Below are 144,179 nucleotides of genomic sequence, written 5' to 3'. Positions count from 1 at the left end.
AAAGAGAAAGAAAGAAGGAAGGAAGGAAGGAAGGAAGGAAGGAAGGAAGGAAGGAAGGAAGGAAGGAAGGAAGAAAGAAAGAAAGAAAGAAAGAAAGAAAGAAAGAAAGAAAGAAAGAAAGAAAGAAAGAAAGAAAGAAAGAAAGAAAGAAAGAAAGAAAAAGTTGTTTTCAGTTTGAGCTCTGTAGATTTAATTTGATTCATCTTTTGTAAATAGCAGAAATGTTGGAGGAGCTTTTCTTTCTTTGACATCTCTAGAATTAGAGTTATTTTTGTGCATTTCTTTCTCTACTTCCATACCAGAGTCTAAGCTCTTAAAGTCACCATATATCAAACATTTAGTATCCACCCACCAGAGGTATCATACTGCCTTGCACATAGCAGAGGCTTAAATATCTATGGGAGGAATGATATTTCTGTGCCTGCAGAGGTGGACAACCTGAGGCAAGGAGAGGGTATTTAGAAAAACTATAAGGCAACATTTCCCAAATTCTGAGGAATTTATTCTTATGAAACACTCTTCCCCCAAAGAATTTCATAGTCATATCAATTTAAGAAACAATGTAATCTAGTGCCATAAAGTAGAATCAAATGCATATTCATGTAATAAAGTCACTGAAAAGACCTGCTGTAAAGGAACCCGGTGTTTCTCCCATGGGCTTGAGCATGGGCCCCTTCTGCTGTTGAACACTACTAACGTCCTGTAGAATTCTGTCACACTCGTGTTCTGCAGAACACACTATGGGGAAACATTGCTTTAGAAACTCGGGGTCCTGTCCAGTATGTGAGGAGCTTGGAAGTCATCACTCGGTACTCACAGCAACAACAAAAAAGCTGAAGAAACTAAAAAATCAACAACTTTTCTTCCATCTGTTAGAGAACTGAGATCACGGGGCAAATTGCTGTCCCCCTCCACCCCATCCCCGTCTCCCACTGCCCCCATTCAGAGAAAAGCACACAGGCAGATACAGAGAAGCACAGATTACCAGAGCAGAGACCTATGAGGAGCAAGTGCCAGGTGGGGAAAACTGAACAGTGCTAAGTGCATTGCTGGAAGCTCAGTGTGGACAAGTTGGAGAGATAAAAACTCCAGGGGGAGCCAGTCGTAAAGCGATGCCCCATACTTTTGTGAGCTTCACTTCCATGAGTACTAACAGGTTCTCGTGGTAAAGACAGGAGAAAAAGCCCCTTCATTCTGGCTTCACGTCTGGGGGAAGGGAAAGGCAGCCATTTTGAAACGTGCCAGAACACTTGGTTTGTCTTTTTTCTTAAGGATTTTTATGAAAATATAGCTAGTAACTTACAATATTATATTAATTTCAGGTGTACATCATAATTATTCAACATGTATGTACCTAAAGAAGTGATCACCGTGATAACCATCTGTTAATTGATAACCATCTGTTAGTTGGTGTCAGCAACTAACCATCTGACACCGTACCATATTATCACAATGTTATTGACTATATTCCCTCGGCGGTATATTACAGCCCCATGACTTTTTTGTTTTTACCTACAAATTTAAACCTCTTATTCCCCTTCACCTTTCCCCACCTTTTTCAATTACAGTTGACATTCAATATTATTTTATCTTAATGTCAGATATACAGCACAACAGTTAGACATTTATAAAATTTAAGTGATCCTACTGACTAGTCTAGTACCCACCTGGCACTATACATAGTTATTACCGTATTATTGACTATATTCCCTGTGCTTTACTTTACATCCGCATGACTATTTTGTAACTACCAATTTGCGTTTCTTAATCCTTTCATCTTTTACACCCTGCCCCCAATTTCCTTCCCATCTGTCACCCTGATAATAGTACCCATCTGACACAATACATACTTATTAAAATATTGACTACATTCATTATGCTATACCTTATATCCCCATGACTACTTTGTGACAATCGATTTGCACTTCTTCATCCTTTCCCTTTTTCACCCATCCCTAAACACCCCTCCCAGCCGGCAGCCATCAAAATGCTCTCTGTATCTATGAGTTCATTTCTGTTTTGTTTGTTTGTTTACTTTGTTCTTTAGATTCCAAATATAAGCAAAATCACATGGCATCTGTCTGTCTCTGTCTAGCATACTCCACTCAACACAATACTCTCCAGGTCCATCCATGCCTCTGCAGATGGCAAGAACCCATTCCCTTACTTGGCTGAGCAATGTTCCATTGTATCACCTCCTCTTTATCCATTCTTGCATCAATAGACACCCAGGCTGCCTCCACATTTTGGCTATTGTAAACAATGCTGCAGTGAACATATGGATTCACACATCCTCTCAAAGTAGCGTTTTCGTTTTTTTCAGTTAAATACCCTGAAATGGGATTACTGGGTCCTTCTTTGTCACTTGTTATAGCCTTTGTTTTAAAGTCTATTTTGCCCAATGTAAGTATTGCTACCTCAGCTTTTTTTATTTTTCTCATGAAATATCTTTTTCCATCCCTTTACTTTTAGTCTGTGTGTGTCTTTTTATGTGACGTGAGTTTCCTGTAGGCAGCATAAGTAAGGGTCTTGTTTTCTTATCCATTCAGCCACCCTATGTTTTGATTGGATAAGCATTTAATCCATTTACACTGAAAGTAATTGATAGATATGTAGTTATTGCCATTTTATTATATTTTTAATCTTTTTCTTTTTTTTCCAACTTAAAGAAGCCCCTCTAACATTCCTTGTAATACTGCCTTAGTGGTGAGGAACTCCTTTAGCTTTTTCTTGTCTGGGAAGCTCTTTATCTGTCTTCTGATTCTAAATGAAAGCTTTCCTGGGTAGAGTAATCTTGACTGTAGGTCCTTGCTTTTCATCACTTTGAATATTTTGCGCCAATCCCTTCTGGCCTGCAAACTTTCTGTTGAGAAATCAGTTGACCTACAGCTCCCTTGTAGCTTGCTGCTTTTAAGATTCTCTCTTTGTCTTTAACCTTTGGCATTTTAATTATGATGTGTCTTGGTGTGGGCCTGTTTGACCTCATCTTATTTGGGACTTTATGCTCTTCCTGGGCTTATATATTTATTTCCTTCACCAGGTTAGGGAAGTTTTCTGTCATTGTTTCTTCAAATAGGTTTTCCATTCCTTGTTCTTTCTCTTCTTCTTCTGGTACCCCTATGATGCAAATGTTGGTATGCTTGATGTTATCCCAGAAGCCCCTTAAACTCTCCTCGTTTTTTTGGATTCTTTTTTCTTTTTGCTGTTGTGGTTGGGTGTTTTCTGCTACTTTATGTTCTAAATCGATCCTCTGCTTCATCTAATCTACTGTTGTTTCCCTCTAATGTATTCTGCATTTCAGTTATTGTATTCTCTCTTTCTGACTGGTTTCTTTTTATGTTTTCTATCTCCATTTTTATGTTTCTTATGTCTTTGTTGGAGTTCTCCGTGAGAACACTGAGCATCCTTATAACCAGTGTTTTGAATTCTACCTGTGGTAGATTGCTTGTCGCCATTTTGCTTAGTTCTTTTTCTGGAGCTCTGTTCTGTTCTTTCACTTGGGACATGTTTCTGTGTCTTCCCATTTTGGCTGCCTCCCTGTGTTTGTTTCTACTGGTATGTATTAAGTAGGGTTGCTACGTCTCCCAGTCTTCGTAGAGTGGCCTTATGTAGTTGGTGTGCTGTGGGGCCCAGTGGTGCAGTCTCCCTGATCACCAGAGCCAGGTACTCTAGGTGTGCCTCTTTTAAGGGTTGTGTAGGCCCACCTGTTGTAGTTGAGGCCTGGTTGCTGTTTGCATGTCAGTGGGAGGGATTGAGCCTCAGGCTGAGTGGTTGTGAGGAGTAGCTGTGACCACGGTGGAGGAGCTGTTGCGCAGGGGTTGAATTATGCTAAATTATGAGAATTATGCTAAATTATGCTAAGTGGTATTAGCTAGGTTGATGCAGACTCAGATATGGTGGTCACCTGTGCCTGCCAGCTGGGAGTGGGGAGGACTCAACAGAGAAACGATTGATTCTACCAGCACTTCTGTCTGGGAGAAAGTTGCCCATCCAGCCATTACCCTCAAGCCAAACAACTCAGTTCCTCCCTGTATGTCTCTAGCACCTTTGGAGCTGCTGCCCCAGCATTGGAGCTCAGAGCGAGTGAGCCTGTCAGCAAGTAAGTTCATACATGGGCCCTTAGAAAGGAGTGCCTGGGGCTCCAGCTGCCCTCTGTCTCACTCAGCCTCAATCCACACTGGTTTTCACAGCCAGAAGTTACGGGGACTTCTCTCCATGGCACTGGCACCCTGAGTTGGGAAGCCTGGTGTGGGGCTGGGACAGCTTGCTCCTCCAGGGAGACCTCTGCAGCCAACATATCTCTTTTGACTTTTAACGATCACATGTGGGTGTGGGACCGGCTTTTTCCTCATCTCTGTCCATCCTATTAGCCTCCAGGTGGCTTTTTTTGGTATGTACTTAGTTGTAGGACTTCAGTTCAGCTAGACTCCAGGTGATTCTCAGTGATGGTTGTTCTGTACTTTAGTTGTAATTGTGATGTAGTCTTTAGAGAAAGCAACCGCATCATTTACCAACTCTTCCATCTTAACTGGAAATCTCTGTTCTTCTTAGTAATGGCTGCCCTAAGGGAAACTATATTTCAGATTCTAATCAAGGATTTTACTAGAGACCTAGGGTAAAGAAAATTTCCAGTTCCAGCCCACTCTAGCCATTTGTCTCACCTCAGGGGGAAAAAGACTGAGAAGCACTTGTAAAGGTCACAGCCCAGGGACACAGACTCAGAAAGCCACTGAGACCTAATCATAGGTCTATGGCATGCTTCCCCTCCCCCAACACCTCACGACCACATCATTGGAGCTTCTGTATAGTATCGAGGGAGTACAACAAAGTTTGTGGAGAGGCCCACATTGAATAGATACAATAAGGAGTGCTGGGATTAAGAAAGCAGCTCTTATGAGAGAACTGAGAGAAGTGCTGTTTTCTCCACCTGATATGCTTTTCCTCTCCCTCCTTCCCCACTTGTGTTTGCTTCCATCACCCACAATGCCTCTCCACCTACCCCAGTCCTATCTATCCTCCAACTTTCTCCTCTTGCATGAAACATCCCTGAGAACTCTAGACCATTCTAGTTTCCCGCTGCACTTGTGGTCTTTACAAGTAACATAGAGATCCAGTTCAAATACAATCTAGATTTTTTTTTTTTAATGGTACCATATGACCCCATTAAAATATCAGCTTCTTGAGAACTAAGAGCTGGGTACTGCTCTCAACAGCGTTTACCTATGAGCTGCTCACAAATTGCAGGTACTTCCATCATGACCTGTTCTGATTATTTGCACTGAGTGAGAGCGGGAAAAAAAAATCCCTTTATCCTTAAAGGAAGTGTGATTCCACCTTCAAGTTTCTAGTGGAGGTTTGGGTCTGCTGTGAATTATTATCTAAACCAAAAGACACCCTTACTCTAGGACAATTACCTTTCTTTTTAGGAAGATTGAGTGGTACAATGAAAAGAGTTGATGCTTTGGGATAGCAAGACTGCCTCTTACTAGCCAAAATAATGTCTCTGAACCCAAGTTTCCTGATCGCTGCAATGGAACAATTATTTCTGCCTTGTAGGTTTTTCATGAGAATTAGAAATAATACATGCAACGTATCAAGGACAATACTTAATAATAAGTAGCAGCAATCCTCATTATGAAGGTAGAAATATCCTAGCTGATCAACAAGACTCCTTTCAACAAGACCAAAATTACAAGAACAAACTTTATAAAATGGAGTATTTGTCCTATTAATATGTGGTTTAAATTCTGTCCGATTTTTGCAATGAAATATCAAAAATAACTTTATCATGATAAATTAATTTCCCTAACATAAAAACACCAAAAAATTTAGATCATACACCAGAAGTGGGGACCCTCCCAATCTCAAAGCCAATTTGTTTGAGTAAGAGAACTCTTAGCTCTTTCCACCCAGATCTTGTGCAATATGAGTGTCCCATGATTATCCCAGCAGATTAGAATAAAAAAATGAATGGGATGTTTGTGCTGAAAGCTTTGGTAAATTTTTAGTTTGCTTTTATATTAGTCTGACAGAAAAAGATATTTCTTTTCCAGCTTGGAAGCTGATCTTTATCTTTCTTGGCCCTGGGTTCTTCCTTCCCTTAGAATATTTAGACTTGCTCTGTTATGCAAGCTGTTTGATGTGGGTGAAAGTGCTACACGCAGTTTCTCTTGGTTGTGAGCATCAGGAAAAGCTCTTGAGGGTAGTTCCAACATTTATGACCTGATATAGAATTGAAGACCCTCAGGAAACTCCTGGAGATTTATGAGTTCCAAACGTTCCATTGGATCCAGATAGGTCTAGACCCAGAACTCCCCCAAGCATGCCTTGATGGAGTTAGAAACAACAGAGACCTCTAAGCATAATATTTGCCTCTCACTTACATCTAACCTCACATATTCAAGAGCCTCTCTAAGCCAGAGTAGAAGCAGCCTATCCACTACCTTGACCTGCACTTTGCTCCATGCCCTAAGATTGGATCAGACCCAGCTGTCCAAATAGCTCGCTACCTTTTTCCAGGGGACGGGGGAGGAGCTGGCAAGGAGCCAAGCCCTGGGTGAGATGCCAAAGTTCTTGTTATGTAAAAAACCTGTTTGACTCCCTCATGCTACAGTGGAGGTTTCATAATGCTGTCCTTTTCCTGGTATAAGTGACTTGTAATTCAGTAGTTTCTGAAAGTGAAATCAGAATATGCAGATCTGCAGAAAACATTTTCTTGGTTTCTGACCAACATAGTCTGTGGAACACTGTCTCCCGTAAGCAGCTGCCCTGTCTGACCTGTATGGACGGTTGTAAGTGGCAGTCCTCAGGCTGGTTTACACTTCTCCATGGTGGATGTATAACCAATAGAACCTAACTGCTAAAGACCACTGTTTTTTTCAGATCAACCTTTTCATAGGGATATGGAGAACCCCCTAAACTCATCGGATTAATTAAAGTGAGGACTGGTTTGATACTAGCTAACAAAAGTAACTAACATTTATCGAGCATTTAATTGTGTCAGGCACTCTTCTAAGTGCTTTATCTAAATGCTCATTACACCTGACAAGCACTCTTTGAGACAGACTGCCCCCATTTTAAGATGAGGAAACTGAAGCATGGAGTGGTTAACTCACGCGTACAAAACTCCCACAGCTGTGAAGTAGTCAGCTAGGAGCTGAACCCAAGAAGACTACATTCAGAGTCTCTAAACTGCTACACCATACTATCTATCCTAGATTGGGGACCTGGGATCCAATCCTTGCTTCTTAATATTTTTCTGAGATCAACAGCACAGCCAGAAACCTGAGTCCATTCTCCTGTACTCTCTTTCTCACCCTTCACATCTAATAAATCATTAGGCTCCACCATTCTGGGTTCAAAAACCAGTTCCTATCAGTCCCCATCTAGTCTCATATCATTATAATCCATCATCCAAGCTGCTTTCTAAAATTCATATGGGTCATCTTACTTTCTGTCTTATTAACTATGAAGGAAATGTGTCACTCTGGGGCTGTATTTGAACCCCCTTCTTGTTGAAGAATCTGCCATTGAGTCTCGGTGAGGGGCCGCTCACTTGTTCTCTTGGCCCCCTGGAAGCTAGGGCATGGGTACAAGACCTGGATTTGGCCAGTCAGCTGCTCCTGCCTGAAACTGAGTCTGAATGATACAAAAAAGCAGGGAAGGTTTAGGATTTCTACCTGTGGTGGCAGTGGCGGCCAGGAACCAGGATGGGTCATAGTTGTACTTATGTTAGCATGATAAACAATTTTTGTTTATCTAAGCTGCCAGCCTCCATTCCTACCCATTTTCTAAACCCAGTTCTCATGAACTCTAGGAGCTATCAAAAATCCAACTAATATAGCCTTTTTTTTTTAATTAATCAGAATTTGGTTGTTTTTTTGCAACTAAGAACTCTGACAAAAAATACTTGGTTCCAGGAGTGGGCTGCAACCAACAACAATCATGTGGAATTTAAAATCGGTTATCTAAATGTTAAAGGTAACTATAAATCTTATCACTAATCAGAGATGGGTGACTGGCAGACTATGGCAGACAAGAGAGGAGCTGCCAACTAAAATCATTTCTGTGGTCACCACGCATCAAGTATCCATTAAAGGCCTGGCTTTGGGGAAAGTGAATGCTGCCACCATAAAATTATTCGAAGGACATGGGAAATTTGAGGATGATGAAATTCTTTCTTTAAGGATTGAGCAGCTTAAAAAAGGGGAATGACAAACTTAAACAACTAAACGATGGACTCATGACTTGGACTGAAATTAGAGACTTTCTATGACTGTGAAAAAAGAAATTCTTATGCCCTGCAACTACAGAGTAGAGGGAGCTAAAAACTCAAAGCATAACTTGATCCCTTCAGATTGCCAAATTACCCTGCCAGTTGAATTCACAGTCTTGCCAGATCTTTTGTGTAAAATTTAGGGCATCGGTTCTCATTTCTGTATCTGCAACACTTAGCAAAGAGCCTGGCCTTCACCCAATAAACCCTTGTGAAATTAATAAATCAATCATCAAATTAAAAGTAAAAAAAAACTTGTATTAACACTCTTCTTTCTTTTAAATTAGCAAAGCAGTGATAAGGCAATGACTGCTATGATTACATACTGTAAATTTTGCCTGCAGTGATAGTTTAAAAAGTGACTCTTTTAATACCATCGCAGGTCTCTCCAAGACAGAAAAAAACATTAGGGGGAGTGCACTTTATTGTCGTCTGAAAGCGGAGCTTCATCTGCTGCCGTTGTCTTCTCTTTGGGAATTGTACTCATTCAGTAAACTTAGGGTGATTTGGCATAGCCATGACTTTTATTTTATGGGAGATGATTTTAATTGTAAAGACATTTTCTTTAGAGTCAATATGAAACCCACAGAAGTATAATTTCTGAGATCACCTTTAGTCCTATTAAAAAGGCGGGTATCACCTAGGCAGTCTTCCAGTCTTCTAGGTCAGTAGCTGCACAAGGGCTCACAGCGGTGGCCACAGCTGGTAAAGAGGAGAGGCAGGGTCAAGATGAAAGAATCAGGCCCTGGGCTCCAATGGAAGGATGGTAACTTGGGGGGTGTTAGATGCATATGGAAGGAAGAATGAGGTATGTGGAGTCAGGGTGAGAGCTGGAGGACAGTCACCGTTTTCCCTATGAAGGGTCCTTCTCCTGTGCAGCCCCAAGTGGGCGCAATCTTGCCTGTGTTGAGCCTCTCCACGACTTTTAAGAAATGAACAATGGGAGCTGCAACATTTCAAAATACAGTGAGTTCTCCCTGTGGCTATACACAAGAGCGGTGCTCTTGTCGTAAACCCTACAGAGTGTGTACCCTCCAGGATCCAGATGCACAAAGCAGCAGAAGGAGGGTAAATCGAAGAGCAAGTCCTCTTTCTTTTCATTGCAATGCATTCCAATTTCAAGAAATTGGAAAACAAGCCCAATTTCTTCACTGGACTCTTAGTTCCTGGCTCCTGACAGGTGATGAGAGTTTATGTAGCACCTTGTCAGACTTCAGGTACCTGGACAGGCACACCATGGACACCTGCTCTTACTCTGTGAATGCTGGTGAGGACTTCCTGCCCCTATGAGGTCGCTGTAGTATACTCGAAACCCCTCCCACTGTCAAAGTCGCTGTCTTCCCTTAGTCTGCAAGCCTCACTGTCTCATTCAGAACACACTTAGTAGGTTTTTTAAAAAATCTAAAAATCTAGATCAGTGCCAGATCTAGATTTAAATCCCAGATTAGCCATTTCCTAGCTGTGTGACTATGGGTAAGTTACTTCACTTTTCTATTCCTCTGGTTCCTCATCTATAAAATAAGCATAATGATACCTCCTGCTGGAGGTGTGGTAAGAAATTCAATATCATCATTTATGAAAAGAGCATAACACAGTTCAGACCTCACTATTATTATTTTTGATAACGGTAAGTTGGGTCCACACCTCCCATGACCAGTTTCTATTCAGTGGTTTGACTAATTTCTATCTTTGTTCTCCTGTTGCCACACTTCTCAGACCTCCCTTATATGTAGGAAATCTGTGTGATTCCAAAGTTTTTCAATAAAATTTACACTTCCAGTCTGGTGAATAGCAGACACCTCTCACACTTCAGTCCAACAAAGGCTCTTTCCAGAAAACCGCAACTATTGTTCCAGAAAGAAAGGAAAGGAGTCAGGTCTGCTCTGTGTAACAGGTTGACTCTCATCTGAACTGACTGAGCTCTACTTCTCTTTGGTGCTTATTCCACTGATTCTTCCCAAGGACAGCTTTTCCTCTCAATGTCTCTTCTTAAGGACACAGTGAATCCTGGAACAATTCTGTTTCTTTCTTTGCTCTGGCTGCTAGAAAAATCAGGACCCTCTCTAGCAAATAGCCAGAACTTGGGGACTGCTTGTCTTTTGCTTAGAGATCTTACCCTTCCTTACCTCATTTTTAACTGAGTCAGAAACCCCACTTCTAAAATGTATCCTACAGAAATACAAAACTGTAAAAATATGTATGTGTAAGAAAATTTTGTTAGAGTGTAGTTAATCATAGCAAAAAAATGGACTCTATTACGTTAAGGCATTCTCCTTCTATACCCATTTTATTAAGTGATTTAATCATAAATCGATGTATTTTGTCAAATACTTTTTCTACATCTATTGATATAATCATAATTTTTATCTTTTATTTTGTTTATGTGGTATATCACATTGATCGATTTCCGTATGTTGAACCATTCTTGTGCCCCTGCAATGAAACCCATTTGATGATGATGTATAATCTTTTTAATGCATCCATTGTATTTGATTTACTAGAATTTTGTTTAGGATTTTTGCATCTGTATTCGTCAGAGATATTAGTCTGTAATTTTGTGTGTGTGTGTTATCCTTACCAGGTTTTTGTATCAGGGTAATGTTGGCCTCATAAAAATGAATTAGGTATTATTGCATTTTATTCAATTTCTTGGAAGAGTTTGAGGAGGACAGGTGTTAGATCCTCTTTGAATGTTTGGTAGAATTCACTAGTGAAGCCATCAGATCCTGGACTTTTGCTTTTGGGAAGGTTTTGGATGACTGATTTTCCTTACTGTTGATTGGTCTATTTAGATTTTCCAGTTCTTCGTGATTCATTCTAGGAAGACTATATGTTTGATAGATGATTGGATAAAGAAGATGTGGTATATATACACAATGGAATTCTACTCTGCCATAAGAAAAGATGAAGTACTGCCATTTTCGACAACACAGATGGATCTTGAGATTATTATGCTAAGTGAAGTAAGTCAGGCAGAAAAAGTGGAGAACCATACGTGGGATATAAAACTGAAAGCAACAAAGGAACAAGACAACCAAATAAAGAAACAAAACTCATAGACACAGACAACAATTTAGTGGTTACCAGAGGGCAATGGGAAAAGGGGGTGGTAGATGAGGGTAAAAGGGATAAAATACATGGTGATGGAAGGAGAACTGACTCTGGGTGGTGAACACACAATGTGATATATACATGATGTGTTATAGAATTGTACACTTGAAACCTATGATTTTACTAACCATTGTCACTACAATAAATTTAATTTTAAAAAAAGAAAAGAAAACTGAAAGCTCAGAGACTGGGGTCACTGCCTGAGGTAACAAATAAATTTTTTAAAATAAATAAATAAAGGACTATTTGTGCAGTGGATTTGTAACCAGCCATTAAAATAATGTATTAGATCTACATATACTGACATGGAAATGTATCCAAGATATATTAAGATTTTTTTTAAGTTGCATGATTCACTTTAAAAATTATTATTGTAGTCATAATCTAGCATGGAGGAAAGCCTAAGATACACTTCAAACCAGTAACAGTGATTTCTCAAGGGAACAGACTTCAAAAGAGAGAAGGGAAACTTTCACCTTTTACTTTATGTAATTCTGTGATATTCGAATTTTTACAATAAGTATGTGTTACTTCTGCAATAATTCCCCCAAATGTCTTAAGACCCCACAACCTTTCTTTCACCCTTTACTTTATATAGTCTTATTATGTTTGAATTCTTACAATAAATACGTATTGCTTTTGGAATCATTTTCAAAAGTAATCTGAATAACTTTCAATTATATTTCAACAAAATTTCCTGTTCCACACTTCCACAAGCCCTACCTCCAAGTGGGAGGTTAGCTTTGAAAATCATTCTTGTAGCAAGAGGATTTATCTTGTGGGGTACATGTGCAGCAATGAGAAGACACGTTTTGGATGTATGGCTGCAGGTCAACAAATCCTCCTCCTATTAACTTAGTGGGCAACCACTTACTCATTCACTCAAAAAATATTTATTATTTATTTATCTAGGCACTGTTCTAAGAATTGGAATATGTGCACAAGACTGGCAATGCCATGCCTCAGTAGAGCATACTTTCCAGTGAAAGTCTCCCTAATTAAAGAAAATTATTTCTCTTGCTTTGCTCTTCTTGGCAGGTCTTGAACCTGGTTTTTTGAGATCAGCCTTTTAAAGCCAATCAGATATCAGAGATGTTGGCCATAAATACTGTATTTTGTCAATAAGTTTCAGTGCTAGAGGTAATGAAAATACATTGAGGTATACCCAAAACAGAGAAATATAGAAATCATTCCAATTATAAAGTGCTTTATAATAAGAGCATTTGAAGAAATTTTGATAATATTTCTGTCAAGCGTCTGTGTTGCTATTTATATCTTCATTCATTCAACAAATATCTAGTAAACATCTACTGTATTCAAGATTCAATTTGGCCAAGGAAATAGACAGAAACAAGCTCCTTGATCATGAAGAATTTATTCTCAAGTAAGAGCAATTAGTTGATATCTACAAATGTTACCTAGATACACTGATGTTCTTCTTCAGGGTTTACCTTCTTTAACACTCAATTAACAGTAGTCTGAATCCTCCTCCTGCTTGACCACATGAAGTCTGTTATTTATCAGTTCCCCCCTCTCAAACTCAAGTTCCTCTGGGAAACCACAAGGAAAACTCACATATTCCCAAATTTCACTCCAACTGTGGTTGTAGACTCCACCCACAGCATGCTGCTCTATTCTTTCCAGGTCACTTTTTCAACCTCATTTGCAAGATCCAAAACCTCTTGCACCGTGTTCAATAGCAGTGATGAAAAAGAATATCTTTGCCTTATTCCTGATTTTAGGGAGAAAGCATTCAGTCTTTTACCATTAAGTATAACATTAGCTGTAGATTTTTTATGATGTCCTTTAGCAGGTTACAGGAATCTCCTTATAATACCTACTTTGTTCAGAGTTTTGATCAGAAATGGATCTTTAAAAAAAAAAAAAGATTTTATTGGGGAAGGGGAACAGGACTTTATTGGGCAACAGTGTGTACTTCCAGGGCTTTTCCAAGTCAAGTTGTTGTCCTTTCAATCTCAGTTGTGGAGGGCACAGCTCAGCTCCAGGTCCAGTTTTCGTTGTTAGTTGCAGGGTGTGCACCCCACCATCCCTTGTGGGAGTCCAACCAGCCACCTTGTGGTTCAGAGCCCGCACTCCAACCAACTGAGCCATGGCAGCTCAGCTCAAGGTGCCGTTTTCAATCTTAGTTGCAGAGGCGCTGCCCACCATCCCTTGTGGGAGTCAAGGAGTCAAACAGGCAACCTTGTGGTTGAGAGGCCGCGCTCCAACCAACTAAGCCATCTGGCCACCCGGGAGCTGAGTGGCAGCTCATTGACTTCATTCTAGTTGCAGAGGGCACAGCTCGCTGGCCCATGTGGGAATCGAACCGGCAGCCCCGTTGCCCAGAGCTCGCGCTCTAACCAACTGAGCCACCCGTCTCCGCCCCCAGAAATGAATTTTTAATTTTGCCAAATGTTTGTTCTCCATCTATTCTGATGATCATAGTTTTTTCTTTTTAGTTTGTTAATATAGTGAATTACACTGCTTGATTTTTTTTAAGTTAAACCAATCTTGCATTTCTAGGATAAATTCCACTGCTCATATTACCCTGTTAATATATTATTAGATTTGTAAATTTTAGTTTAAAAGTTTTGCATCTATTCTTATGAGTGATATTGGTCTGCAGTTTTCTTCCATTGGGATGTCTCTATCATATTTTATTATGAGGGTAATACTTCTTTCCTCTAGCTTCTTGAATTTACAGAATGTAACTACAGTAATTGTTCAAATATCCCTGTCAACAAGTTATATCATCTGTAACATTTCTAAGTTGATTTCAGTCCGTTGAATTTTTTCATCATTATGGATCATATTTTTCTGCTTCTTTTCATGCCTAGTATAGCTGACACAATTGTGAGATGACCCAATGATCAATGTCCTTTTATAATTCTTTAGCCTTGATGAAGGGATATCATTCTCATGACTATATTACATTATATACCAAAAGGGAGACAAAATTTTGCAGGTGAAATGTAAGTCTCCAATCAATTGAATTAATGTAAAAGGTATAAGTTGTGTTTGGTGATTCTAACCTATTAAGGAATCTAGAAGACAGCGACAAGAGAAGTCAGAGAATATGTTTTTGGTGGCCTCAAAAAAGACACAATCTCCATGAGTTCTATAGCTGCAAGGAAATAAATTCTTCCATCAGTCAGATGAACTTGAAAGAGGACCCTGCACCTCAGATGAGACCACAGCTCTGGCCAACACCTTAATTACAAACTTGTCCCTGAGCAGAGAACCCAGATGAGCTTTACCGAGACTTCTGACCTACATAACCGTAAAGTGATAAATGGGTGTTGTCTACAGCCAGAAATTTTGTGGTAATTTGCTATGCAGCAATAGAAAATTAATACACCTGATAATATTTTACTGTATTCCGGGAATTCTTAATTTTAATGTTTTAAATCTTTATTCCTATAAATATTGTTGATCTTTGTCCTTAGATGCAGTGCAGTTACTTGGCAACAATTTCATCCTTTCAGAGTTGTTTTTAAGCTTTCTTAGGTGGAACCAGAGCAGTGTTTAGTCAAGGACTAATTTTTTCCTGACTACTGAGGCAAATATCTTACCTAATTCTCCATAAATAATGAGATTTTTCCACTCTGGTTATTGAGAACAGGAACTTTTCCAGGTCCTGTGTTAGCTCCAGATATTTTTCCCTCTAATTCTTTGGGTAGTTTTTTCTCCCACATTGGGGATCTCAGAAATAATGCAATCGCTGAGCAGTACACAGCTAAAGACTAAAGGGTACCCTCTGCTAATCTCCACAGTGCTCTCTCTATATATGCCTCTCTGGTACCCTGACTTGTCTTGGTCTCTCCACCCTCCCAGCTCTGTGTCTTCAAATCAAGGAGCATCTGGGTTCTTCCTGGCTTCCCCTTCCCTGAACCATTACCTGAAACTCTCTTCAGACAGTTAGCTGGGATAATTGTAGGGTTTATTTCATTCGTTTCTCATCTCTTAAAGATCACTATCTTTTGATTTGTTGTAATTATTGTATGTAACACATCTACATTTGTTATAAATCACACAGTACCACTATAATTTTTCTTTAAATAGTTATGTGATTTATATAAAGAAATTAAGAGGGACAAGGCAAAGAATAAAATTTTTTTTTGTATTTACAATTTTTATGTTATTCATTTTTTGATAGAAACACAAATATCTACCTAGTATTATTTACCTTCAGCTTGAGGAACTTCCTTTAGCTTTCTTTTGTTTAGGTTTGCTGGTGATGATACTTACAGTCTTATTCATCTGAAAATATCTTTATTTTACCTTCATTCTTGAAGGACATTTTTTCTGAATATAGAATATAGATTGATGACTTTTTTCTTTCAACACTTTAAAAATGTGGTTTTACTCTCTCCCATCTCCACAGTTTCTGATGAAAACTCAGTCATTAAATTATTGTTCCCATTTTTATATAATATGTTATTGTTTTTTTCTTGATGCTTTGATGCTCTCTGTCTTTGGCTTTCAACAATTTGACAAAGACGTACCTTGATGTGGGATTATTTATGCTTATTCTCCTTGATGTACTTTGAGCATATTTTCTCTATAAATTTCTGGGTTTTATAAATCAAATTAGGGGAAATATTTTTGCCACATTTTTATTAAACTTTTTTCTCTCTTCTTCTGGGATTCCAATTACACATGTGTTGGAACACTTGATATTTATGTAAAAGGTTCTGTTCTTTTTTCCCAACATGTTTTCTCTCTGTTCTTCATATTGGATAATTACTATTGACCTTTGAGTTCACTTACTCTGTCATCTCTATTCAGCTCTTCAGTCCATTTAATGAATTTTTGTGCTTTTCAGTTCTGGAATTTCCATTTGGTTTTGTTTGTTTTTATTTCTCTTTTGAAATTTTCTATATTTCAATCGAGCTCATATTTTGTTTTATTTCCTTGATATCATTATAATAACTAAAAGTCCTTGTCTGCTACACCTAATATCTACAAAGTCTGCCAATGAAGTTCACGAACTTGTTACAATGATGTTGCTAACGTTTTTTTGATATCAGAGGGATTATTCATTATAAATTTGTACCAACTAGACAAACAGTTAACCAAGTTTATTATTTGGAAGTGCTGAAAAGTCTGCATGAAAAAGTTAGACAAGGGCCAGCCAGGTGGCCCAGGCGATTGGAGCTCAGTGCTCCTAACACCAAAGACTGCCGGTTTGATTCCCACATGGGCCAGTGGGCTCTCAACCACAAGGTTGCCGGTTCAACTCCTGGAGTCCCACAAGGGACGGTGGGCTCCGCCCCCTGCAACTAAGATTGAACACGGCACCTTGAGCTGAGCTGCCGCTGAGCTCCCGGATGGCTCAGTTTGTTGGAGGGCATTCTCCCAACCACAAGGTTGCTTGTTTGACTCCCACAAGGGATGGTGGGCTGTGCCCCCTGCAACTAACAACAGAAACTGGACCTAAAGCTGAACTGCACCCTCCACAACTATGATTGAAAGAACAACAACTTGACTTGGAAAAAATCCTGGAAGCATACACTGTTCCCCAATAAATTCCTGTTAAAAAAAAAAGACAAAAGTGACCTGAACTTTTCACCAACAATTCATGGCTCTTGCATCACGACAATGTACCATCTCATACAACACTGTCTGTGAGGGAGACTTTAGCCAATAAGCAAATAACTGTGGGGACAGAGCACCAGAGAGCAGTTTCCAGGCTCTCGGCCTCACGTGGAAAGGTGCTGGCTCAGGTAGTAGATGGCCGTCAGCTGTGGCTAGTTGGCTGTCAGCTGTAACCCTTGAGCCATTGGCCACTGATATAACTGCTGCAGCTGCGTTGGGGAGTCGAGGGGAGTTGGTCGGTTGGCAGCAAAGCGGACAGCAGGTCGCACGTCGTGTAAACCCATCCTCCAGAGAGACCATAGTGGTATGACTTCCCTACCTATGACTCCGTGAGTGTTCCTTTTTGGCCTAGCCACATCCTGCGTTCTTATGTGGGGAGCGGGAGCAGAGACCACGCAGGCCACCCCATGTGACAAATGGCGCAGCGAGCAGGGTGTGGTGTCGGCTGAAACTCTCCGGAATGTACTGGAGCAGTTTACACGTATAAAAGGTCAGTGTCGTAAGCAGTGCCGGCCAAAACCTACCGAAGCATGGTGGAGCGGTTTGTGCGTGTGAGAGCCCAGCTTTGGGAGGCCCATGAGGAGCAACACCGGGAAAGGGAGGCGCGGTCTGCCTGGGAGACTCAAGCCTCTAGCTGGCACGCCACCCTCTCGACCATGGATGGCGTTGCCTTCATTTTGGTGATCTGCTGGGGCCTTAGGCTCTGAGGGTTGCAGACATCTTCTGCAGAGGCCTCCACCCACTCAGACACCTGGCACGGCGAGCAGGATTCCGACCAGGTAGGAATGGTGTCTGACTCCGGGCAGGAGGACGTGTGGCCCCCGCACAGTGTGTGGTGCCCGGTGGCCACTGTTCTCAGGAGTTGGACCCCCAAGGAGCGGTGGGAGGACATGGACGGCTCTCCGGCCAGCGTGGAGAGGGCCCTGCAGGCTCTGGCTGAACAGTTGCCGGAGGAGGAGAAGGCTACAGCTGGCCGCATGGGCTGGATGTTCCTCACCACCTTGAGTCTCAACACAGAAAATGCGCTTAATGAAATGGCCCAGGTGCCGGACCAGGTGTCCCGGTTGGAGGCTCTGGAAGTCTGGGTCCGCCTGTTAGAAGAGGGGCCCCACGGTGGAGACAATGTAGCTCCCAACCCCCAAGCCCAGCCAATCTTGAAGCAAAGGGTAAAACATGAGCAACCTTTGGGCCCCGGGGGCGTTGCTGCCAATCTTGAAGCAAAGGGTAAAACGTGAGCAACCTTTGGGCCCTGGGGGCATTGCTGCCGGCAACCCAGCTGTGACTGAGTTCACAATCTACACCCCTTATACTCCCACTGAGTTGCAGGAGCTGGGGGGCTGACAGCGCCCTGAAGAGCCAGTCTCGGCTTGGCTATTATGTCTAGAGGATGAGGGAGCAGACAACATTCTCTGCTCCCCAGGCGAGATGGAAAAGCTAGCCTTCGTGACAGTGCATTCGTCCCTGCGACAGAGGTTACAGAACTGCCATAGGTTGGCCCATGACAAGGGCAACCACACTCTAATGGAGTGGCTCACTGCTGCGGTTGCACAGTATGGGGACAGACTGATGACGAGCTGCCAGACACTGTGAGTCAATGGCAGTCATATACGGAACTGTATTGGAACACCCTCCCTACTCACCTGATCGGGGCCCCCAATGACTTCTTTCCTTACCTGAAGATAAAGGAAATATTGAAATGAAGACACTTTGATGACTTTCAAGACATCAGAGATAATACGACAACAGCTCTGATGGCCATTCCTAAAAGAGTTCCAAAATTGCTTTGAAGAATGGACTAGACACTGGTGTCAGTGCATCGCTTCCCAAGGGGAGGACTTCACAGGTGACCGTAGTGCTATTCAGCAATGTGGTATGAAGCACTTTTTCTAGGGTGAGTTCGCGATCTTAGTTGTCCAACCTCGTAGTTTATCTCAAGTTTTGATTCAGTTGATTTTCTTTTCTCTTAAGGATGTGCTCCATTTTCTTGGAGTTTTTGTGTTGGGAAATTTGGGATGTATCCTTGACTTTATGAATGTATGTTGTTTAAAGTCTTGATTTTATTGTTTTTCTCTAACAAGTGGTTTTCTTTAGCTTGCACAACTCTTTCTTGCGTGGCAATTCCAATCTCAGTTCAGATCATCTATCTTTAGCTAAGATATTTTGAGTCTGTTTCATGCATGTGTGGTTCAGTAATCAGTCAGAGAAACTGGTAGAAAGAATTTAAGAATGTCCTCTGTCTCTTTCTCTTCTGGAATTCTCCAACTCTCTTTGTCAGCTGTGGATTTCCCTACCAGGAGATTGGGGATTTTCTACTGACACCTGCCCCGCCATGCAATGGCCACACACCCAGGCTACAAGCCACAGATACAGGTAGCTTAGTTCATGCAGCTCCCCTCCTCCGAGTATTCATTCCTCATTTGTGTGTGTCTTCTTCTGTTCTCTTTCCAATGTCTTTGGGTCATTCATTGCTTTTTGCTCTGTGTCCAGGTTTTATAGTTGTTTACTTCAGGGGAGTTTTCCTGTAAGGTCTTATTTAATCATCACCTAAATCAGAAATCACTCTCAGTTATCTTTTAAATTCAAGAATCTTGTCACTTGAAATCAAAACACTTTCTCCAGGACCTTGCAGAAACTTGTTCAACTCGCTTATATGTTGAAAGGTATCTGCTAAAAATGCTACTTTCTGCAGTCATTATTCATCTTCAAAGCACTTAGCTAAATCTGGCTAATATTATTTTGAAAGTACTTCTAAATTTCACCTTTCAGCTCAAAAACCCTCTTAAAAACTCTTCTTTTGTTAAGTCACCAAATTTCTGTGCATAGCAGGTCTTTGTCCAGGCTTTCCTACAGGTTTAAAATAGTCTCAAGTTAATTAGTCTTTATATAGCAAAGTTAGCCATTTTGTAGCATCATCCAAAGCTTTCTTTCATTTCATCTCCAAGAGTGTTTGACAACAACACTTCTCCATGAAGAAGACCGTGCATTGTGACAATCTGAGTAAATTTTTCCTTTCGTAAGAATCAGAAGTTCTCACAGAACCAACCATTGAGGAGGCACCATTAGTACGGAAATCAACATAATTCTCCCATGACAGATCCTTTGTTTACAGATATGAAGGCCAAATATTTATTCTATTGTGGACTTAATTGGGCAATTTTTTGTGTTCCTGAATTTCGCTATTACTTGGCAAATCTTACTAATGCTGCAGCCTGGCATTTTCAGTGAAATCTGCTGACTCATCAATCTAGATAAAAAGCTATGTGATCTTTCAGTTTATTTCACAAAACTTTATCAAGATCATGTAATATGTCATTGATATTTCAATTTATCACACTGCTTGAGTGTGTGGAAACTTTCCAATTTCTTGTACTAGATCTTGTTCTAGCATTTTGTTTACAATAATTGTACATGTTCACATTATTACGATCCTAACAACTGTGTGACTTTTCCTGTTTGGGGCAATCAGATCTGCCACTAAATATTAATAACATGCTTCCTGGTCCTTTTTACTGAATGTGCCTGTTTTTAGTAAGACATTTACTGTTTATTTTGAGATTCTAATCCTGTTTAAAGTAATCAGCATCTTTTTAAATGGCTGTGACTTGTGTTTAAGGGCTTTTGTTTTTCAATTTTGTTGGAGCCATTCCTACATTTACAAGTTGTTTGACATGGTGTAGTTGGCAAACTACAATCCATGGGCCCAATCCCTCCAGAGGCCTGTGTTTATACAGCTCTCAGAACTAAGATTGGTTTTTACATATTTAAAGAATTGTAAACAAAGAAACAAAAACAAAGAATATGTGATAGAGACCACGTGTGACCTGCAAAGCCTACATTATTTACTATCTCTGTTTAGATTTGTTTTGAACCATAGAAAGAGTATATACTCTTTCTCCCGTTTCCTCTAGCGACCAATGACATACACTTTGTAAAACAGCTGGCACAGTTAGGAGTATTGTTTATGTCAGTGAAACAGAGATTTCTGTCTCAGAACAGAGAAACAGAATCGCAGAAGTGGGAAGAGAATGAGGCCCACAGATGGCAGAGTGGTCAGGCTTAGCCAAATCCTCATGAATGTCCCAAACCCAACATGGAGAAGCAGAGTCGAAGTTATATAACCTTTGTGTGGTGCTTCTGTACAGTCAGTGGGGGGCGGGGGGATCTAGGAAGTCAAGCACTGTGAAAGCAAAAATCATACTACCTTGATATCTGACATTGCAGAAAATAGTTTTGGTCAAAAGCCTTGATTTCTTTAAAGATAAGGCCCCTCTGGTGCGTAGCTCTATCTTTCTCCTGCCAAACTGCCTAATTTTGCAATTACAACTTGAGCTAAAATACAATGGTGCCTCATTCAGGGTTGCCACCTTGGGGGAAGGAGATTTCATTTTGGAATCTTTGTGGTTGAGTAGACAAAGCACTAAAGTAAATAGTTGAAGTCCCAGGAGAGAACAGAAGGCTAGCTGTAGGAAGACAGGTATGCTTTCTAAGTCAGGACTGTCCAGGAAAAGATGAAGGCTGGAAGTATCCATAACCGAAGATTATATAAGTAGAAAGATTAGAGATAAAAAGAGTATGGACTTTGCCACCAACTCTTAACAAAGTTAGTAGACAGTTCTGAAAGCTTAGAAACTTCTGAAATTCATTAAATATACTTTTGGTTTCACATCCTACATGACTAGATTCAAGCAAAAGTCTTGAGAAATATCAAGGATACGAAATGAAGAAATTATGGGTAGAGGAGTCGCCATAAATTGTAAGTAGTCACCATATTCTTGCAAAACAGACAGAGTAGGAAGGCAGGGAAATATTGAGCTGGATTATAAGAATATACTAACTACCCTGTGCTGGCCAGCTTTCAAAATGGCCCTCAGTGACCCTTGCCTCTCTCTACTCACACCCCGTGCAGCCTCCTCCCACACTGAATCAGAGCTGGACTGTGTGGTCAATTGACAACAATGACCATATGCAAATTCTCAGGATAGGCCATGAAAGTCATCGTGGCTTTTGCCTTGTTCTGTTGGGCCACTCTTTCTGGGGAAGTTAACTGCCATGCTGTGATGACACTCAGGCAGCCCTGTAAAGAGGACCACATGGGGAGTAATGAGGGCCTCCTACCAACAGCCAGCACCAAGCTGCCAGCCCTGTAACCAGGCCACCTTTGAAGTAATGCTCTACCCCAAATCAGGCTTTCAAATGATTACAGCTCCAGCCAACACATGAGGAAAACTCATCATCAGGAAAAAAATTCTGACCCCAAAAACCCAACCATGCCCACGGAAACTATCAGAAAATAAGTGTTTATTGTTGTTTTAAGCCACTAAGTTTTTAGGGTAATTTATTATACGGCCATAAATAACTAATACACTGCCCTCCCAGCACCAACACTGGTTGATGTGTAGAAACTCTTGTCAATGGAATAAAGAGTTGATAAAACTAAAGAAGATGAAAGGGTTGAAGATGTAAGGGTAAATTTGGGGCTTCAAAGTTAGGAGCTCATGGGTCACATGAGTCAGGGTATAGGAGGGAGCTGAATACCAAGAGTTGGCTCTTTGTTCTAAAGTCAAGGAAGTACAACATATGATGCCTTTATGGTTCTTTCTAGGTAGTTAAGCTAAGGTCAGCAGAATAAGAGGGAAGTAGGGATTCAGGGCAATGAGTCTGTCTAGGAATAATAGATGTTCTTGGTGACCTATTAGATCCCCTTTACTGGACCATTGCACCATTCCCCAGCTGCTGCATCCTTCTTCAGAGAACTGCTGTGGTACACCCCACCCAGAAATGACGGAGAGATTACACTTTCCCCCAGGGCAACCTCCAGCCATTAACTGAGAAATACAAGAATACGAAAGCCCCCTCTAGCCTCAATGCTTATGAATTCTGTGATGCTACTCTAGCTTTAGAGTTCCCTATGGGATCGGACTGAGGTAGACTTCACCTGAAGCTGCATCTTACTTAGCTTCCTCCTTTGCGCTATCCTCCTCCCCTCACTCCCTTACAGAATTCACCAGAGATCACTCCCTCAGTAAATCACTTGCGCAAGAATCCCTGCTGCAGTCTTTGCTGTGAGGAAACCCAAACTAAGGCACTGAGATTAAAGAAAGTGCCTATGCCTATGTCATCTATTGTGCGACAGCATCTATTTTTCAGAAACCATGATTGCCTCAAGTCAAATGCAGAGGTAAGATTTATAGCAAGAACTGGTTTATACCATGGATCTTAAATATGTAAATCCTCTCAATTTAAGAGAAAATTTTAAGGAGAATTAAGAGGATTAAAAGGCAAGTAATGACTGGGTCCATAACAATTGTAAAGAGAAAAGGAGATGCATAAGTGATTATCTACTAATTTTCAAGGTTAGTTTCTGAAGAACTACCACAAAACTAGTTTTTGGGTTTTTTTTAAATTAAATTTATTGGGGTGACAATTGTTAGTAAATTTACATAGATTTCAGGTGTACAATTCTGTATTACATCGTCTATAAATCCCATTGTGTGTTCACCACCCAGAGTCAGTTCTCCTTCCATCACCATATATTTGATCCCCTTTACCCCCATCACCCACCCCCCATCCCCTTACCCTCTGGTAACCACTAAATTATTGTCTGTGTCTATGAGTTTTTCTTTCTCATTTGTTTGTCTTGTTCTTTTTGGTTTATATACCACATATCAGTGAAATCATAGGGTTCTCTGCTTTGTCTGTCTGACTTATTTCACTTAGCATTATACTCTCAAGATCCATCCATGTTGTCATAAATGCTCCTATATCATCTTTCCTTAACGCGGAATAGTATTCCATTGTGTATATATACCACAACTTCTTTATCCATTCATCTATCGAAGGACATTTTGGTTGTTTCCATGTCTTGGCCACCGTAAACAAAGCTGCAACGAACATTGGAGTACACGTGTCTCTATAGAGAAATGCTTTCAGATTTTTTGGGTAGATACCCAGGAGAGCGATTGCTGGGTCATATGGTAATTCTATTCGTAATTTCTTGAGATACCTCCACACTGTCTTCCATAGCGGCTGCACCAGTCTGCATTCCCACCAACAGTGTATGAGGGTTCCTTTTTCTCCACAGCCTCTCCAACACTTGTTACTATTTGTCTTATTGATGAAAGCCATTCTGACTGGGGTGAGGTGATATCTCATTGTGGTTTTCATTTGCATTTCTCTGATGATTAGCGATGTTGAGCATTTTTTCATATGTCTATTTGCCATTTGTATATCCTCTTTGGAGAAATGTCTCTTCAGGTCCTCTGTCCATTTTTCAATTGGGTTGACAAAACTAGTTTTGACATCACTAGTCTGACCCTATGGGATAATTTTATAGTTTTAGTACATAATCTCAGTCCTATCCACAGTTTTTTGAGAGCATTATGGCACATGATATAAATTACATACTGACATCTACATTTAAAGCATGTAACATAAAAGAAAATAAGAACAGGGTTATACGCTATTATCTGACATGGGATTACCAAAGAGTTTCCGGGAAGCTTTAATGTGAAGATTAAAATAAATCTAAGAAATTCATACATTGCGTGATGTCTATTCCTGGAGGGAATATAATAAATTTGAAATTATAGTTTTAAATCCTCTGTCCAAGCCAATAGCCAAGGAAAAAGAATCAATATAAGGATTCTTTTACTCTCCTGGGAGAGATCTTTTGGAGATATTCCTCTATTAGTTTTAACTCTGACAACTTCCTATCTGAGTGACATACCATCGTTGATTCATTACCATTCTTACCATTTTTTTCAACTAGGTGGGAATTCCTACCGTCTTCATGCTCAAAATATGGCAAATGGAGGCAATTGCCTCAAACTCCAAAATTAATCCACTCAACCCTCCTACTACTACCCTCTGCTGACAACTGGGCTGTCACTAGAGAAATTGGGAAAATTTCTCCCAGAGAAGAAAGAGAGGGGCGGCCAAATGGCTCAGTTGGTTAGAGTGGGCGCTCTGAACAACGGAGTTGCCGGTTCGATTCCCACAAGGGCCAGTGAGCTGCGCCCTCCACAACTAGACTGAAGGACAATGACTTGGAGCTGATGGGCTCTGGAGAAACACACTGTTCTCCAATATTCCCCAATAAAATTTATAAAAAAAAAAAAAAGAGAGAGAGGGTTCTACCAGTTGTTAACCTACACACACAATCATCATCAAAACAGAGACAGCTGGTCTGCCACTCCTACCATTTACCAATCTCCCATCTTCTCATTAATCAGGCCTAACTTCAGCTATAGGAAATTCTAGGGAGGTACAGGATCAATCACAGTTGCCTGCCCCCAGGTAAAACACCTTCCTAGGAATGGCCCTACTCCTCAACCTTACTACCAGCACAGCTTTTCATATTTTGCATTTGGCAAAAAAACTGCAGTCAACAAACTTAGGTCTGTAATTGCTACCAACTCTCTGTGACCCAGGGCTCACACATGCTTGTTTCCTCAGCTGCAAAAAAGAGAGAGATTGATTTTGATCAGTGTGTCTGCATTCAGAAACACTGGTTCAGAGAGATGACTTCACACACAAAAATGATTATACGATTATATATATGATTATATAAACCAAAGATCACTACAAACTATAGATCTTCCTTGGGGGATTCCCACTATATTGAACATAAGAAAGCCTTTCTATAATAAATAAGTGAGTTTGACATTATTTGAACCAAAAAATATCAGCCATGGAAATTTTTTGGATGGCATACTTCCTAAAAATTCCAATTCTGTCTTTGGTGGAACCCTGAACTGAAGGAGTGTTTCCAGCTTTATGAGTCAGTAATTGTAATTGGCCTGGTCAAATACGAACGTAGATGTTGTTGGGAAGGTGATTTTTAGATGTGATTAACATTTAAACTAGTAGACTTTGAATACAGCAGATCACCCTCCCATAATGTGTGGGTCTCATCCAATCAGCTGAAGGCCTTAAGAGCAAGTTGTGATGATTTCCAGAAGAAGAAGAAGGGATTTGGCCTCAGGACTGCAGCGTAGAAACCCTTCATGAGTTTCCAGCCTGCATAGCCTGCCCTGTGTATTTTGATCTCAAAATTGCTTCAATTCCTAACTGAATTTCCATGCTGCCAATCTGCCCTACAGATTTCAGACTTGCCAACTCCCACAGTCACATGAGCCAATTTTTTAAAATAAATCCATTTTTCAATAGATGACATAGGTAGATATAGATTATATATATAGATATGGACATAGACATAGATATAGATATATTCTTATTCATTCTGTTTTTCTGGAGAACACTGACTAAGTAAATACACTGGTATTGTGGTGATTTCACCAAATATCTATATGAAGTAGTATAAATCTCCACTATCTGCTTTTTGTCTTCTCATGTAATATGAACCTCTAGAGAGTTTTTCATAAAAGAAAGAATTCTCTTCTGGAGGAAATGAGGGACAGTACGGTAGTGTGAAAAGAGTACTGCATTAAAAGACAAGATAATTAGTCCCCATCTCCCCCCCTTGATCACTCAGGGACCTGGTTGTGTCACGAATAGAAGTAGGATGGTGGTACCCTGCTTGTCTGAAGCAATGACTTGCTGAACTGATTGTTGGTGATCCTTTCAATTTCTTAAAGCTGTGGTTTTTCTGACTTAATGGCTGATATGCTTGAGAAATTAAATCTAGATGATCTCCTGACAAGCCTTTGAACAACTCCAACACAGCCAGGTTTTTTTGAAGGAGTGAATGATAGTGTTAACCCAAGTTCCTGGCATAGTTTCTGGTTTGGCCCTCAATGAATGACTTTCCATGCCAATGAAAATTTATAAAAGCTACTTAATAATGAGCTTGGCCTCATACACTGTATAGTTACCTTGGAATCCCTTGAGAACTCTTATTATGACAGAGCTATCCATCCCATCTAAATAGTCCCTTGAAAGAAGCAATCACCACAAATAAAATGGAATCTTCTATAATGCCTAAATGGGTTTTTAACCTTCTCAATGAATCACTTTTCTCATCTATAAAATACTGATACAAGAATTTCTACCCTTTGAAGTTATAAATACTGAATATAATAATGAATTCAAAGTCCTTAGCACAATGGAAGTGTTCAAGAGTTATTATGAACAGAACAAACAACAGTTTCTGAGATTATCATTACAGCTTTTAACCAAATGTAGTTATGTCTGGGATACATTGTTTGTCCTAAATGTAAAAGTATAATGTAATAACAGGTATCCATGTATGAGTCTCAGTCCAGAAATTCAAGTAAGCACAAAATATCACTTTATTTTTTAATCATTTCACTTAATTTCTCTTTCTGGCTTACATTCTGCTAGGGTGGTGGAAATATACTCTTACCAATTTAGAGTCTCCTTTTCCCAAGGTTTGCCTTACATTCCAGGAGGGCCCAATGGTGCTAAGGACTCGGGTGGGATAGTAGAGGTGGTGACGTCCTGTCCTCCAGGCCTCTGTCTCCACAAGTGTCCACTAAGATATCTATAGTTATGGTCTTGAACGAGGTTCTCCCAGGTCGGAGGACAGGCCATTCCTGTCCTCTCAGGGTCTTCAGTCCAGCCCTCTACTGTCTGACTTCATGATATGAATGGGGTCATCTTTCTGCTGCTTCCTTGCCTCATTGGCACTTGTAAATCTCAGCAAAGCTGTCTATGGCTATCTGTTGAGACACAATTTTTCCTGGAGTCTTGCTGCCTCCCAGGAGCTCTGCCTGGTAAATGATTCCTCTGTTCCTGGATCCCTTGAGTGGGGAGTTCCCACTTAGCTTTGATGAATTTCCCCAGAACTTAGCATCACCTCCTTTATGAGCCCAGGTTTTTGCACATGCAGGAATCAGGAAACTGTCGCTTTTTTCTGAATACTGCTGAAGGTTTGCTTGAATAACAGAAAGGGAAATGCTTAGAGGAAACATATACAAGTTAAAAACCTCAAACAACATTGACGTAAGTGTCAGTGCTAGTCTACTGCAATTCAATATTTATGAAAGAAAAAGCATCTTTGGTATGTATTTCAGTTAGAAACATGATGTGAGGTTAAGTTTTTAAGAGTATTGGCTTCTAACTGGCAGAGGAGATAAAATGCTGTAGGGAACGCTGCTAGATCTCAAAGCCTCACCGGGTAGATCACAGGGCTGGTTGTTGCTGCCATGCCCCTCTGTATTTATTAGACTCTGATTGCGAGTAACAGAAAAGCAACCTAAAATAGATTATATCGAAAGAAGATTGAGGTGGCTCATGAAAAGCCAGGACAGCACGAAGTCGATCCAGGAAAAGGAATGCTGTCATAGCTTTCTACCTCATCTCTGCTTCTTTCTTTTCTCCATATCTTCTGACTGTCTGCCTCTACTTCTTCCATGCTCATAACAGCAAACATGATTCAAAGATCCTGAATTTCACATGTTACTGGGTGGGTTCAGCCATCTGAATAGGGACTGATTTATCTCAGACCCAAGTCTAAATTCCCTAGGAAGGCACTCTATTGACCCAGATTGGATTTGGTGTCCACCCCTACACCAGTAAATTCTAGCCAGGGTCTAATCTACATTTGAACTAACATGGCCACTCCCAAACTAACCATGTGGATAAGCAGGAAAAAGGGGTAGTTCTTAGAAGGAGGAGGCACTACACAGAAAAAGAAGTGGGTAAGTTCTGGGCACACAAAATAATAGAATCTAGTCAATAACCCAGTGGTAAAATCTTTCTCTAAATCCAATCTACCCTCAAACCCACTAAAAAATTATCCTCCAACCCTGATGACGGCAAGTGTAGGAAGAAATGAAGCAGAAAATTCTCTTTATAAGGTTTAGGAGCTCTGAACCATTGTTTCGTGGAAACTTTAAAAAGCAATATTCTTTCATATTACAAAGAGAAGGAAACAATAAAGAGACTTAATCCCACTCACGTGAGTAAAGGACAAGCTAAGATTTTCATCTCTTGATACCTTGCCAGAGAAACCTTTTACCACAGAAACTTTGAAGATTGATGGTATTTAGAGAAGGATGGAAAATAACTGGGAAAGCTCCTGCCCCGGGAAAGTAATATTTGCTTTATTGTGGCTTCATGAAAAGACTTTGTTATATTGCTAGCTATGCACTCTTGGGACAGACGGATAGAGAGTTCAGTGGTAATGAACTGACCACTGGCTGTTCAGGGCTAATTTTATAAGACTAAAGATGGGAGATCAAAGCAGAAAGGAAAGACAAGGCTAAGTCCCTACACTCCCACCCCACCCCCATCCCCATCCCCACACACACACAAAAGAAGTTAGTAATAGCCTCATTCTTAGTGAAATCAAAATGAATTAAGATTTAATTGTTCATGCTTACACAAAAGATTAAGAAAGAGTACATGAGAAACTAATAATTCCGGTTGCCTGCGGGGAAACTGGGTGGCCAGGCTTTGGTGGTGAGAGGGGGACTTTTCATTGCTTACTCTTTTATATTTTGTACCCTTTGACCCATAGGATATGTCATAAAAAATAGAATGCATTAAAACATTTTAAAATTATAAAATCATTAATAAATACCTGGAAAAAAGAATGAATGGAGAACAAGTTCCTAGACAAACTTGATGTATACATTTTATAATAAGGGGGTTATTTTGAAAATGCAGAATTTGGATGTAAGGATGGTACAAATTAAAACAAGGCATATTAAGAGTAGGTTCTGCCTTTCTCTGTGTAATAAGGAACATATCAAAAGGAAAGAGTCATCAGTAACACTGTCCCAAGCTGTTCTCTGAGCTTCTGAGCCCTGCCACTTCCCACTTTGTCAGCACTGATACCCAGTAAAGAATCATTGGGTGTGTGATAATGCAGATTGCACCTCCATCCTCACAATACATCTTTGTGCACCAGTGCCTGCAGGAGGACCACCCTCTCTCTCCAGACACAGAATCAAACATTTATTGACAGCCATCTATGTGCCAGGCACGGTACTATATACCAGAGTATGCAGAAGAGCAAAACACAGGTGAATAAAATGTAAGTCTGTGCCTGAGAAGGTCATACCCTGTCAGGGCACATAATAAATACACACATTATCTCATGGTGATGGTAAAGCCTATAAGGTGTGATCAAAAACTACAGTGAATGTTTAAATTTAAAAAGAAATTAATTACAGTAAAACACACATTGCCTTTAATCCCCCTCAAAAACCCCCTCATTTCGAACACATTTATCTCATCATTCTTACCACTTTCTGAAGCAGTTTTGGAAGTCCTCTTTCGTGAGTGTCTTCTGTTGCACTGTCGTGGCTGCCTCGATGTTCTGAATCCATTCAAAATGTTTCCCATTCATGGTCATTTTGACTTTGGGGAAGAGCCAGAAGTCACATGATGCCAGATTTGGTGAATAAGGTGGATGAGGACACACCGTAATGTTTTTATTTGACAGAAATTGCTGTACCAAAAGTGGTGTATGACATGGAGCATTTGTCATGATGGAGGATGAAGTAAAGACACTCATGAAAGAGGACTTCCCAAACTTCTTCAGAAAGTGGCAAGAAAAATGGGATAACTATGTGTGAAGCAAGAGGGACAATTTTGAGGGTGATTAATGGCAATGTGTGTTTTACTGTAATACATTTTAAAATTTAAACATTCACCATAGTATTTGATTGTATCTCATATTTATTTGTGTTATTTGCTTGATTAAGATACTTATTTAAAAGCAAAACCCTCAGAAATACCAAAAGCTCGGTTATTTCCTTACAAAAAAGAAATATATTCCTTAACACCTCAAATTTCAAAATGAGAGCAAATTGCATTGACATAGTTTATTCTTTGGGAAATTTTTTATGATGAAAAAGAAAAACAAAAAATCCCTAAGGCTTGTTTTCTATTTCAGAAGCACAAGCCCTGCTGTTCCTCTTTAATTTTTTTCCTGGTTTTTCAGAAAAAAAGTTATTATGGAGTCAATCCTAATTGTGTTATACCCTTTTCATATTTGGCCGTTTTGGATTATCTTTCATATCATGTGAGCCTTCAACAGCCTTTCTCTTTCCATGGATCAACCAAATAAGGAAAGATTCAATTCATTAATTTATTAGATTTTTTCTGTGGTGCTAGGAAATGGTGGCCGTCTTCAATAAGCAAAACATCCTTATGTTGAAACTTTTCATAGAAAACACAGAAGACTATGTGTGGCTATAGAGAGGTAGATTCCAGCACAACATAAAAACAAATTTTCTAGCCATTTGGTCTTCTTAGGAGTGGCGTCAGCTGCCTCAAAACGTGTCAAGTTCCTCCTTGCTCCATGAGTCCACACAGAGACTGGATGAGCACTTCTCAAGATTATGAAAAGGGAGAGTTGAGGCTCAGAGGGTAGCCAGAACAGGGCCAGTTACACCCTTGATGGGGCACAGTGCAAAATGAAAATGTGAGGCTTCTTGTTAAAAAATTATTAAGAATATCAAGATGGCAGCAATAGAGCATTAAACTAAGTGGGAGGCTCTTCTGAGCATGGGACTGTGTGCTACTGCCCAGGTAACATGTCATGAAGCTGACTCTGGGTCAAGGAATAGATGGTGAGCTCAAGGAGAGCTTAGATTTCTGCCATAGCTGAGAAGGTATGAAAGTTGTGCCAAAATCAACTATCCTCATTCACAGAATTTAGAATAAGAAGATAGAGTGAGGGATCCAGTAGTTTTAAACACGGACTCAGAGACCAGACATGTCCTCAATCTTGAAACCTTGATATCATATGGAAATTGTTTGTGTCTGTGCATTTTCTCTAGGAAGAGGGTCTGGAACTCAAATCTGATTATGAAAGAAATCTGACACCCTCCCTGAAAAAGTCAAGAACTTCCAATCCAACTCCCTCATTTTGTCCATGAGGAAATTGAAGTATAGAGAAGGCAAAATAACTTTTACAAAGATGGAGAGCTAGTTCCTTTGGATTGTTTTAAACTTCAGATCTAAAAAGGGCTTTTTATTATTATTATTTAGTTGAACAAATTAATTAATATTGCCTAACCAATAAATTTTATGTTAGCTTTGGCTTTATCCATTTTATCATTCTATTTTAACATTGAGCAATAATCTGATTCGTATTTTATATGAGTATATGACATTGGCAGACGCTTTTTAACGTGTTTAAACAATTTTTTTTCCCTTACAGTTGACATACATATTACATTACTTTCAGGTGTACAACCTCGTGATTAGACATTTATATAATTTACAAAGTGATCATCCTGATAAATATAATTCCCATCTGACATCATACATGGTTATTACGATATTATTAACTATATGCCAAATGGTCTACTTTTCATCCTCATGATTATTTTGTAACCACTGATTTGTACTTCTTAATCTCTTCACCTTTTCACCCAATACCTCAATCCCCTTCCCATCTTGCAACCATCAACCTATTCTTTGTATTTATTAGTTTGTTTCTGTTTTGTTTGTTCATTTATTGCTTTTTTAGATTCCACATGTTAGTGAAATGATATGGTATTTGTCTGTCTCTGTCTGACTTATTTCACTTAGCATAATACCCTCTAGGTCCATTCATGTTGTTGCAGATGGGAAGATTTTATTCACTTTTATAGCTAAGTAATATTCCATTGTGTATATGTACCACTTCTTTATCCATTCATCTATTGATGGACACTTAGATTGCTTCCATATTTTGACTATTGTAAATAATGCTGCAATGAACATATGGATGCATGTGCCTTTTTGAATTAGTGTTTTGGGTTTTTTCTGATAAATACCCAGAAATGGGATTACTGGGTCCTTCTTTGTCCCTTACTATAGCCTTTGTTTTAAAGTCTATTTTGTGTGGTACAAGTTTTACTAGCCCAGTTTTTTTTTTCTTATTTCCATTTTCATAAAATACCTTTTTTCGTTCCTGTGCTTTCAGTCTGTGATTGTCTTTCAATCTGAAATGAATCTCTTGTAGGCAGCACATGTAGGGACCTTGTTTTCTTATCCATTCAGCTACCCTATGTCTTGATTGTAGAATTTAACTCATTTACATTTAAAGTAATTGTCAATAAACATGTAGTTATTGCTTTTTTCTTCTTCTTCTGCTTCTGCTTTTCTTCTTCTGCTGCTTATTTCTTCTTCTTCTTAAAGTAGTCTCTCTAACATTTCTTGCAATACTGGTTTGGTGGTGATGAACTCCTTTACCTTTTCCTTGTCTGGAAGCTCTTTGTCTGTCCTTCAATTCTAAATGATAGGTTTTCTAGGTGGAGTATTGTAGGTCCTTACTTTTCATCACTTTGAATATTTCATGCCAATCCCTCTAGTCTGCAAAGTTTCTGTTGAGAAATCATCTGACAATTTTATGGGAGCTCCCTTGTAGGTAACTAACCGCTTTTCTCTTGCTGCTTTTAAAATTCCCTCTTTGTCATTAACCTTTGGTATTTTAATTGTGATGTGTCTTGGTGTAGGTTTCTTTGGGCTCATCTTGTTTGGAATTCTCTGCACTTCCTGGGTTTGTAAGTCTGTAGCGTCCAGCACAACAGGGGCAGTGAGAGAACGAGAAGGGGCGGTGAAGAGTTAAGAAAGAAACAGAAATCAAGAAAGTTTTGAAACAGGGTCCAAGGGTCTCACAGCCTCAAAGGACTGAGAGCCCCGAATCGGGCCACCTTGTGGCTTTTATTGAGGCACATACAAGGAAGTTGCATTGTTTTTTTCTATGGTCTGTGAGTCTCATACACCATACCAGAAAACTGGTTCCAACCAATCACCCTGTTCTGCCGAAAGTCCCATGATGTATTAGTAATTATTGGTTGTACCTCCCCAGGGGACAAAACCTTTATGCTGAAACTTGCTGAGATGGAGAACTGATGTTATCACATCTAGAATCACTTCCCAAGCAGGTTGTGAGAAGGAATACAGCCACATAAGCAAAAGGTCTCCTTTGCCGGGGGAAGGTGAGGGGCTGTGCCCACCTCTATCGACCCCGTGAATTCTTCTGGTGGTTCCCATGCAGCTGTGCCTGGCTTGGGTTGCTCCCCCTGTGGGGAGTCTTACCCATCATTGGCTGACCAACCATCTCTTGGGGGCCAAACAGAGAGACATGAGGTGTAAGCACAAAGGTGAAGCAAAGTCCCTGAAAGGAACAGTCTCACAGACTCTTCTTTCTTTTTAGGGGTAGGCAGGAGGAGACAGATGGTTAGGCAGTTACGTGACAACGTAAGTCTATTTCCTTCACCATGTTAGAGAAGTTTACCATCATTATTTCTTACAATAGGTTTTCAATTCCTTGCTCTTTCTCTATTATGCAAATGCTGGTACACTTGATGTTGTCCCAGATACCCCTTAAACTCTCCTCATTTTTTTTTTTGGATTCTTTTTTCTTTTTGCTGTTCTGATTAGGTGTTTTCTGCTACCTTATCTTCCTGATTGCTGATTTGATGCTCTGCTTTATCCAATCTACTGTTGATTCCCTCTAATGTATTCTGCATTTCAGTTATTGCATTCTTCATTTCTGATTGGTTCTTTTTTATGTTTTCTATCTCCATTTTTATGTCTTCTATATCTTTGTGAAGTTCTCTTTGAGATCACTGAGCATCCTTATAACCAGTGTTTGGGACTCTGTGTCTGGTAGATTGCTTGTCTCTATATTGTCTCCATATTTTTCGTTCTTTTTTTGGAGTTTTGCTCTCTTCTTTCACTTGGGACATGTTTCTTTGTCTACCCATTTGGCTGCCTCCCTGTGTTTGTTTTTATGTATTCGGTTGGGACGCTGTGCCTCCCAGTCTTAGTAGAGTGACTGTGGGCTACACTAGCAAAAAAATGGGGGCTAGCAAGAAGATGGTGGCTGAGCTGCCAAGCATGGATTGCAGTTAGCAAGTGGCGTTGGTTGGCTGGTAGAAAAGCAGAAGGCAGGTTGTAGATCATGTGACTCCTGCTTCCTGTGTCTCCAACCCAGCTGCCAACAAGACTATAGTGGTATGACTCCCCTATCCATGGCTCCTTGGGTATTTTTTTTTTGGCGTCACCATATCCTATGTTCTTATGTGGGGAGCTGGACTAGAGACCCTGCAGACTGCCCATGGACAACAGTGACCTTATGTAGAAGGTGTCCTATGGGACCCAGTGACACAGCCTCTCTAGTCACCTGAGCCAGGTGCTCCAGCTGTGTCCCTTGTGTGGGTTGTGTGCCCTACTGTTGTACTTGAGCCTTGGTTGCTGTTTGCATATCAATGGGAGGGATTGACCCTCAGGTTGATTGTCTGTGAGGACTGGCTGTGACTATAGTGGAGGAGCTGTTGTGCAGGAACTGACTCTATGGAACAGGATTCCCTTTAGTGGGGCTCTTGTGCCTGCTGATTCTGCCCTTTGGATATGTCATTTGTGGAGGTAGTTGGGTGGTGCTGTGCTGTGGTCTCAAGCTGTCCACCAAGTTTGTTGTCTCTGGGATCTTTTGGGAGCAGCTCTGGTGCATACCAAGGTCAGCTGCTGTCACTTGGTATGAGCTAGAAAGTGATCGGCAGATGGTTGCCACTTGTTCTGGGCTTGGAGGTGCCTGGGATAGACTAAACTGTGAACTGAGACTGGCTGCTTAGCAAGAGGTACGGGCCACACCGAGGCCCAATGCTACTTATTTGGATTTGTGAAACTTTGAAAGATTTTAGGAAAATTTGCAGCATGAACCAAGACAGGCCATTTATATGGAAAAACCCTGGAAGTGTGTCATGCAGGGTGTGATGCAGGGCCTCAGCTCCCACTCCCCACAAAAGAACGCAGGATATAGTGAGGCCAAAAAGGAACACCCACAGAGCCATAGATAGGGGAGTCATATCACTATATTCTTGCTGGATGCTGGGTTGGAGACACAGGAAGCTGGAGCCACATTATCCACAACCTGCCATCCACTTCTCTCTGCCAACCAACCTCACTTGTTAGCTGCAATCCACTCTTGCTAGCTCAGTCACCATCTTCTTGCTAGCCCCCCATTTGCTGCTAGCATAGTCACGGCAGTTATATTAGTGGCCAGTGGCTCACTGGTTACAGCTGATGGCCAACAAGCCACAGCTGATGGCCATCCAATCACAGTTGATGGCCACTTATTACCCGAGAGAGCACCTTTCCCCGTGAGGGCAAGAGCCTGGAAACTGCACTCCTGGCTCTGTCCCCACAAAGTGGCTTGGGTGGAGCCACAAGTTGGGTGGGGTGAGGTCTCAGGGAATCTCCAGAGCGGGGTGAATGGTGTTAGCCAGGTTGATGGAGACTTAGATGTGGCAGCCACCTGTGTAGGGAGAGCTCTCCACAAATGAACAATGGCTCTGCCATCACTTCTGTCTGGGAGAAAGCTGCCCCTCCAGCCCTCACCCTAAAGCTAGACAACTCAGTTCTTCCCCATAAGTCCCTGGTCCTTTCAAGCTGTTGACCAAGCATTGGAGCTTAGAGCAATTAAGTCCATCAGTGAGTAAGTTCATGCATGGGCCCTTTAAGAGGAGCACCTGGGACTCCAGCAGTCCTCTGTCTCACTCAGCCACAATCTCTGTTGGTTTTCACAGACAGAAGTTATAGAGATTTCCCTTCCCAGCACTGGAACCCTGGGCTGCGGAGCCTGGTCTGGGGCTGGGACCCTTCACTCCTCAGGGGGTACCTCCACACCTGAGATATCTCTCCTGATTTTTAATCGCCACACATGGGTGGTGTGGGACAGCCCGTTTCACATCTCCGCCCTCTTACCAATCTCAAGGTGGCTTCTTTTGCACGTCCTCAGTTATAGGACTTGTGTTCAGCTAGATTTCAGGCAGTTCTCAATGATGGTTATTCTGTAGTTTAGTTGTTCTGTAGTCTAGTGGTCTTGGGAGGAGGCAAGCACAGTGTTTACTTACTCCACCCTCTTGACCCGAAACCAGAGGACATTTTTTAACTCTAATTTTATGACATTGACTTCTCAAATAAGTATTGAACATACATTTTAGAAACATTGATGTTAGCAGTCTGCTCAGTTGTGGGATTAATAGAGTAAAATTTCAGTCATGGGAATTTTGAACCAAGAGAAGAGACTGCACAATTTCTCACCTTCTCATTACTGAATTGTGACTACCAAAATAAGTAAATAAATAATTTTAATCAGAAATACTAGCATAGGGGCCGGCCCAGTGACTCAGGCAGTTGGAGCTCCATGCTCCTAATTCTGAAGGCTGCCAGTTTGATTCCCACATAGGCCAGTGGGCTCTCAACCACAAGGTTGCCAGTTGGACTCCTTGACTCCCACAAGGGATGGTGGGCTGTGCCTCCTGCAACTGACAGCAGCAGCTGGATCTGGAGCTGGGCTGAACCCTCCGCAACTGGGATTGAAGGCACAACAACTTGACATGGGGAAAAACAAAAAAAGTCTTGGAAAATACACACTGTCCCCCAGTGGAGTCTTGTTCCCCTTCCCCAATAAAAAAGAAAAAAGAAATACTAGCGTATGTAGAAAAAAGAGATTTATGACAAATGTTATTTTTCTATTTCCTTTATCAAGCTTCTATGTCTATTGCCCTTAAAGCTCAACGTGGTAAAACTTGGGTAATCAATTTTTCCACTCATCTTCCTATTTGATCTCTTCTTGCTAACATATTTCTGACTTGGCCAGAGAATTATTTTCAATTCATATTGGTCTCTTCAGGATCCCTCAGCCCATTCAGGTCTTCAGCTCTATATTATGTTTTTGTCATATGGTCTTTTGAAAAATTTCTCATTTGATCTTGACAAACATCCCCACAAAGTGTAGCCGATTGTATTCTCAAAGATGGCCACACCAATATGTCCAAGTCATATGTTCTTTTTCTAATGTGATGTTGACACTTCTCAATTAAGGGATGAGATCTATGTTTGCTCCTCTTGAACCTGGGTAGGACTGGAACTATAGTGGATGTGACTCTGACTTCTGCGACTAGGACACAAAAGATGATGGAGCGTCTCCCCAACTACCTCTCCCTTGAAATGTGCTTTGGGAGCCCTTGGCTGATATGTATCATGTAAGAATTTCAGCTCTCCTGAGACAGCCATGCTGGAGGGATCACACAGAGAAACGAGAGAGAGAGAGAGAGAGAGAGAGAGAGAGAGAGACCTAAGGAGCCCTACCTTCACCAGTCCCAGCTGTTTGAGTCTTACAGCCTAAGTACCAGACGTATGACTGAGAAAGCCTCCAGAGGATTCCAGCCTCACCACCACAGCTAATGCCAAACACAGCAGAAATAAGCTACCTTCTCAATTCCTGCCCAGACTGTGGCAAAATAAATGTTTTCTTGTATTAAACCATGAAATTTTCTTGTTTTAAAGCATGAAGTTTTGGGGTCATTTGTTACACAGCCATAGTAACTAGAACAGAAGGTAATGTTACTTTTAGGATTCATTTGGGTACAGGTAATTGAAAAGCCAATTTATACCAGCGGTGCCAAAAAAATGTACACATTTAAAAAAAACATGTATATATTACTTTTCAAAGTTGAATTGAATTACAGGTGCAATGTGTAGTATGACGTTCCCTCAAAAGATGATGTTAATCAAATGAGTGCTAGCGTCATTCATTGTATTACAATTTTAATACAGTTTTTTCCTTTCTTAAAATGTGTATACATTTTTTTGGCATCCTCTGTATTTGTTTAAGCTTAAAAGCAAATATATCAACTTAAGTAAGTGCAAAGTCCAGGACTGACGTGGACATGCTTTTAACAAGGGCTCTATATGATGTCCCCAAGACTCAGACCCTCTGCATCTCTATTATCACCATGCTGGCCACTCTCAGTTTTCGTATGAGCAAAAAGGATGAGTAACTCCAGACATTTACCCTCTCAGATTCAATTCAGTAGCAGCAAAGAGAACTCCACTTCAACAATTCAAACAAAAGTCTTAAGCCTTAACCCAGTGGCTAAATTTGATTTGTCCCCATCCCTGAACTATGGAATGTGCTGATCAGCCAGACTAGAGGAATATATATGGAAAACCCAGTAATGAATTCAAATACATAAAAATACAGGAATTGAGGAAAACACTTCCTCCAAAGAAATTTCTCCATACCAGTCTCAAAGGAAGGGTCAATGGATACTAGCTAGCCAAACAAAAACAAAAACAAATACCCAGTTGATTATACCCAGACTATGTATAATAAAACAGATTTCAACAGTTTTTTTTTTTTTCCGTTGTGGCCCTACAATTAACTGAGTAACATTGTCATTTGTTGCTCTACAATGAGCTGAGTCAAGATTTAAACACAGGTCTGTCTAATCCAAAAGTTCATTTTCTTTGCCCCAAACCATGGTGGAATAGCATTTCCACTTTCTTTCCTCTCTTTTCTTCTGATTTCTTATACTTTACATAACATAAGTAGAAAATTGAGACAGAAAATCTTGCTGCGATAGAAACATTTTGTGACATCAGAGAGCTAGTTTTCAATTATATTCTGTTTAATTTACCTCTTTTTTAAAGCTTTCTCCAGCATCCTAATGTAATATCCACTAGTATGTCACTGTCAGCCTGTTTGACATTGAAATATAAGTGGCTTGAGATTCATTTTCATTGGAAAATGTCTTCAGAACTAGTTTTTAAGGGATTAATTCTATAACAGAGCAGCAATTTCTTTCTTTTTTTATAACAGCTTTATTAAGGTATAATTTACATGTGATATAGTTCACCCATTTAAGTGTACAATTCAATGATTTTAATATATAAACAGATCTCTGCAACCATTACCACAACCAATTTTAGAACATTTTCATTACCATAAAAGAAAAAAAGCAGGGCGGCTGAATGGCTCAATTGGTTAGAGCGCGAGCTCTTAACAAGAAGGTTGCCAGTTCAATTCCCACATGGTCCAGTGAAAAGCAACGGCTTGAGCTTGGAGCTGAGCCACTGGTGGACGGCAGGTTGGCTCAGTGTCTGGAGCACGGTGCTCATAACACCAGGGTTACAGGTTCGAGTCCCACATGGGCTTGTGAACTACACTCTCCACAACTAGACTGAAAACAATGACTTGCGTTGGAGCTGAGATGCGCCCCCCACAACTAGATTAAAAAACTGACTTGACGTCCTGGAAAAACATACTGTTTCCCCAATACTCCCCAATATAAAAAAAAAAAGCGCTGGTATCAATTAGCAGCTACTTCCAATTTTTCCTCACCAGCCCTATGTCCCTATGGCTTTCCTTATTTTGGACATTTAATATAAATGAAATCATACAATATGTGGCCCTTGTGACTGGCTTCATTTACTTAGCATAATGTTTTCATGTTGCAGCAGTCTCAGTACTTCTTTTTTTAATTTTTAATAAAGTAAATATCAATCTTTAGGGTATCTACATAAACAGAAAGCTCTTTGGGGTCATTTTTTTTTTTCCAGAGTAAAGCAATCTTAAGACCAAAAAGTGAGAAAAACACTATGGTTTATCCACAGCCATGATTGGTCCATTTCTTGCTCTGACATCATAAAGCACCATTGTGATAAAATTACAAAAAATTCCTATAAAAGGCCGTGGCTGTGCTGAAGTTTTTTTTGTGGTGACCTATCAGACTTGGACCTCTTAGCTTGTTTTCTCCATTTTTTCTCTTTATTCTTGTTTTCTTTTCGTCTCTTTTTTTTTTTTTTTTTTTGGTTCTTATTTTTCTTTTTCTTATTATTCTTTGCTCTCTTTTCTCATTTTTCTTTTTTTATTCTTTTTGCCTTTTTTCTCATTTTTTTCTTTAAATGTGTTTAGTTAGTATTTTAGCATTATTAGTACAGTTAGTATAGTTAGTATTGCTGGTATACTTAGTATACTTAGTTAGCACAGTTAGTATAGTTATTATTGTTTCTTAGCATTGTTAGTTACCATTGTGAGTTAGTTAAATCACCATGTCACATAACCTTGCAGCCATCTCTGAACTCAGCTACCTTGTCCAGCTCTCCATATGACAGAATGATTGCTCACATAGCCCACTGCCTTCCACCTGTGGATGCTCAATTTGAAGGAATCGCAGTTGGTCTAAGCAAGTAATGGCAACCATTTCCCTCCACACACAGTAGTGATTGGTTGGGGCAAAGACTCATGACCCAGTTTGGGCCAATGAGATATTATAGGAAGTCCATGGGGGCTTCTGTGGGAGATTTTCCATCCTCGATGCTAATAATGTCAGCAGGAATCATCTCTCCTGACCTCTTCGCTTTGCTTACTTCCCTCTGTGTTGATGCCATTCTCAGGTGGTCTTTTTCTTTATCTCAGTACTTTGTTTTTTTATTGCCAAATAACATTGTGTTTATAGATATACCACATTTTATTTATCCATTTATTGGTTAATGAACATTTGAGTTCTTTTAACTTTTGCAATACTGCTATGAATACTCATGTATAAGTTTTTGTTTGGACATATGCTTTCATTTCTTTTGGGTACATACCTAACGCTGGAATGGTGGGTCATATGGAAAAATCATTATTTAACCTTTTGAGAAACTGCTAAACAGTTTTCCAAAGTGGTTGTGCCATTTTATGTTCCCACCAACAGAGTATGAGGGTTCAACTTTCTCCCCATCTTTTTCATCACTTGTTACTGTCATTTTGATTATAGACATCCTAATGGGTATGAGGTATTATCTCTCACTGTGGGTTTTTTTTGCATTTCCCTGGTGGGTAATGATGTCAGTCCTCTTTTTATATGCTATTAGCCATTTGTGTATCTTCTGTTGAGAAATATCTATTCATATTCTTTGCCCATTTTTAATTGGCTTGTCTTTCTTATTATTGAGTTGTAAGAGTTTGTTTTTGTATTCTAATTACAAGTCCCTTTTCAGATATATGATTTGCAAATATATTGTTTCATTCTGTGGGTTGTCTTTGCACTTTCTTTTTCTTTTTCTTTTTCTTTTTTTTAAGATTTTCTTATGTGGGGGAACAGTGTGTTTCTCCGGGGCTCATCAGCTCCAAGTTGTTGTCCTTCCATCTAGCTGTGGAGGGCACAGCTCAGCTCCAAGTCCAGTCACCATTTTCAATCTTTAGTTGCAGGACCACCATCCTATTTGGGAATTGAACCAGCATCCTTGTTGTTAAGAGATCACGCTCTAAGCAACTGAGCCACCCGGCCACCTCTCCAGAAGTTCAGTGGCAGCTCATTGTCTTCAATCTAGTTGTGGGGGGTGCAGCTCACTGGCCCATGTGGGAATCGAACCGGCAACCCAGTTGTTCAGAGCTCGTGCTCTAACCAACTGAGCCACCTGGCCGCCCTGTCTGCACTTTCTTGATGGTGTCCTTTGAAATGCAAAACTTTTAGTGCTTTGAAATGCAAGTGTTTAATAAAGTGTTTAATAAACTCCAGTATATTATTTTCTCTTTTGTCACTTATGCTTTTGATGTCATATAAAAAACAATCACCTAATCCAAGTTCACAACAATTTATGCCTGTTTTCTTCAAAGAGTTTAATAGTTTTAACTATTACATTTAAGTGTTCAATCCATTTTGAGTTAATAGATTTATATGGTGTGAGGTAAGGGTTCAACTTCAATCTTTTGCATATGGCTTTTCAACTGTTCTAACATCATTGGTTGAAAATCTTATTCCTTTCCCATTGAATGGTCTTGGAACCCTTTTCAAAAATCAGCTGAGCACACGGTTTATTTCTGGACTCTCAGTTCTAGTCCATTGATCTAAATATCTATCCCTATGCTAGTGCCACACTGTCTTGATTATTGTAGCCTTGTGGTATGTTTTAAAATCAGGACGTGTCTTCTTTTCCAAGATTATTTTGGCTGTTCTGGGCACCTTGAATTTCCATCTGAATTCTAGATCACCTTGTCAGTTTATTTATGGCTGTCTGTTTGTCTTCATCCTCTTTCACACATAAATCCTATTCATAGTAATATAGACCATCACGGATAACTTCAGCAAGTTCAGATGTAATTTTTGTCTGAGACTTGTCGTTGCCTGTTTAATCTCATCCAGGATGTTTTCTCAGTTATAATCAAAATATTATTAAATCCTAGTCATCAATTTCACAATTTGAATCATCAAACCAATCAATAAATGTGTTTTTTTCAACCGTCTGTTTCTTGCATTTCCTTATCAATTAAAAATCAAGTTGTTCTTGTTCCTTTGAGGATGCAGTTGACTTGATCAATCTCATCAGTTACAATGATTCCCTCAATTTCACTAAAGATGAACAAGGTCTTTTTTTTTTTTTTTTACCTCTATCCAAAGCTCTTAGTCCAGGTCAGCCAAACCAGAAGACAACCTCTAAACATTGCTTAAAGAGGACTTGTTTCAGTAATTTTCTTTGGACTCAGTAGATTTCCAGTTTTTAGAGAATTTGGAGCAGACTGTATATGTGAGCCAAGGCTTGGTCTAATGTAAACTCAGAACAGCAATTTTTAAAAAAATTTCTTCAAACACAAAGCAAATTTCATTGCCGTGTGTGGAATTACTCTTAATCACAATAAAATAAATCTTGGCTCAACTCTAACCCTTTCATCAAGCAAGTAAGTTACTCTGCAGCAAATGGAAAAGGAGCTTTTGATTCTTTCCATGTGCCACTCACATCTTGCCCCCAGAAGCACTCCATTCATCATTTACTAAACTGATGGATAATTCATCAACTGGCAGGATACTGCCTTAAACAAATGTACCTATTTCTGACCCAGGAAGTGAAAACTTCTAGAATGGAGGAGCTCAATCAGAAGCAGGACTGGAGAAGAAGATCACAGCAGGAAAATCACATGAAGAGCTTTGTCAAAAACTCGTGTCTGCTCTTTATTCCCATATTACCCTACTCTGGGAATATCAAAATAAGGGTAGAAGAAATGGTAAGGTCAAATATCTTTATTTGAGAAAATACCCAGATCAATCTGATAACCACTGTTCTACAATTACTCAGGAAACAATCAGTGTTCCATAAGCCAGTAGGAGCCACACCTTTAACCTTAGAAGGAGAAGAAAAGGAGGGAAAGGGGATTGGGCTTAAAATCAATACTTTATTTAATTAGGATCAAACAGAAAATGAGAAGCAGAAATGGGTTTGCAGTCTTGCCAACAAATGAGCAGAAGCAATAAAAGGATCATAAAGAATAGAGAAAAGGATTGAAAAAGAGAAATTGACATACAACAGAAAAAATGATATGAAAAATAAGAAGGGAGGGAGAAGAGAGAGAGAGAAAAGAGAAAGTAACAATATTATATGTCAACTATAAATTTTTTAAAATTTGAAAATAAGAAAAAAGAAAGTAAAGAGCTTGTTTTAGGAAGTCGGAGTCAGGATAAGGGAATTTACACAAGAGGCTGCTGACTTAAAATGGAATTACAGATACAGGGAAGAACCCTTGGGGAATGGCTCTAATTTTATTTTTGAGGAAGTGAACAAGGATTCAAAAAGTAGAAAAGAAGAATTGAGTAGCGAGTTTAACAAACTTTTTAAGAAGAGAAAACAAACTTTGGAAAAAGAAATTGAAAGAAACGATTAGAAAGAAAAGAAAATGTATAGAATGGAAGGCCTTTTGAATTTACGACACCCTGCTTCCTGAGTGTATGAAGCCAGCCTCGCTTTAGTGGAGGGAGCACAGTTAGGTTTATGAACATCAGCATTGTGCCTGGCAAGGAGAGTAAGAGTTAAATAAGTTAAGCAACCATTACTTAGCCTCCAGTGCTCCTAGACACAATTTCAAACACCTAGTGGGTAAACCATTTTGAAAGGAGATGCTGAAAGAGACTTTGTTAATGTAGTATTTCCCTGAGGGAAGTGACAAACAGGAAGGAAACACAACACAGATCAAATGCTGAATTTTTGTGTGCACTTTGTGTACTTTCAACTCAGATAAAATTGTGAGTGCTGTGTTTTCCAATTTTTACTAGGTACTATTTGCAAAATTTGAAATTTTTATTTTCCAGTTTCACAGATGTTTTATTATGCAATTAGCCACCGTGGAGTGATTTTCCTGACATGCTTTATAACTTAAACCATTTTATTTCGTATTAAAGTTTCAGTAAACCTGCTCCTCGCTGTGTTGAGTATCCACAGAGATACGAGGGCGACTCTAGTGTCAAGGAGCTCGAGGCAGATGGTTCTGCTTCAAAGCCCACCCCACCCCTTGCTAGATGTGTCATTTAGGACAAAATGTCTCGTCTCTCTATTCTTTAAGGTAATCCCTACCCCCGAAGGATTGGCATAAAGAACAAATTAGGTAATTGTTGTAGAATGTTTGTCAGAATGCCTTGTATATATAGTTAAGTGCTCAATAAACAGTAGTTCTTCTTCTTATTATTATTATTTTTTGGAATAACTCTTGTCCTAAAAACAAACCCCCAAAAAAGCCTATCCACAAAAGAGAAGGAAGGAAATATACAGTAGCATTAAGAAGAAGGAACAGGCTTAGTCTCTTATTTTAAAGTGTGGATTATAAAACCACCAAAGTGGTTGTGAACAGCGTATATAAAGTATCCAACACAATGTTTGGTACTCAACTGGTCAGTATAGCAGGGGTGACAAAAAAATGTATGCACATTTTAAGAGAGGAAAAAACTGTATTAAAATTGTAATGTTCAATATATACCGATAACAAAAGATGAATATATGTCATGTGCATACGTTTTTTTGGCACCCCCGGTATTAATGGCAAACACTAAGTGAGTGCTTGGTAGAAATGACCCTTTAATTTCTCTAAGTAGAGAAAGGTGATAGCTTTATATCCAACCGGCAGTGGAGTCTGGCCATACCCACACTGGGTTAAAAATGGTAATCACACTCTAGTAGCATCACCACCTCAAAGTACCACAAAGCAAACCCTATGTACTTAATGCAAAGATTTATTGTTATTAGAATGGACCTTCAGATCAAATATAAATACTTTTTTAAAAATCCTTTTAGGGGAGTGCATTTGCTTCTAAGAAAAAAGATCTTGGAATTTTGCGGTGGGGAAGAGGCACCGAGGTGGGAGAAAAGGGCGCAGAATGGGGAGATTTTAAGTCCATGTTGCCTATTTCACAACTGAGTCACAATTCACATGGGCATTTGGAAGCAAGGTGGGGAGAAATTTTAATGTGTGTGGTGTGGTTGCCATGGGCAACTGAGTGAAGCAGACATAGAAAGAGAAAGGCAAGAAAGAGAAAGGATACCAAAATGGAAGTGGATCTGAAGCAGGGAGGAAGGAGAGGCAGTGCTTTTTACTATGTGAATTGACCTGAACACCAAGAGAGGTATTTTCATGAAAATGGAAAATTCAGCCCTCAGTCAACGAGCCTTATGCCTAGATTTGGGATTCTGTGGAGCTGTGTTGTTATCACATTGAAACACCTGACAAGTGCCTTTTCATAACCCAGCATGGAAAGACCAGATGATTTGGAAGGTTATGCTGTGGTTTGAGGGCTAATTGAAAGTTCAGTATTTTATTTCATTGGCCTATAAAACTCAAGACTGAATTGTCTCTCCGTAAGTCCAACATAACCAGTTCGTCCTCTGGCATACTGGCAGGCAAGGCCACTTCATGTGGTAGTTGAAGCTGTGCCTTGTCCACCCAAGTATTCCAGAGGGTTGAGTGGGGACAGATTTAGCCTGATCTGTTCCCCAAGATGAGGAAGAGGAAATTTTAAGTAACTTGCACAGCAGTTCTAATGAGTTAATAGTGGCTATGGGAATCGATTTGTGTTTAGTCATCTAAGTCCAAGGTAACATGTTTGCATTAGGAGCCACTTGTACGTCACAAACACACTAGAATCATACTTGCCACAAGATGAGCACACGAGAGGCATGTGGACATGGGACTGAGACTGACAGAGGGAAGGAGATTTGTGTCTCTCAGCTCATCGAACACGTACCTCCTGGCCTGAAATCACCACTGGGTGGACCTTAAATGGAACTTAAAGTATTGTCTTACTCTCTTTCTCTTAATGTCAGGATACTAGTAGATACTCTCAAAAGAAGTGATTGAAGAGAATTTAATGCAGGGTCTTTTTATAAAAATGTGGGCAGGGTTAAGGGAAAACAACAAGGGATGGTGATTCCCCTTGGTTGGCAATCCCAGGGAAAGAGGAATTACTAGAATTTCCAAGGAGATCTGTGGCTGGCAGGATGATGTGCTCTTCAGGAGCAGTGACCTTGGGTAGAGAAGAAGTACAGTCATGGTCAGGTGTGCCTTCCTTCTGTATAGTACCAATATCATAACCCCTGTGCTGCTCAATGAAGAATGTTCTAGAATCAAAGTTAAATGGATTCTTCTTTCCTCCTATCTACCAATTTTGGGAAAGCATTACTCATTTTAGATTGCATATTTGGACTCTAGCTTTCTTCTGTACCTTTTTGTTTATCTAGTATTTTTGATTGCTTGGACTTTATCTTATAGAGAAGAAATACTTCCCTTTTTTCCATGTTACAAATGGATTCCAGCTCCTTATCCATGCTAGCTATTACATGTTTCTCCTTCTTGATTCCATTTTTCTCCTTCTTGAACAACATTGACTTCCCCTTTTAATTTGGATTATTGCTTTCTAAGCCTGTTGAAAAAAATGTCATTTTGAGATTTCTTTTGTAAAAGAGTTATAAGACATATAAGTAATTGTATTACTAGGTTAGTTCTATCTTTTCTTTTATCCTGCACTGTCTTTCTCTTAGTTTTTCACACTTGTTTAACTGAATACTATCACTAAGCAATATGCAAAAAAAAAAAAAAGATGCAAGAGTGACATCTTTTTTTTAAGTGCTAAATTTTTCTACTTAATTCTAGAATGGCTTATCTGAGTAATGTGGATTGGGCTTTCATATTTCTTGATGGACAATAAAAGATGGGATGCCAACCTTCCGATATGGATTAGCTCATCTTTAGATGTAATGTATCCTGAAAACCCACATATGTCATCACCTTGAGGTAAGATAAATGCTGCTTGATTGTCATCTGCGTTACTCCAGCTGCTCACATGTGGTTGGTTTTCACCATTTGGACCTATAAAAACCCTGCAGGACAACAGAGAAATATGAAGTACAGGTGGTGGCAGGTGAGTCAGCAGCAATGATAAGAAGTGAGAACGGCCTGTCCCTCATTTGCCCCACTTATGTGTGATTGAACCAGACTTTAGATAAAACACTGAATCCCACAAAGAGAGCTAAGAGTTGGCAAACTCTGGCCACACTGGCAAAGAGGCGTTGACATGCAGGACCTCGTGCCCTAAAAAGCACATGCTGCAAATGTATTTGAAAAGGAAAAAGACTAGGTGCATAATGTTAGAATGATGTCAAGAGCAAATGACCTAAATGGTCCTGCTCCATTTCATTATCATTCACTGGGACAGAAACAATAAATGAAAAAGCAGTCATCAGCATACGTCCACCTCAATAATACTTCAGAAGACATAACTGTCCTAAGCACTGGGGGGAACTGAGACTGTGAGGTCAATGACTTTCCAAGGCCTCCAGGCTCCCATTGTGCTGGATCCCACACTTTCCTGTCTGTTTGAGGAGCTTTAACTTTGTATTTATTTCTTTTCTCCTCAGGATCTTTAACTTATTGACCAATGTCTCTCCTTAATCCTTCTATCCCTTTTAACATACCCCATTTTCTTGCATTGAGAATAAAGAATGAAAGCAAGAAAAGAAGAGAAAAAAAGGGAAGGGAGGGGAAGGGAAGGGAAGGGAAGGGAAGGGAAGGGAAGGGAAGGGAAGGGAAGGGAAGGGAAGGGAAGGGAAGGGAAAGGAAGGGAAGGGAAGGGAAGGAAATATATTAAATCCACTTTCCTTACAGGAGACTCCCCTTCACCACCAAACTTGTTACATTTGTCAACAGTTTCCTCACCTCCCACCAATTTCTCAACATAATCCTATCTGGATTCTTCTCTTACCAAACTAATAATTTTCTCGCCACCAGATTAATTAAATATTTTAATCTTCTTAAATCAGCAGCCTCACTGATGGCCAATCCCTTCTTTAAACATGCTTATCCTTTGGCTTCCATGACACCATGCTCTTCTGGTTTTCCTCTTTTGTTTGTGGCTGCTACTTCATCGACTTCTTTGTTAGATCATCCTTTTCTACACTGCCTGTAAGTTCCTCAAGGCTCTTTTGCAGGCTCTCTAGACTACCTCCTTCATAATTCACTATTTGATCAACCTCTGTCTCCCCAACTAGACTGTAAACTCCATGAGAGCAGAAACAGCATCAGTTTTCCATCTCCGTTAGCCCCAGCCCTAGCAGTTGGCACAAAGTATATGCTAAATAAATATACATGTCAGTAATGGTGTTTTACTGTACAAAACACGCATTAAGAGGTAAAGAAAGATATTAATTCTATTCCTCAGATAATAAATATAAAAAGGCTCAGAGGAGAAAAAAAATCAATATGAATAAAATTTCCAGTGACATTTTTATGAACCTTTTAGGACCTGGACCAAAAGGTAGTTTGCAAAGGATACATAACTTTATGCTATGTCCTCTGCAGTGCTGTCAGATTTAATCTGAAAAGATAAACTTCCCAATAAGTTTAGTTTCTTATAGAAACTTCAGTTCTATAAGAAAACCGAAAAGAAAAAGGTACAAGAGGAGAGCAATTTATATTAAAATGCTACATTTTAGACTGAATTGTCATTAGATTTCCCTGTAAAATAGATCTACCTCCCTCCTACCCAAAATACCCAAAATACCTAGAAAAAATGTATATATATATATATAATATAAAAATATGTGTGTGTCTATATATATATATATATATAAGTTTTATTTTGTCCATTGATACAAGAACTTAATCCATTCATATGATTGGATTATATCCTGACGTTTTCTGTTATTGTTTTTTATTGTTTTTTATTGTTGATTTTTTCTCATCTCCCTGAAGACCAAGAGAAAATCTGAAAATTCCCCAGAGAAAAAAAGAGAGGTTACTTACAAAAAAAATAAGAAATAGATTGTCAATGGACTTTGCATCATCAATGCAGTATACTAAAAGACAACAGAAGAGTATCTGTAGTTCTGAGGGGAAATTATTTTTATACTGGAATTCTACAATCAGCCATATGTGACTGCATTCAAACATTTTAAATATATATATTTAAATCCAGTCATGCTTTTTATAAGAGATATATCTAAAACAAAATGACCCTGAATAATTGAAATAAAGTTTTGGAAAAATGATATCCAAGGTAAATGTTAATGAGAAGAAAGCAAATATGGTGGTATTGTTCCCAGAAAACAGGTTCTTGGTGTATGCCACAAGAAATAATTCAATGACATACCTAATAAGCCAAGCAAGCAGCAGATTTACTAAAAGGAGGACAGAACACTCTCAAGAAGGTGAGAGCAGGCAGGCCCTGAGAAGAGCAGGTGCCCCGAAGAACAATGAGACTGGGGAATTTATTTCACTAAAATTGATGGTTCGAAATATTCAAGACTTAGGGGTGGTGTTATAGGTGTTCCTACCACCTAGGTGGGTCCTTGCTGACCACTCCTTCCCATCAGAAGCAAGGATTTTTGTCCTTATTTGGCTCTTGTCAGAACTGTCTTGGCAGCACAGGGGCTGGAGAATTTCCCGAACCGCAATGCTAATAACATTATAATCCATTATAATTAGCTAAAGTTCACACTGAGGGGCAAGATGACATCTTGGATATGCTCTCTTCCACCTGAAACTATCACTGGACAGTCTGCTAGCTGCAGCTTGTCTTAAGGATGACCTCATCTCTTCCCTCCTTTGTCTCCCCTCTTCCTTCCCTTCCTCCTCCTTTCTCCCTGTGGCTCCATTCTTTCTGCCTACTGTAACACTATTAATGTCACATGCAATGAATTTCAGGATTAAAAAGAGGAATATTTTTATGTTGCTGAAAAAAGCAATCTACAAAAAAGTCTGAACAGTCAAAAACTTTTACCTAATATAACTTCTAAAGTATAACTTTGAAAAAATTCAAGAAATTATTAAAAGCAGAAGTTATAGTTTGATTCTCTGATCTCAATGAAGTGAAATTAGAAATTAACAAGATAACTAAACATTTTTAAATGTTTCTGAACAACTCTTAAAGAGTAAATTGAAACTAAAATTACAAACTTTTTAAATAAACTGAAAATGAGATATAATTATCGAAACTTAAGTAATATATTCAAAGTAGTACTCAGGGAATAATGTATTGACTTAACATATTAAAAATCAAAGAAAATTAAAACCAAATTAACTCAAGAAACTAGAAAGAGAAAAACAAATAACTCAAAGAAAGTAAAAGCAAGTAATTAATAAAACATTAATATCAAAAATTTATTAAATAGATAATATGATTTGTTCAGTAATATTGCAAGTTATTTCCTTGAAAGGAGCAATGAAATAGATCTTTGGCAAGTCTAATTATGGTAAAAAAGAAACAACAAATAAACCACATTAGGAAAGGAGGCAATTATACAGTTCAGACAATTAAGTTTGCGAACTCATCCTAGAAAAAGTGCTATATATCTCATTGCTGAATACCACTAGGGTCACCTTCGAAGTACTCCCCTTGGGAAACTACCCTGTTTCCCCAAAAATAAGACCTAGCTGGACAATCAGCTTTAATGCATCTTTTGGAGCAAAAATTACTATATGACTGGGTCTTATAGTAATTTTTGCTCCAAAAGACGCATTAGAGCTGATTGTCCAGCTAGGTCTTATTTGTAGGGAAACACGGTAGACACTGACAGCTGCGCCTAGTCCACCCTTCGAAGCAATTTGGAACTCTTTTTCTGAAATGGTCATCAGAGCTGTCGTATTACCCTTGATGTCCTCCTGACTGTCATCAAAATGTCTTCCTTTCAATATTTCCTTTACCTTTGGGTAAAGAAAGAAGTCATTGGGGGCCAGATCAGGTGAATAGAGACGGTGTTCCAATACAGTGATTTGTTTACTGGCTAAAAACTCCCTCACAGACAGTGCTGTGTGAGCTGGTGCATTGTCGTGATGCAAGAGCCATGAATTGTTGGAGAAAAGTTCAGGTCGTCTACCTTTTTCATGCAGCCTTTTCATCACTTCCAAATAGTAAACTTGGTTACTGTTTGTCCAGTTGGTACAAATCATAATGAATAATCCCTCTGATATCAAAACAGTTAGCAACATCATCAAGTTCTCGAATTTGTCAGACCTCATATAGATGGAGATTTGTTTTAATTTTTGAAGATTACAAAAGACCAATATTTCCATGAAATGAATGATCTTGTTGGAAAACATACCTAACAAAACTTTTGAAGAGAGACGGACAGTGAGGAAACTTGAGAAGATGAAAAACCACAGAAGAAATTGAGAAGGTATCCAAAAATCTGCCACTAAAAAATTATCTGGGGGAAGATCATGGGGGCAGCAGTTTTAAATTTCTCCAAATTCCTCCCAAGAAACAGACCGACTAGGACAGAGTTGAAATCTGCAGGAGTAGGAATTAACTAGGTAAATTTGGGGAGAAGAAAAGGGTATTTAGGAAAGAGGAATAATTTATGCAAATACCCTGAGGCAGGATTGAGCAAAGCTTAGCAGGGAATTGTGTAATCCTCAGCCCTTGAGTGTGGGTGGGAACCAGGTTTGCTTCCAACCAATTGAATATTGCAAATGTGACAAAGATAGACAAAATTACATGTCCTTGCTTAAGTTTCCCAAGATTACAACCCATCTGAATAGGAGATGCTCTTTCTTGCTGGCTTTGAGGAAGCAAGCCGCCATACTGGGAAGGTCCATGTGACAAGGAGAAAGAGGGGCCTCCATCCAATAGCCAGCAACAAACTGAGATCCTCAGTCTAACAATCAGTCCATGAAAATGGACTGCTACCAACAACCATATGAGCTTCAAATATCAATAAATTGAATATAGCAATATATTAAAGAGTAACATAACATAAGAAAGTAGGGTTTATTCCAGGAAAACAAAGTCTATGCAATATTAATAAATCATTGCATGTAATTTATTGCACTGAAAGGTTAAAGGAGAAAAGGCATGTGATTATTTCAGTAGATAACAAAATAGTATTTTAGAAAAGTCAATACCCATTCATCTTAAAAAACCAGAAATTCATAGCAAAGCAAAATATACTTTTAATTGTATATGTACTTCTAAATTCTATAAATATTCGGGCCGGCCTGGTGGCTCAGGCAGTTAGAGCTCCATGCTCCTAGCTCCGAAGGCTGCCGGTTCAATTCCCACATGGGCCAGTGGGCTCCCAACCACAAGGACGCCAGTTCAATTCCTCAAGTCCCGCAAGGGATGGTGGGCAGTGCCCCCTGCAACTAGCAGTGGCAGCTGGACCTGGAGCTGGGCTGCGCCTTCCACAACTGGGATTGAAAGGACAACAGCTTGACTTGGAAAAGGGTCCTGGAGGTTCACACTGTTCCCCAATAAAGTCCTGTTCCCCTTCCCCAATAAAATCTTTAAAAAATATAATAATAAAATAAATAAATAAATTCTATAAATATTCAAGATAACTTATGTGTTCAGTACCTGTTTAATTAACAAAAATTAACAAGTCATGAACAAATACTCATTAAGTTATATGACCAAATTTATTGAATAATTTTCCAGCTCTCCATTTTTATATCTGTCAGTACAGACTTTGTCACAAGATCAAAGATAATACAAACTTCTAAATGTGCAAAAAGAATGGGAATGAGTAAGTATGATCTGTATAAACTTATTTCTTCTATGATTTTTAACACATATTCCTATACTAATTAAAATTCAGGGCCCATGGAGAACTTATGTCCTCCCAAATTGTGTAAGTCATCACATTTCAGTACATTCACACACACGAATAATTAGTTTGAACAATTTCATTGTGAAGAACCTTGTGAATTCTTCATAAATGTGATGGTTCTGGCATAGAGCTTTAAAGTTATTCTTAAAACTTGAATATTGTTGGCACATGAAGGACTGCACTAGAATATCCAGAATGTGGGGGTAGAATACGGAAAAGATCATCATCTTCTGAAAGTGAAAACAGAAAGCAGTGTAATCGTAACACCAAAAGCTAAAGAGACAGCTGACAAATGTGTTGTTGATAGAGTTGGAAGATGACCAATCCCCATGTCAAGAACATGGCTCAAATGTCACTAATGTGAAATGACATTGCACTGTAACTTGCCTGGCACATTGAAACAGTCCCTGTGGAATTTGTCACTGTTTTCTGATACTACCTAAGAGGGGGATAGCTTTGATTCTAGGAGACCAACAGCCCTAACCTTGACAGAGATATCCCCAGAATAAAGAAAGCTAATTATCAAGACTTAGATGGCTTCATGGAGATAGGTTGTAAGAATATCTAATACTTGGGGCGGGCACGGGGCTCAGGCGGTTGGAGCTCGGTGCTCCTAACTCCGAAGGCTGCCAGTTCGATTCCCACAAGGTTGCCAGTTCAACTCTTCGACTCCCGCAAGGGATGGTGGGCTGCACCCCCTGCAACTAGCAACTGCGACTGGACCTGGAGCTGAGCTGCGCCCTCCACAACTAAGACTGAAAGGACAACAACTTGAAGCTGAATGGCACCCTCCACAACTAAGATTGAAAGGACAACAACTTAACTTGGAAAAAAGTCCTGGAAGTACACACTGTTCCCCAATAAAGTCCTGTCTCCCTTCCCCAATAAAAATCTTTAAAAAAAAAAAAAAAAGAACATCTAACACGCAATGTCGAATTCTGTATCTGCCAAACAAATTGTTGGTAAGTAAACTGGTTTTCAGAGGGAAACTGCTGTACTGATAACAGGATCCTTTTGCCAAAGCAGGTTTATTTCACATTGCAATTTCTTAAATTTTCCCTCAAAGAAACCGATGTGTTGCTTTTCGGTTTAGTTAGTGTTTCACAGTCCTCTATAGTTTGATCAGCTTTGAGTCACCTGATGGAACTATTTGTGAACTATTATCTGTGGGTCATCCTGTTCACACCACAGGGATTCTTCTATGCATGAGGAGCCCCTTGGCCTCTTATGAAAAGTGGGGAAAAGCTCTTTGGGACAGATAGTTGGCTTCAGGATGGTAAGATTAACACCTCTGGACAAGATGGGATCCAAAGTGTTCCCTCACCTCTGATTAAGAGATGCTATAGGGGAACAGGAAATCCCCCACTGGGAAAGATAGAGGTACGTAGCCCAGGCCCAGATAAATTTTAAGGTAGATAACATGTGATTTCTTCTGGTACCTACAGCCAAGTTCCATGGCAAGATGGACTGTGGTTCAGACTTCCTTTGGAGAAAACTCTCTCTCATCCTATTGTCAGAGGGAAAAACAAGGATAATGGTTAAATGAATAAAAGAAACAATTTTTCTTTTTACTGGTGCAACTAGCCAATATCTGTGAAATGTGATAACTGGAAAAGGGAGTTTTTTGGTTTTGTTCTTTAAGATGAAAGAGATTCAGATATATTTCTATGCCAAGGAGAAGTCAAGAGAAAAAGGATGTTTGAAGGTTCAGAAGAGGGAAGAGATGATGATTAATGAATAAAACCTAAGGAGATTGGTGGGGGAGAAGGAGGGAGGATGTGGGATGAATCAAAGCACAGGTAAGAGAGATTAAGCTGGGGCAGAAGGAGGGATACCTCTTTCCATGAGTCTGGAGAAAAAGATAAGACGTGTGTGTCAGGACAAACCTGGTTATGCTGTGGTAACAACCTCCAAAATCTCCATCGCTTACAACAAGAAAGGTTTGTTTTTTACTCACACTGCATGTCCAGTGCCAGCTGGCTCTGATTCGGTTCTGTGTTGTCCACATTTCAGGATTTAGGCATGTAGATCAGCCCTTATCTGGAATACTGCAGTCTTTGTGGCAGAAGAAGAAGAGAGAGCAGCAAACCATGCATGAACTCTTAAAGCTAGAAAGTGATGCACATCACCTCACTTCACATTTCATAGCTAAAGCAACTCCCATGATCATGCCTAAGTTCAATAGAACAGGGATATGGGAGAGGAACGATGGATATGGGAGCATGAAACAGTGGAGAGTGACGTTGAATATGACTGCACAATACAGTAGAGAGGGATGATGAATATGGGTGAACAATACAACAGAGAGGGGCTTTGAATATGAGCAAATAATTCAGTCTGCAAGGCCCATCTTGCTTTTGTTGGTGATAGAATTTGCTCCTTGTTCATTCAATAAGTATTTACTAAGCCCCTTCTATGTGCTTGGCCCTATACTTGGCACTGAGAATAGACTTCTGCTCTCATAGCTCTTATGGTGTAGGAGTTTCCACTGACAGCTTGATTTTTCTTACTGACATAGGGGAATTCTATCATCTGCTGAGAGTGAGGGAGTTATTTGGAAGTAAGGAGTTTGAGTAGAGTGGTAAATCTTTGCAATAACTGCTGAGCATGATGGGAAAGAATACTGAACGGGAAGAATAAAAGGACGGCCAGGCAGCATTGCATGTCCTGCGTATGGATGGCAGGTATGGCTGGTGATATTTCCACCGTGTTTTCCCGAAAATAAGACCTGGACAGAAAGTCAGCTCTAATGAGTCTTTTGGAGCAAAAATTAATATAAGACCGGTATTATATTATATTAATTATATTACATTACACCCGGTCTTATAGTAAAATAAGACATTATATTATATATATTATATTATACCCAGTCTTATAGTAAAATAAGGCATTATTGTATTATATTATGTTATTGTTATGTATTATTGTTATGTATTATACTGTTATATTATCATATTATGTAAGACCCGGTCTTATTTTACTATAAAATAAAATTTTGCTTATAGTAAAATAAGACCGGGTCTTATATTAATTTTTGGTCCAAAAGACGCATTAGAGCTGATGGTCTGGCCAGGTCTTATTTTCGGGGAAACACGGTATCAGCACTCAGTGGCCTGCCTACTCTGAGAAAAAAAGTTAAGTATCTGGGGACCAGCTAAGAGATGAGGGAGCCACAGATGATGTTGGCAATATGAAGGAATGGGATTTAGGTCTAGATAAAGAAGAAAATAAAGTCATATGGGCAAATGCTGGGCAGCAGAGAAAGGTCTTGAGAGCTAAGTTTAAGAGGAAAGTGAGTGAACAAGAAAGGCAGATGTACTGCCCAATGAATGCAATTTAAAGTTTCACAGCTGGAGTAGTTCTTGGTATGGAAAAAGTCCAGGGCGTGGATACTGGGTGGGGGTTGGCTGATATTTAATCAGACCTGATTGCTCCTCAGAAGTTGTCCCTGCAGTTAAGGATTATATCCACATGCAACTTTGTATTGATCTCTCAACCCAATGCTGAAATTACTGGGGATAATGAATTGACTATATTGTTTTGTCTCCCCCCACTCCAGATCCTAGTTATTTCATAGCTACTTTGGAAAAGAACTGAGGATAAATATAACATTTCTTTTTGAAGTTCTCTAATGCTTCTTTGTACAATACTAGGAGGCCTGACAATTAAGTTCGCGAATTTGTTCCAACAATGTTGCCAACCTTTTTTTTATATCAGAGGGATTATTCATTATGAATTTGTACCAACTGGACAACAGTTAACCAAGTTTACTATTTGGAAGTGCTGAAAAGGCTGCATGAAAAAGTTAGACGACCTGAACTTTTTGCCAACAATTCATGGCTCTTGCATCACCACAACGCACCAGCTCACACGGCACTGGTATTGGTGCATAGCTTTCCGAGGGGAGTACTTTGAAGGTGATCGTAGTGGCATTCAGCAATGAGGTATATAGCTCTTTTTCTAGGATGAGTTCGTGAACTTAATTGTCTGACCTTATATGTATTTACTAGTTTATACATTCTTATCGAACTGAATCATATTGATTCTTTTTCCTGCTCCCTACTCAATAGCAGGAAACTCCTTCTGGCATCAGGGTTCTGTAAGTGTTCAGCAACGTCAACAACTCTCCTTTCTCTGACGAGGGTAAAATTGTGCTCATCTCCAAATCATGCAAAGTAAGATGGGAACAACAAAACATGGAAATGGAAACATAAGAAAAAAGAACGGGAAAAGAGGGGGGAATATCTTAAATGATTTTAATAAAACCAGTCTTTTATTATTCAGTCTATGGAAACATAACTTACATACAATAAAATTTACCAATTTTAAGCACAGAATTCCATGAATTTTGACAAATGTATACAGTTGTATAATCGATACCACATATATCATTTCCATCACCCAAAAAGTTTCATCATGCCCCTTTGCAGTCAATCTGCTTGCCTTAACCCCAGCCTCTGACAATCACTGATCTGCTTTCTTTCCTTATAGAATTTCTAGAATTTTATATAAATGAAATCATACAATATATAGCCTTTCATGTTTGACTTCTTCAAGAAAACCAGTCTTATGTCAAGGACATGAAAACAGCTTATAGGTTAGGAAATGTAAGGAAAGTAGCAAGGTTCATCAGTCTGAGGGACCACCTACTTTGGCTTCATCTTAAGTAATAATTCCCCACCACCAAAAAAAAAAATCAAGTTTTATGTGCTAGTTACGTTTTTCTAAAACTCATTAAAAACAATTATTGAAGTTAAAAATGTTTATCTGAGTGACTCTAATATGCATGCCATATGCCATCAGTGATAGCAAGCCTCACTAGGGAAAACCCTGCATTAAAAGATCTTAATCTTTTACTCTCCTAACAGTTTCATTCTTTCAGTCACTGATTTTGGCCATTGAGTCTTAAACAAAGTGGCCATCAGCAAAATTTATAATTATAACAACCAAATCCCCACACATAGCATCATAACATGTATATCCACATTTACCTTACTTCTAAAGATAAATTCAAACCTTTCCTTTTTGCTTTCTACCTTTATTTCCCATTTTATTTGGTTGAAATTAGAAAAACTTATGTTTAGATATAATGGAAACCAAAAATACAACTAATAAAAGTGGGAAAATTGAGACCTGTCATGCAGCATACATAGATTGGGAAGACTTCCTGCAAGATATAAGATTTGAAGAGAATTTAACATCAGATAGATGAGCAAGCCAGCACTATTTGCCCAGGCAAATAGTTAGGAGAGTGTAGCCCAGTCAGACCATAAGGACACCATACAAAGTACAAAAGAACATTTTGCAATGCAATGCCTGTGAACAATCTATGTACATGCACGAATTCTTCCTGTATGTGGATTACAGTTACTCGATCACTTTCATACTTTAGACTAAGACTTAGCAGTTTTCTGTGTCTGTGTGATTGTAGAGGACTCAGCAGACTAGGTTATTAAGGAGTACTTCACGTAGGAGCACTGATAATCAGATCCATGAAGACCCATGTCTTGCTGTAGATGAGGCCTTTTCCGTAGGAAATTAGAACTCTGGGAGGTCCCCAAAGGGCCATGGAAGTTTGAATAAGAAAAAGATCTAACTTAATTAAGTAGTTCCTTTCTTATGTTTGTCTTTGTGACAATTGTTGCTTGGTAAGGCTAGAAGTTATGAAGGGTGATGGATAGGACCATTGTCAGGTGTTGCACATGGGTGAGTCCCACACTTATTTCTCTAGTGGTGTTTTTTTGTGGTTTTCTTTTCTTTTTTTTTTTTTTTTTTGAGGTGAAATCAGGTCAGAGCGGAATTCTAAGGCAACTTAGAAATACAAAACTGTGCCAAAGGCTGTCTGGAAGCGTGTTTGGAAACAGGAATAGTGCAGTAACACCCACTTTGCCTGATCATATGTATGGGTTGCAGGTCTTTCACAGCACTCTGTGGGTTGAAAACAAGGGGCTGGATGCTCAATTCACCCTGCTTGCCTGGCTGTTTGGTAGGAATGATAGATTAATCCAGGGCTTTGACTAAAGGGCAGGGGCTAGTCATTATTTGTCATGTTGTGGAGACTCATGAGAAACAGTTTGCAGATTTTTTTACATTGTACTAGATGTACTAAATACTAGCTTTTAAATTGTCTTTCAAGGGAGGTCATTTCAAAATGAAATCTTGACTTTGTATTTGGTGATAACTTTATAGTTCTAAACGCTAAATCAATATCGGTCCTGCTTAAGCATGTAGTTACATATAGAGTGTGCCAAAATCTTAGGCAAATGGTGATTTTTTTCTACTGGTAACTACACTTCGTTTTTCTCTTTTCCTCTGGAGATTGCTGTGAGGGTTTAAGTCATTAATATGTGTACAGGTCTTAGAACTATTTCTACATTTAACAGGCCAGGTCAATATAATAATATTTTTATTTGCACTGATATTAAATTTCTCACCTTTAAACTTCAAATTCGACTCAAATACTGCAAGATCAAAGTTTATTTTTAAAAACAAAAATGCTACTGTAAACAAAGTCTACTTTGTAATCAGAATCCCTTTTTCCCCCTCTGTATAAGGCAGCATAGAACAATGGTCAGTTATACATATATGGATTCCAGGAAGCTAAGCAAAAGTAATTTATCACTTAAGTAAAACGGGTTATGGAAATTTTAAATAATGAAGAAAAAAACACCAAATTGAGAGGAGCAAAAAGGATCATTATCCTTCCTGAACTGCACTGCTTGAACTAAATTAACAAAATCTCCCAAAATAAAAATTTAAAGTTATTTGTTTTTAAAAGTAATTTTCCCCAGTAAACACAGGGTCAACAACAACAACAAAAGCCTCTTTCGTCTTAAACCTTGTTGCTAAAAATAATTCTAAATGTATTATTATTTACTACCGTAGTGAGTGCTAGAGCTAGCTCGACACCTCTGTGAATTTTGACTGTGTTGAATCTATGTGTGGATGGAGGCGATTATCACCAATCTGTACTGACTCCCAAACTCAGTCTGGATCGAAGTTACTTTTAATTGAAGAAGTGTCAGTTTTCTTGTGATGAATGTCTCTCGTCACAGCCCCCAACCCCCCAATAAATGAGACCTCCAATCACTTGGAGGACAGTCTATATAAAGTGCCTGTACCAGTTTTCATTAAACCGCTTTTTCTCTGGCTACTTGTAAAACCTAAATCTTAAAATTTAAAAAAAGAAGCTACCGTGTTTCCCCGAAAATAAGACCTAGCCGGACAATCAGCTCTAATGCTTCTTTCGGAGCAAAAATTTCTATACTACCCGACCATATTTTACTCTTCTTATAGAAGACCCGGTCTTATAGTAATTTTTGCTCCAAAAGACGCATTAGAGCTGATTGTCCGGCCAGGGCTTACTTTCGGGGAAACAGGGTATTGACCCAGTGGACAAAGGGAATCTTACTTTTCTGCAACCACTACGTGCGACCTGCGCAAGTGGATAACCAGCATTTCAGCGAAGTTATCCGACGTCGGTTCACTTTTTTCTTCGAGATTGCCAACTCATTTCCCAAGTTAACGATTATAATCATGGTAAGTGGGGTTAGCACTCTGTCAAAGACTCGGCCTGCTGCCGTTTACCTCCCGGCAACATCAGATTCAATGAGGGCTTGTCCTCTCGTTCCCTGTGAGGACCGCACTCAACCCCCGCCTTTGGACGCGGCTCTTCTCCCGGAAAGCCACGACCGCTCTCAAAGGGTCAGGCGCTGGGGGAAACGGGAGTCGCCGTGTCGGATTAAAGGGGCGCTTTAGACCTTATTCCTCCCGAGGGACAAGAGGAATGGAGTCCAACAGCTCCATCCGTAATCCAAGCTGGAGACAAAGGTCAGTAACTGCGCGAGGGGAACAGGGAGCCGGAGACAGGGAGGCTCCTGGGCCCGACCGGGTGGCGTGACTTCAGCACTCAGAATGCGGGCCAGGACTGGGTAGCACGGGAAGGTGCCCGCGGGGCTGGCGAACCGACAGATGGCAGGAGTGGCGAGGATGGAAACGCCCCCTCTCGGCCCCGCCCCGCCGGGCAGAGAAATGAAACCGAGGTGGGGGCCCGGGTCACACGCCGGGGCGGCCCCGCAGCCTCCAGCTTCCCGGGGTGAGCGTCCCCGAGAGCGCGTGCCTCACGTCCTCCCCGCCAGCCCCGCCCCCCGCGCTCTGCGCACGCGCGAGCCCGCCCCGCCCCTCGCGGCCCCGCCGGGGCGATGGGGCGGGGGGCCGAGGTGAGGAGGCGCTCTGAGTCTCCCGACTGCGAGCTCGCGAGCCGTCGCTGCCCGCGCCGCGTCACGGCTCTCGGGCCCGCCCTCCTCAGGCCCCTCCTCCCCGCTCCGTTTTCCCCCTCTTCTCCCCCTCCCCCTCGACCGAGCGTGGACTTAAGCAACGGAGTGCGGTGAAGCCCATTTTTCTCCTTCCTCGCAGTGGCGGCTGGCAGCCCCTGGCACGCGGCCCCCACACTCCGGTCCGAGATGAATGCTGCGGCAGAAGCCGAGTTCAACATCCTCCTGGCTACTGACTCCTACAAGGTAGAGGCTTGGGGTGGGGGCAGGTGAGGGAGGCGGCGAGGGCGCCCTCGGGGCGAGCGCGAGGTTGCGGGGCTGGGGGTGGCGGGTCTAGGGTTGCAGCGCGGGGCATCCCTGAGGGAAGGCGCGGGCGGCGACGCTGGGCAGGTGAAGCTGGCGCCGCAGTGGAGAGGAGGTGGATGGAGGAGGGATGGAGGCACGGACGGCAGGAGGCGGGGCCTGGCGGTGCGTGGTGGGGGCGCGGAGAGGGGCTGGGGCGAGGCGGGCCCCGCCGGCGCCTGCCCGCTGGTGCGCCCGCGGTCGGGGGTCGGCTGGCGGCGGGCGCGGCGGGCCCGGGTCGCGCCGGCTTGGGCGTCACCGGCCGGGCTGGACTGGCCTAGGCGAGGGCTCGCCCGAGGAGCGGGTCGGTTAGGTAACTGCCCCTAGGGCTCCGCCGTGGGGGGACAGAGCCGGGTGGGAGAAGCGGGGTGTACGCAGCTCTTGCAGGACAGCTAATGCTCCTGCTCCAGGAAGGTGTGCGCGAGGTCCTGGTCAGGGTGCCGGAGTAGCCAGCGGCGCTCCTCCCGCGGGTAGCCGGGGACGGGGGACGCAGCTGGCCCCGGGAGCCGTGCTGGGTGCCCCTCTGCCACTCCACTGGGCTCTGCTTCAGACTGCTTTGCTCCTGGTGAGCTCTTGCTCCTTGTTGCAAAGGCCGATCTGCCCTTAGTCCAGTTAGGGCGGCTACAGGATTTCTGTGAAAAGGAAAGTGAAACACGAGGAGTTAAATGAACTGTAGTTTTAACCCTGCAGAACTTAGCGAGAGAGAAATGCCACAACATTGTGTTCACATGCGCACTGGATACTTGCATGTACAGCTGCCCCATTAATTTTATTTGAAACACACACATTAGTAAAGGAAAGAATGATTAGAAAAAAGATGGCAGTTCGTTCCCCTAGTTTCCAAATTATATGGCATATGAAGTATATGACTGTACTTTGCTAAGCTTTGTTGGCCAAAAGATGAAATGTCAAACCAAAAACCCCATTTGTGCGAAGTAAATTTTAGGTTTTACTTCAGCAGCATGATGGTTTGAAATACAGTGGTAAAGCATAATGTTCTCATGTTTTTATGATTTGTTTTTTGTTTGTTTATTTGCTTTTTCTTTCCCTAAATATTACAAGTATTTTGGAGAATCTAGGTTTACTTAAGTTTTGTTTTGTCCATTTCTTCCCAATTGGCTTAAGACTCTACTTAGAATAATTTAGATGGGTTATTATTTAAAGTAGAACCAAGTGTCATTAATGAGTGGTCTTATAAATGGAATTTTAAAGTGGAAATCTACACTATTGCAAGTTTATGGTATTATCACGTGTGGTTTACTTGACCCTAAAACGTCCTTTCTGTGTTCTTAGTTCAATCGTAGTGTTTTAATAGTGAGTAAATATCTTTAAATAGTGATTTTAAAATTATTTCATTCATAGTTTTTTCTTAACTAAATTTTTTTCCTTAACTAAAATTTTTAAAATAATTTTCAAAAAAAATTTTATATAGTAACATGATTTAATTGAAATGGGAAGTGTAAACGTATGTTGACTGGTCTAACTTTTAAAAACAAAACAGAATACAAGTTCCTTTAGTTTGTAGTTTCTCTAGGCATTATACATAAAGAATGTACAATTGCTTTAACACCTGTTTCCTGAGATGCTTTAATTAAGTGAGTGAGTTACCTTCAAGTTTTCTAATCTCCTAGCAGGACATACTTAACTGCACCATTAGAATTTGCATCTGTTTAATAAGGTTTATTCCTGTCCATTTTCAAGTCAGATTGATATATTTATCCCCTTTCTAATATGAAACCTTTTTAGAAGAATTTCATCTTAGTAAGATTTTTCTTTTTTCCCCAAAAAAATCTCCTCAAGAGGATTCAGTCAGGTTGATGTGTCTTTATACCGGTGATTTGCAGCTGTACAGTAAAGTAGATTGTGTATCCCACACTGACATTTTAGTTATTAAGTTTCATTTTCCTTACATTTTTAGTGGGCCTATGTCCTGTATTACATTTTTGCCTTTTTATCTTCTTGGGTATAGAGGGGACAAATGATCATCTTGAGGTTAGAAGGAATGAAACTTTTATTTGGAAATTACACGAGAATGTTATTACATATCCTTATCAGTACTTAACAAACTATTGACCAATTAAAGTAGAGAACTAGTGGCTTTAGATGCGTTGATGGAAGAGAGCAGAATATTGTTGATGTTTTTCTAAAATTGAAGAAAGGATCGTTGGTTGTCTAAGGACTATAAAAAGGATTTTTGCAAGTACATGGGAAGTGTCCAAGTGTATGACAACATGTGGGTGTTTTGTTTTTACTTGTATCCTCTCCAAAGGGTTCAGGGCAATTTGGACCAAAGGAGGAGCCTTTAAAATATATATCCCTTTCTGTAATCTCATACTTTATTATACATAATAAGGAACTAGGACAACAGGTAAATGTGGTTGTTCTGTTTTCATCCTGGTACAAATAAAAAGGACAATTAATCTTAAATGTTAATCATCTTCAATCATTTTCAAAATGGCTTAAAGTAAAATTATGTACTGGGTTGTATTTACATTGTGCTGAGATAGCTAGGGAAAGGTTATTTGGACTGGCCTTAGCCATTGTGGTGCTTAAAAAGCATTTGGAATTTTTCAGACGAGAGAAGTCATTCTTTTCACTTATCTCTGGGATAACTATTGATCAGTTTCCAAATAACAGTGGATCATTAAAAGATGTATTTCTGTTCCAGTCTTCCTTTCCCTTCTATGTAGATAATGTTTGTAAAAAACTACAGCAGAGAATAGTTTTAACATTTCTGAACATTTTACCTAATAGCAGATTAAAATGGAAGATGTTGCTAATTGAGCTGTAGTTGAAAAAAATATATAAATGTTTTTATATTATATTATTTATTATTATATTATCCTGGAACTAATATAAAATAACTAATATAAAATATGTTATTTTATATTATTTATAAATATTTTGCACAAATAGTAATCCTTAAAGAACTTAACAGTTTAAACCACATCACACATTAATTTTGAACTGTGCTGTCCAGTGTGGGTTGCTTCACAAAAGGTCATTTGTAAACCGGTTATCTAGAATTCAGCACATTTTCATCATTGGTTTAGTAAATATCAGAGACCTATTGTATTCTAAAGACAACAGATGTCTCTTACAATTCAGGATGGGTGAAAGTTGATTTTAGAGAATTTATGAAAGGCTGTATAATTTGTGTATGGTGATTAGGCACCCCAAGGCAGCTTCCCCCACCCCCTTCTTTTGCCTCCCCCCCTCCACGCCAAGCCATTGTTTCTCGGTCTAGCTGTATAGGACACAGCTCCCTGGCCCATGCTGGTATTATGAGCCTTGTCCCCCCCCCACCAGGCAGTCGGTGGCCAAGGTCGCCAGTCATTGGTTGCCAAGGTCGCCAATCGTTGGTTGGCCGCTCACACTGGCCACCGGCCACTCATGGCAGCACTCAGCAGCTCACCCCAACCTTTGGCTGCTCAGTTCCAGGGAGAGCCATTGTTCACAATCTTAGTTGTAGAGGGCACAGGTCACTAGCCCATGTGGGAATCAAACTGGTGACCTCAGCCTTAGGAGCACGGCGCTCCAACCACCTGAGCCACCTGGCCGGCCTCCAGCAGCTTTTTTTAAAAGGAAGATATTGCTTCCTTTTTAATGGCAGAATAATAAATCTGAAAAGTTTGGGCTTTTTGGAGGGAAGGATTTGGGGATAGATGACGATCTCTTACTGCCAAGTTTGTCCTGCCTGGAACTTCAGCTACCTAGTGCCTTTCTCTGAGCTGTTCCTATTTGTCATAGTTGCTTCCCTTTCACTGCTTCTAAATGGACACTTAAGTATTGTCACAGTGGCTCTCATGGCAGCCAGAGCCTGTGAGGAGTGGGGTATGCTATGGTTTGTATGTCAGAGACTACCTGTGCATTCTTACGATGCAATTTTTCCACTATTATAAGTTATAGGAAAAATTCAAGTAATAGAAATAAAATCATATATATATATATATGTACATATACATATATAATGAATATACTTCGTAGGAAAATTAATTTAGGTCAGTAATGATTGTATAATATCTTGCAAAACAAAAATAGCAGAAGCTGGTGTCCTCTTTGTCAGTTGATGAAATCTCTTCAAAATGTAGGGGAAAAGGTATAAGTTGTTAGGAACTCTGTGTCAGGAGATTTTAGAGAAGAGGCAATATAATGAGTATAGCTGGTTTTACAATTTCTCCCCTTCCCCAAAATAATGTAATTCAAAAATCCTTAAGCTGTATTTGTGAAGTTGTTATTGCTTCAAAAGCCACACAACAGTGGGGAAACAGAAGTATTTCCAGGGCTTGAGAAATCTTAATACTGAAAAGAAGGAAGAATTCAGTTGTGTTTTTTGCTGTTTCTAGCACATTAGCTCTGAAGAGGCAGAAAGTTTTAGAGTAAGGCTGAATGGATCCTCTTCTGAATGCCCTTAGATATTATTAAAATATTGTCTTGTAATTATTTCTTAGTAATAAAAAATAAAATTGTAATTGGAAAAGTAGGTTAGTGGTATCCTTTGGTTATGTGATCCCATTGTGGGAGGAATGCTCTTGGAATGATCAAATCAACCACATGGGAAATCCAGAGAAGCTCAGGAGAAAATTAGACTGCTCTCACAGAATAGTTTTATACAACTTAAATATTGCTCATGCTTCTTTCTAAATGTCATACCTGGGCCAAGGACATTTAGTCTTGGGATTACAGTTTTTAGAAGTTTATCTTTTCATAAAGTAAATCAATCACATAACTGAAATTTATTAAAAGAGCTACATTTTCCTGTGTGCCTATATTCTTTACCACACATATATTTACAAGTATTTACTGGCCATGCTCTATTAGCTCTAGGAAGGTCGTGCCAGTTTAGGAAACATTTTCCGGAGTAAGGTTTGCTGAGGATATTGTGAGAAATTTGCTATTTTCATCTTGTAAATTTTAAATTTCTTGTAGAACCATTTTCTGGAGTGATAGAAGTCAAAGCAGTGCTAAACAACAGGATTTAAGGAGCTCCCTTTTTGTAGTTCACTTTAATTTTGAGTACTATGAAATTTTCTGTCGGTATTAACATTTGAAACTGAGCTCTTGATTTCCCTACCCATTCCTTGTAAGGCTTTCCCCATCTCAGTATATGGCATCATTATTCACTCAGTTGCTCAAGCCAAAAATCTAGGAGACATCCGTAATTCCTTACCCTCCTTACCCTCCAGATCTAGTTTATCAGCCTAATTCTCCTTACCTCCAAAGATACTGAGCCAGTTCTCTCACCTAACCTCATCTTTGGCAGTATCCTCTTACCTGATGCTCCTGCTTCCACTTTGGTCACCCTGTAATCCATTCTTCAGCGCACTGCCAGAGTGATCCTTGAAAAATGTGAATCAGATCATACTCACTCCAGCTTAAAACATACTAATGGCTTCCCATTGCACTTGATATAAAATTCAAACTTCTTGTTGTAGCTTGTGAGCCTTACACATTCTTGTCTCTGCATCTCTTTCTGAGTTGCACCATGTACCTCCTCCTCCCCATTCTCTAAGCACCAATTACTCTTACCGTCATTCTGCTTTGTCCCTTATTTCCCTATCCTTGTCATTTAGGTCTTGCTCACATGTGACCCTTTCAGAGAAGCTTTTCTGGCCTTCTAGTTAGTCTCCCAGGCCCCCTCTAGCTCATCATTTTCTTTTAATTTTTCATAGCCTCCATTTCGATCTGAAATTATTTTGTTCATTTATGTAGTAGTCTCTGATCTTTCAGCCCTATGAAAATAGAAGCCATTTCAGTCTATTTACTTCCAAGTACTCATTGTCTGATAGGTGCTGAGTATATATTTGTGAATGAATGAACTATTCATAAAATAATTTATTAATTTCAATTTCTGCTACATCATCTCAATTACTGGTTAAGGTTCCAAGGGGTTCAGCATGACAAATTTAGCAGAAAGTAAAATGAAGAGGACAGGAAACCTAGCAAAATTAGAATTACTATGTCATCTATTGACTGTATTTTTAGATTACTATTTGCTAAGAAGCTCTGTTTAAAATTTTTTTCTCTTAAAACAATGTTATATGCCAATATAAATAGATATGAACGTACCATTTTATTCTTCTATACATTGGGTATTAGTAAGTAGGTTGTTATTATAATAGTAAATTATGTTTCATGGTTAATTGCCTGAGAGTTTGCCTAGACGACTTAGATTCTTTAGCTAAATTCTAAAACAGTTCTCTTAAGTTTCTTCAAAGAAGATGTTAGAAGTCATACTTCATTTCTAATTTAGCAGCCTGGACAATTTTGTGTTTTTAATGACATTTGTTTTCAGAGGAGGCATTCTGAATATTTATCCACAGGTTTTAAGTATCATAATTAAAGGACATAGCTAAAGTAAAGCTTTAAAATTATAAACATATTTAATTATTGTCCAGAAACGGAACTGTATTTGTTGGATGGAAACTTTAGTATACTTTTAGACCGACATGGAGTTAAATAGTTTAGGGACATTGCCATTTAGACTTTGACTGCTTGGTCTACTCAGACTATAAAAATAATTCATTTGCCTTCTAATACCTTTAAATCTGATGTAGAAAAAGTAAATTTATAAAGATGCGCCATTAAGTATCTGCACTGTAAAGAAGGTCAAACTAAAGAAGGTTACTACTATGAATCTGACTTTTTATAAACTTGTGTGACGTGATCCAGACCCTTCTTCAAATTTTTCTTCATCATAATTGCCTTTTACTCTGCCTCACTGCTTATTCCCACTAAAAGAATTGGAGTTATTTAGATGGTAAACTGGACGTTTTCATTTTTATATACATGGTACGTTTTTAGGTGGTGGTATCTTTTTCTAATCAGTTTTTTAAGTAGTTGGAATAGTAATCATTTATTACTAGGGTATCATTCATATGTAGATTTACATTATTTTTGCGTTGTAGTGAATTGCCTACTAGATCTAATTGCTCTGGATTTTGTATTAGCTATTTTACTTACCTACTTCTTAAATGTTCTTAAACTTAACAGTGGTATAAGTCTGGGTTCTAACCTAAAAGAAACTGGTTTTGAAGAGGCCTCCCTATACCTTGTAGTGTATGGATGGATACCTGTTGTACCTGAGCAAAACAGAAAGTTCTTAACTCTGTTGGCTGACTTAGGCAGTCAAACCACATATTAATATAAAGATCACCTCCAGGGTTGCCTGTCAACAACACGAGGGTGCTATTTTTATAGAGTTGCTACTATTGGAGAGGCAACTAAATTATTCTAAGCTTTTGTGATACATTCATTTTATATTTTTGTGCTGAAGCACAAAAATTTTTTATTAAAACCCAACTTTTACTGGGACTAAGATTATACAGCCAAACAAGGAAAATGTTGAGGGTTTTTTTCCTAAACTTGAGATAAGAGCTAAACAGGAAAATGGTTTATGTTCAGAGTGTTAGTCCATGAAAATTGATCTGCAGAGATTTATTCCACCGTTACTCCAATTAACCATCCAATGCTTCTAAGCTTTATGGCATTATTATCCCTACTCTTTCAATTGGACAAATACACATTATTCGTACAGTTATTTTTTTTGGTAAAATGTTTTAAACACATTAAAATGTAATAAAATTATAATTATAATGAATACTCACTTTCTTTTTCTTAAAACAAGAACAGATAAATTTTCAACAGTGACTCTTACCCAAATTCATGGAAAAGAAATTTTGATAATATCTCTTCATACCTTTAAACTTATAAGAATTTGATATTGCATTGTATAGGCACTTATTTCCTAACTCAGATAATTTGAGCAAAAGAAAAATTACAAACAAGATTCTTTTTTTTTTTTTTTTTTTTTGCTGCTGGGGCTTTTGCTTTCATTCAGGTTTTCAGTGTCACTATGAAGACTTAGAAAAGAGATCATTCTTACCCCCTCATTATACAGATGAAGAAGTAGAGCCAGGGGAAGTCACTGACTATGGACTTAACATACACACCACACGTAGATAGTAACAGTACCAAATTCTCCTTTCAGCTCATATTTTTATATTGTGTATGTGCATCTCCTTCCCCTGAAAGAAGACTGTTCCTCAAGATCTAATGAGATACCTGTCATCTTACTTTTGTTCCAAGTGCAGCTTACAGACCTTGTACTTCCTTAAGTTCAGTCTGCTTATTTATAAAATTTAATACTCTCTTGTAGTTTTGAATTTAAGGTACTGAACTATTAAAAGTATCTTAGTAAGTGTGATAGTTATTTTTTTATTTTTCATAAGCCAGGGAAAGAAGCTGATCAATAGCAAATAAGTGTAGTTTCTCTGGCTTTAAATAATTTGAAGCCCTTTCTTTTGTGATTTATAGTTTATTGGTGTTTTCTAACTCAAGTATCTCTCTTTTATATAGGTTACTCACTATAAACAATACCCACCCAACACAAGCAAAGTTTATTCCTACTTTGAATGCCGTGAAAAGAAGACAGAAAACTCCAAAATAAGGAAGGTGAAATATGAGGAAACAGTGTTTTATGGGCTGCAATACATTCTTAATAAGTACTTAAAAGGTATTATTGGTCCTAGTACATTTAAAGCACTGCTTTTATATAACTTCATAATTTTCCTCCTATTTTTTTATATTATTTCAAGTAACTTTTTGAATAGTCTAATTTTGATATTTATTTAATTACTTTAAGGGTTCTTGAATTTTAAAAAAATCTGTTAATTTCAAATCATTAAATCTTATAAATTGGTGTATGTGCTTCGTATTCTAAGTATGAGAAAGATTTTCTAAAACAAGTTTGGGAATAAGTTTAGAAAAGGCACTAATTTTCTGTGGCTAATATGGTTTTTTAATAGACTTTAGTCATTAATTCAACAAAAAAAGGATTTGTCTTTACTGACTTGGGAACTCATTTTGAATTAGGTAGCAATTATAACTAGAATATTTTTATGCTAGGCAGTTTTACCTTAAAGGCCTATTTTTTCCCAACTACCTATAACTGAAGTTATCTCAAATGCATATTAAAGCAGAAAAATCCCCAAAATAATTTCTTTGCTTTCTTACTTGAAAGTCCATTTCTAGTCAGTATTATAATGTTTCTAGGGGGAAACCAGTTCCCACAGGTTTTCTATATTTTGGAAAATTTCATCTCTGACCTTTTTAAATAAAAATAATCAGAATTGAATACAGATTAAATTGAATTTTATGCAGATAATAATCTTTTTCCATAATCTTGGCAATTTTAAAATCAGGTAGTTCAGTTACATTATACTATTGAAAACCTCCTTGGATAGCAAAAGTACTTCTTTACAGCAAGACTACCTAAGATATTTTAAATGAGTTCACTGGTGATCTTATATAAAGTTTCCAAAGATGTCACGCTTCAATTCTACAGCTTAAAAGCTTCATAAGATACCAGTTATTATTTACAGCTAAAATATATTGATTGCCTATTGTAGGCCAGCCTTATTCTAAGTATTTGATAAATGTCTTTACTTATTGAGTGGTTGTCACTTAGTCCTCCCAACCGCTCAATAAGTAGGTACTCTACTATTATTATCCTCATTTTACAGATGAACAAAGTTAACTAAAAGTATATTTGGGGGGCAAAAATGTAATAATTTTGAAAATTTTTGGATTATCAGCCCTGAAGACATGCTTCATGAATAAAGTGAGAAAATTCACCTGGAAAATCATCTGTATCAAAGGCTTACTCACATTTAAGGAGCATAGAAATTAATAGAGTAGAAAAGAAATCTTAGAAGTTAATTTACTGTGATTTTTAAAACATACATGTAATAATTTCTTATATTGCACATTCACTTTTCAAATAAGAAATTAACGTACTTTGAGTGATTGAAAGTGCAAATTCCTTTTCTGGCTCTGCTTTTGACTCGGTGAGTTATTTAACCTCTCAGTTCTTGTTTTACTATCCATTGAATGGGTGAAATAGCTGAAGGCATTAATCCTGTGACAACTCAGCAGTTGACAGAATGCTTTTCAAAATGTAAACCAAAGTTTATCCTTTTAGGTAAAGTAGTGACCAAAGAGAAAATCCAGGAAGCCAAAGAGGTATACAAAGAGCATTTTCAAGATGATGTCTTTAATGAAAAGGGATGGAACTACATTCTTGAGGTAAAAAATGGTTTCATGTTTTGCTCTACTATTTTGGTTTTGCTTTTAGTTCAGAATTTCTTGCAGAGGAATTTGAATAGAAGATTAGATGTATAATTACAACTCTTTTCTGTCAGTGACCCAAATATCATGGCTATTTTAGATACTCTTGTGAAAAGTTAAGGGTAACATTAAGTATTTTTTTTCTAGTGACAAATCATTAGTATCTAGAATCTACAGCAGGTCTAAGTGATTTGTTATAATGAATTATAATTTAAATAACTAGCACTTTTTTTTAGGAAGGTAATTTAGTCCTTTCTTTCAAAATATACTAATTAAGAAAAGGGCAGGTTTTTTTGTTAATTTCAAAATTTAGGTCTACTTTCTTGACTGTATATTATCTAAGAAAACAGATGCTGTGTGTCTATCACTACACAATAATTCTATGTAATTTCCCTTACTGAATAGTTAGAATGGTTTGGTACAGATCCATGAAGTTGCTTTTTATTCTTTTGTACTGTAATATTCATATTTAGCATGTTTGGATCTATTGTTTAAACTTTTGGGCATCCAAAGACATGAGCATCAAGTTATAAGAGTTGAATGTCCTCTTTATTACAAAGATAGATTGGGAATGGGATCTATTGGCATCTTTCCATGTTAAGTATTAGTTTACTTCTAAAAACAAATGTCTTTTCCATTGTAGACTATTAAACAAAATAATTAGAAATTTTTCATGCCTATATTGTAATACTGAGTTTTACTATTTGGTACTTATGGGTCTTTGAAGAAGTCAGGTAAGTACTCTGTGTTGTAGTTTTCCCATGTCTTAAGTAAGGTTAGTAAAGTCTGCTGGGTAACTCCTGCACTTATCCCATTTGGTATGTTGTGAAGATAATAGTAATGCATAAGTTAGGTGCTAGATTTGTTAATATAATTCCCAGTGGCCAGGGTGATAAACCTTTTGATTTTATGTTCAGAGAATCTTAGGGATTCATAGGTTCTCTAAAGATAATCTTGTCTAACCCCATTTTACAAGCACAGAGTCTGAGACAGAGATGTTAAATGACTTGCCCAAGGTCTCCTACTTCCTTTGAGTACATGCCAGGACTTCTAAGGCAGTAGTATTCTTTCTGCTATATCTTGAGGCCTTCAGTGCTTATTAAACAGATTGTTCTTGTATCTAGTTACCTTATTCGAAATCCCAGAAATAAATTATGAGAATTTTTGATACAACTTGCCTTCCTAGCCAAAAGTTAGCCACAGCTTTTACATTAAAAGAGGGGAGGCATAATTAAATTTCTAGTAACATTCCATGTAACAAATATATTCTTAGCCTACGAGAATTGTGGCACTGGGTATTGATTGCTGAAGCTCTAGAAAGTATACTTAATGTTTGTTCTATCTACTACCAAATGGTTTCAGATCTACTATCAGAATAAAGCAAAAACCTATTTAAGATTCTTCTACTGGCAGGGATCTCTCTCGCTTTCTCTCCCTCTCTCTCTTTTGTTTTTTATTTTATTTTGTTTTGCTCTTTAATAGTAATCCCTTATTTTCTCTTTCAGTTTTTAGCCTTTCTTTTATGAAAATGACCAACTTAGAAGAAAGATCATGTTCTTGGAATATGTTGGAATAAACGTTTTTTTTTGAAAGAATACACTCTTTTTCTTTGGAAAAAGTGGGGGGAAATCAACCTTTTTTTGATCTGTTTGAAATTATCTGTATCTTCTACTAATAAATGTTTGTAGCAGAAGCACTTTGACAACATGAAATTTAAAAATTAATATCAGGTGCTCACTTCGGCAGCACATATACTAAAAATTGGAACGATACAGAGAAGATTAGCATGGCCCCTGCGCAAGGATGACACGCAAATTCATGAAGCGTTCCATCTTTCATTAAAAAAAAATAAAAAAATTAAAAAGTAAAAAAAATAAAATTTAATATCAGTGCCTAAGCTGTTAAGTAATTTTATATCAGGATGACGATATTCTGACCATATGGATGACTAACAATATAATGACATCTATAGTTACAGTTTCTATCAAATAAGTTTAGATTCTATAAAATATAAAGAACCTTATTAAAACAGGTAACTGCATTTCATTTGGTGAATGAATAAATTCATTACTCTCTTACCAGAAATATGATGGGCATCTTCCAATAGAAGTAAAAGCTGTTCCTGAGGGCTCTGTCATTCCCAGAGGAAATGTTCTCTTCACAGTGGAAAACACAGATCCAGAGTGTTACTGGCTTACAAATTGGATTGAGGTGAATTGTTTTGTTTTGTTTTTAATTCTTATTTAATGTTAATTGAAGATGTAAAAAATATTCAATTGGATTCTAGTTTAAAAATTGTTACTAATATAGCTATGTAATCTCCTACAATTTAATAAATTTTTTCAGTCCTCAGTTTCCTCCTCTATAAATGACAGATGAACTAAATAATCTTTAAGTTTCCTTCCAATGAACTCTAATGTTCTGAGATTTTATCTAAATCAAATTATTAAGAATTATTGCTGTTAAAGCTTAGTTGGCTTCCATCTTATTTGTTTCAATCCTAAACGCGTATTATCATAGTGAAAAATTTGAAAAACAGCACAGATATACAAGGTCTGACAATTAAGTTTGCAAACTCATCCTAGAAAAAGTGCTACATATCTCATTGCTGAATATCACTACGGTCACCTTTGAGGTACTCCCTCTGGGAAGCTATGCACTGATGCCACCCTTCAAAACAATTTTGGAACTCTTTTTCTGGAATGGCCTTCAGAGCTGTCGTCATATTATCCTTAATGTCCTGAATGCCATCAAAATGTCTTCATTTCATTATTTTCTTTATCTTTGGGTAAATAAAAGTCATTGGGGGCCAGATCAGGTGAGTACAGAGGGTGTTCCAATCCAGTTATTTACTGGCTAAAAACTCCCTCACAGACAGTGCTGTGTGAGCTGGTGCAATGTCGTGATGCAAGAGCCATGAATTGTTGGAGAAAAGTTCAGGTCGTTTTCATCTAACTTTTTCATGCAGCCTTTTCAGCACTTGCAAATAGTAAACTTGGTTAACTGTCCATTTGGTACAAATTCATAATGAATAATCCCTCTGATATCAAAAAAAGGTTAGCAACATCATTTTGACTCTTGATTTGGAGTGACGGAACTTTTTTTTGGATGTGGAGAAATGGTTGCCTTCCATTACACACTTCGAATCTTTGTTTCAGTGTCATATTTGTAGACATATGTTTCATCACCAGTAATAACAAGGCCCAAAACATCGTCTTGCTTCTCCAAAATTTCTTGGCAAACTTCGACTCTGCTTTTGTTCATCGGTGAGCTCCTTCGGGACCATTTTTGCACACACCTTTCTCATGGCAAGATTTTCATTTAAGACTTTCCTTTTTCTATCGATATTTACTTGGCCTGCTATGCTTCTTACAGTCAGCTGATGATTTGGACATACAATTCAAAGAATTTTTGCGTTGTTTTTGTCATTTCAGCTCATTACTGACTGCCCTGACCTCTCTTTGTCAGTGGTGCATTCTCTCACCTCAGAAAAACATTTAATCCATGTGTACACTGCCGTTTTCTTCATGGCATTATCCCCGTAAACTTGGATTGCCATGTCCCTGATTTCACTTCCACTCTTGCCAAGTTTAACAAGAAATTTGATGTTTGTTGCTCTAATTTAAGCTTAGACATCCTCGCAGTGACACACAAAAACACACAACGACAATAATGAATGCCACTTAGCAAGACACCGCCACACGTCCACACAAACACAGCTTTGAGGCACTGACATACCAAGGTTATGAAACCTTACCGAGCTGTGTGTACAGTGCTGTCAATGTAAGTGCACAGTGGCAAGTTCGCTAACTTAATTGTCAGACCTCCTATTCTTTGTTACTTAAGATATTTTATGGCTGTTATGTTCCAGTTAGACTGAAGGAATTTTATTCAAATTTTTAGTTACTGCTTTCTTCATTCTTATCTAATAAGTTAAGGACTTAGGCTCTATACATTCAAGATTCTTTGATTATTTTGTTCAATTTTTAAGCCCAAAAGAAGGCTATGTTACTGATTCTGAGTTTGTATTAAAGCCTTTTTGTTTGTTTTCCTTGCATCTATACCTACACAATCCTGTTTTTTCATGATCACAGTTTTGATATTTATAATATACAGTTTAGATTTTATAAGAGGAAATATTCTCAAAGGTCACCATAGAAATACTACCTTTCTATTTGAGAGGTGTTAGTGCCTAGAACTGACTCTATCTTATTTATTGGTTAAACTAATTTGTTGTTATATTTTAAAATAATACATTTGAGGTTCATTTATAAGGGGTGGATAAAATTTAGAAAAATCAAGAGGTCCAAGAATATGTTTGAAATTCATTTTTGCCAAGTTGACAGGAAATTTAAAATTTTCTTATTAGACTCTTAATGGGCCATCAGCTAATAGGCTCAGAAAATATGTACAATTAACTAAAATAAAGACTTTCAGTAGTTTATGGCTGTCTTAAAACTTTGAATTACTTACGAACTCAAAGTAAAAGAAAACATATCTTATTAGTTTTTGTACAATTGTTATAGTATTTGTACTGATAAATGTTTGATTTTGAGGGGATGGTATTATAAAAACACAAGAGTAGAGGAGTTCTTAACCACATCATCTGTCTATCCTTTTACCTTCAAAGCCAGAAGAGCCTGAATAAGTATATCTTATAAAGTCATCATCAGTGAATAACCTTTTTTCACTTATTTTAGATTTCTGTTTTGAGGATTTAGTCAATAAGTACTGTTCCCTTGTGTCTAATTAAATTTCCATGAAGCAGATATTTATGGACATAGAGAACTAGTTCCCAGTCTGCCTTACTTCATGTGCGTTTTTATTTATTCTCTTCGGAAAGTGAAAAAAAAACACTAGCCTCTAAAAAGAAGGGAAAGAAAAGAAAGAGAAGAAACTTTTTTAAAATCATTATTATTTTGGTTTATTTCACTAGAAAATCATAAAGTAAAAAATTTTATATAGAGCTATATTACAGCAGTAGTTTCTTAACAAATACATAAATATTTTAATTTAAAAGTTATTAAATGTAAAATCCAATATGAGACTGTTAGATTTTGAAGAAAAGAAAAAGTACGTAGTTCCTTATTTTTATTTGCTTATAACCTGAAACAACTTATATCAAATTTACCTTTCATTCTATTAATATATTTTTTTAAATAATTTCAGGTATTTTTACCTAAGCACAGAAATTTATGGTCTGCCATAAACTAGTATGATAGTTTCTGATAGATCCATGTTTTATAAAACAATGAGTTTACTCTCTCAATACCAGGTCTCCAGAAGAGACATCTTCATAGTAACTTTGCATCCTTTGTGGGTTTTTATGTCTGGTTACAGGAGGTTCATATTACTCTTACTCATCCCAAACTCCCATTCACCACCTTATGTGTGAAATCTATTACCAAATCCAATAAACTTGTTATTTACAAACGTGAAGATGTTCTTCAGGCAATCCTTGATTTAAAACATTTTAAGTAATAGTATTCAACAGTGCTCCTTCTAGTTCTCTTTCCCACTGTATGGTCAAAGTTATTAATCACATTTTTTCTTGTTATTCACCATATAATGTTATTTTCCATATACTGAATTTTGAAACCCACCAAAATTATTAAATTGCTTTGTCAATTTCAATATCGGTGCTAGAAGAAATTTTAGTCCTCAAATCAGATTTCAGAATATATTTAAAAGAGCCTAAGGGTTCTACAGAGGTGTCTCAGACTTATGAGAGGCTAAGGTATGAGCATATTGGGCTGAATTTAACCGTCTCTTCCAACCAAAAACAAAACCTTTTCATGTTAAAAAGAAAAGTTGACTCTAAAAACCATTACATAATCCAACGCCCTCCTTTCACAGGGGAAATGAAGCCCTGAGAGGTGAGCAGATTAGTTGATAGGTCCAGTCCCCTTTCTATATCCCACATGATTTCTTATGCGTTAAAATTCTTTATTCCGCACAGTAACATTACAATAAATATGTCTTAAATAAGATTTGCAGGTTAATTTTTCAGTCTTAGTTTTTCAGCTAAAAACTTAAATCTTGATTTGTGTGGGCAAATTGCTGTTTTGGAAAAGATTCCAACAAGGCCTACTTTATTAGACCTTGGATTAACCCAAACTAACTTGCCTTTCTTTTCCCTTGCTTACACCTACAGTGATCTTTTTTAAAGGGGACTGATTTTATTAAGAGTATAATTTAAGCTGATTTTGTTGGACTATGGAAAGGAAATGGTGATGTGAAGGATCACTGTGTCTGATAGTTATTTCTCTCCTTCCCTGGCATTTTTCAAGGGGTAAGGTCAATCTTCTACCTTTATAACTCGACTAGAGTTGTTCACATTATGTTTTAGCTTTCTCATACTCCTAGATAATATCAATCTAAGTTAAAATGTGAGAGCTGATTGAATTAAATTCAACAAATGAACACTGATTGAGTACCAGCTACAAAAAAATGCTGGGCACAAAAATTAAAGTAAGATGTGTTTGATATGAGGGCCTTTGGGGAGGAGCAGTTCATCCTTAACTAACCACTAACATTCTTGCCAACAGTAAGTGCTGAATTGGTAGCAGAAGAATAGATAATTCTGTCTAAGAAATCATGAAATAGAAAAAATAAGATTTAATAAGGGAGAGGAAGAGCTGAGGAAATGGCACAATAGTCTTAAAATGGCAAATAGCCCAAAGGGAAATGCAGCATCAAAGTGGGAAATACAGTAGAACATAAACCTTGAGATGGTAAACAGAGCAAGGTTATAGAAGGCCTGAAACTTCTGCGTGAATTGGCCTTTTCCCCTATGGGCAGTAAATAGTCATTAAAGGGTTTTAAGGAATGACACAACCTGAATAAAACTCTGGCTTTAGATAACCAGTGAAGGTATGAAGAGTAAGTCAGAAGCTAAAGATTAGAGGTAGGGAATCAAAGGAGTAATTTCAGAAACAGAATGGTTAGAGATTAGATGTGATTGGTTATAGAGTTTAAGTTAGGAGTTGCATCGGTTTTCTATTGTTATATGTTAAACTATCCTAAAATTAAACAGTTATTATTTCTCGTGATTCTGTGGTTGACAGGCTGGTTCCCTTGTGGTCTTGCTTGGACTTTTGCGTCTTCATTCAGCTGAGGGTTCAGCAAGGACAGGACTGGATAAAATGGCCTCACATCCATGCCTGGGGCCTCACTCAGATAGCAGGGCTTACCGGGCCTCTCCATAATTTTACAATTCACAGCATGGTAGTCTCGAGATTCTAGGAGAATGAGAGTAGAAACTGCAAAACCTCTTGAAACAGAAGCTTGAAAGTCATACAACATGGCCTCTGCCACATTCTGTTGGTTAAAAGCAAATCGTAAGAATAGTCTAGAATCAAGAAATGAAGAAACAGATTCCATCTCTTGATGAAAGGAGCTGCAAAGATTTGTGGCCATATTTTATCAATCATAGGAGTCTAATGCTACAGTTTTTTTCTAAGTGACCAAGTTGGGGAGTCCAAGGTTAAATAGTCTCTCCTTTTTTATTTTTTTATTTTATTTATTGATCTGGCATTCAGTAACAACTGGTTTTGTAAAGTTTGAGCCATTAAATAGCTTTTTGATTGAGCTCAGACATTGTTGTCATCTTAGCAGCTCTTTCCAAAACAAATTTGAGGTTGCTTTTAATAATAGGTTATCTGGTTTATAAAATAAAAATAGAAAATTATGATCCTAGAATGGAGAAAGAATGAATTCCCAAACCATAATAATTAATATGGTTGCCATGATTAAACAGCAGACTTACTTTGGCGTTTCCAACACCCAAGGAAAAAAAAAGGAAACCAACGGACAGGTTTTTGTTTATTTGTTTTAATTGGGGAATATTGGGGAACAGTGTGTTTCTCCAGGGCCCATCTGCTCCAAGTCATTGCCCTTCAATCTAGTTGTGGAGGGCACAGCTCAGCTCCAAGTCCAGTTGCCGTTTTCAATCTGAGTTGCAGGGGGCGCAGCCCACCATCCCATGCGGGAATTCAACTTGCAACCTTGTTGAGAGCTCACACTCTAACCAACTGAGCCATCCAGCCGCCCTTCCAGCAGCTCAGTGGTAGGTCGTTGTTTTCAATCTAGTTGTGGAGGATGCAGCTCACTGGCCCATGTGGGAATCGAACCGGCAACCCCACTGTTCAGAGCCCGTGCTCTAATCAACTGAGCCATCTGGCCACCCCCAAAGGGCAGTTCTTATCAGAAAGTAGGAACCTAGCAGTTCTTCCATTTCCTCATTTGGGAACTCATATAATAGGTACTAAGTTTTAAAATAGACAGTGGCCTTGCAATTTTACAACATAAGCAGAAATGTTTCATATGGCCTTACAATGACTTCTGATAAAAGCCAAGGACTTAAAGCAAACTCAGTGAATAGAATTCTCTAGGGCTAAGCAAAAGTATCTCAAGTAAATAACCTACCAATGATCGTATTAGATCCAAGGAAAAATTAGATCGAAGACTACCTGGAGAAGTAATGGAATAACTTTAGACCCATCCTATTCCAGGTGTAGTCCGTGGGCCAGTGTTGGTCCATGAACTATTTGATGCAGGTTCACATTAAATAGAGAAATAAAGGATAAGCATTTAGAAACTTTTATGGGAATTGCTTCACCATCCAAGAGTGAGTATATTTTATAAAACTATTGACCCATGACAGATTGAAAATCCTTTTAAAAGTTGGTCTTTCATCATAGATAATCTTTCTCAACATTATTTGCTGTTTTGGAGTTTTGGGTAGAATTAGGTAATTTGACATTCTCTACTGGTAAGGACCCAGTATGCTTTTCCTTCGTGTTGCTGATTTGAGAGCTGAGCTATGCACCGTATCTGGAATACATGTGTAGGCATCCTGTTACATTGTTGAAATAGTATGGAAGTCCAGGACATATCTCCAAAGAAAGCTAGGATTTTCCTCAGAAAGAACCCAATATTTTATGTATTAATATATATGGTTAATTTTATTACTACAGACTATTCTTGTTCAGTCCTGGTATCCAATCACCGTGGCCACAAATTCTAGAGAGCAGAAGAAAATATTGGCCAAATATTTGTTAGAAACATCCGGTAACTTAGATGGTCTGGAGTACAAGTTGCATGATTTTGGCTACAGAGGAGTCTCTTCCCAAGAGGTAAGAAGCTTTGAAATGAACCTCATTGAATAAAATATAGATTGTCGATAGATTACCATTATAAATTTTCTGGGAAATTATGAGATTGATGTTGGTTCTATGCCGGCCATATTTCTCAATTCCAGAGATTCAGTGAACAGGTATATATTAACTACCTACGTATATCAGCCTCTGTTCAAAGCAAATGGACTATAGCCTTCAACAAATGTCCATATCCTTTATATATTGGATGGATGGATGGGCTGACAGGCAAATGGACAGACAGGCAGACATAATAAATATAGCAGATGTCAGATAATGCTACAGAGAAACACAAGGCAGAGTAAGAGAAAAGAGGATGATGAGAAATGGGGGTGGATCAGTATTAAATAGTTCTCTCTGAGGAGATAACAATTGAATTAAATATTTAGGAAAAACTGGATCTTTGTTGTAAGGAGCTATTATCTGATAACAGTTAACTATCTCTAAGAAAACAAGAATGATAATTCCTTGTGAGCTATGCTGTGTACCTCAAGTATGGGTTTTTCTTTTCTTTTTTGGATTTTGATTTATGGTTTATTTTCCAGACTGCTGGTATCGGAGCTTCTGCTCATTTGGTTAACTTCAAAGGAACAGATACAGTAGCAGGAATTGCTTTAATTAAAAAATACTATGGAACAAAAGATCCTGTTCCAGGCTATTCTGTTCCAGCAGCAGAACACAGGTAAAATTCTGTTTTCATCCTCCTATTATCCAAACATTTGTTTTCTAAAACTAAGGTTTTTCACTCTTGTATTTGTAATTGAGTGATGTTTTGCTTAACTACAGGACCATGCACTTCAGTAAATCTTCATGAATTTAAGCAATACAAATGCAGTATTTATACCTTATATAAAGATTAGTATCAGAGGTCGAGAACTATCCTAATAGAAACAAATTAAGAGCTTTTTCAACTCTTATATCGCCATATGGATTTTATGTTAAGGACTTTTTCAACGGCTCTATTGCCATATGCAGATATATTTTATTTGTTAAATTAAGTCTAGACACATCACTGTTGAGATCTGGTCACTTTTTCCCCTTTCCCTGCTCTTCTGCATGACCTCACCTAGAAATTGCCCTAGAAATTGTCATCTGGACCCAGTACTCTCATTTGTAGATGATAACCTAAGCCCTTTTGATGGAAGGAAGAGAGTTCAGATTCTTCTTCTCTCCCTTATCTGATCTTACTAAACCATCTCGTTAAACTAGAAGGCAGTTATAATTCTAGGCAGTAGCTGTTCTAGTCTTAGAGGTAACTTTACTGAAAATCAGTGGAGTTTTAAAAATCTATGCCAAACCTTATTTCTGGTTCTTAACAAAAGGTATTTACTGTTTGAGGAGGTTTATTAAATTCAACTCACATTTTAATACTGCAAAGCATGCCAAAACTAGCACTGAGTTTAGAATAAAGCTGAGCTTTTATTCAAGGCAATCTACTGAGTGCTACAAGGGATAGAAAGATTAAAAAAAAAATGACCCTATATTCGGGATAAAAATAATACACTAGCGACATTCTGCTCTGTTGATTAAGTACTTTTAAAGAGGTACAGTTAAAGTGTTCTAGTGGTGCAAGGTGGGGAAGGTGTATTCCACTGGCAGGATCCAGAAAGATTTTATAGATAAAAGACAAAATAAATAAAAAACAAACAATTTTTAAAAAATTTTATAGAGATGGTATGAAATCTTGCCTTCTTGAAGGAATGGTAAAATTTAATAGCAGTCATGGTAGAATCACTCATTTGCTAAGTAAATGTGGATTGCGTGCCTACCATGTGTCAGGCATTGTCCTGAAAGAGCAAGACTGAAAGAGGAGAGTGCAAGTGTGTTTAGGGAATCAGGGATGAAACATAGAGATTTTGTAGGCAACATAGGGTAGACTGGGAAGACAGGTTTAGCAAAGGCTCTCAAATTTGTGCTAGTTTATTCTAATTCCATTTTCAAATGGGAGTGGGCATTAAAGTTTTTGAGCAAAGAAGTGATGTCAAAGAAATATTGCAGGAAGATTATTTTGATAGGATATCCTCTGAATTGAAAAAAAAGAGAGAGTGAGAAAAGAGACGGTAGGGGGCTTTATAGAAAGATATTGCACCAGTTTTGAGAGATGACACGGTTCAGAGCCAAGTGGCTAAACGAATGGAAAGAAGTGGGTAAACATGAGCAGTGGCTTGGGAGATGAAATTGCTAGAACTTGATGATTTGAATTGGGGCTCAGTAAAGAGCAGATTCAGCTAACATTTATGAGCATTGCTGTATTAGTAGGGCCTTGTTGAATACTTTCACATTTAAGACTAGTGAAACTGGGAAAATTTATCAACAGATAAAGGTTTGGGGGTTACAGTATTTTTATTTTGGACTAGATATATATGCATCTTTCTAAAACTTAATGTAGTATCCATATATTAGACTCGTGACTGGTTTTGTTTAAAGTAATATGAGTATGGTAGTATAAATCTGAGAATAAAGATAATATCTTTAGGGCTTTCATGGTAAAACAGTGAAAATCTACATAGTCACATGATATTTACTTGTAAATATTCTATTCCTTAATATATAAGATTATTTCAGATGTTCTTAAACAGAAAAATCCTAAACAACAGCATAGGTATAGTGACTAGAACTCTGGACTGAAAGTTGGGAAAGCATAGTAACCTTTACAGCGGACATACTGGGTGGCCTTGGGCAAGTCACTTAACTCTCTGTTCTTCAGTTCCTCCATCCTACCAAACAAAAGGAGGAGCTAAAATTTTACATCTCCAACATCAGAAGGTCATTGAGGATAAATGACTAACATCTAAAATAACTTTAAAATAGAACTCTAAAATTTAGAGCACTGCCATTATTGTTATAAATATTTTCTTAAGGGATATATGAATCGACCAGAAGTATGCAGTGTCATAACTTTTCCCTCAAACTTTGGAAAGATATCAAATTTAATTTGCTGGAAGTTGGAATTATAGAATGAGTAGAATTCATTGAACAAATATTTATGATTTCCATATACCAAATACGGCACTAGAATAGGGGTAACAATTGGCACGACCTCTAACAATAGAAGTTTGTTCTTCCATTACAAAGCTATCCAGTACTGCTATTTTTTGAGCTTAATTCTCTCCCTTATAAAGAAGACAATAGCAATTCTTGATATGAAGAAGAGGCTTCTCTTCATCCATATCTTAGTTTTCCTTTAGCCTGCAGATGCTTGCATGAAATAGTCGCGTCATAGCTACTGAGTGTCTCTGTAACTGTTTAGAAGAGTGTTCACCATGAAATGAGTTTTATGTAAACAGGCTGGCTATCTGTCCATTTCAGACAAGAGAGGTCTCTGGGTAGCTAAGTCTTTATAATCCTGAATTGTATGTGCTCCCTTATCCTCAGCGTACCATTGACAGCACAAGAAAAGTTTACTCCAATCTTTTAGAAAATAAATTAAAATGAAATGACAATTTCAAACATAAATTAGTATGGCTCTTCAGTCGATCTTGAAATAAATTTATACCTACATGGAGTTCTGTCATGAATGAGTGGATTGTCTTACTTTCCATTATTTTACTTAGGAAAATGAGTTAGAGGCAAAGACAAGAAAATTAGGGAGAAAACTTGCTTGGCATGAGGAAATGGCTGCAATTTTCAAATTCATTATTCTGTTTAAGAATTTTAAAAATTATGTATTAGTTAACCAACAAGTACTTAAGTTACATACGTATATTAATCTATTCAATAAGAAGAACCATACTGAGGACATTGTAAAAGTCACTATAACCATTCTTGCCTTATAGAACCTCACACAGTTTATTGCCCTTTTTAATTGTGTTTTGCTCAAACTAAGAATTCTTATTCCTTGGGCATGTATTAATTGGTAGTGGGTAATCTATAAATGAAATAAATGACTACCTATTTACTGGCCATTTGAAGATATTACAGGTAAAGAGTTGACTATATGTATGTATATAGTATAGTATGAGTAATTGTCTTTAAGTGTAAGGTTTGAAAAGTAAAAAAGATCAAATACATGTCCCTACTATTATTGGTATATGGTTTTGAAAATTCACAGAAGGGAGTCAAGTACTAGCCAATAATGGGAGCATGTTCATTCTTTCTAACATCTTGGCATAATAAATAGAGTGCATTCAGTGGGTACTTTTGTAGCTCACTGATTTTAAATGAGTAGGTTTAGGAATACCAAAAAAAAAAAAAGAACTGTAGTTGGTTCTATTTGACTTAAAAACTAAAACAACTATTAGAGAGGAATACAAAAAAATTGGCCAAGAGGCCCAGATATTCAACTAACCTGGTCTGCTTTCATTAAACTAAATCACTCACCTTCTCTGCAGTGTTGGCGGTGTAGTAAACATGAGATATGATTCAGGAACAGATAATGTGTCTGCCTAAGTAAATCTTTATTTTCATTTTGTTTTCTAGTACCATAACAGCTTGGGGGAAAGACCATGAAAAAGATGCTTTTGAACATATAGTAACACAGTTTTCATCAGTGCCTGTATCTGTGGTCAGCGATAGCTATGACATTTATAATGCGTGTGAGAAAATATGGGGTGAAGATCTAAGACATTTAATAGTATCAAGAAGTACAGAGGCACCACTAATAATCAGACCTGATTCTGGAAATCCTCTTGACACTGTATTAAAGGTAAATTTTAATACGTAACTTGATTATTAAAATGCCTACACATCAGCTGCATCAACACTACTTTTCATTTATACACACACCATTACAGAGCTATCTGGACCGGTTCCCTTATTTCAGAGTTGCAGCCCAGAGAGAGTAATAGATTTGCCCAAGGTCACACATTAATAACAGGATACCCAGAGTTATGGGTTATTTATTTATACTGTCAAATAGACAAGTACTGTTGAGCAGATATTTTCTTTTCTACTTTCAAAATTAATAGCATTACCATTTTAACCAATCTTGTGAATTGGTTACCAAGTTTATGGTTTCTTTCTTTTCCTTTATCACAAATCATTGCTATACCTTGGAAGTTTTTAGTGCAAAAGAAATAAGTACAAGGTGGTGTGGAATAAAAAAAATTTGAAAATGCTTTTCAAGTAGTGATTCTTTAGAGATACTTTTGATCCTCAATGTAGCAATGCTGCACTTTTTTAGTGTTCAGGACTTTGCCTTCTTTGAAAAACACCAATATGAGCAGGTTATGATGACCTCACTACTAGAAAAACATTGCGTTAGGGGCTTTACTTAAGCTGTGTCATTTAATCTCTATGAAAACCCTATGATAAATGTTATCTTCTCTTTTTTTATAGACTAAGAAACAGACTTAGAGGTTAAAGTAACTTGTTCAGGGTCACACACGACAACATAGAGAAAGAATAAGCTAAGTCCCCATTGCAGGTCTTTCTGACTGTGGCCTTCTCATGTTACCACACTGTTTCCTAGCTAATGATTAGATGATACATTACCCCTTAAGAGAGGTGAGGAGATCATTTCCAAGGAATTGAAGGAATGTATTTACAGATATATTAAATGTTGGGAAAAGCTAGAAATAAGTCTTTTCTTTCGGTAATTCAGAAAAGAGCCAATAAAGGGGGAAGGGAATAAAGAATCAAGGAGCTCTTTTCCTTTCTATTAACTAATAGGCCGATCTGAAGGTCTTATCTTAACCTGAAGTATTAACAGATTTGGTTTTCGCTAACTTAACAGGTTTCATGTTTTTTCCTGTTAGCTAATAAAAATGTGTAGACCTGGTTTTAAGAATAAACTGAGGCATCAATATGGAATTTTCTCATTGTTGGAACCAATTTATTTAGGAAAAGGGGCTGATTGTTGGGGAGAAAAATTGTCTGATAGGTCTTTGTATCTCTGACCAGCTTTCTCAGAAATTTTAAATCAATATTTAGGTATTTCAGCTGCTATAAAACTTCTAGTAGTTAGTTAATGGATGAGTGGTACAATTTGCATATTATACAATTTGGTTTTAAAAATGGGTGTCATCTTTAAGTGAAGAGAACTTCAGAGAAACTGTGGGTTATATATACTTATTTCAGCTTTGTCTACATACCATCATTTCTCTGAATTTTGTAATTCAAATGGATTTATATTTGTGATATCAAAATTAAACCAAACAAAAACTATTGGACACAAGCAGAATAAATCCAAGTCAAAAGTATAATCATGAGTTTATTAAATGATGCTTTCTGTACCTTTTAAAGCTATTATATTTATATTTGTTTTAAGCTTCTAAAGTTAGAGGTATTTTTCCTGAATCTGTATAATTTGAAAGATGTAAGGGAAAAATCTTTACGTTTTGAGCCACTTACCATGTAAATTGACTTGATAGAAAATAGCGTGCCTGTTTCTGTCATAATCAAAGGAATTGAGACTAAATTTTAGAAGGCTTATACATATTGTAAAATTTTTTAAGTAATTTCATTAATTTTATATTCTCAAGATTGTCTAGCAAAGCAAAGTCATTTTTACACCTTTTTTCAGTTTTAGTTATTTTGTGTTGGGTGTGTATTTTTCTGTACAGGTTTTGGATATTTTAGGTAAGAAGTTCCCTGTGACTGAGAACTCAAAGGGCTACAAGTTGCTGCCACCTTATCTTCGAGTTATTCAAGGGGATGGAGTAGATATTAATACCTTACAAGAGGTATGTGTTTTATAGTAAATGTTCCAATAATGTAATCATAATTAAGCTCCTTTTTATTAGTTTGATAAACACATTAATAATTTGAGTACAGTTGTGATTCGTTTCATAAGTTTATAATGTACATGTCTTTTCTGTTAATTGCTTACATTTTATAAAGAGTAGTTACTTAAAGTATAGAGGTACCAACCAAACCACACTTACTATTCCCAGTCCTCACTGGCCACCCTAGATGATGAGCCTAAAGAAATATCACTATGACACAAGAAAATACCATTCAAGGAATGTTCCTTGTATATAAAACAAAAAATCTTGATGCTGCCGAAAAAGGTCTCAGTTTTATAGAATGGAACTTCACATACTCTTAAGTGTGAAACTCAACTGGTTTTAATATGTGCTTTTTCAAAAATTATAAAATGGTTTGTCAGCTCTTCTAAATTAAACACTATTATCACTATCGTTAGATTTAACCAAATAGTGTGTTACACTAAAGCTTCTGCCTCTTTTGTTTTCAAATAAGCTTCTGATGAGCTATAATTTCATTTTAACTAATACCTAAATACTCCATAAAAACTAAGGATATCACTGGTGTCAGAACATGGACTATCTGCTATTGTAAGCCACTGACATTTTAATGTATATTGTCTCCAATGGTATCCACTTGGATAACACAAATTATCAAAGGATTTTCTGTTTGAAAGTTTGGTGTGGTTAGAGTAAGGTCAGTAACCCAAATTATAAATAGTTTGTTTTCCAAAGATTTGTTTAAAAATAAGAACTCCTGCATGTAACAGAGATGACTTCTGTGGTTCTGTGCAGTTGGAGCTTCTAAAGGTGGTGTCTGGAATAGCTTTCTTGGAATAAAAGAAGTGAGATTTCTTCCACCAACCCTCCCAAACTGCTTTGCCTGATAAAAGTGGAAACTCCCGCAAACTCCACTAAGGCATTTGGTATTGGTTAGGGGCTTTCATGTAAAAAGGAAAGAAGAAATAGAAGAAAAGCCTGCTGTGAGAAGCAGGGCCTGAGTGTGGAAACCTCAGCTGGCATATGGAATTGCTGTTTTCTCCTTGGCTCAGCTCAGTTAAAGGTTTCTTATCTTGGCATCAGTTAAGCATTTTTACCCATTCCTTCATTTTAGGCAGTTTGGCGGGTACCTTCACACATACTTAATCCCCCTTTCTGATGAAGAAACATGGGCAGGGTACTCTATCAATTTCAGAAAACTCATTAGCCCCATTCTCTTCACTGCTAGACCTGCCCTGCCTGGTTCCAGTGCTGAGCTCTTTAAGTTGAGTTCTTTAATCAGGTATTTGAACTTGCCTTTAAAAAAAACCTGAGTTCTCGGCTTTTCTTTCTTTTCTTTTTGTTTTAAATAAATTTGAGAATGTATGTGCATTTCAAAAGTTGAGAATCAGTTCAAAACTTCAACTTCCTTTTTTTAACTATGAACAAGAAGTTAAATATTGAGACAAATACTCTGGCATTGGTGAAATCTTAAACAGAACAATCAGAGAATGAATCGTTTGTGTAATGCAGATGTACTTGAGTGTTGGTTTACCTAAAGGCTGATGGGGTGATACCTGCTTTCTTCATATTGGACGTGGGTCAAATAAGTTTTTAGAAGCAGGAATAATACAGATAGTGAGTGGTTTTGCTTTGTATGTATACCAAATTAAATGCCTTGATTTTGACAAAATGAAAAATGTATTTAATTTCAAACAAGTGAGAGTCAGCCTCACTGTTAGATTGCTGCTCTCAGTCAGTCCTCTTATGGCGTCTCGTGAAGTTTACACACAGTGTAAGCCTGCTCTAGGTTTGTGTGTGCCAAAATCAGTCTTCTTAGTTGGGAAAAAAGGCAAAACTCTCTTGCGTTGGACAAAACACAGAAGTGTCTGTCTTCTCTTTCTGTTTGTATTTCCATTAAGGATTCAGTCATTAATGACAAAATGGCACCAACTTCTCAAGTTGTCAAGATCTCATTGCAAGTGAAGTTCCACATATGTTAAACACTTTTCTTCTTCCCTTTTAATTATCCTGTTCTTTTCGTAGACCCCTTTTCTCTACTTTGCTGGAGAATGTCCCCTAATCCTTGTGAGGATCTTAATAGAAGACATTGTCAGACAGAAAAAGCAGAGAACCCTATGATTTCACTGATATGTGGTATATAAACCAAAAACAACAAAAGAACAAGACAAACAAATGAGAAACAAAAACTCATAGACACAGACAATAGTTTAGTGGTGACCAGAGGGTAAGGGGAGTGGGGGGAGGGAGATGAGGGTAAGGGGGATCAAATATATGGTGATGGAAGGAGAACTGACTCTGGGTGGTGAACACACAATGGATTTATAGATGATGTAATATAAAATTGTACACCTGAAATCTATGTAATTTCACTAACAATTGTCACCCCAGTAAATTTTAAAAAATCTTTAAATCAAAAAAAAAGAAAGCTGAAGTGACTATATTAATATCAGACAGAAAAACATGGACTTTGAGACAAAGATTACTTTTTTATTTTAAAGTCATTTCAGATGTACACTAAAATTGCAAAATAAAGACTCTCTGTACACTGCAAAAAAAAATAGAAGACATTGGTTTTATGTAAATCTTAATGATAGGCACACATTAATTTTTTTTTTATCTAAATGTAATGTACTCTAAACAGAACAATTCACTAAAACTTTAACTGTAAATTACCTAAATTTTATAAAGCTATATAACTTCATTATAAAGTTATATAGCTATATGGGAAGACTCTCTTACAGAAACGGGGCCAGAAATATAGAGATAAGACACTAGGTGATTACTGTTCTTTGTAATTTCCTCATTCTTATGCTTCTGAGGCATATCTAAAATCAGGTGACAGGCCTGAAACCATTTTTTCTGTTTTTTTAATCAAACTACCTTACCTTCCATCTATCTTGTCCCTTTCTTTTCCTCCATTTTTCTGTTCTATTCTTTGCATTTCTTCCATGTTGAAATTCACTCTTTTGGAACATGCCTTAATTTCATATTTTATGAGGTTTATTACTGTTTTAGTTATATTTTGTTCACAGTTATTTCAATGAAAAATAAATCTGAATTCGGGGCCCTTGGGTACTTTTAGATTCCGGTATAATAATAAAGACATGAGACTGGATTTATGTAAAGTGTAAGGAATCACTTTAAAATAAATTGTGTATGTTTCCATCTTGATTCCTTACATGTAGCAGTAGAATTAGATGGTTGGGATTTAAGATTGCCTTTCTAAATGTGGGTTTGTTAAAAGGTGAAGGTCCTGAGAACAACAAAGTAGTGCAAGTCAAATATAAAGGACACATACTACATAAGATAACCCAGCAAGAACTAAGAACTCTAGGGGATCTACCTAATAAATCAAAACAAACACAGAGAGTCAGCCAGAATGGAGAAACAAACAAACATGTCCCAAATAAAAGAACAAAAGAAACCTCCAAAAATGGAACCAAATAAAACAGAGGTAACCAACCAATCAGAGACAGAGTTCAGAACACTGATGATAAGAATGTTTAAGGAGCTTAGAGATCACATAAAGAAGGATGTAGAAATAATAATGAACAACCAGTTAGAAATCAAGAACACAATTACTGAAATAAAGAACTCACTTGAAGGAATTAACAGCAGGTTAGATGAAGCAGAGGATTGAATCAGCGACTTCGGAGACAAGTTAGCAGAGATCACCTAAACAGAACAACAGAAAAAGAATAAAAAACAATGAAGATGGTTTAAGAGACCTCTGGGATAACATCAAGTGCAACAACATGCGCATCATAGGAATACCAGAAGGTGAAGAGAGGAAGCAAGGGATTGAGAACATACTTGAAGTAATAATGTCCAAAAACTTTCCTAACCTGATGAAGGAAACCAACATACAAGTCCAGGAAATGCAAAGAGTTCCAACAAGGATAAACCCAAACAGGCCCACACCAAGACACATTATAGTTAAAATGGCAAAGCTTAAAGACAAAGAGAGAATCCTAAATGCAGCAAGAGAAAGACAGAAGGTTACATACAAGGGAACTCCCATAAGACTATCAAATGACTTTTCTACAGAAACATTGAAGGCTAGGAGGGAGTGGCAGGAGATACTCAAAGTGATGGAAAACAAAGGCCTACAACCTAGATTGCTTTAGCCAGCAAGGCTATCGTTTAAAGTTGATGGAGAGATAAAGAGCTTCCCAGAAAAGAATAAGCTAAAGCAAGTTATTACCACCAAGCCTCCATTGCAAGAAATACTAAAAGGACTTCTGTAAATAGAAGAAAGATGAAAACAATTTACTACAAATTTAAAAATGGCAATAACTATGTACCTATCAATAATCATTTTAAATGTAAACGGATTAAATGCTCCAATCAAGAGACATAGGGAGGCTGAGTGGATAAGAAAGCAAGACCCTTGTATATGCTGTGTACAAGCGACTCACCTCAGATCAAAAGAAACCCACAGGCTGAAAGTGAAGGGTTGGAGTAAGATATTTCATGCAAATGGAAATGAGAAAGAAGCTGGAGTTGCGATACTTATATCTGACAAAATAGACTTTAAAATGAAGAACATATTAAAGGACAAAGATGGACACTATATAATAATAAAGGGATCGATCTGACAAGAGGACATAACCCTAGTAAACATCTATGCACCCAACATAGGAGCACCTAAATATATAAAACGGATATTGACTGACATAAAGACAGAGATCAACAGTAACACTATCATAGTAGGGGACTTAACACACCTCTGACAACAAAGGACAGGTCTTCCAGACAGAAAATCAACATGGAAACAACAGCCTTAAATGATACATTGGACCACTTGGATTTAATCGATATTTTCAGAGCATTTCACCCCAAAGCTGCAGAATACACGTTCTTCTCAAGCGCACCTGGAACATTTTCCAAGATAGACCATATGTTAGGCCACAAAACAAGTCTCGATAAATTTAAGACAATTGAAATGATACCAGTTGTCTTCTCTGACCACAGTGCTATGAAATTAGAAATGAACTACAGGGAAAAAAACTGGAAGACACACCAATTCATGGAGGCTGAATAACATGTTACTAAATAATGAATGGGTCAACCAGGAGATCAATGAAGAAATCAAAAGATATCTCAAGACAAACGAAAATGAAAACACCAAGACCCAAAATCTATGGGATGCCGCGAAAGCAGTCCTAAGAGGGAAATTCATAGCATTGCAGGCCTACCTAAAGAAACAAGAAACATCACTAATCAACAGTTTATCTTCACACTTAAGGGATCTGGAAAAAGAACAGCAAAATAAGCCCAAAGGCAGTACAAGGAAGGAGATAATAAAGATCAGAGTGGAAATAAATGAGATAGAAACCAGAAAAACAATACAAAAGATCAATGAATCCAAGAGTTGGTTCTTAGAGAAGATAAACAAAATTGACAAACCTTTAGCCAGACTCATTAAAAAAAAGAGAGGACCCAAATTAATAAAATCAGAAATGAAAGAGGAGAAGTGACAACAGACACCGCAGAAATACAAAAAAATTTTAAGAAGTTACTGTGAGCAACTATATGCCAACAAATGTGACAATCTGGAAGAAATGGACAATTTTCTAGAGGCGTAAACCTTCCAAGGCTAACTCAAGAAGAAACAGAAAACCTAAATAGACTGATTACCACCAGGGAAATTGAATCAGTAATCAACAATCTCCCAACAAACAAAAGCCCTGGACCAGATGGCTTTACAGGTGAATTTTACAAAATGTTCAAAAAAGAATTATCACCTGTTCTCCTGAAGCTCTTCCAAAAAATCCAGAAGGAGGGAAGACTCCCAAATACTTTTTATGTAGCCACTATCACCCTGATCCCAAAATCAGACAAAGACACCACAAAAAAAGAAAACTACAGACCGATATCTCTAATGAACATAGATGCAAAAATCCTCAACAAAATATTAGTGAACTGAATTCAGCAATACATTGAAAAGATCATACACCATGATCAAGTGGGATTTATCCCTGGTATGCAAGGGTGGTTCAACATCCGCAAATCAATTAATGTGATATACCACATTAACAAAATGAAAAATAAAAATCACATGATCATATCAATAGACGCAGAAAAAGCATTTGATAAAATCCAGCAGCCATTTATGATAAAAACCTTTAAGAAAGTAGGAATAGAGGATCATATCTCAACATAATAAAGGCCATATATGATAAACCCACAGCTAACATCATACTCAATGGGGAAAAGCTAAAACCATTCCACTTAAGATCAGGAACAAGACAAGGTTGCCCACTTTCTCCACTTCTATTCAACATAGTGCTGAAAGTTCTAGCCACAGCCATCAGACAAGAAAAAGAAATAAAAAGCATTCAGATCAGTAAGGAGGAAGTAAAATTGTCATTATATGCAGATGACATGATACTATAGAGAGAACCCTAAAGACTCCACCAAAAAACTATTAGAGCTGATAGATGAATTTAGTAAAGTAGCAGGATACAAAATTAATATTCAGAAATCAGTTGCATTTGTATATACCAATAATAAAACATCAGAAGGAGAAATTAAAAAAACAGTCCCATTTACAATTGCTCCAAAGATGATAACATACCTGGGAATAAATTTAACCAGAGACGTAAAAGATTTGTACTCAGAAAATTATAAGACACTGAAGAAAGAAATGAAAAAAGATACAAATAGATGGAAACACATACCATGTTCATGGATAGGAAGAATTAATATAGTTAAAATGTCCATACTGCCTAAGGCAATATACATATTCAACACAATTCCTATCAAACTACCAACGATGTTTTTCACAGAAACAGAACATATAATCCTAAAATTTATGTGGGACCATAAAAGATCCTGGATAGCCTCAGCAATCTTGAGAAATAAGAACAAAGTGGGAGGTATAACAATACCTGACTTCAAATTATACTACAAGGCTACAGTAATCAAAACAGCATGGTACTGGCATAAAAACAGACACATAGATCAATGGAACAGAATAGAGAGTCCAGAAATAAATCCATGCCTATATGGCCATTTAATCTACGACAATGGAAGCAAGAATGTATGGTGGGGTAAAGACAGTGTAGTCAATAAATGGTGCTGGGAAACCTAGACAGACACATACAAAAAAATGAAGCTGGACCACCTCCTTGACACCATATACAAAAATAAATTCAAAATGGCTTAAAGACTTAAATGTAAGATCTGAAACCATAAAATTCCTAGAAGAAAATATAAAAAGAAACTTCACAGACATTACTTGGAGTAAGATTTTTACTGATATATCCCCTCGCACGAGGGAAGTAAGAGAAAAAATAAACATGTGGGATTACATCAAACTAAAATTTTTTCACAGCAGAGGAAACCATCAATAAAACAAAAAGGGATCCTACTGAATGGGTAAAGATATTTGCCAATGATATATCTGATAAGGGGTTAATATCACAAATTTATAAAAGACTCACTCAACTCCAAAAAAACCAACAACCCAATTAAAAAATGGGCAGAGGACATTAAGAGACATTTTTCTAAAAAGGACATACAGATGGCAGACAGACATGAAGAAATGCTCAACCTCACTAACCATCAGAGAAATGCAAATAAAAACCACAATGAGATACCACCTCACCCCAGCCAAAATGGCTATCATCAATAAATCAACGAACAACAAGTGCTGGCCCAGATGTGGAGAAAAGGGAACGCTTGTGCACTGTTGGTGGGATTGCAGATTGGTGCAGTCACTATGGAAAACATTATGGCGGTATCTCAAAAATCTGAAAATGAAAACTACCTTATGATCCAGCAATTCCACTCCTAGGTATCTATCCGGAGAAATCCAAAACTCTAATTCAAAAATCTCTATGCACTCCTATGTCTATTGCAGCACTATACACAATAGCCAAGACATGGAAACATTCGAAATGCCATTCAGTAGATGACTGGATTAAGAAACTGTGGTACATTTATACAGTGGAGTATTACGCAGCCTTAAAGAAGAAAGAAGTCTTACCATTTGCAACAACATGGATGGACCTAGAGAACATTATGTTAAGTGAAATAAGTCAGACAGAAAAAGACAAATACCATATGATCTCACTTATATGTGGAATCTAAAGAAAAGAATAAGTGAATGAACTAATCAGAAACAGTTTTAGAGACATAGAGGAAAAACTGAGGGTTGCTAGTTGGGCGGTGGGGTGGGGATTAGAAAACAGTTGGTAACCACAAGATGGCCACTGGGTTTTGAAAATTAATTTGGGGAATGTAATCAATAATGTTGTAAAGATTTTGTAGGGTATCCGATGGACACTTGTCCCATTTGGGAGATCACCTCAGGGATGATGTAGATGCCTGATCACTGCACTGTACACCTGAAGCTGAACAATAATGAATGCCAACTATAATTTTATATATATTTGTATATATATGTATGTATATACTTACAAGCGGGGTACAGCATTAGGAATAGAGACAGTGGAAATGTAATGGCTCTGTGCGATGTCAGAGGGATAGTGGATGGGGGAGGGAGGTTCACAAAGTGTGAGGGATATAAATGATAAACGTCTAAGTATTTGTCTTGTGTACCTGAAACTAATAAAAGAAAAAAAAAGGTGAAGGTCCTTGGAGTTCATATATTTTTATCTTGCAGTGTTGAAAATAATAGATAACTCAGGTTGAGACTCTTAGTATTTGAGGGGAATATGGTGAATGTATATTATTAATGATTCACATAGGACTATTAAATTTGCTTATAATTTTCTAATCACTTCTGAAAGTTCTGTTTCAATAAAATAGAGCAAGACTTTCCAGTTACTTCCTTTTGACTATTCTCATGAAATTAAAGGAATGATTACTAAATTTCATGTGCCATCTTCTGTCATAAAAGTGATTGAATGTGTTAAATAAGACAGATTCTGCGTTAATAAGTCCTGCTTAGGAAAAAGAAATATAAATGACATTGATAATGATGTAGCTGAATAAATTAACATAAGTTTTAAATTATGTATCCCTTGAAAAAACTATTTTAGCTGCCAAAGCTGTATGCTCATACAGGTTTTTCTAGCTGGCTTATAGGTAGATAATCGTTCTTGCCAAAAATGATCCAGTGATAAATCTTTGCACCTAGTCTTTTCTTAATTTTGCTTATGGTAGTGGAGTACCAGCCACAGTAAAATGACTCTTCCAATGTTTCAACTGTTATGTAGGAGTATTTTATATTGTTTATATTGTTAATTGTTTATATTGTTCACCACCAATATCCGTTGATTTTTAAATACCCCATTACATATGACATGCATTATGACATGCGATCACATATATTGAAATTTATTTTAGGGATGATTTATCATTCCCAGAGTGGAGTAATTCAGGGCAAATGTCTAGGTCCCATTGATTGTGCTACTGGCATCTGGACAATAACTTCAAGAGACAGATAAGAGTTTACTCAAGTACCTTGAATATTTATAGCCAATTTTTTCTCACTCCCTCTCGTTTCCTTCATTTCCCCAACCCTAACCACAATGATGACACAACAGCACAAATTCAGTAACTTTCAATGAAATCCCTTCCTTCCACACTTATCCCTCAGGCTGCCCTTTTTGGGGTGGGTAAATCTTTTAAAAGAGGAAATGGTGGGATATAATTTTATATAGGCCTTATTCTTATCATTTATTATTATAAAATGGCTCTAAATTGTTTATTCATCATTATGGCCCATGGAAGATTATCGCCTTCTTCTTCCAGATTACTTAATAATAGTTTTTGTTGTTTTTATTATTTTTTATTCTTCTAGATTGTAGAAGGCATGAAGCAAAAAAAATGGAGTATTGAAAATGTTTCCTTCGGGTCTGGTGGAGCTTTGCTACAGAAGTTAACAAGAGATCTCTTGAATTGTTCCTTCAAGTGTAGTTATGTTGTAACCAATGGCCTTGGGGTATGTCCTTTAACTTTTACCTTCTTTATGTATCTCTATAGAATGTAGTTATTGAACGCAATAGTTAAAGGATAACATGGTTCTGAACTATATCTATAATTTCCCCCCCCCTTCTTCCGCCTCCCCCCACTCTGGTTCAAGCCATTGTTTCTCAGTCTAGTTGTGTAGGACACAGCTCCCTGGTCCATGCTGGTATTATGAGCCTTGCGCTCCCCCCGGCTGAGGCCGTCGGTCCGCAGTCGGCCTCTCACAGCAGCTCAGGGCAGCTCTCGCCGGCTGCCGGCCGCTCACGCTGGCCTCCGGCCACTCATGGCAGCACATAGCAGCTCTCTAGCTGGCTGCTGGCCACGCACTCTGCCACTCAATGGCAGCACACTGCAACTCAGCCAACCTCTGGCTGCTCACAGCAGCCCAGCTCCAGGAAGAGCTGTTGTTCACAATCTTAGCTATAGAGGGCGCAGCTCACTGACCCACGTGGGAATTGAACTGGCGACCTCGGTGTTAGGAGCACGGCGCTCCAACCACCTGAGCCACTCAGCCCTAATATTCATAATATTGTCAGGCACCACTGACCTTGACTCGGAAACAAGGAAAAAAAAGAGACGTTAAGTAATAAATAGTATGACTTAGGGGGAAAAATAAGATGTGAGATTATTTAAGTAACATAATGCAGGTCAGGCATTTCCCACTGCTTCCGTACATAACTCTGAATCAAAAAGTTGGCCATATTTGAGTGGGAATGTCAGCTAACTAGCCATCATATATTAAAGATGGGCAAGTACAAGTGTAAACACTATCAGAACAGTATTTTAGGAAAGTGGAGTATGAGGTTGAAGTTGTGATGCCAGAATCACATTCTAATAGCCTGAGAACAGGAGAGGCCAAGCTACTAGTCCGCTGAACAACAATCCCACTAGAACTTCATTCGCTCTTGAGAGTCTGGACAAAGGGTGTAAGGGTGGGGGATACTAACAACTCTCTTAAAAATACCGGTGTTGGTCCCCAGCTTTACTTCACATCCATCTTTCTTTGGAGAGTTCTAGGATTGACTCATCTGTTTTCTTCTTTCAAAGCCATCACTAGTTGCTCTTATTATGTTTTGCCTCCTACTTTTCTGATCCTAAAACAAAAGTTCTGCTCTCTCCAGGTTCTCTAGGTCTTTTTTGCTTCTGACAGTGACAAGGATAATAGAAAAAAGTAACCAAAGGGAAAGGTTATGGAGTAGGAAAGGCTTTTCCTTAGTAAAATCCTAGTTCCCTAGTTGACGTAGATTTTTTTTTGAAAAAAAAAAAAAAAATAGCATGATTATATCAGTTTAAAAGCAATTTGTACCATAAAAGGAGATACTTGTAGGATCACATGTTAACCTCAGAGACTGGCTACAAATGGAGTGTTAGGTATTCTGCAGTGGTAAGAAAGGATAGCCAAGATTTGTATTTTATTCATATCTTTTTTCCTGACAGAGGACTCTGTCCTCCAAAACAAGCTAGAATTATGTTTTTAAAAGCCCAGTGTGGGTTGGCTTCATTATACTTATAATTTAAATGTAAGTTTAAATTTAAAATTTATATGTAAGTTATGTACATACTTTTTTTTAATGGAATTGAGTGACCCTTTCTGATGATTAGTCTTCTTTTTCTCTTTCTTAATTTGGATTCCAGGTTAATGTCTTCAAGGACCCAGTTGCTGATCCTAACAAAAGGTCCAAAAAGGGAAGATTATCTTTACATAGGACACCAGCAGGGAATTTTGTTACACTTGAGGAAGGAAAAGGAGACCTTGAAGAATATGGTCATGTATGTATCTGCTCTTGGGTTTGGTTTGTTTGGTTTTTGTTGTTGTTTTTTAACAGTAGTAACTTGGCTCTCCACAACCAAGAAAGGAGGCTTTTATGTTCTATTTTAATTTTAAATTATTTTCAGAACAATTTTTTTCTTGGAAAACAAAACAGTTTTATTGTAAAATATACAATAGTTGACCTAGCCTACCAAAATAAAACACCTAAGTGGCTAGAGCATAAATTGGGTGAAATACTTTGTAACAGTCAAAACAAAAAGGGAAGTGTTTCCACTGACCAGCAGGTAGTGACTGAGGAGCGTCAGCAAACTGTGGGTTTGGTCGCTCACTGCCAGTCAGCAGTGAGTCTGTTCTGAAGAGGTGTAGTTAAGCATACTTAAAGGGTGTTTCTCATAACTGTTTATATTATAGTAAACTTGGGTAATTTTAATAGATAAATGAAGGGCTATCCAACTTCTAGAATGTTGTTAAAGATAATTCCATTTTCAGATCAGATGGTTTTCTTTAGTCTCATTTGATTCTCACAACAACTCCGTGGGCTAAACAGCCAAATTACGTTATTTTAGTAGTATAACGTGAGAAGCTACGTGACTTCACTCAGATTATATAACAATAAATGGTGACACCTAGACTAACCAAGTTTTCTAATTCAAGTCAACCAAATGGGAAAGATTTTTAGTATGCCAACATAGTCTATATGAGCGATGGTCTTTAACATACAAAAGTACATTCATATTTAAAAGTTATAAATTTCTCTTTTTTTAAGCCACTGGATTGAAAAAATACTCATTTTTGGAGGGAAACTACTCATGAATATTCATATTCTCAGAGAAGTTTACATTAAACATAAACACATTAATTTATTACTTTAGATTCTTCATACCATATCAAATATTCTATTTGTTACTTTTATTATATTCTTTTAAGATTTTGAACTAGAATGAAATAACATTTTCCTATTATCTTTACTGAAAAATACATAAGTTTCTAAACAAACTTTTAAAATTAGATCCCTTTAGGATGAAAAGGGGCTCATTTCTTTACCAAATAATGGAGGGCTTGCTTTACAACTTATTTATTGTCTCCCACAAAAAAGGGGTACAATATCTTCCACTGAAAGGAGTCCATTCCCAGGGGGGAAAGTAATCTGTTTCTTTTTTATTGCATTTTAGGAACGACTAAAGTACCCAAGAACTCTTTATATTTTCAGGTTCCAAATTCTGATTTCCATTAGGCTTCCACAGTGGCTGGGAGGTTGTTCCTCAGTCTGGCAATTTTCATTTCCAGCTGTGTTCATATTAATAAAACCTCCTCCTTCCTTATCTTGGTACTTGTTATTCATGATTTTGAGGACAATCTGACCCATATTATAGAGAAGAACATTATTTTGATCACTAATAATGGTGAAACGCAACATTTACAAGAATGATGCACAAATACTGAAGAGGGCAGCAAGTGAATTAAAGGTTAAAGAGAAAGAAAAAAATGACCGACACAGAAATTAATTTCAAATCAGTTTGTCCCCTTCATGCATTGTATAAGAACGTGAAGTAAGAGTGGGGTCCACCTACTAAAATCTCTCATACATTAGGAAGGTGGACACTAAGGCTCCTGGAACATAACGAGGGAAGCTATTCTTACTCCACATTTCACAGCCTGCCCATGAATAATTACACTTGATTGTCCCCTCCCCAAAAAAAGACTGAGTGGAAATTGTCTTCATTCACTACTCCAATTCACCCAACAGGTTCGTAGAATACCTTCTCTGTATTAAATATCAGGCTTGCAAAGAAAAACTAGGTTCCTTTCCTCAACTGACTTAATCTAATAATCTAATAGGCCAAAAAAAGACAAACACTATCAATGTGAAAAATAATAAAAAATAAATAAAATTACACTCCTTTATTCAGCCTGTTAATACAGTTCTTTGAGTGGCCTTCACTTAACCCTTATAGTTATCAAGACTTTGCTGAATTAGTTTATCCCAGGTAGACTAAAGTTACTTTAGACATAGTCATAACTATTACTTTTAAAAAGGCATTGATATTAAGGGTATGTGAATGATATTCTAGAGTATATGAGGCAGTAATGAATTTATAATCATCTAAGCATTTTGAATAGAAACCACCATTCCTTGATAGGTTTTATTTAACTTCATGAAAGAAAATGCTACAGCTAGAGCAGTGTGATTTGAAACAACACAATGACAAAAATATTAAATAATGTCATGTATCACAATCTTCCAACTAGGTGGAAAAACTTATACATGATAGATTACTTACGGGTGTTTTTTTTTAAAAATTAGAGCCAGATAATTCTTTAACGGGACAGGAATAGCTTTACCAGACCCAAAAGGGAATTTAGTCCTAATTTCTTAATTCATCTCTGTTACCTTTGCATGGATCAAATGGATTACATGTATCAGTGACTTTCGTAATATCCACAAAGTCTCTTTAAATCAGTCACTATGCATTAGTCAAGAAATCAATAGTTATTTTTGTTTCTGTTTGGGTTTGGTTTCCTGTTTTTCGGGGGTGCTTGTTTTAAGTCCAAAACTCAGTGACTAGGAAATCTAATTAAATTCCAGGTTGATGAGTTTAACTGGTGTTGAGTCTGTTGGCTAGGAACAGGAAGTTCTGGCAGGTTTTCCTTGATGCCTTGTCGTGATTATCAGCGACAGCCATAGTTCTGGGCAACCAAACAGTAAGCATATTCCATTGGAACAAAGGAGATGAGTCTGTTAAGTTTTTTTGTTTTTCCTTTAAGGAAAACTGTTTTAATGATGTAATTAGATTATTCCTATTCATAAATGTTAAATATTTCTGTATAGCCATTTGCTCTCTGCCTGGTCCACCAGCATCCTTTGTGTATAAAATCACTTTATAATTTGAACACCATCAACATTTCTGTGTATTTGACTAATCAGTCTAATCCATCATAGCATTACTTAAGTACTTTCCTTGATAGTCTAATTATTAAATACTATTATATTTGTGCAGGATCTTCTCCACACTGTCTTCAAGAATGGGAAGGTGACAAAAAGCTATTCATTTGATGAAGTAAGACAAAATGCGAGGCTGAATATGGAACTGGAAGCAGCACCTCATTAGGCTTTGTTTTATGACTGGGTCTGTGTGCTTGGCGGTGTTTGTGTGCGTATGTGTTTATGTGCATGCACGCACATAATACACCTGTGTGTGTATGTAATACGTGATGTTTATTGTACAGATGTGTGGGGTTTCTTTGCGTTTTATGATACATTACAGCCAAATTATTTGTTGGTTTATGGACATACTGCCCTTTCGTTTTTTCTTTTTTTCCATTGTTTAGGTGATCTCAAATTGGGAAATGCACTTAATCATGTAAAAGATTAATGCTAAAGTAAGCTTTTTAGGGCCCTTTGCCAATAGATAGTAATTCAATCCGGTATTGATCTTTTCACAAATAACAGAACCAAGAAACTTTTATATGTAACTAAAGATCACATAGAACAGATTTGCATAAAATTATCATAATTGCTTTATGTTTATATTTAACTTGTATTTTTGTACAAAAAAGATTGTGTAAGATATATTTAAAGTTTCAATGATTTAACAGTCTTTCCAACTTTTCATGATTTTTATGAGCACAGACTTTCAAGAAAATACTTGAAAATTACATTGCCTTTTGTCCATTAATCAGCAAATAAAACATGGCCTTAAAGTGGTTTGTGTTATTGTACAATTTGAAAATTATGTCGGGACATACCCTATAGAGAATTACTAACCTCACTGCCCCTTGTAGAATATGTATTATTCATTCTACATTAAAGAAAATAATGGTTCTTACTGGAATGTCTAGGCACTGTACAGTGATTCTGTACGTTGGTCATTGTATTGTACCAGTGAAATGCCAAATTTGAAAGGCCTGTACTGCAATTTTATATGTCAGATATTGCCTGTGGCTATAATATACACCTCAAGATTTTAAGGAGATAATGTTTTTAGAGAGAATTTCTGCTTCCACTATAGAATATATACATAAATGTAAAATACTGACAAAAGTGGAAGTAGTGTATTTTAAAGTAATTAACACTTCTGAATTTATTTTTCCTATTCTATAGTTGATATGACTTAAGTGAATTACTGGAATGGGTAGTGAGTGTACTTATTTTAAATTTTTTGATTCTGTTATATTTTTCATTAAGTTTTTAAAAAATTAAATTGGATATTAAATTGTATGGACATCATTTATTAATTTTAAACTGAATCCCTCAATAAATAATACTCCAGCAAGTTCTTAAATGAAGATAAGTTATCCCCAATGAAAAGCATGACAACATGCGTTTGATTAGAAGAATCTTAACCAAAAGCAGAAAGTTGGCTAACTTCGAGGTGTTCAACATCAAAATGTTCCACAGTGATTAACTGCTAGTTTCTGAGTCAGTCATCACATATGACTAGAGACCAGTTTTATGGTTTTTTAGATGATTCTTTTATATTTAGGTCTGTTCTTCTAAGGCAGGGGTTGGACAGCTGTGGCCCACCAGCCAAATTTGGACTGCCCTTGTTTGTTGTAAATCTTACCTACAGCTGCTTTCTCAGGACAACAGCAAAAACTGGGTGGTTACAATAGTGGCCACATGGCAGCAGCCCACAAAGCCTGAAATGTTTATTATCTTGCCCTTTCCAGAAAGTTTCTCCACCCCGTTCTAAAAAAAGGAGTGTGCCTTGAATTTTAAGAGAAATGTTGATTTCCAGGGAAGGGAGGAGGCTAAGTTGATACAGAGTTTGTCTCTTTTGTCCTTTCTTTTCTCATTTTAGAATCTGATATTGGAAGACTGATTTAGAAAAGCTTTAACAACATGACATTAAATGTGAATTTTTAAAAATGGAAAAGCCATAAAATTCTCTGTCCTAAACAGTTACTTGAGAAAGTATTTTATCAGTAAAATAATCTAAAGAGAGGTGAGTTACCTTTATTAAACGTCTTTTATAAGCATCATTAAAAAGAATATAGGTTTTTGCAGATGATTCTAAACACTGTTTAATGAGAACAGTAAGCATTATTCACTTTTAGTAAAAATTTTCATCCTGTAATTTCTGGTAGAAAATTTTAAACTTTTTTTTAATGTATCTAAGTAAAGATTAATAGTATTAAAAAGAATACCTTTACAAAATGTGCTAAGGGGCTTACAGAGAATTAAAAGAAACTATATTGCCAGTAACAACTTTGATAACCATTTATAATTTTGATTTTGTTAAAACATTGAAATTCACCACACATGATATTCTTTGTCTACTGTGAATTTCAGCAGTTGCAGAGTATTTAGAGGAGTTTTATTTTAAAGCTTTCAGAGAATGCTAAAATTTGTACGTTTGTACATGGCCATAGATTGGGGGTGGAATGATTAATTCTGTTAGCTCTTAGCCAGTTGGAACTGATGAATCCTGAATTTCCATCACTAAGCTCTTAGTACTAAGCCATCTGCATTCTGAGTAGCAGTGGTTACCATAGACATCAAATAGAACTCTGCTGTGTGTCACCCTTAAATCAGCCTAACTAGTCCAGACAAAAGCAAATGGCATGTGTTGGGTTTGCTTAAGTCACTAGATTTACAACCAATGCCAGTTTATCCCCTTCAATTCATAATATCATTAAGTATTTGTATTTTAAATAGGAAATAGGAGTTCTGTGTTGACTCTTTATTTGTACTCTATACTTAAAGTAAAATGGTTTTAATGATTATCACTTATTTCCTTTCTTGAAATAAATTGTTATGAAAAATATTTTATAATGAAATCCATCTTGGAAAACTAGAAAGAGAAAAATGGCAAGGTATTGTTCTGTTTGCCATAATTTAGAATTCAACATTTAAAACAAGTATTTTGTAGCTTTACATTCCTTTTTAACCCATTCAGTGGAGAATGTCAGCTTTTCTCCAAAGTTGTATGTTAAATCAATTCTAATATGTATTCAACATCAAAGATAACATGTAATAAACATGGAAATAAAGTTTAGCTCTATTAGTGAAATGTTAAATTTGACTGTGTGCTTCAAATAATGGCATTTAGAGAGTTGCCTTTTTTAGATATTTCTCCAGTTCAAAGAATTAGAGAATAAGAGAAGGAGCGGTATCAAAGATGACTCCTATTTTCTACTTTGTGCGACTGTATGACTGGCAGTGCCTCTTGCTAAGAACACTAGAAGGGGACCAGATTTGGCGGGGGAAGGGAAGTTGGGTATACAGATTTGGGGACAGATGGGTCCTAAGGTATGGATTTCATATATACATGGTCACTGGAGACACAGGAAAGGATCCTTCTCTAGGAAGAGCATGGAGTACAGCCTGGCAAACCACAGGTCAAATCCAGCCCACTGTATATTTTTGTCAGGTTTTATTGAAACACAGCCATGCCCATAGTTTAATTATTGTCTGTGGCTGCTTCCATACTACACTCACAGACTTGAGTAGTTGTGAGAAACCTTACGGCTTGCGAAGCCTAAAATATTTTACTATATGTTCCTTAAAAAAAAAAAAAAAAAAAAAAAATCCAATTTCTGCTATAGAGAGGACATAGGGCAAAACCATAGGAACTCGCGAAAGTTAAGTGGCAAAAAATGAGAGGCAGAGGAGACTGAACAAGTGTAGATGGAAGGAAAACCAGGAGGAATAAAGTCATGAAAGCCAAAGGAATGGAGTTTTTCTGCACAGATGTTAAATGCTGCTAAGAGATCAAATAGAGTGAGGACTTAAAAGCATCTATTGGATTTAACCTGGAAATCATTGGTGGCTTAGAGACATTCCCTTCCAGGTAGTAGAGGAGGCAGATGGCAGAAAGAAGCTACTTTACGTAACTGTGAATTTTGGGTCTGAAGAGGAGAAAATGAGGCGATAGTGTGTCTTCCCTTTTTAGCTATGCTTTATCTCTGCAAAAGACCCAGGAAAGAGGAGAAGTTGAAGATAAGAGTCCACAGAGAGGGTGATGGTGTTGGGTTCTAAAGAAGGTGGAGGAGGATGGGGTCCAAAGCCCTGGTGCAGGGATTAGCTCTTAGATGGGAGGGGGTGCTTTTGTTCTGGAAGAAAGGAGGAGAGGAGAGGTGCATATGCAGGCTTTGGTTTTCTCTGTGAAGTTTTTGGAGTAGGAGTTTTTTAAATGGAGGTTTTAAAATAGTTATTATGGAGAGTAAAGTGACCAGAGGCGGAGGACCCAACTCACGTGATTGAGAACTTACAGTGAAAATTTGCCTATTAAGATTTTTTTTATTTCCCTCCCTAATAGCACCCTGATGCCTGGGTCCAGACAGAAAAGGGGAGATACTTGGGGTTTGACTAGATAATTTTGAAAGAAAAGTACAATAATTGAACAGTTACTGAAATAATTGAGTTGTTGAAATAATGGTCCTACAGTACCTAAACTAGAATAGGTAAGGACATGAAGGCATGTCCTTGGGACATGAGCATTGGGAAGACAGAATCCGATGGACGATCTGATGACAGCTCTGATCTGTTGGGAGTTGTTGAACAAGCAGGTTTCAAAGGACAAGAAACGCTAGTCTGAGACCAGGATGCTTGGATTTCGCGATTAGAGAGGAGCCAGCTCATGGTGTAGTACGATCCAAGGTGTGACTTTGCAGTTGCTGAATGAAGGAAAGATCATTGGAGACAAGACAAGGTCAAGAAATCGGAAAGGACGAGTGGGTTGTGTGGGTGGACCATAAAATCCTCCCGGAAGATGGCAGAAGTTGTAGTGGAGAGGAACACTAAGTCAGGTGCCACAGTGATCCATGAATGAAGGAAAGGGACCATGACGGCAGGAGGCAGCGACCAGGAGGGATGTGAACCTCAAAGGGATGGAGCGTCCAAGCATGCATGACAAGTGCAAACTGATTAAAAAGTGTTGTGTTCAGTTACCAACAGTTTCATGTCCTTTACCAGGCACTCAGACCATATTTGTTGACTTGATGGAGGGAAGGAATAATCTAGATCAAAAATTCCTTTTTTTATTAGCTTGCTCCAAACCCCCTTTCACTGATACAGGCCCAAGTATCTAAGCCTTTAAATACATTTAAAATTTTTGTTTTGTTTCAAATGTTTTAAGATTTACATTATATATTTTAAAGAGACCAGCCAAAGCATTCTGCAGCCAGTTAAAATCAGTCACCTCCCCATATATACAGGTTCTTACCACCTAATTTTAAATTATGGTTTTATTTTATTCAAAAGTTTCTCTAATTGTTCTGTTCCCCAGAGACAACTCTATATTTTGTTCACAGTTCTTCATTCCATTAAAACTTATTACAATATTTAAGTTACTCCAGCAAAGGGAAGTATGTTCTTGAAAGGAATTTTAGAATCATTCAAGTTATAATCTTCACCGAAGTTTTTTTAATTAACATGAAAATGGGTCCTAAGTAATCAGGAATTTGCCTGCATGCCATTACATGGCCTGATTGACCCGTCACCTCATTGATATAAAGGACTCTTGGTGACTTAATTGGTGTGTTCACAAGGGACCTGAAGCTGTTACCACTTTTCAGGGCTCATGTCGCTCTCTTGGTGAGAAGGGTAGCCTGCCAGTTGACTTTTCTACAAGTTTATAGCATGATCTCTGCAGAAAAACACAGTTTTGGTTTATATTGATTTATGTTCATCATGGAGGAAAGAGGCATTATTCTTTGGTTGGAAACAAAATTCAATTAAAAATACAGTTATCCTGACCAGCTTTATTTTTTTTCTATTTAATTTTGTAATTGGCTACTGAGATGTTACTTCTTTGACTTAAACTAGTGATGACGTTCCGTAGTTTTTATTAAAATGGATTAACTCTTATACTTCTGAGCTCTCCTGTTGAATTGGCCACAGTTTTAATTCCAATTAGGTCTTCCTGAATAGCCTGAAGATTTCTACCAGGAGCCTGGGAAAAACCAACTCTTACCTTCAACCTCTCCCTTACTATTCCTTCCTCCTCAGCCAATAAACAAACATGTTCCTACTTCTTCCATCATTTAAAAAAAAAGTACCTCCCTTGATAACACCAGCTCTGTTGTCCCATCTCATTCATATCCAGATTTCACGAGTTGTGTACATTTCCTCTCCATTTACTGCCTCACTTCTCCAATCTGGTTCTCATCCCTCATTAAAATCAGTGACCTCTCAATTGCCAAATGAGAATGTTGAGTTATCTTACCAGAGGATCTCTCCTGTATTTGCCACTGCTAATAATCCATTCCGTGAAACTACTTTGTCTTCTATGTTGAAACATCTTGAGTCCCTCCTCTTTCTGGGCTCTTTTTCACTTACCTTTTAAATGTTGGCTTTTCCCATTTATCTCCATATTTATCTTGGCTGATCTCAGCCATTCACATGGCCTCAGCTATCACCTATCTACTAAAGCCTCCATACATTCATATCTGTAGCCCACACCTCTGAGTTTCCCTACCTGTCTAGGATGCATTTCCACCCAGATACCTACTCAAACACAAAGAGTCCAAACTTATATTCCCCCTCACTGTCTGCCTCATTTGCAGGTTCAACAAACCCACTGAAGTGAGACTTCCTGTCTGTTATCCCACACATGTAATCAATGTCACAGTCCTATTGATTTACGTACTACCTAATGTTATAATCTGGCTTCTCTCCAACTCCCATTTCAAACTCACAAATCTCTTCCTGAAACAATATAAAAAGTATCTGACTAGATTTTCTATCCTTAGCCCCCTCTCCCTCCCACTCTGCTACTGGAGTATTCTAACAAAATCTTAATAGTTTCAGTTTCCTGCTTAAAGCATTTGGTGCTGCCTTAAGCCTGCAGGCTAATGCACAGAATGCAGCCTAACCCACAAAACCTTCCCAGATCTGGCCTATGCTACGCAGATAACCTCAGGTCTTGTCCTTTGTTTTCTCTGCCATCATCAAGCCACACTGAGTTGCTCTGCCTCACACACATATGCACACAGACATCTTACACCATTTTCTTTTTCTCTGCCTTTGGTTATGCTGACCCCTCAGCCAGGAATGCCTGCCTTTGGCTAACTCATTGTAGGTGATTAGGTGATGATGCCTGTCAGAAGCATTCAGTGAGCGCTGCCATCTCACATCCCCTTCCCCTCTTGCCTCCACAGGTTTATTTGTAAACAGCACTCACACTCCATGGACCTAGCTGTCCTATACAAGGCGGTATAGGATGGTGTTTTATTCATCTGTGTTTCCTGCATTCAGCACAGAGTAGACAGTCAAATGTTTGTTGAATAAACGTCATTAAGATACACACTTTTCTACCGTGTTTTGATAACCTCTGAATACTAATACCCCGAGCATTTTTATAATTGTTTCAAAAAAGTGGAACATTTTACTAAGTTGTTTAAAAAGATGGATAACTTTCAAAGCATTTTCACATAAAGTCTTTTTGAAAAACCCTTACAATAAATGCATGAAGTAAGGTTGTTTCTTTAAAACAGATTACAAAACTAAGGCAAAAAAGATAAATTATCTGCCCAAGATTACCTTGTACATAGTACAATGTTTTGTAACTTTCCTTGGGTCTTAGACCTCTGAGAATTTGCCTAAAGCTATGGACCCTCTCCACAAAAAAATTCTCATTTGTAACTAAAACAACGTGCAGATAACTTGAGGCTGTTCTTCAGACCACATTGAGAACTCCTCAAGTCAACTGCAGAGCAGAGATTAGAAATCAGCGGCTTGCTCACAAATGCCCTCACCGCTCTATTTGAACTTCTAGTTGTGCTCTTGAGAATTTTAAGATTATAATCACCATAAATTATTTTTAGAACAAGGCAAAGTAAATCAATATAATTTTAATTCAACTTTCAAGGTGTTCTATGAACTTTATTGATCCAGATTCCAAAATTAGTGGCTATTTGAAATACCTTTTATACAGACAGAGACACAGAAGCTTTGGAAATAAAATTAAGAAATCTGACGAAGTGCTGTGGGAAGATTAAGAAGAAATCCCAGGAGTCTTCTATGCAAACTAGAAACATCAAACTTTTCATAAAAGCTTTCTTTGTATTTTTATGACTGGAAGGTTCCGTTTCCATACATGTAACCAGGCTAGGTGATTCTGACCACATTCCCACTGAAAACAACAACAACCAATGGGTAACTTTTTTTATTTTAAAATATTGGAGGGGTTTTTGAAAAACTCTGTCTGATTATGTCACAGAAATGGCAGCATGAGGAGTGGTGCTTGAAATCTCCCCTGGAAGTTACAACAAATTGAACAACTATAATTCAGCAAAGGATAACTCAAACAACACATAATCACATCTGAGATATCTGCACATGGAATCACCTAAAGTTGGGAAAATCAGGCAAGCAGAGGAGAAGGGGAGGGGGAAGTGCAGAGATGCAGGCCGGGATCTGCAGGACACAGTCTGGAGCTCACTGCATTCTTGGGAAAGGGAAGAATCCAGAGTGCAGGCACACTCCTATGGCCTACAGTCCTGCCTGAGGGATCAGCATATAATACGGCTGAACATAGTGCTTGGGGCCTCAGAGTAAAGACCAAATACAGAAGGGTGAGAACTGTGGTGTCGTGTGGGGCCGCGTGCGGAGCCTCTGGTCCTGCTCCCCACATAATGCAAGATGTGGCTAGGCCAAAAGGAACACCGATGGAGCCACAGGTAGGGGAGTCATACAACTATATTCTTTCTGGTGGCTGGGGGAGACACACACAGTAGTAGCCACACGATCCACAGTCCGCCATTCACTTCTCTGCCTGCCAACCAATCAACACAGCCCTGCAGTTACATCAGTAGCCAATTGGCCAACCAGTTACGGCTGATGGCCAACCAATCACAGTTGATGGTCATTCACTACCCAAGCCAGCACCTCCCCATGTGAGGCCTAGAGCCTGGAAGCTGTTCTCTGGGACTCTGTCCCCACATGTGGTTCAAGCACTCACTGTCAGGCAGAAAACAACACAAAGACACAGAGCCTGGCCAACTCCCCCCACCTTCCCAGAGCTTGCCCTACCTCGACCCTCCCAGTGTTAGAAGAAGGTTCCAGAAGAAACACTACCAGTTTCAGATTAAAGAACAGAATATCTAGAGCCCTGAGAACTGGAGTGAGGTTCCCACAGCTGCAGACGCACAACTTGCGACTAATTCCTGTGACTAATTCCTGTGACTAATTCCTGGGAAAGAGCTGTAGGGGTGAGAGAGCTGTGGGCTGGTAGTCTCCATTGCCTGAAGCCACAAATGCACTAGCAACGTCTCACAGCCCACCCTGCACCCACCTTTCTGGGCGGATCGCTGCAGGGGCAACCAGAGCCACTGAGACACACAGGCTCAGCATGGGGCTGCAGGGACAGCATTGGGATTTCAGAAGTTTAGAACTCTATCGCCCTCCACATCCTCCCATGGAGGAGGTGCTCTGAGATCCAGGTAACATTCACAGAGGAGAAGCCCATCTTCCATCACATGAAAAGCCAGAACAGCACAAGAGAAAATGCCACAGCATGAGAGAAAATAAAAGGCTGCAGCAGGAGAGAAAATAAAACATTCCAGCAACACCTACTAGAAAATGAAAGGCCTCTTCATATCAGCTTGCTGAAGAACCCACTCCTGTAGATGCCCAGGAAAAGAAATAATAATTCATTAATTGCCATGAATAACCAACGTAACAAGGCAGCTCAGAAAGACAATGGAAACTCCCCAGAAAATGAACTTAAAGACATGGAAATATGTGACTTAAATGACAGAGAATTCAAGATTGCAGTTCTGAAAAAAAACTGGATGCAAGAAAACATAGATAGGCAGTTTAATGTACTCAGAAACACAAAGAACAAAATGAATATTTTTACCAAAGGGATTGAAATTTTGAAAAACCAAGTAGAAATTCTGGAGATGAAAAACTCAAAAGAAATGAAGAGTGAAATAGCCAACTTAGGTAATAGAGCTGATCAGATGAAGGAAAGAATTAGTGATACTGAAGATAGAAATCTGGAGTGACAGATGGAAGAAGAGAGACTTGAAAGTTAAAAGAAAAGAAAGAATTCAAGAACTTTCTGACTCCATCAGAAAGAGCAACATAAGAATAATGGGTATGCCAGACGGAGAAGGGAACAGAGAGTGTATTCAAACAGTCAACGAGAACTTCCCAAACCTGTGGAAAGAACTGGTTCTATGAATCCAAGAAGCAAACAGAACCCCTAATTACCTCAATCCCAACAGGCCTTCAACAAGGCACATTATATTGAAGCTGTCCAAAATTAATGACAAAAAAATTCTCAAGGCAGCCAGTAATAAAAAAAAAAAAAAAGCAGCAGTAATCTATAAGGGAAAGCCCATTAAACTATCATCAGACTTTTCAGCAGAAACTTTACAAGCCAGGAGGGAGTGGAATCAAATATTCAAACGATTGAAAGAGAGAAATTATCAGCCAAGAATAATATATCCAGCAAAGATATCCTTTAGATATGAAGGAGGAATAAAGACCCTTCCAGACATACAGAAGCTGAGGGAATTTTCTAACACATGACCTGCATTACAGGAAATACTGAAGGAGCCTATTGGACCTAAAACAAAAAGTCAAATACAAAACCATGAGCAATATTACAAACAGATTGACAGAAGCAGGAAATGGCAACCCATACACAAAATAGGGCACTATACACTTAAACATAACATAAATGGTAAGGAAGATAAAAACATTAAAAAAAAAAAGGAAAAGGACAACTTGCTACTGCAACTCAGAAATCAACTCACAGCATAAGTATAACTTGTAACAATAAAGTAGGGGTAACTTGTGACAATAAAACTATAAAAGGGGAGAGAGTAAAGGTCTAAATCTATACAGAGGAATGGAGATAAGAAGCATGCTGAAGGAAAAAGACTACTATATATATGAAACTTTCTTTTATGTAAAATTCATGGTAACAACTCAAAAAAAAAAAAATCCAGAGCTGAGGTATATAACATAAAAAAAAAGAAACAGGGGAAAATCACAGAGTACCACCACACTAAAATAACAGGCAGCAACAAAAAATGCAAAAAAACAATGGAGACACTGAGATACCAGAAAACAAAAGACAAAATGGATATAGGAAATCCTCATATATCAATAATCACCCTAAATGTAAATGGACTTGAACTCACCAATAAAAAGGCACAGAGTAGCAGACTGGATCAAAAAACAAAACCCAACCATATGTTGCCTCCAAGAGACATGTCTTAGCTACAAGAACAAATATAGACTCAAAGTGAAAGGGTGGAAATCGATACTCCAAGCAAATGGTATCCAAAGAAAATCAGGTGTATTCATATTTACATCAGATGAAGCAGATTTCAGGATAAAAAAGGTAATGAGACAAAAATGGACATTTCATAATAATAAAGGGAACAATACAACAAGAAAATATAACACTTATCAACATATTTGCTCCAATCAGAGAGCACCAAAATATATAAAGCAACTACTAACAGAACTAAAGGGAGAAATTGACCAAAACATAGTTATAGTAGGGGACCTAAATACATCATTGTCAGCTATGGATAGATCATCAGAAAATAAGAAAAGAAAATAACAGAAAATAAGTAAGGAAATAAGTAAGGAAATAGCGGCCCTAAATGACACATTAGATGAAATGGACATAATTGACATTTATAGAGCACTTCATCCTAGAACATCAGACTATATGTTCTTTTCTAGTGTACATGGAACATTCTCAAGGATAGACTATATGTTGGGACATAAAACTAGCCTCAGCAATTTTAAGAAGATTGAAATTATACCAAGCATGTTCTCTGATCACAAGGCTTTGAAATTGGATATCAGCTGCAATAACAAAGCCAGAAAAACTACAAATATATGGAGATTAAACAACATGCTTTTAAAGACTGACTGGGTCAAAAAAGAAATAAGAGGAGAGATAAAAAATACATAGAAACAAATGAGAATGAAAATACATCCTATCAAAATTATTGGGATGCAGCAAAAGCAGTAATAAGAAGGAAATCTATTTCATTCCAGATAAACAACCTAAAATTACAACTTAAATAACTAGCAAAAGAACAACAAATGAAACTCAAAGTCAGCAGAAGGGAGGAAATAATAAAAATCAGAGCAGAACTAAATGCAATAGAAAACAAAAAGACAAAAGAAAAATTAATGCAACAAAGAGCTGGTTCTTTTAAAAGATTAATAAAATTGACAAACCCTTAGCTAGACTCACTAAGATAAAAAGAGAAAAGAAACAAACAAAAATCAGAAATGAAAGAGAAGTTACCATGGCTACCACAGAAATACAAAGGATCATCCAAGAATACTATGAAGGACTATATGCCACCAAATTCAATAACCTAGAAGAAATGGACAACTTCTTAGAAACATATAGCCTTCCTAGGCTGAACCATGAAGAACTGGAGAATTTAAATAGACTGGAGAATCTAAATCAACAGTAAGGGAATTAAATCAGACATCCAAAACCTTCCCAAATGCAAAAGTCCAGGACCAGATGGCTTCACTAGTGAATTCTACCAGACATTTAAAAAGGATCTAACATCTGTCCTCCTCAAACTCTTCCAAAAAATTGAAGAGGCAATACTTCCTAACTTAGTTTATAAGGCCAACATTACCCTGATACAAAAACCTGGTAAGGACAACACAAAAAAAGAAAATCACAGGCCAATAGCTCTGATGAATACAGATGCAAAAATCCTAAACAAAATTCTAGCAAATTGAATACAATAATGCATTAAAAAGATTATACATCACGACCAAGTGGGATTCATCCCAGCGGTACAAGGATGATTCAACATATGGAAATTGATCAATATGATACACTACATAAACAACATAAATGTCATATGATTATATCAATAGATGCAGAAAACGCATTTGACAAGATACAACATCCATTTGTGATTAAAACACTTAATCAAATGAGTATAGAAGGAAAATACCTTATTATAATAAAGGCCATATATGACAAAAACATATATAATATCATAATTAACAGTGAAAAACTGAAGCTTTTTACTGTGCAGTCAGGAGCAAGACAGGGTTGCCCCTATCTCCACCTTTATTCAACATAGCATTGGAAGTCCTAGTCAGCAATCAAGCAAGAGAAAGAAATAAAAGGCATCCAAATTGGGAATGAGAAAGTTAAACTGTCACTTTTTGCAGATGACATGATTCTTTATATAGAAAACCCTAAAGACTCCACTGAAAAGCTATTAGAAACAATAAATGAATACAGTAAAGTTTCCAGCTACAAAATCGATGTACAAAAATCCATTGCTTTCCTATATACTAGCAATGAAATTTCAGAAAAGGAAATGAAAAAAAAACAATTCCTCTTGCAATTGCAACAAGAAGAGTAAAATACCTAGGAATAAACTTAACAAAGGATGTGAAGGACCTATATCTGAAAACTATAAGACATTTTTTAAAGAAATTGAAGAAGACACAAAAAATTGAAAGACATTCTGGGTTCATGGATTGGAAGAATCAACATAGTTAAAATGGCCATATTACCCAAAGCAATATACAGATTTAATGCAATCCCCAGCAAAATCCCAATGGCATTTTTTTTTAAATAGAACCAAAAGTCATCAGATTTATATGGAATCACAAAAGCCCATGAATAAGCAAAGCAATCCTAAGAAAAAAGAATAATGCTGGAGGTATCACATGCCCTGAGTTCAGCTTGTAATACACAGCAACAATAATTAAAACAGCATGGTATTGGCAGAAAACCCAACACACAGACCAGTGGAATAGAATTGAAAACGCAGAAATAAACCCACATAAATATGGACAGATAATTTTTGACAAAGGAGCCAAAAGCATACAGTGGAGAAAAGAAAGCCTCTTCAATAAATGGTGCTGGGAAAATTGGAAAGCCATGTACAAAAGAATGAAACTAAACTGCTATCTGTCACCATGTACCAAAATTAATTCAAAATGGATCAAAGACTTAAGCATAAGACCTGAAACAATAAACTGCATAGAAGAAAACATAGGTACTAAACTTATGGACCTTGGGTTCAAAGAGCATTTCATGAATTTGATCTCAAGGCAAGGGAAGTAAAAGCTGAAATAAATGAATGAGACTATATCGAACTAAAAAGCTTCTGCACCCAAAAGAAATCATCAACAAAACAGAGGCAACCAACTGAATGGGAGAAGATATTTGCAAACAACACCTCTGATAAAAGGCTAATATCCAAAATAAGGAACTCATACAACTCAACAACAAAAGATAAACAACCCAATTAATAAATGGGCAGAGGACATGAACAGAAACTTCCCCCAACAAGACATACAAAAGGCCAACAGATAAAAGAAAAAAGTTCAACTTCACTAGCTGTTAGGGAAATGCAAATCAAAACCACAATGACATGTCACCTCACACCTGTTAGAATGACTGTCATCAGCAAGACAAATAGTAACGAGTTGGAGAGGCTGTGGAGAAAAAGAAACCCTCATACACTGTTGGTGGGAATGTAAATTGGTGCAACCGCTATAGAGAACAGTTTGGAGGTTTCTCAAAAAATTAAGAATGGAATTACCATAGGACCCAGCAATCCCTCTTCTGGGTATCTAACAAAAAAACCTGAAAACATTTATCCATAAAGATATATGTACTCCACTGTTCATTGCAGCATTATTTATGGTGGCCAAGACATGGAAACAACCAAAGATCCTTTGATGGATGACTGAATAAAGAAGTTGTGGTATATATACACAATGGAATACTATTCTGCCATAAGAAAAGATGAAATAGTGCCATTTTTGACAACATGAATGGATCTTGAGATTATTATGCTAAGCGAAATAAGTCGTATAGGAAAAGTCAAGAACCATATGATTTCACTCATAATGTGGGATATAAAACTGAAAGCAACAAAGGCACAAGACAAAAAAAAGAAACAAAAACTCATAGACATAGACAATAGTCTAGTGGTTACCAGAGGGTAAGGGGGAGGAGGGTGGTAGAAGAGGGTAAAGGGAGTCAAATATAGGGTTATGGAAGGAGAACTGACTCTGGGTGGTGAACATACAATGTGATATACAGATGATATATTTTAGAATTGTACACTTGAAACCTATGTAATTTTGTCACCCCAATAAATTTAATTTTAAAAATATATTGAACTAAGAGGACATTAAGAAATTACCAGGTCAAAATCCAAGTGAAAATGGGACCCTGAAGAGAGAATCAGTCACTGAAGGTGCTTCTGTTCTGGGGTATTTATCAAACCTGAGGACCCTGAGCTTCAATTTTTAGGGCCTGACAGGACATGGTGAACAGAAATAAAAAACACACCCTACCCCCAAGGGCTACACTTCCGGATGTGGATGAACCAGTAGTAAACCCACCCCCATACCACTAGTGCACTGCAAGAAAAGTTGCTTTAGCTCTTGGCAGATCAAGTTAAGAAAAATCTCCAAGGAGTTATCATTGCAAACAAGCCCTTATACCTATTTGCTGTCCAAATTCACACCCCCTACATTACAAAAACCTCAAGCTAGAAATTTAAAGTGAATGTTAAAGTTCTCTAAATTCCTGACAGAATGTACATCCTCTCTGAAAGGATACTGTCATCCTGAGTCTCAAAGATTTCCCAAAATAATTTCATAAGGAAAATGAGCAACTCACAAAGAAACAAGACACCATGAATGAGGGCAGCAGAAAGAATCCACCAAAAAGTGCTGATATTGACAGTATGAGGCATTATAAAATAACTATGCTTAATATATTTTTAAAAAATAGTTTGAAAATATCTACAAAGAATAGGAAAATTTTTAAATGACCTAACAGATTTGAAAAAAGGGTTCATAGAGTTTGTGGAAATAAAAAAATACAGAAACTGAGATTAACAGACTACACAGTCTTAGGGGAACCAAAGGGAAGAGAGGTCAGAAGGAATTATTCAGAATGCAGCACAAAACAAATGGACAAATTCAAAAAGAAGTAAAGCAACAGGGAAGAGTAAAAGGGTCTAATGTATGTCTAATCAGAGATACAGAGGAAAAGGAAAGAGAAAATAGGGTAGAAACTATATTTTAAGAGATAAGGGCTCTGGATTTACCTGAACTGATAAGAAACAATAATCAAAAGATTAAGGAAGCTTAATGAATCCCAAGCAAGATAAATTTAAAAATCCACACCCGGGCACATTATAGTGAAAGTCAACAATACCAAAAAGTCTCTTCAAAAAACAGGCAGAGGAAAGAAAATTGCATTCTAAAGATAGTGGTTGACAGCTGAATTCTCAACAACAGTAGCCAGAAGACAAAGCTACATTCTAAAATGACAGAGTCCTAAAAGGAAGTACCCGCTAACACAGAATCCTATTCCCACTAAAAATACTTCTCAAGAATGAGAATAAGGGTAGCCGGATGGCTCAGTTGGTCAGAGCGCAACCTCTCAACAAGGTTGCCGGTTCAATTCCTGCATGGGATGGTGGGCTGCGCCCCCTGCAACTAAAGATTGAAAATGGTTTGGAGCTGAGCTGCACCCTCCACAACTAGATTAAAGGACAACGACTTGGAGCTGATGGGCCCTGGAGAAACACACTGTTCCCCAATATTCCCCAATAAAATTTTTTTAGAAAAGATTGTCTTTAAAAAAAAAAAAAGTGAGTATAAAATGATATTTTCAGATCACCAAACACTGAAATTTGCCACTAGCATACCTGCACTAAAGGAAATTCTAAGAAATGAGAAAATGTGCAGCAATTAAAGTGAACAAGTATGGGGAAACAAAACAAAATAGACTGTATAACAATAATGATGGTGTCTTATGGACTTAAATTAATATTTAAAATCTCCCAGTGCAGCATAAGTCAGGAACAAGGTAAATGGAATTAAAAGTGTTCTAAGTCACTTGAATTGTCAGGAGGTGGTTAAACTTACTGATCAATTTTAGACTTTGGTAAGTATGCATGTTGAACTAACAGGCATGGGAACAAAGTGTATTACTTACAAACTAACAGGAAAAGGTTAAAATTTTTCAAAAGGCCAAAAATGAGAGAAAAAAACAAGTGGGACAAATACCAAAAATAATAAGATAAATGATACACTCTATATGTGAATAATACATACATATATCCTACATATATGCACATAAAATCGGTTAAAAAATAGACTGGTTTGGGTTTTTTTTAAATCCAACTATTTGCTGCTTACAAGAGACATGTCTAAAATATAAGACGCAAAAAGGTTGAAAAAATTTTTAAGGTAACACTTTACTGAAAATAATTGCTGCTATTTTCCTTTAAATTGGATGACTTATTTGCTCAGGGTTCCAACCAGGACAGGCTGAAACAACATGTTGCATCACTGGGTTCCAGACGGAGCCAACAGTGCGTGTCACTCAGGAGGTAAAGGGCATTGCAGCCACGTGCTCGGAGCTTTATTTACCATGCTTTGGGGTAAATAATATGTGCCTTGGCAAAAACCTCTCTCCGTCTGTCTCCCCTCATTGTGGTGATACCCAAGAAGCCACATTCAGGGAAAGATGCATTCTGAGAAACAATGCCTGCTGTCAATCCTTTTTCTAGACTCTCTCTAGCCTCCAATGGTTATATTTTTCACATTCATTCTCTGTATCTCTGAGGAGTGTTTAGATCCATCCCCCTTTGTAGCAATAGGCGGAGCACGGGAGGGAGAGGATGAGAATGAGCTGGGGAGCTTTCCTGAACTACATGTATTTACTGCTGAACATCTCTGTACTTGCCAGGATGTGACAGCAGAAAGGGCCCATGCAGTTCGGATAAACCATCAGATAATTCTTAAATGCTTGTCATCTCTGGTTGAGAAGCACGGCACTGTATAAACCAAAACCTGATACAGGACTCTATCCCTAACCCTATATAAACCACAGTACCTCCATGCTAAACCACCAGCAGCAGTGTTCTCCCTTCTGCTTAGAGAGCAAGGCACAGCCAGTGACGGCCAGGAATGGTTCTGTGAGGTTTATAAAACTTGTCATCAGCCTGGCCTGCCTGCCTGAGGGAGGAAAGCTCTCTGTATTTTTTCCTATAAGGAGCCAAGAGGAGAATGATTTAGCTCTGGGGAAAAGACACATTTTGTATTGTTTCCAAGCTCTGCAAATCTATTCACAGGGTGAAACATATCCTTTCCTCTCCTCTTCATATATGATAACCTGGAAAAACAAATCTCTAAGGAGGCTTCTAGCAACAATGTCCATATATCAAAGAGTTCCAGGTGTATACTTTATTGTGTTATCCATATTCTCTACAAGGGGCACATATTATTACTATTGTTACAAAAACAATGCCAACAAGCATTTTTGATCAATGGAATTACAAGTACTGGCTCCATAATTCGAAACAGTGGTATGCCCAGGACACCTCTGGAAATGAGTTTTTCCCACTGCTCCAGTGGGTAGCTAGGGAAGCCTTCTGCTATTGAGGATCACTGGCCTGCTGAAAAAAATCTGAGAGCCACGTGATTAAAAGGAACTTAATTTAACACAGTGTGTGTGTGTGTGTGTGTGTGTGTGTGTGTGTGTGTGTGTGTGTGTAATAGATGAAAGATGGATAGAAAGAGAGATAGATTCTTCACTGCTTTCCTTCTCAGGTAGTTTTGAAACTGGGAACAGGGAACAAATTAATATATGTATCACAAATAGTTAAAAAGCTATTTAAATCCCATATTATGCCCAAGGACACTTTAAATCTTGATAGCTAAAAAATATAACTCATTGGCTAAAACTGTTCGTTCGGCACGTCCTTACGTGTTTCCACCACTAGATGCCATGCTCTGTGGGGTAGGAGCAATGCCCGACCTTTTAAACTCTTCATCCCAAGGCCTAACCTAGGCCTGGCCCATAGGAGCCATTCAACAGTTACATGTGGAGCAAGCGAAGTTTCGTCATCGTACAACTGTCACTTCTGCCTCAGCCTTCCCCCCACTGTGTAGCCACATCTTCTCCACCTGCATCTCCTGCTCCATACTTCCCAGATCCTCGTTACCTGGACTCAAACGGCAGAGCTTTCAATGGCTTTCGAATGATCAGTGGAACTGCTCAGCCATCCAGGTAGCCCTCGCTCATCTGCGTGTGGTGGGGAATTTCCTTCTTCTTCCCCCAGAAAAGATCCAATGACCTCTCTCCCCACCACACCCCCAGAACTACTACAAGTATTAGGAAGCTCTCCTCAGGAATTGACTGTTCAGAGGCCAGAACTCCCATAGTCAGAACTCCCTAAACAAAACCTCCAGTCCTCCAGACCATAATTTGGGCTTGCTTGTTTTTACTTTCAGACCACAACCCTCGTAAAAAGTGCGTTTCACATTGCAACCCTGTCACACAAATGCTCATTTGTTACAAGAACCCTTAACTTTGTGCAGCGCCCTCTGATACTGGCACATCTGGTAGATCTAGTTCTAGTCTACTCTATTGTCTGTTTGTTTGTTACTGCTGGCTCTAGCCCACAGAATTGATGTCTGGAAGCACTAATGGTCCTCACTTGTCATTGAACAACACTGGCCTAAACTGACCTCAGTACAGCATCACCCCCCCCCCCCGCTCCTGTTTTCATAGTCACAGGATAAAGCTCCCCAGGAAGCCCCACATCAAGCAGGCGCCTCGGCAAACTTGGGGGCTCCAACTATAGCTAGATGAGCTTCAGGAATGTAGCGAGTAACTGATTTGCTCACTGTGCCATTTCCTGTGTAACAAGGAGACTGGAAGGGAAAGAAATGAACAGCTATGCTCACCAACTCTGTACTAGGCATACCAGCTACTGCATGAATGACCTTTCTGAATCTCAGCCATTTATGGTGTGCATCATCCTTGCTTCAGAGGTAAAAAACACTGATGAGTACAGATAGAAAGTAACAATCTAGGAGGGAAACATGGGCTTTCCAGTGGGGGCTGTGTGATGCCACAGCCACCATACCCATCTTCCTGACTGCATCGCATTAGGCACGAGGAAGAGCCCTTCCCTCTTACCCTTTTCACTTGTGTCGGTCCCCAGGCAGCATCTCACGCCAGATCTGAGCTTCTATGACTTCCTCCGGGAAGGCCCTTCCATGAAGCCACTGCTTGTCTACCTCTGCATATACAACTCACACCTTATTTTCCCACGAGGTTCTGCCTTGCTTGGTCATTGCATGTGTGGTAGGTGTGCAATATGAGTGTGTGTAAATGTGTGTGTGTCTATTGCTTTTCTGTTCCCAAGATCACACACAGGCTTTCAGCAAATAGGCGCTTGCAGTTCTTGAAGCTGTACATCAGGCTCTATGATTCTCTTTTCTGGTGCCTCATCTGACCCAGCTACTTGAGAATGACTCGCCAGAGCATTTCCAGCTATTTTTAGTTCCTTCTGAAGCTGGCATAAGCTGTTCACTGAGGAGGCCATAGGAGCTGGGAAGGGCTCTATCAGTCTCACCAAAACAACTTCTCAGGCAGCTGACTGCCTGCAGTTTGGGGACAAGGGCTGACAATAAGAAATCGTACGTACACAGCTTTCCAGGTGGGGAAATAAAGATCAGACAATCCCGACTGCCACCCCAGGCAGCAGAGGCTGAGGGAGAAAAGAGAATAAAGGACTAAAAAGGGAGGTAAGGGCACCCTAACAAATCTGCAACCAACCAACCACTAAGAGCAAAACCATGAAAAGAGCCAGAGAGTGGCTCCCGTCCCTCATGTCCTCCTGAGCTTTCCTCAAAAGTTTCCTGGGGTGTGTGGTCCATGGGAAACAGGGAGCACCTTGCCTAGGCTGTACCCTGGGACACATTCTGCACTCACACCCAGGTAAAGGGGACTCAGTCTAATAGACCCAAGGCAAATTCCTTTGTTTGGGATGTATCCTTCTTCAGACCAGAATACCCTAAGCTATCTGACTACCCAGGTGCCGATTCAGCATCTATACTGATCCAATATCACTTTTTAAAACTTTTCTATATCCATTGGTTTAAGTATACATGTAGAGAGAGTGTAGCTATATAGAGATATAAGGAATATAAGATATATGGAATGTAAGATACTCAGAGAGATAAAGAGAGATTATAATTGACATTTTCACTCTAAAACACACACATTAAGGATGACAATTAGTATGTTAGAAAAAAGAATTGTCTTTCAATTCTTCTATTTGTAAGAATTCACAGCTTTACTCAAAGGAGCTCTTGCCAGAAGAACAAATCAGGACTTTTCAAATCATTTGAACTAGTATATTTGTCTTGATTTAAGTAGACTAAAAGGAACTAGTTTCTCAATCATTCTACTCATATTTTTCAGAGAAATATGAGAAAAATATCAACGTTTTACGGTATAGTCAATGGTTCCTGTTTTGTTTTCTGAGCTTATCACTGATCTGAATATTGATATATCTGTGTTCAGAGCTAGCTCCTTATCAAGGTTTTGACATTTAAATAACCTTTCTCTCTATGACTACATTTCTTCAAGCATCTATTCCAAACAAATTTTTAGCATTAACAATGAGCTGATTTCTATGATAAAATATCAGAAGTGAGAAGGAACTCAATTTGTATGGCACTAACAATTATGAATAATCAGAGGAACCTAGAGACAGAAAAACAAAGGTGAAGGCTTCACGCGTCCTGATTTCAAACTATATTATGAAACTATAATAATCAAAACAGCATGGTACTGGCATTAAAACAGACACAGATCAATGAACTAGAGTGCAGAGCCCAGATATAAATTCACACATATATGGCAAATTAGTTTATGACATAAGAGCCAAAAGCACTCAATGGGGAATGGATATTCTCTTTAATAAGTGGTAGTGGGTAAACTGACAGCCACATGCAAAAGAATGAAGCTGGACCAGTACCTTACACCAATACACAAAAATCAACTCAAATGGATTAAAGACTTGACTATAACACCTGAAATCATAAAACTCCTGGAAGAAAACATAAGCTCCTTGACATCGGTCTTAGCAATAATTTCTTGGATTTGACACCAAAAGCAAAGGCAACAAAACGCAAAAGCAAAAAGGCAACAAAAGCAAAAATCAACAAGTGGGACTACATCAAACTGAATGCTTCTGCACAGCAAAGGAAACTACCAACAAAATGAAAAGGTAACCTACAGAATGGGAGACAATATTTGCAAAAAATATATCTAATAAGGGGTCAATACCCAAAACATATAAGGAACTTATACAACTCAATAGCCAAAAAGAAAAAAAGAAAAAATCCGATTAAAAACTAGGCAGAAGATCTGAAAAGATATTTTTCCAAAGAAGATATACAAGGTCTGACAATTAATTTTGCGAACTTGCCACCATGCACTTACATTAACAGCACTGTACAAATAGCTCAGTAAGTTTTCATAACATTGGTCTCACAGCTGTGTTCATGTCCACGTGTAGAGGTGTCTCGCTGAGTGACGTTCATTTATTGCATGCTCTTGTGTGCCATCGCGAGAATGTCTCAGCCTGAATTAGAACAACGAACAAACATTAAGTTTCTTGTTAAACCTGGAAAGATTGGAAGTGAAATCAGGGACATGTTAGTCCAAGTTTTGGGATAATGCCATGAAGAAAACGGCAGTGTACAAATGGAATAAATGTTTTTCTGAGGGGAGAGAATGTGTCACTGATGAAGAGAGGACAGGGTGGCCAGTACCGAGCAGGACTGATGAAAACATTGCAAAAAACTCGTCAAATTGTGTGTCAAAATCATCGACTGACTGGGAAAAGCATAGCAGACCAAGCAAACATCGATAGAGATAGGAAAATCTTAACTGAAATCTTGGCATGAGAAAGGTGTGTGCAAAAATGGTACCAAAGTCCTCACTTGATGAGAGTCGAAGTTTGACAAAACCTTTTGCAGAGGCAAGGTGAAGTTTTGGGCCCTGTTATCACTGGTGATGAAACATGGGTGTACCAACACAACCCTGAAACAGCGCATCAAAGTGCACTATGGAAGTCAGCCAAAAAAATTCTGTCAGTCCAAATCAAGAATCAAAATGAGTTTGCTAACCTTTTTTGATATCAGAGGGATTATTCATTATGAATTTGTACCGACTGGACAGTTAACCAAGTTTACTATATGGAAGTGATGAAAGGCTGCATGAAAAGATTAGATGAAAGCAACTTGAACTTTTCACCAACAATTCATGGCTCTTGCATCACGACAATGCACCAGCTCACACGGCACTGTCTGTGAGGGAGTTTTTAGCCAGTAAACAAATAACCGTATTGGAATACCCTCCCTAATCACCTGATCTGGCCCCCAATGACTTCTTTCTTTAACCAAAGATAAAGGAAATATTGAAAGGAAGACATTTTGATAACATTCAGGACATCAAGGGTAATACAATGACAGCTCTGATGGTCATTCCAGAAAAAGAGTTCTGAAATTGCTTTGAAGGGTGCACTGGGCACTGGCATCAGTGCATAGCTTCCCAAGGGTAGTACTTCGAAACTGACCATAGTGATATTCAGCATGAGGTATGTAGCACTTTTACTAGGATGAGTTTGTGAACTGAATTGTCCAACCTCGTGTATAGATATACACATACAGATGGTGCCAAAAAAATGTATACACATTTTAAGAAAGGAAAAAACTGTGTCAATTATGCTGATGGTAACCACTTTGAGCACCTCTTATAATTGCAGAAGTCAACGTGACTTGTGTTCATCTTCTTTTCCTTTCTTAAAATGTGTATACACTTTTTGGCACTACACACACACACACATATCAGCCATAGAAAAGAATGAAATCTTGCCATCTGCAACAACATGGATGGACATAGAGGGTATTGTGGTGGGTGGAGTTAAATCAAGCAGAGAAAGACAAATTTCATATAATTTCACTTATATGTGGAATCTAAAGAACAAAACAAACAAAACAGAAACAAACTCATAGATGCAGAGAACATTTTGATGGCTGTCAGCTGGGAGGGATTTTGGGGGTAGAGAGAAAAAGAAGAAGAGATTAAGAAGTACAAATTTGTAGTTACAAAATAGTCATGGAGATGTAAAGTACAACATAGGAAATACAATCAATAATATCGTAATAACTATGTATGGTGTCATTTGGATACCTGATTTATCGGGGTGATCACTTCATAAGTTATACAAATGTCTAATCACTACGTGGTAGACCTGAAACTAGTATAATATTGTATATCAACTGTAACTGAAAAATAAATAATTACAAAAAACGCAAACAGTATTCCAATATTCTTTTCCAGTATTCTTTTCTTTTAAAAAAAGTATTATTTTGCTTTATACTATCTTTCACACACAACAGAATAATAATACCAATATTACTGCTCACAATACGATTACTGGAAATAATAGTTTATACTATTTTGTAACTCTTTCTGTCCTTAAAGTTTATCCCACGGGGGGTATAGTCAAATTACTGTATTTTAAATTCAGTGTAAAAAGTTTCTCTCTATATGAGTTTGCTTCTGTGTGGATAGGTAATGAAGTTTATTTGTTTAATTTTACTTTCACTTTTTTTAAGAACTGATTTTTTAAGTTTAATTTTACTTTATGTAAAATATTTATATGGTCCCAAAGTCAAATCTACAAAATAGGTTCGGTATATTCAAAGAACTATAACTACCATCCCTGTCCCCTGTACCCTATTTGGTCAATGTCCAAGCATAAGAACTTTGTATGAACTTTGACCCTGGTCTTTTCCTGTTGCTCATGTTTAAGTAAAATGAATTTTCCTTTTACTTTTGTGAAGGATGGATAGCCAATAATAGTTTTTCCTAGCTTCACATCTCTAGAGCTCCTTCAGTTTTGTTTTTTTGTGATAAGAAATATGGCCTTAAATACTTTCTGAAATGTGCTCCAATTTATCCTTACCCATTTTTCTTCATTCCCTTTTTCCTTTGTCCACATTGTCCTTTTTTGCTCAATTTTGATTCTAATCTCAGTACTTTCTCCTCAGTGTGGTACTAACAAAGCTTAACAGAACAAAACAAAATGAAGCAGTGATCATATATAGGCCATAAAACCTACTATATTTACCTTCTGGCCCTTTGCAGAAAAGTTTGCCATTCCCTGTCCTAGAGCAACTCTACATTTTCTCTGAAGAGTTCCTCCCCATTCCTTGTGGTCTTCTGTGTGTCCCCGAAAACAAGACCTAGCCGGACCATCAGCACTAATGCGTCTTTTGGAGCAAAAATTAATATAAGACCCTGTCTTATCTTAATATAAGACCAGATATAATATAATATGATATAAAGATTGGGTCTTATATTAATTTTTGCTCCAAAAGACGCATTAGAGCTGATGATCCGGCTAGGTCTTCTTTTCAGGGAAACAGTGTAGGTAGTGCTGTCTGTCAATCACTGCACATCATCATAGCAGTGAGCTGGGACCTAAGTAAGAGATAGTTACTGAAGTCTTTTTCTGGCATTGACATGCGTATACTAGGAGAGAAGTCTTCCTATTAGGGTGCTTCCTTATGGATTTGTGGAATCTCAGACTACTGGTGGCCACTGCTCTTAGCCACATGGAGGAAGCCTGTTTCCAATGAGAGAAAAGGAGGCTTAGGATATAAAAGAAGCTGGGGTGATTAATAGAACCTGAGTCAAGCTGAAGCAGCTGAATCCTTGGCCTTTTCAGTTACATGAGTCAATAAATTCATTTTCCTGTTTGAACTCATTTGAGGTAGATTTTGATATGGCAACCGAAAAACCCCTGCCTCACACAATTGTAGACATAAAAACACATGCATGTGGCCATTTAAAGGGTTTTTCTCCAATTATTCTCTACTAAGTCTACTTTTTTAGCTATAAGAGGCTTAAAGACTAGTAAATGAAATAAAACCTTAACAAGGGATGTAAGAGAAATTACTTTGTGAGCAAGAGAATACCATAGCGAAGATTTCATAAATTAGTCTAAATTTTTTAAAGGTGTGTATTAAATAAGTTCAGCTTATGGTTTATAACTAAATGAAGGGAGGTAATTGGATTAGTGAGACAACTAACATCACATGGGCCGGTGCTGGTAGAGTTTGAATTAAATAACATAAAAGATTTTTTGTGGAATGGAGCCTATCAGAATCACCAGTGGAACTTTTTCAAAAACCAGATTTTGAAAAGGCTGCACCAAGAACCTGCTGTTCTTGGTAAATAGAAAAGCTTGAGAACCACTGTTCTAATATGGGCAACACATTAACCTTTTAAAAATTATGTGTGTTTTATATTTTGCTTACTTTTGTGTTTTTAAATGATAAAGGTTCAGAGTCCTTATTTTTGTCATCTCTAAATATCCATTTATACCACCACCAGATGGTTTCACTAATGCTACATAATTTTTCAGTTGTTTACACCCAGTGGAAGCAAGGATCTGGGGAAATTTTGTAGATCTTTTACACCAAGGACTGGTCCACAGCAAAAATTAACAATGATTAGGGAATCAGGAAGCCACAGGGCAAACATTTAAGATTATTAAGATGGGGGCGGCCAGTTAGCTCAGTTGGTTTGAGCGCTTAACAACAAGGTTGCCGGTTTGATTCCCACATGGGCCACTGTGAGCTGTGCTCTCCACAACTAGATTGAAACAACTACTTGACTGGGAGCTAAAAAAAACACTTCTAAAAAACAAACAAATAAAAACAGTTATTTAAAAAAAAGATTAATTGTTTTATGATACTATTAGAGTAACAGTCTTCTTTACCTTGAATGACAGAGTGAACAAAAATCTGACCCAGGTAAATAATTTAGGACTGGCTTCAGGTAGCTCCTGATGGGATTCTCTGGATACTAGCATCATTTGTGTGTGAGCATAACAGACGCCATGCCCTCAGGTTCTTGAAAGCATCCGCCTTTCTCTCTTCATTAGAGTGGCTGAGAGGATCACCAAATGCTCTCTTAGATAACACAATGGGGCAACTAGAGGCCCAGGACGGCTACAGACTCACCTTGTAAGCCCCAAGGATGAAACAGAATGCTCACTGGTTTTGTGAAAGGACACAACTGCCCATCAGTGCCACCAAGTGAAAGTCTGAAATCAAAAGAAGCTAATCCTTGGTTTGCGTGACAGAGGAAATCAAAATGATGCCTATCATCATGTGTTTTGCTTAACTTGTTCCAAAACAGTACGTGTACTTCTCCTTGATTTGTTTTCTACGAACGGAACTTGGCCATTTCCCAGGCAGCTCTAGAAGCTGGCTAAAAATCAGAACTTGGGTCACAGATTAGAAGATAATTCTTTGAATAACCATCCAGGCTTTCCCACACATTCTGTCCCCAACCACTTCCTAGAAGCTTAAATGACTTGTAGCAAAAGCTTTTTATTCATTTTCTATCTTAATCTAGTCTAGAAAGAGGACCTCCTGCCAAGGCCCTTAATAAAGCAGTAGCAGCAGTAGCAGTAATAGGCAACAAACCAATTAGATAAACATTATCACATTCAATTTCACAGCAGTCTTGTGAGGGAAGGCAAGTACTATCATCTTTCTCTGGATTCAGACTGAGATGCAGAAGAGTTAAGTTGGAAATTGAGAGAGCAGGCCCTTGAAATTCAAGTCTTTTAACTATAACTCAGTTCAAGAATGTGGACCCTAATGTTCAAAGACATTATATCACCTGCCAAAGTTATCTCAACTAATTAGTTGCAGACCTTGCAGCTGACTGGTCACTAGTGGACCCAGAGAAATCTGCCTCTCAGATGTTAATAGGTACCCCTAGGCCTCTGTCATGCAGGGCGGCCTGCGAGGCCTCCTGTCCCGCTCCCCACATAAGAACGCAGGACATGGTGAGGCCAAACAGGAACACCCACAGAGCCATAGGTAGGGGAGTCAAACCAACATATTCTCGCTGGCAGCTGGGCTGGAGACACAGGAAGCAGGATCTACATAATCTGCAACCCGCCGTCCTAACAGCAGTCCACGCTTGCCAGCCACCATCTTCTTGCTAACCCCCCCATTTTTTCTGCTAGCATAGCCACGGCAGTTATATTAGTGGCCAATGGCTCACGGGTTACAGCTGACGGCCAACTAGCCACAGCTGATGGCCATCTGATCACAGTTGATGGCCATTTACTACCTGAGCCAGCACCTTTCTATGTGAGGCCAAGAGCCTGGACACTGCACTCCTGGCTCTGTCCCCACACCCTCTATACCACCATACCCCATTAGCCCACAGGACCATCCAGTGTCCCCTTCTTGGGGAATTTGGACTCAGAAGTTCAGTCTCAGTCAGGCTGTGCTTGTAAATGGAGGAGATATGGCACAGGAGCTTTTAGCAAAGGCCATTTCCTGCCAAATGGATTAGAAAGTATAGAAAACTGCTCCTTCAGCCAGATAGATGGAAGAAGTAGACTTATAGAGAAGGAGGAAAAAAGACAGAATAAGGGAACCCTTAAGTTTCCATGGGCCTTTTATCTCTGGTTCCAGAATAGCCCTAAGGCCCTTGCATTCCTTGAGAATACTTTGGCTTGAGCTAGCTCATGTATGCTTCTATTGCTCACCATTGGCTGGGGAATGGCCAAAGCCAGAGCAGCTTGGGACTGCCCTGAAAGCACCTCCCAGGAGGCCTTGCAAAGTCACCTAACTATCTTTCAAGCCACATTTTACTATCACATCCTATAAGGGTGTAATTTAAGTTTTGGGGATGATTTGATGATATCCAGACATTCTTCTCACCCCCGTTGTACTTTGACCTGGTACACTGACCACAACCAAAGTTTTGCATTCTTTCTAGCTGTCATATTTTAAGAAGGAGAGTAATGGGTCATAGTCCCTTATCTGAAATTCTCGGAGCTCAATGTTTTTAGAATTCAGAATTTTTTAGGTTTTGAAAAGTATGACCCATACATTATAAATTTCATAACTCCCCAGCAGAGTCTGGGACTCTCCCCTAATCAAACACATTAATATTTCTGTGGCAAAAATGTACTGATATTTTTTAAAGTGGGTTAAATCAAGATAATAGTTTTATGTCAAATTTTCCTGCCAAATAGGTTCAGATGACCTCAGGCCAGAGTTTGCCCTCAAATGAGTTACTAAAAACCTTAGATTCAGAGCTTCCTATACTGTAGTCATGGGCCATTACTAACCTCTCCCACATTTAATAGGTATGATCATTGGTTTACTTAAGTACTTTACACAGGGTGACCCAGATAACAATGGGCCAAACTGGGAATCAAACCCAGTCAGTCTGGCTCCAAAGGCTACAGCTTAACTACTGCCCCATCCCGGCACTCTGTAGCTATGTTGTCTCTCCAAACTTGATGCTACTAGAGGGTATGGTATCAGGCTGGTCCCAGATCTGGAAAACTACGTGGAGAAAAACTAAGAGAACTAGAGCTGTTTATCAAAGAGTAGAGAAAGCCAAAGAGGAGATGTGATCATTTTCTTCAGATATCTGTCTCCTTCCTAAATTTCTTTCCTGACTCCATTTTCAAGAAAGGACGTTGGCCTACCAAGGACACTGAGAGCAACTGCAAAGTGAAAGAGGTTCTGAGATTCTGAGAGACAGGAGCTGAGAGGTGTGTATCGGAGAGCAGCGGGCGATCCTAGTCTTTGCCTGAGTAAAACAGCTGGCTGTCAGCACCCTCCGACCTTTATTTTTAGCTTATTCATTCATCAAACACTCATTGGGTGCCTGCCCTGTGAACACTGTGCTCAGTGCTAGGAAATGCCAGAGAACAAACTGCTCCTGGATGCCTTTCAGATCTTGTATCTTCTCTCCCTCTCTTGCTAAATCCAGCCACACTGGCCCTTCTGCACCACAAACCCTCCAAGATCTTTCCCCCATCAGGACCTTTGCACCTGCAGTTCCCCATTCCTGGTATTTTCTGCTTCTCGCTCTTCAAATGGTTCAGCTTATACATCATTTCCTCTGCAAGGACGTCCCTAACCACCCCATCCAATTAGCCATTTAGTCTGGTTCCCAAGTTACCTTATTTTTCATCTTTGTACTCATTGGTATCTAATGTTTTTTCCAATTGCTGTTTACTTCCTCCCCTTATTGAATTTAGCTTCATGAGATCAGGAACCGCAGCTGTTTTGTAGTCTGCTGGATTCACAGTGCCTCACACATAGCAAGTCGTCTACAAATACTTATCAAATAAATAAGCAAGAAATTGTGCTTCCATTTTAGCGAATATGTCAGCTTTATTTCCTTTGGAAGCTTGTAGCTATGAACTGGAGAAAATGTCATGTGAGTTGTGTGGTTGAGATAGGAAGGTGTACAGCAACATCCAGTCTCCTCTTCTTTAATAATAGAACTCGAGCTGGAATTTTCTTCTCCCAGCATCCTTTACAACATGGATTTGGTCAAAGGGGTGTGGGTGAACAAACAAGGCATGCCCTTTCTGAGTCATGCCCTTGAATGTAGATGCGCCCCGGCCCTTTCCCCCTTCCCACTACTTAGATGATGTTAGGATGTAAAGCAGCCATTTCGGACCCAAAGATGGAAATCACATGTTGATAATGACAGAGCTGCCTCGCCAGCCTTAGACAGCTTACCTCAAGCTTCCATCTTGTTTAAGCCATTGTATTGGGGGGGTTCTCAGTTCCAACAGCTAGGTCAGTACTCTGACTAAGAACAAGCTTCTAAGTCTTTTTCAGCAATTTAGAGTGTTCTTGTTGCACCTGATCTGCGTCTGCCAGGAACTGCTACCGAGATACTACCTCCACATTTTCCCTTTTTTTATTTTATCCTTACTGTTTTTCAAGTTAGTTTCTATGTCCATCAACACAGTACATTTGCAACTTTAATTTGCAGAAGGGAAAGGAAACACATTTAGTGAATGCCTACTCAGAGCCAGTTACTATGCTAAATGCCTTGCCTGTAATATTATGTTTCATTCTCCCGATAAATCTGTAAGTCCAATGTCATTGCTTTGATTTTATAAATAAGAAACAGGTTCAGAGAGGTTAGGTGCCTTGTCCAAGGTCACACAGCTAGTGAGAAAGTTAGACTTTGAATCCAGGAGCTATCCCCCTTTGCTCCTTCTGCTACTCTGTACTTACACCGTGGAATGCCCAATGACTGAGGGCTTGCATTTTGGTTTTTGGATTTGTTTTCCTTTTGCCTATAACTGATGTCATTCATGTAATTGTATGACTTTTCTTCATAGCTTGCTGATCTTCCTTTATGACATTTTTATCCAACCTCCATCCTTTAGGGCCATGTTTCTTTTTGTTTTTTTAATAAATTGTGGTAAAATACTTATCACATAAAATGTACCATTTAGCTATTTTTAAGTGTACAGCTCAGCGGCACTAAGTGTATTTGCATTGTCATAGTCATTCACCACTATTCATTCTCAGAACTTTTTCATCATCCCTGAGAAAATATGGGACACTTCACAAGTCTGTGTCATCCTTGCACAGGGACATGCTAATCTCTGTATTGTTCCAATTTTAGTAAACTTGCTGCCTGAATGAGCGCAGGGGACCAGGGGTTTAAGTCATTGGTTTCCTAATTCTTGTCTCCTCTCCCCCTTTTCTTTCTTTCCTTCATGACCTGCTGCCTGCCACTTTGTAATGAAATAGTGTCCTACTCATGGGTGGGCCTGTTCAGAGTCAAGAGAGAGAGGAAGGAGAAATAAACATGGTCCTTTATAAAATGTCCTGGCTTGGATCTTCGTTCTCTGCCCCACCCATTCCCAGAAATCTGAGAAAGAAAACTGGAGAAAATTCACAAACAGCCTAATTCAAATCTGAATCACGCTGAAATTTCTTAGCCCTTCAAATGGTGAGTTAGTGACTCTGATTTGCTCTAATGTGGGGCCATTGAGGTGAGACGCAGAGCAGCACCAGGGCGAGGGCTGGAAGGAGGAGGGAGTCAGCAGATCCTGCTCTCAGTCCGGTTCCTGATGAGACCCCTGCGGCCCCAGTCAGGCAGGAATCCTGCCCGCCCCGAGCGCTCTCCACCTGGGCGTCTGTTGGCTGAGGCTGGCCCAGTACCCTCCAGCTCCCTCTGAAATCTACTGAAAAGCCTGTCTCTCCTTTACAGCCTTTTCAAAGTCTGCTTAACAGCCTCAGGCCCCATCAGCAACTCACAGCAGGGCCATTTGATCCTTTGTGTCCTCTAGGCCCAGAGCTGGGGGCCTACCAGAAGACCTTTAAAAATTTAGTGCTGTCATAGATGCCATGCTTTGCCACACAGATTCCACCATAGAACTGCAGGGTTTGCCCCCAGCTGCTGGGAATGTTGTTGGCTAACATCCCTCAGCTGTCAGCCCTCTCTGGATGGCCCTTTCCCAGGGCAGCCAGCTGGTACCCCAGTGCTGGACACCATGAAGGGCCATCCTTGCTCCAAGCTCTCTGCGGGATTGCTGAGGCCAGTTAGGACAAGCCTGCACCCAGCTCCTCCCTCTGCCCAGTTTGGCCTTTTTCCCTCCTCCACGGGTGCCAACCCAGTTGCTCCCCCAATAAAACTCATGCACATTAATCACCCCTCAGAGACTGCTTCCTGGGAAGCTGACCTGCCACAGCTCCAAAATAAAAACGAGGTTTTTTTGGTAAACATAAATAGAGTTTTTACAGATGCCACGTTATGTCAACTCTATTAATTATTCATTTTAGTATTCATAAACATTTTAAGTGTCATTACCTCTAATAACAATCTGTAGATTAAAATTTCTCGTTTTATGTAAATTCCCAGCCTACATGTAATGGCTACTGAAAAATCATAGCTAATTATAAGTGAAATGCCGCAGTTATGGCCAAATAATTTCAAAAACAAAATTATTAGATTGAATAGTATGAAGTTGCTAGTATGTGACTTTTTTTGGTCCTAAAAATGGCAATTCTGTATGGTTCAACATAATATCCTGTCAAAAATATTTACCGGGCAGCCTATTAGCTCAGTTGGTTAGAGCACGAGCTCTTAACAAGGTTGCCAGTTCAATTCCCACATGGGATGGTGGGCTGTGCCCCCTGCAACTAGATTGAAAATGGCAACTGGACTTGGAGTTGAGCTGCGCCCCCCACAGCTAGATTGAAAACAATGACCTGACTTGGAGCAGATGGGTCCTGAAAAAGACACACTGTTACCCAATAAAATTTTTTTTTAATTTTTTTACCAAAAAATTATATTTAATTTGGGATGTAGATGCATTCTAATGTGTTTGCCTTTCCACAGTAAGCATGGTAGGGGCTATGAAAATGTTTAAAATGGCTTTGCCTTTTTGCAATAAAGATGCTATGAGCAAAACCTAGAGACAAAAGTCAAGATAATGCCAAGGTTTGGGGACAAAGAAAGGAAACTTAAGCACAGACCTACTTTACTCTGCATGACTCATTTTCCAGTTTGAAGTATTGCCTGTCTCTCCAGGTTTCCTCCTCCTCTCAAGCTCCTAGGTCCTTTCTCTATTCTCTCCTTTCCTTCTTTCTACCCTCACTCTCTTTTCTAGATGCTTTCCTTGTCTGCAGGTAAGCGTGGCACAGAGAAGGTGTAATCGATTCAATGTTCGTGTGCCTGGTGCTTCAAAAGGCCAATACTCAGTATATTGAGTTTGGAGTAAAGAAAGGTTTATGGATTGAGAAGAAGCTGTGGGGACAAAGCCCCAAAAAGCAGTTTCCAGGCTCTGGGCCTCACATAGAAAGGTGCTGGCTCAGGTAGTAAATGGCCATCAACTGTGATCAGATGGCCATCAGCTGTGGCTAGTTGGCCGTCAGCTGTAACCTGTAAGCCATTGGCCATTAATATAACTGCTGTGGCTACGCTAGCAGAAAAAAAATGGGGGCTAGCAACAAGATGGTGGCTGGCAAGCAGGGACTGCTGTTAGGACTGCGGGTTGCAGATTATGTAGATCCTGCTTCCTGTGTCTCCAGCCCAGCCGCCAGCGAGAATATATTGGTTTGACTCCCCTATCTATGGCTCCGTGGGTGTTCCTTTTTGGCCTCACCGTGTCCTGCGTTCTTATGTGGGGAGCGGGAGCAGAGACCTCGCCGGACCCCCCGCATGATAAATGGCGCAGCAAGCAGGGTCCCCTACGTGACAGAAGCCCACCGAGAAGATGGGAATTCTCAATAGTTCCTCAAACTCATCTTAAGAGCACCTCAAGTTCAAACACCTTTTATGTCAAGGGAAGGGAGCAGGGGTGGGGCAAAAGATGGACTCCAAAGAAGAGCACAAAATCTCCAAATCTCATTGTTCTCTTTGGTTGGTCTCTTGACTCCTGTGTATCTGAGTCTGGTCCTGAGGTTCCCATAAATCTTTGATGGGAACAATAAACAGTCATTGTTCTGTACACACCTCCTCATGGAGACCCTGTGGGTACAAAGCCCCAAAAAGCAGTTTCCAGGCTCTGGGCCTCACATAGAAAGGTGCTGGCTCAGGTAGTAAATGGCCATCAACTGTGATCAGATGGCCATCAGCTGTGGCTAGTTGACCGTCAGCTGTAACCAGTGAGCCATTGGCCACTAATATAGACTCCCCTACCTATGGCTCCATGGATGTTCCTTTATGGCCTCACCATGTCCTGCGTTCTTATGTGGGGAGCGGCACCAGAGACCCCGCAGGCCACCCTGCCTGACACCCTGCATGACACATGGCGTAGTCGGCAGGATACGGTGCTGGCCAAAGCCCTCCGAAGGGCAGTGGAGCAGTTTGTGCGTATGAAAGCTCAGTCTGAGGAAGACCAGGAGGAGCAGCTGCCGGAGAGCTCAATCCCCGTGGAGGGGTGGAAAGATGTGGATGGTTCCCCAACCAACAGAGGCCGGAGAATGCGAAGGTTGTTGCCGCCCTGTGGGCTGGGAAGTGCTTGCTGACGCAGCCTGGATGCGGGACTTGTCCCAGGAGGAAACGCTTGCTGAGTCCTCCTTGGGAGATGAGGGTGAGGTTAAGGTCGTCCCTCACCCCCAGGACAGGCCTGGCGAATGACTATGGACTATGAGGAATTGCCTTCTATCCCTGATTTAATGGACGCTTGACTATTTGGGAACATACCACCATGTAGTGGGACTGGCGGATGTTTGCTTTTGTGTCTTGACTGGCCGCCATTGATAATATGTAAGCACCTTGATGTGAGCTGCTGTTGTTCCAGCACAGTACCCCGAGAGGCCCAGAGAGAGAGTGTCAGTGCCCTGAGAGGCCCTGGCTGTGTCCAGGAAGTCTGGCTGAGCCCAGAGAGAGTGGCAGTGCCCTGAGAGCCCTGGCTGTGTCCAGGAAGTCTGGCTGAGCCCAGAGAGAGTGGCAGTGCCCTGAGAGCCCTGGCTGAGTCCAGGAAGTCTGGCTGAGCCCAGAGAGAGTGGCAGTGCCCTGAGAGCCCTGGCTGTGTCCAGGAAGTCTGGCTGTGCCCAGAGAGAGTGGCAGTGCCCTGAGAGCCCTGGCTGAGTACAGGAAGTCTGGCTGTGCCCAGAGAGAGTGGCAGTGCCCTGAGAAGCCCTGGCTGAGTCCAGAAAGTCTGGCTGTGTCCAGAGAGAGTGGCAGTGCCCTGAGAAACTCTGGCTGTGCCCAGGGAGACAGGTGGTACCCTAAGAAGCCCAGGAAGTCTGGCTGTGCCCAGAAGTACTGGTGGAGCCCTGAGAAACCCTGGCTGTGCTCAGAGAGACTGGCTGTGTCCAGGATATTGCATTCACCTCCAGGCTCCTCGCACAGGAACCCTCGCGGAAGACACTTGTCACGTAGATTGTGAGGTGAGACCCTGTAGGGGTGAAGTGTGGGGACAAAGCCCCAAAAAGCAGTTTCCAGGCTCTCAGTCTCACATAGAAAGGTGCTGGCTCAGGTAGTAAATGGCCATCAACTGTGATCAGATGGCCATCCGCTGTGGCTAGTTGGCCGTCAGATGTAACCCGTAAGACATTGACCACTAATATAGACTCCCCTATCTATGGCTCCGTGGGTGTTCCTTTATGGCCTCACCATGTCCTGCGTTCTTATGTGGGGAGCGGCACCAGAGACCCCGCAGGCCGCCCTGCCTGACACCCTGCACGACAGACCCCTTCTGACAAGGGGCTGTTTGTGCAAAATACTCAAGCAGAATCCCTCTAGTTATTTAGCGTATCTGTAGCAAGAGCTAGTAGCCTGAGTCAGAGAGAGAGAAAGAGAGAGAACATTTCACTGTATTACAAAGGTCCTGTGGTTAAGAGGAGGAAAACAAATTTGGTCCAATTCTCTTTCCTTTTCATGAAAGGCTTTTTCATGATAATTCCAACATTTGAGAGTTTCCTGTGTTCATTATTTCAGTCCCTTGTGACCGTTCTCTGAATCTCTACAAACAAATTAGCTGATCCACTTCTCCAAAAAATGCTTTGTCCCCACAAATACTATTCAGAGGAAGAGGCTCTAACGTTAGTTTGTTCTTGACATTTGATTATTTCGTGTATTGTGCTGATTCGATACATAAGCAAGTATTTGGGTTTCCAATTTATATTATGGAACGTTGGCAGTCTAACGATTGATATAAAGCACTTGAAGCTATTGCAATGTGGGTCACCACGACCCTGAATCTGCTCCTTCCCTTCTCCTCAGTCCATGCAGGGTGTCCGTGAGAGTGTAGGAAGCGAGGGGAGCTCAGGGCCCTAGCAGCTCTGCTTCTTCCCAGGACGCCCTCCAGGACCTGGCGGCGAGCAGCCTGAGGCTATGTCCATCCTGGCACAGAGAACAGGAAGAGGGTGGATGCCCGGGCCTTGTCCAAGCTATACCAGCCAAGCCATACCAGCTACCAGCAAAAAGGTGAGCTCCTTTAAAAATTCAGTTTGCAAGTGTGAGCGCAGTGATTAGTGGAATGTGGGGGCGTCAAGACGGACTTCTTGGAGAGGCAGGTTCCGTGGAAATCATTTTTCTTTTTAAATTTCATAGAGTTTTTACTTATTATAAAGTCAAATACATATTCTTAAGAGAAAAATTAGGAAAATCATATATATATATATATGTATATATATATATATATATATATGTATGTATATATAAAATACAAATCATTCCAACCTCACAACCTAGAGATAACTGCTGTAAATATTTCTTTAAGAATTATTCAATTTTACTTGAACTTAACAGAAGAAAAAGTGAAGTAAAACTAAGGGAGTTGCTGAATTTTATACATATATTTCTTTAAAACAAGACCTATTAGTTACTACAGAACTCTTCAAATAGATTATAAAAGCACGAGGCTTTGATGTTAGCGTTAATGGATATTTTTTAAAGTTGATGCTTCTTTATGGCCATCAGTTTAAGTTTTCAGATACTGAGCTTTAGGTCTAATCACAAGCCAAAGTCATCATTGCTATGTTAAAAACAACACAATCATTTCTTTTTGAGAGAGAGCGAGAGAGGACATCTTTCAAAACTTTATACCTAAATTTACTCTCTGGCTGATTCTTCAAAAAATTATTAGGCAAAGCCTGATCTGTAAAGAAATATATGTTATAAAAATGGCAAACCACTTTCAGGAATAAAAAACCACATTCAACACAGAGCAGTGTTAACACCAAGTATCCATTACAAATTCAAACAGATTTTATTTAATTTAGAGGATCCATCAGTATTTCGTATACACTACCAACTGCTCAAAATCTAGCTTGCTTCATATTTAGACCATGACTTTCTTATAGAGTCTTTCATTTTATTTCCCAGAATATCTAGCGGTCATTCTTTTCCTTGAACAAAAAGAAGAATTATGCCACCGTCTCATTGATAGCAGGCTGTAGTGACACTTCCAGATCTAATTACATAACTTGTGTAACGTTACCCACTTTCTTCCTGAAGACTCCGTGGAGCCCTCTGACTGCCTTTTCTGATTTGGATTCTCAGCTGTCTAGGCACACAGTATCGTCATTGTCCTAGCACTTCTTGTCATTGTCCTCCTAGATTGGTTTCTTAGAGTCTATGTTTTTCTCTTTGGTTTCTTTTCTGCTTGGCTCTAGGACAGCTCTGACTTACTCTTCTAGAAAGAAAATACGTAGGACTTCAATACGTCTGAATCCTTGCCTATGTCTAAAGATATTTTTATGTTTAGTCTAGCTAGGATTCATTTCTACATTCAGATCATTTCCCTCAGAATCTGGAAATCACCATTCCCATCTTTGAACATCCAGTGTTATTAATGGGAGTCTAATCCAGTTTGTCTTGAGTTCCTTCACCAGTTTTCTTTCTGAAAACTTTAAGGATATTCTTTTTATTCTTTCAGGGCAGAAATTTCACCAATATGCTTCTAGATTGGCCTTTTCAATCTGAAAACCCAAGTCATTTCTCTATTTTGAAAAAAAAAAAAAAGTGATGTCCTTGCTCTGTGTTCCCTTGCCATCCTCTGAGACAGCTCTGAGAGAGAAGCCAGGAGGCAATGGGGAAGAGAAGAGATCCTGTTATTCAGGGTCCAAGGGTCCAGCACAGTCCGGGCAGGCTGCTCAGGCGCTGGGTCAGTTCCCACTTTTGGCTTCTTGCCTTATTGCTCAATGCCACTATGATGAGGCCATGTCCCTTCCCGGTTGACCTACCAGATCAATTTAACATGCAACAGCTCTGAAGCTTAGCCAGCTCTGGTAGGGCAGCAACCTTGATGAGCTTTACATGCTATCAGAAGTTTTTCTTTTAAAGCTACTACTTATGGGAATCATCAAACATGTTCAAAAATAAGAACAGTATAATGAATCTTCAGGTGCCCATCACCCAGTGGCTTAGTCTATGTGGACTGCCATAACAGAATACCACAGATTGGGTGGCTTATAAACAACAGACATTTATTTCTCATAGTTGCAGAGGCTGGAGGTCAAGATCAGGAAGCCAGCATGGTTGGGTTCTGGTGAGAGCCCTCTTCTTGGTTCACAGGCAGCCACCTTCTAGATATAACCTCACATGGGGAAGGGGCGATGGAGCTTGCTGGAGTCTTTTTTTATAAGGGGACTAGTCTCATTCAGGAGGGATTCACCCCCATGACCTAATCACCTCCCAAAAGCCCATTCTCCTAAAACCATCAGCCTGGGGGCTAAGATTTCAACCTGTGAGCTTGGAGTAGATACAAACATTCCATCTATAGCACCTAGCTTCAACAACTATATCAACATTTTGTCAATTTAAGAACCTACTTTTAAGCAACTCTTATTTTTCAAAATGAAATGCTCCCTTTTCATAAACATGTGTCTAAGCCCCACCCCCAGAAATTCTGTGATCGAGCCACCAAAAATCATAGTTTTCAAAAGCTTCACAAGTGATTCTGATGCCCACAGAAAATTGTGACCTACTGCTGTAATGAAATGAGAACAAGAGTGTGATTCTAAATATAAATGGCAGTATAGCAAAAAATCACAAAGGAAAAGGATTACAAATATATAATGAGAGAAAATATTTTCAACATAGATAATATCTTTAATTCACAGAGAGTTCTTATAAATTAGTAATATTTACTTAAAATAGCAATATTTGTAAAATCTCTTAGACAAAGGCTATGAACAGGCATAGGCTGTTCAGACTTAGAAGAGAATCTGAAAATGACCAACCTATGTATAGATTCTCAGTCTCTTTAGAAGTCAGGAAAATTAAAATTAAAATGATAAAAAAAACATTTCTACCCATCATACTAGCCAAAATTGAAATGATTTCTAATCTCCTGTGCTGGTAAGGTTTAGGGAAGAAGAGGACATCATTAATAGTAGGACAGTAAATTATTGCAGACTTTTTAGATAGTAATCAGGCACCATGTATTAAAATATATAATGCACACACACGTGGACCCAAAAATCCTACTTCAGGGTATCCAGCCAGGAGAAATAAAAGTACAAGTATATTAAAATATATGTTTCAGGGCCGGCCTGGTGACTCAGGTGGTTGGAGCACCGTGCTCCTAACACCAAGGTCGCCTGTTCAATTCTCACATGGGCTAGTGACCTGCGCCCTCTACAGCTAAGATTGTGAACAATGGCTCTCCCTGAAGCTGAGCTGCCTTGAGCTGCCGAGGGCTGCTGTGTGCTGCTGTGAGTGACTGGTGGCCAGCATGAGTGGCCGGCAGCTGGCGAGAACTGCCGTGAGCTGCTGTGAGCGGCCAACCTACGACAAGTGACCGACGGCCTCAGCCGGGGGTAGCGCAAGGCTCATAATACCAGCACGGGCCAGGGAGCTGTGTCTTACACAACTAGACTGAGAAACAACAGCTTGAACTGGAATGCTGTGGGGAGGTGGAAGAAAGGGAGGGGTGGAAACATATATGTTTCATAATGATGTCATTAACTAACATTTACTGAATGCTTACTGTGCACCAAGAGCTGTGCTAAATGCATTACGAAGAATGTCTGAATTAATCCTCATAACAATTTATGAGGTAGTTACCACTCTCTCATAGATAAGAGCTAAAATTTAGCAAAGATAAATGTGTTTTTTTTAATGTGCTAGTATGTGGAGTTGGAACTTGAAACTGATGAGTAAACGGCAGAGTTCATGCTCTGAGCCACTGCAATGTGCTGCCAAACAAACTAAAGACAAATAACCAAAATAGAAAACTAATCCAAATGCCCTTGGCAGAGGAATAGTCTTTACAATGACCTCAACCACTAGAAATACAAAATGCCCAGACCCACTTCGGTTTCACAATTAAAATCCATTTTGGGGGTAAGGGAAATGGAGCAAATATTATGTTTTCCATAGAAACAGAAAGAAGAAGTTGTGATGAGGAAGAAAGAGACAAGTATGAAAGTCTTTGCTGGGTGAGTGGGTTAGGAAGAGATTTCTCTCCAACGCAACCTCAACTTCTCCCTGTAAATGCCTGGGTAGAGGATTGCTAACCAGGCCAAGGCCAAGGTGCAGGTCGCCCAAGGTTACCATCCAATGCAGCTCTGCTGGCCCCACCCCACTGGCCCTCCCAAGGCAAAGGTTTGAGGGTGTGAGCAGCTTTTTTAATTGGCAAAGGAATGGTGATTGTGCAGATTCTCAGAGAAGTGGGAACATGGCCTCGATTTCCCTGGAAAATGACCACTTGTTTGTTTTATCTCCTTAGAATTTGGAGAGGGTGTCATGCATACTGTATTCTCACCAAGCACCTGGCTGGCTCTGCCCTAAAAACGTAACCCCTGGTGGAAAGGAGAGATGATTCTTGTCAATAGCAGACTCACCAGGTTCTGGGGTTCAGGGTCGACTCTCCAAAGCCATTTCCTCCTAGGTTTTATGTCCAGAATGCAGAAAAAGATTCCACGGATAAACCACAGCTGTAGTTCTGGGTCCAGAGTTCCCGGGAGCGTATATTAGAACATGTTCTCACTTAATTATGCTTTAAAATAGAATTATTGAAAACAATAATCAGTATAAACTAGTCACAAGGAGCAATGCAGACAGTGTGTTATAAAGCAAGGATTATGATTAATCTATTTCTGTGTGCCTGAAACCAATAATATAAAATAAACAAGTATCGTCTGATAGTCTATTTAACCACATATGAGAACCACAGTCCAGCATTGTTCTTTCTTATCATCAATTGCTACTAAGAACTCCTTAAATAACCTTGTTTTCTCTCCAGATTCATGGGAATACACACACTGCTAACCTGTCTAACGCCCTGCCTTAC

At 38.7% G+C, this 144,179-nt stretch overlaps 1 protein-coding gene across 4 annotated transcripts; it reads left to right on the top strand.

Moving 5' to 3' along the window:
- The first annotated feature begins 61,272 nt into the window (after positions 1-61,272).
- NAMPT (nicotinamide phosphoribosyltransferase) lies at positions 61,273-110,055 on the top strand. 4 transcript variants are annotated; one of them, XR_013995376.1, is made up of 13 exons: positions 61,734-62,064; positions 70,519-70,675; positions 72,143-72,246; positions 74,371-74,499; positions 81,267-81,425; positions 81,992-82,128; positions 85,866-86,091; positions 87,950-88,069; positions 97,869-98,009; positions 99,671-99,805; positions 102,806-102,865; positions 104,609-104,752; positions 109,911-110,055. XR_013995376.1 is itself a non-coding variant. In XM_081080123.1 (12 exons), the coding sequence occupies exons 2-12, from the start codon at positions 62,008-62,010 to the stop codon at positions 102,914-102,916; spliced, it is 1,476 nt and encodes a 491-aa protein (XP_080936249.1). In that variant the 5' UTR covers positions 61,273-61,375; positions 61,961-62,007; the 3' UTR covers positions 102,917-106,308. The 4 variants fall into 4 exon arrangements, 3 of the variants coding, with proteins under 3 accessions (XP_080936249.1, XP_080936248.1, XP_080936250.1); XM_081080123.1 differs by lacking the exon at positions 109,911-110,055 and adding an exon at positions 61,273-61,375 and having other exon boundaries at positions 61,961-62,064; positions 102,806-106,308; XM_081080122.1 differs by lacking the exon at positions 109,911-110,055 and adding an exon at positions 61,382-61,640 and having other exon boundaries at positions 61,961-62,064; positions 102,806-106,308.
- The last annotated feature ends 34,124 nt before the right edge of the window (positions 110,056-144,179 follow it).

The sequence above is a fragment of the Rhinolophus hipposideros genome, assembly GCF_964194185.1.
Source record: "Rhinolophus hipposideros genome assembly, chromosome: 18".
NCBI lineage: Eukaryota > Metazoa > Chordata > Mammalia > Chiroptera > Rhinolophidae > Rhinolophus > Rhinolophus hipposideros.
This window is presented reverse-complemented; position numbering and strand designations above follow the sequence as displayed.

What these genes read in the sequence shown, in the direction of transcription:
- NAMPT (XM_081080122.1), top strand. Translation starts at nt 61,517, where the DNA reads ATGGCAGGAGTGGCGAGGATGGAAACGCCCCCTCTCGGCCCCGCCCCG. An exon ending in TGGCTACTGACTCCTACAAG is followed by an intron (nt 62,065 to 70,518) that starts GTAGAGGCTTGG and finishes TCTTTTATATAG; the next exon opens with GTTACTCACTATAAACAATA. An exon ending in CTCTTGACACTGTATTAAAG is followed by an intron (nt 86,092 to 87,949) that starts GTAAATTTTAAT and finishes TTTTCTGTACAG; the next exon opens with GTTTTGGATATTTTAGGTAA.